This window comes from Mytilus edulis, chromosome 11 (genome assembly GCF_963676685.1).
Source record: "Mytilus edulis chromosome 11, xbMytEdul2.2, whole genome shotgun sequence".
Taxonomy (NCBI): Eukaryota; Metazoa; Mollusca; class Bivalvia; order Mytilida; family Mytilidae; genus Mytilus; species Mytilus edulis.
The window spans coordinates 22,407,491-22,551,669 of record NC_092354.1 but is presented as its reverse complement, the minus strand read 5'-3'; the positions used below and the strand labels follow the sequence as shown (position 1 = coordinate 22,551,669).

The following is a 144,179-nucleotide window of genomic DNA, read 5'->3' as shown; positions in this document are numbered from 1 at the left end:
TGATATTAAATATTAAACACTTTTCGACATTACTTTGTATCGTTATCCTTTGCAACAGTCTATGCTAAGCTATTTTTAAGAGACAATCACTATTATTTGAATTAATTGTAAGAATCGTTAAATTGGTTAACAAGTGTTCGTAAAAAATTAAGTAATTTACTATCATAAAAAAGATGTTAAGTTCACTCCAAGGACTTAAGGCCATGACCACAAACAAGCCAGTTACGTCATTAATGAGCTTTCTCTTAATTTTGATGTTCTATTGTCATGGGTTCAGTACTCCTCGTAGGGTTTATCTTTTTAATAGGGATTTCATTTAAGAATTAACAGTGAATAAAAAAAATCATCATAGATACCAGGATAAAAATTTCTTTTTTACGCCATACGCGCATTTCGTCTACAAAAGACTCATCAGTGACGCTCGAATTAAAAAATGTTTAAAAATCCAAATAAAGTATGAAGTTGAAGACCATTGAGGACCAAAAATTCCTAAATGTTATGCCAAATTCAGTTTTCCTGGGGTAGAACAGTCTTAGTTTTTCAAAAATCAAAGTTTTGTTAACAGTTAATTTATAATTATGAAAATATTAATGATAAATCAAATCAATACAGAAGTGCTGACTACTAAGCTGGTGATACCCTCGGGGAAATAAATCTCCAGAAGCAGTGGCATCGACCCAGTGGTTGCAAATAAACTCATCATAAATACCAGGATAACAAATTCTTATTTACGCCAGACGGTTATGCTACAAAAAGAATTGGTTAGCCTTATTATGCTTCGTTTCATATACAATCTGTAGAAATAATTGTCTTCTTTAAAGATGTGCACTTTCCTCAGGTATATATTTGTTTGAAAAGCAAGAATACTCTTTGAGGTTTTCAAAACTAGTCTTGCTAGTCTGATTCCTACACACAATGTTAATTTTTAATCTTCTAATTCTAATTTCTAGTAGGAACATGCACTCTAATTTAACAGACTCAGTTATGTTGACTGAATTTGATATCGAAAATGTTTGCGTAATAGCATGTACTACTGTCCATATCATATATACTAGTACGTGATCTTAATCGGTTGTTGTCAGCAGTTAATCTCATTGTTAAAGACGACGACGAATGATACACCCAAAGGTTCTAAGCATTGACCGACATTGATCTGCTGAAACAAGTTCTTAATTCTATTAATCTTCAACTGAAAGGTTGTAAGACAAGTTTAACAAACTTAAAATTTGAAAGTCTCCTGCTTCCTTCTTTTCAAGTTTAATTTATTTCAGATCTTAAACAACCTAACCGATAGATGATTTTAAATTAAACACAACCTGTCCATCGTTTAATCATCGTGAATGGAAGGTAAGTCAACAATTGTACAAATGTTATAATGAAGTATAACAGAACAATAGTCTACTTGCATTGAGCCGGAGATGAACTTAGTAATTTTTAAAATGATTACCTTTGCGTATGCAAAGAGACTGTCAAATCAAGTATACTATTTCTGTTTTTGTTTTCTTATACTCCATATCTGGTTTTTGTTTTATCTCATCTTAGACGTAAAACATACTTGGCTGTTATTGATGTTATTGATAAGGAATGTCAGCTCTTCAATGAACAATGAAAATACTACTACAAGACATCAGTTACTATCAGATGTATTGCTTTTGTTTTCAGTTTCCTTGATCTGCAATTATCAGCTCTAAATACCATCACCAAAGCCGAGGTACATATCTTAATTCTTTATACTATTGACGGACAATAATCTCCAGAATTAACTGTTATATCACACACGTAAACTTAAAACAACTCTCCGAACACTTTTACATTGAATAAACTGACCCAGCGATTATTCATCGTGAAACAACTTAATAGATGTAAGAAAGCACTTGTAGGTTAATGAATCAGAGTTGTTTACCAAACTAAATGACGTGTTATTACAGTATTGTTTCGTTCAGATTCGCTAGTAAAGAAAGCAAATGTAAGCAAGCACGCATTTTATTTAGAACTAAAAATTGAAAAAATCAGGTTTTTTTAAATAATTTTCAGTGCACCATATGTCGTATATAGTATTTCCATAATAAGAGGCAGAAAATTCCTTTTTAGAAATTCGTGATTGTGGCTTTGAATTCAAATTGAACGGTAGCAAATTTGTGAATTTTGGATTTTATTATAACGTGATGTGAGGTTTATTATTTTCACTGTTGAAAATAAGAATAACGTAAAGTAAAAAATGAAAGAAAAAAAAAATGAAACAGATTATTTCATATATTTTATGTTTTAGTTTAAAGGTTTTTTCCTATAGCGTCAACATCACATTTCAATGCATGACAACAGTCAAAAAATTGAATGACTATGAGTTAGAACTTATTTGCTCGGTCTTTTAAAAGCTGTTCAGATCTAAATGATCAGTTTACTAGTGACAAACATTATAAAACCAGCTTCATAAATTTTCTGACAAATTCCTTGTGTAAACAGCATTTTCTTAGACATACTAGAAACATTATCATTTCGAAAGATTTACGGACTCTATCACGAGTTGGTTTACCGTCACTTACTATGCTAAATCATATATAGGGTATAACTCTTGTACTAAGTAACTGAATAAATTTTAACTGCTCCTGGACGTGTAACTAATTATTTCTGCGCAATGGAATACGTACAATATCTTTCGATTTATTTAGAACATGATGTTTGGAGAAATTACATTTTTTTTTACATTTGACATCCTATATATTTTTCCACTGCTTTTGTTCTTTCTTCAATAAAACCAGTAATTGAAATTCAGGAATTGAACTCTTTATGTATAACAAGCAAAACAATTCTAATAAAAGATTGATCATTTTTTTTTATATGGATTCGATTTTTATCTTATCAGCATCAATGCAAAAAGAAAAAAATGGAAAATTTGAAAAAATATTACCGGACAAAACAAGAAACAACACATACTTATAACAAATTAATTTCATCAATGTATCCGTAAGCTACAATCGCAGGCGGTCCCGAAGAGCATGCAAATCCTGATCAACATGAGGTACCCGTCTTGTTTTTTTTCTGAACTAAAATAAGTTTGAACATTTCGTTCGAGGAATACCAGTTTTATTACATAAATGCAGTAATGCAACAGGTGTCTTTTCCATCCTTTTTCTTCAAACTTCGATTTACCAATATCCTCTTTCCGACTGTGACTAATTACATAATCAGCATCTATTCTGGTCTTTAACGTTATCGAGAACGCATTATATATACCGTATTAACTATCAAAAACTAAAGCTTATTTTTTGGACGTCATTGTCAAGTGATAACTATATACATATACAAAATGTTTGTTCGAATTTTTTAATCAGTCATGCTGTATGTCTTAGGTGTATGTTTACAGATTGTTGGTTGCTGGAACAAAATTATTTTTGGTTGCTGGAACAAAATTATTATCAAGTTAACCTACTATGTCGTTTGGTTTGCTAAAATTTGTTCAAAATATTTAAACTATAAAAAGTGATATACAAGACTGTAGTGGGAGGTTTCCAGCAAATACAATTTTGTCAGCACAACGGAACTTGAAAGTAAATTTGATCTCGATTATGTCATAAACATATGAAATTTTATACGTAGAAACGGATAATATGAAAAGCGTCTTCTACGTTACTGAGCTTAAAAATCTGTTATTCAACTAACAACTTTTCACAGACATAACAGCAACGTAAAAATGAGGTCTTTTCAGTCAAATTAAATGACGTCGTACTGTCATCGTTTCTCTCTGTTATGCATTACTGTAAATCAATTAATTTTCGCGATCGATTTATTTTCGCGACTTTTGCGAGAAGAAAAAAAAAACCCGCTAATATAAATCTTCGCAAATGTTTATACTTGACTCTCGCTTAAGCTGCTGTCAAACCTTACTGGATGAAACGGACGGATAACTAACGGATAAAAACAAGTTTTCCGTTGACAAAATTGTTATCCGATGGGAGATCGTTGATGTACTGACCAAATAAAACGAACGCGTAACGAATATATAACGGACACACACCGGATATGCATCGTACGAGTAACGGAAACGTATCGGACAAAACGGATGTCGAACGTACAGCGAACGGACGAATACCGCATAAAATGGATACCTAACGGAAGCGTGTCAGATAAGACGGATAAACAAGATATACGGAAAAATTAAAGGCGACAAAAATAATACATATTAATCGCATAAATGTTCAAAAAGTTTCGTGTAACTGGTTTTGGTTTGTTCTTTAAAATGCCACCAAAGAGAAGTGCCTGGCCTGAATAAGCGCTGATTGATAGTGAAGATATGCCCTTACTCTAAGATCAATTTTCAATAATAAGAATTCATGACATACCAATAATTGACATTTCTGACGAAAAATTTTCATTTGGTATTTATCCGTTTCAGATCCGATCATCATCCGTTTTATCCGTTATACGTCTGGTAGAACTCCGTTTCACGTTCGTTCAACATCCGTTTTACTAGTAATACGCGTCCGGAAGAAGTCCGTTTGGGTGAATATAAAACAAGTAACGGTTACAAAACGGAAACGGAACGGACGAGTACCGTACAAAACGGACGTCTACTGGATGTACCACGGACACATCATCCGTTGAACGTCCGTGCAAAGTGTTGAACATGCTCAAAGTTTTCCGCCGGACAGAACTAACGTCGACAGAAAACAACGGAAGCTGAACGGACATGAAACGGAAATTAACGGACGTATTACGGATAAGGACGGATGTCTAACGGACATGAACGGATTGAAAAAAAGTTATCTGTTTTGGTTCCGTTCGCGCTTTCCGATAAGGTGTGATTGAGGCTTTATATAACTAGATCATGTGAATTTGTTAATCGCGAAATTAAATCACCGCGAACTGGACGAGAAAAATCTAAACGCGAAATAAAGTATCTGGGAAATTAAGTTAGTTTACAGTATCATGAAGATAATACGTTTTAACAGTTGTTTTACCGGATTTTCTTCAGTCGAATATGCATGTAATAACGCGGGCTCGCAGTGCTTCTTCCCTGTTTCTATGTCAATTTCAACATGAGTCATTAAGAATTGCCTACCCAACCTGAACCCATTTTTGGGGGAGGGGGGTAAGGGCAGGAGGTTGTTCCGTTCAGATGAAGCTTAAGTTTTCTGGGAAATCTTATGTATCACGGGATGCCTTTTTATCTATTGATTGCCTGTATTTACGTTCGGTATGATTGATTGTGCATTCTGGTAAAAGCTTGAATTAGTAAGAATTAATGAGATGACTTCATTCCGAATTTGAATTCACTCAGAATTTAAATTGTATCAAACTTCAATTTTAATCTAATTCAATTATTGATTCAACAGCTGGGACAATATGAGCAATTATTTCTACATAGGCGGTAATGGTTACGTTTTCTTCTCTATCTCAGTCCATATAGTAAACTTGGATACTCGTTTCCAAGCTGAGACATTTTCGCATATGTGGTTAAATTTTCGGGGTACGAAATGTGATTCATTTCCCCATAAATTAGCATACCCCGAAAATCCTTAAGTGATTGAGGCTTTATATAACTAGATCATGTGAATTTGTTAATCGCGAAATTAAATCACCGCGAACTGGACGAGAAAAAGCTAAACGCGAAATAAAGTATCTGGGAAATTAAGTTAGTTTACAGTATCATGAAGATAATACGTTTTAACAGTTGTTTTACCGGATTTTCTTCAGTCGAATATGCATGTAATAACGCGGGCTCGCAGTGCTTCTTCCCTGTTTCTATGTCAATTTCAACATGAGTCATTAAGAATTGCCTACCCAACCTGAACCCATTTTTGGGGGAGGGGGGTAAGGGCAGGAGGTTGTTCCGTTCAGATGAATCTTAAGTTTTCTGGGAAATCTTATGTATCACGGGATGCCTTTTTATCTATTGATTGCCTGTATTTACGTTCGGTATGATTGATTGTGCATTCTGGTAAAAGCTTGAATTAGTAAGAATTAATGAGGTGACTTCATTCCGAATTTGAATTCACTCAGAATTTAAATTGTATCAAACTTCAATTTTAATCTAATTCAATTATTGATTCAACAGCTGGGACAATATGAGCAATTGTTTCTACATAGGCGGTAATGGTTACGTTTTCTTCTCTATCTCAGTCCATATAGTAAACTTGGATACTCGTTTCCAAGCTGAGACATTTTCACATATGTGGTTAAATTTTCGGGGTACGAAATGTGATTCATTTCCCCATAAATTAGCATACCCCGAAAATCCTTAAGTGATTCGTCTCTTCTTGGTAAAAGATCCCTTTTTTCACACAATAATGTTTTGAAAATATTTTAAAACTCCATTTATAAACATTTATTTTATGGTCCTCTACTTTCTAGATCAACACGAATGGTTAAACTCAGTCACTTGTTAAAAGTTGAAACATGTCCTATATTACTACAATATCACTACACAGAGATTTTTTGTTTACACACAACTTTTGTCAACTGACTGTGCATTAGGAATGTTAGGGATAATGACAATGATAACGAAATAGTTTATCAATCTTCATAACTCGCAGCATGGGTCTATTCCCTGTACTAAAACTTGAAGTTGTAGAACATACTTATGTACGATATTTGTTGATTGTTAAGTATACTATTGCAATTTTGCTTTAACAATTAAAATATCAACTTCGTTTCAATTCATCATGTTTATCGTACGGTAGATTTTTGAAAGATTTGTTGAATTTGGAAGAAAGCTTTAACATTCAGAATAATATTTTTGCTATCATAATTCTCTTAAAATATAGATTAACAGGTGTGTGTACTCTAAAGTCTATATCAGATTATATCAATGATAATTACACTACTTGTGATATTGCTCTATCTATCAATGACAATTATGTGTGCGTTATTAGACGGGTTTATTGATAGATTAGAAAAATTTGGAGGTCAAACAGTTAAAATAATATACATTTAATTTGGTTTATGTAAACATTCGAAGACTGATTAATTTTTAATAAAGTTATAATAAACACACGAAACATTATCACGCAAATCATTTTGATATTAGACATACTAAAATGAAAATTCTTTGTATATTCGTAAGTAAGTTAACAATTATTTTGTGTTTGATTATACTACATTGGCTAGAGGTGTTATATATGGGATGGCGTTTAAACTCACATACATGTTTAACCCCATTTCATGTTGAGCTTGTCTACAGTCGGGATCCTCAAGCCTTTGCAATTGTTTGTCTTGTATTTTTTTTTCTATCTAATTTTAGTTCATTTATATGTTTCGAAGTTTACGTCCACTTTTACTGAACATCTCAATTGTTTTACAGACCAGCTCGGATGCGGGGTTTTCCTGCTGTGTTTTAGACTCATTGGTGACCTTTGACTGTTTCTACTTTTAATTCGGGCTGTTACGTTTTTGACACATTCTCTCTTTCCTTTCTAAATTTTACCATTGAAATTTGAATATGTCATGACATTCGGTCAATTTTATTTAAACAATATACATTTTAATTTCAATCTTTAACATTTCAAATGATCTTTTGGAATAAAATTCATGATCATACTTAAACAAGCATTTTAAAGCATTTTAAAAAGAGCTTGTCCAAAGATAAGCATTAGGAGATGGCTTTCTAAGCCAATTTAGGTAGTTCAGGGGTATAGAAAAAAATGACACATTTTTATACTTGACCATAATGAAGAATGTTTTTTTTTCAAAGGGGCACTAGCTGTCAATTCTCATATTTGATTTATAACAATGTTATACATTTATTCAAACTATTAAAAGTCTAGAATAAACAATTAACAGGACACTGGCATGACGATACATTGCTTCGTTACGTGTGTATTTTACTCTGGACGCCATCTAGTTAACTATCGAGTTGACCTCTAAAGTCATCCGATGACCATATAAGCGATGTAAACATAAACATTGATATAGATAGATTAAGCAAACTCGTGCTGCTAGATTTTCCTACGTCTATTTTATTTCATATTATAGATGAAAAATAAATGTTTATCAACGTTTTACCTGTATAAGAATTTTTTTTGTGGATCGAATCAGTCAATCAAATGATTTACCTATGTTTTACTTTCAATTTTGACATTCTTTTCCTTTAAGCAACTTTACACATACAATTCACGTGTTATCCATCTCAAACTAGGGGGTAAATTAAAGTTTATATTAATACGGATTAAATGAGGTCGAATTATTCACTTGCAAGTGAATAATTCATAATCAATGTTATTTCATAGCTTATTTTGACAAAATTGAACCATACTGGCTGCTAAAAGAGAATAATTATTTCACTATTTGCATTTCGTTAATGACTGAACCGAAAAAATAAAACGGGGACGAAAAAAAAAAATTTAAAAAAAAATCGGGAAAATTTCCCGAAATATTCATTGTACTAATGAACTCAAAATCGTTCAAATCTTTTGATGTCGTGTTTTGAATTCCCGGATCTGCGCAGAACGCAGAAAACTACTTCCTTTTTCCGGTCACGTTATTGTGAGACTTTGAGAAGTCTAGTAAAATATATTAACTCAAGGAACACAATACCAATATTTCATTTTTTATAATTTTTTGTCTGATTTGAATTAACGTTACCTGATGCATTGCGTTTCTTTGTTTACATTGAACATGACGTCATAACTTAAATAACGTCACAAGCAAAATCCCTTACAACAGAACCAAAATCTGAAACGGTACGGTAATTCCGTTTCTTTTTTTAACAAATATTTAAGTTACAAAACAAATAATTCATACAGACTTCGTCCCAATTCACAGGTAATGGCTACCTAACATTATATTATATATTTTTTTTATATATCTCGTAGCTTCTGTTCTTTTAAAACAAAGATATAAAACGTTTGGGTCACCGTGCTGTTTTTCAAGGCAAAAGTTGCTGAAAATTGCCTAAATTTGCTTAGATTGTTCATAAAAAACACATTTGTGTGAATAAAAAGATATCTATGAGACAGAGTGTTGAAATAAGATATGAGAAGATTATTATATATTTTAAGAAAATAAAAATAAAAAATTGTGGCAGCAAACTTTCTTGCTACAAATAAAAAATGAAACTTTCGCTATATGTCCAGAATAAATTTTGTACTAAAAAAGTTATCTCCCCTTAAACGGCTAATTTGAGAAATTAATTCTAAAATCACAAATATTTGGTATTTGTTAAAACATTTTCGAAAATGCAATGAATAAATAAGTTTTCTTCATATGAATAAACAGTGTAACCAATTAATTGCAAATCTGTCTCCAAATTTGCAGATTTAGACAAAAAAACTAGACCGATTATTTACTGTGATTGTACAATTCAAGATGGCGATATACCCATGAACTACCTTAGTACCCTGATAAGATTCAACACTTATGTTTTAGCTTTTTCAACCTTGGTGATTGGTTTTATCTTCCAAACTTGTTGGATTCGAGCACAACTGGTAAGACTAATGACGGCAACTCCTTATCGTGTGTACATAAATGTCAGTTTCAGTTTGATAGTTAAATGTCTTTAGAAAAAGAAAACAACAAGTTATAAATTGCATGCTTCTGAAACCCTTTTCTAGATTTAGCTTAATTAAGAATACTCAAAGCCGAATATTTGAAAGCCAGTGATGGGTTGCGGTTTCTTTGACGTATAACAAATTAAATCTTTTTTGAAATGCATTAAAATCGGAAACTTTTTGCATTTTACTAAACAGTAGTTTTCTAATGTTTCTGATATTTTATTAGCTTGTGTTTAGCCTAGTATTTGCTGAAAATGACGATCTATCCAAATTAAAGTTGACAAGAAGGAGGGTTCGACGTTATACAGGTAAGTTGTTTATCTTGTGCATGATAAGAAAACTTACTTCAAACAACTACATGTAGTTCTACTTTTCCTTAAATCATTTTATTTTAATTCAGACGACTCCCTAACGTACTGTAGATTCTGAATTTTTTAGGTCGTTTAAAAACAGTGATGAGCCACTTGTAAATGCATCGTTCGTCTGGAATGAATATATTAATCTGATACGGTTCATGATTTGACTTTTAAATCTGACCTTGATTTAATAGAAAAAAAAGAATCAATATTATACTTAATTTAATGCTGTCTGTAAATCTATACTCACACAAAATCAAACCTCAGATGAAATGCAATACAAAATCAAAACTTTCATTGAATGCTTGAACGCTTAATTTCCTATAAATTCTTAAAAAATTCATGGATATCATATGTGTGGAGTATATTCAAAGACCTACCAATTGTGTTCTTTAATAAATTCGTACTCAGTCAAACTGCCTGAATCTGGAATGAGACATCATCAGTAAAATGATAAATCAAACGAAATATCATATAGAAAAATAATACTGCGTTCAAAAAACATGTATTAAGTGTATCGTCCACAAATTCACCTTTATGACAGTAAATGTGATGAACTGACGATTACAGTAAATTTCTTCATACATAAATTCATTTTTTCCTGTAAATGGTCAAACTCCGACCGTAATAGACCACTAGCCTAAATTTGGCGTCTGTTTGGGTGAGATGTACAAGTACGCAGTCACAATCGGTCAGAATGAATGCCTTGTATTAGTAGAATTTTTTTTAATGATAAATACCAATACACTAAAAATTGTTAAAATCGATAACAAAGGCGCCAAAAAAAAATGGAAATTAAAATTTTTGTCTAACACTCACCTCGTTTAAACAGTCATATTTTGGAATTTATAACGACAAAATGTAAGGACATATTTTGTCAAATTATCTCTAAAACGAGTGTTATATTTTGTTTTCACTCACCTCCACAATAAAAAGGTGGCCAACTTCAACAAGACCAGCCACAAGGTGTAAGTTAATGTTTGATATATCAATTTAAACTGTTGTACATGTATTCGAAAAATAAGGATGAAAAACATTCGTTTTATAGCGTCAACCGTGTATCAATATGAGTTATATAGTTGTGAAAATTAGAACACATATGTATATCTGATGAAAAAAGATTAAAAGTCAATATCTAACATAAAATGTAAAACAACATTGGAACCAATATACTTGCCGTAATTGAACTTTAATTGAACATTTTTCTTTCTTCTATTTTTAGTACAAATTTGAAGGTTGTGTCTATAGTATATTCAAATACAGTAGTTTGAAAATTACCTTATCAATTGTGTTCTATTAGGGATACACACTCAGTCAAACTATCATAATCCTGAATAAGATATCATCAGTTAAATTTATAGATAAGACGATAGATAATCTGATTTGATACACAGACACATCGTAAATGTCAACCAATTCACCGTTATGACAGTAAATATGATGAAGTATTGATTGAACTAGTTTTCCTCGAATATAAATAAACATTGTTTGTGTAAGGAACACACATCGTTTAATGGTCTAAAAAGTAAGGCATTTGCCGAAGCTGGATGTTCAAAAGATCGGTTGGCATGGGACTTACAAGTATACTGTTTCATCTGGTCAGAATGTGGAAGGGATTCAGTGACTCGTGTAAAGAGTGTGTCATGGCAAAAAAAAAACCTTTTCAATGAAAAATACTCATTTACTAAAAACCTGTGAAAATTGATAAAAAGAGTGTCAAACATGTCAAAAATAATTATTGTCAAACATTCACTTTATTTTATGTGTTCTTCATATGTTTAAATTAATAACTTGATCATTTAAGGACCATTTTTGTCAAATGATCTCCAATACGAGTGTTACATTTTGTTTTTCAGACACCTATACAACCAGATGGTGGAAAACTACAACAAGATTACCGACTTTGTGTAAGTTGAGAATATCAATTTAAACAGCTATAGTTGAAGAATGATGATACATAACATTCATTTAGTTTCAATTATGTGTCTATATGAGTCATATATATGCATAAGATGAGCATATTAAAACTCACATGCATATTTGAATGAAATTAATAAAAAAGAATCGGAAGTGATATTCTAGATGTAACGAACTTTCATTGAACACTTTTCATTTTTCGAACTTCAAGACAAACTTAAAGGATGTCTCTGTAGCTTTGTATAAAAATGACACATAACATCCACGTATTCCAACATCAATCCGAATTCCGACAGCAAACAATCTTATTCGGAAGACTTCGTATACATACTATAAGTATTTTATTGTAATTATATAACAAAATATCGATCACATGATGCTAGTATTACTAGACTTGCAATTGCTTTACATCAATCCAAACTTTGTATAAAAGTGACACCTAACATCCACGTATTCCAACTTCAATCCGAAATCCGATAGCAATCAATTTTATTCTGAAGACTCCGTATACATACTATAAGTATTTTATTGTAATTATATAACAAAATATCGATCACATGATGCTAGTATTACTAGACTTGCAATTGCTTTACATCAATCCAAACTTTGTATAAAAGTGACACCTAACATCCACGTATTCCAACTTCAATCCGAAATCCGGTAGCAATCAATTTTATTCTGAAGACTCCGTATACATACTATAAGTATTTTATTGTAATTATATTACAAAATATTGATCACATGATGCTAATATTACTAGACTTGCAATTTTTTTTACATCAATCCGACATTAATTTAATGTTTCAGCGGTTTTTGTATTATATGTTAATGATAAATGTATAACATTTACGAAAGAGTTTAAGCATTGTAGGCCCGCAATCATCAGGGATTTACCTATATCAATTTATTTTAGTTTTGTCGTTGCCAATAGATATGTTTAAATTAATAACTTTATCATTTAAGACCATTTTTGTCAAATGATCTCCAATATGAGTGTTACATTTTGTTTTTCAGACACCTATACAAACATGTGGAAAACTACAACAAGATCACCGACTTTGCGTAAGTTGAGAATATCAATTTAAACAGCTATAGTTGAAGAATGATAATACATAACATTCATTTAGTTTCAATTATGTGTCTATATGAGTTATATATATGCATAAGATGAGCATATTAAAACTCACATGCATATCTGAATGAAATTAAAAAAAATCGGAAGTGATATTCTAGATGTAACGAACTTTCATTGAACACTTTTCATTTTTCGAACTTCAAGACAAACTTATAGGATGTCTCTGTAGCTTTGTATAAAAATGACACGTACATCCACGTATTCCAACATCAATCCGAATTCCAAAAGCAAACAATCATATTCGGAAGACTTCGTATACATACTATAATTATTTTATTGTAATTATATAACAAAATATCGATCACATGATGCTAGTATTACTAGACTTGCAATTGCTTTACATCAATCCAAACTTTGTATAAAAGTGACACCTAACATCCACGTATTCCAACTTCAATCCGAAATCCGATAGCAATCAATTTTATTCTGAAGACTCCGTATACATACTATAAGTATTTTATTGTAATTATATTACAAAATATTGATCACATGATGCTAATATTACTAGACTTGCATTTTTTTTTTACATCAATCCGACATTAATTTAATGTTTCAGCGGTTTTTGTATTATATGTTAATGATAAATGTATAACATTTACGAAAGAGTTTAAGCATTGTAGGCCCGCAATCATCAGGGATTTACCTATATCAATTTATTTTAGTTTTGTCGTTGCCAATAGATATGTTTAAATTAATAACTTGATCATTTAAGGACCATTTTTGTCAAATGATCTCCAATATGAGTGTTACATTTTGTTTTTCAGACACCTATACAAACATGTGGAAAACTACAACAAGATCACCGACTTTGCGTAAGTTGAGAATATCAATTTAAACAGCTATAGTTGAAGAATGATGATACATAACATTCATTTAGTTTCAATTATGTGTCTATATGAGTCATATATATGCATAAGATGAGCATATTAAAACTCACATGCATATCTGAATGAAATTAAAAAAAATCGGAAGTGATATTCTAGATGTAACGAACTTTCATTGAACACTTTTCATTTTTCGAACTTCAAGACAAACTTATAGGATGTCTCTGTAGCTTTGTATAAAAATGACACGTACATCCACGTATTCCAACATCAATCCGAATTCCAAAAGCAAACAATCATATTCGGAAGACTTCGTATACATACTATAAGTATTTTATTGTAATTATATAACAAAATATCGATCACATGATGCTAGTATTACTAGACTTGCAATTGCTTTACATCAATCCAAACTTTGTATAAAAGTGACACCTAACATCCACGTATTCCAACTTCAATCCGAAATCCGATAGCAATTTATTTTATTCTGAAGACTCCGTATACATACTATAAGTATTTTATTGTAATTATATTACAAAATATTGATCCAATGATGCCGCTATTACTAGACTTGCAATTGCTTTACATCAATCCTAGTTTTGTATAAAAGTGACACTTACATCCACGTATTCCAACATCAAGGCGAATTCCGATAGCAAAACAATCTTTTTCGGAAGACTCCGTATACATACTATAAGTATTTTATTGTAATTATATTACAAAATATTGATCACATGATGCTAATATTACTAGACTTGCATTTTTTTTTACATCAATCCGACATTAATTTAATGTTTCAGCGGTTTTTGTATTATATGTTAATGATAAATGTATAACATTTACGAAAGAGTTTAAGCATTGTAGGCCCGCCATCATCAGGGATTTACCTATATCAATTTATTTTAGTTTTGTCGTTGCCAATAGATCTGTAATATTTTTATGCTATTTATAAGCTGTTATTGGTTTGCTTGAAAATATTTCGTTGCAAACTGCATCCTGTTTTAGTAGGTCCCAATGTTTACTAATGCATTGTTTTAATTTATGAATGCATGGATTTAATTTCGTTGCCAATACTAAAGGAATTTCCTTTGTGTTTTGTTTGGCCTTTTTTCTTATTAAATCAGATCTATTACATGATAATGCCTCAGATATATACTTTTCGATTTCAATCTTCTTGTATCCTCTCTTTATTAAGTTCAATCTGAATTGTAACAAAATACATTGTAAATCAACATCATTATTTGTTGTTCTAATGAAAATAACCTGTTCAATACAAAGTACGAACCATCTTAAATGCAAATTCGAAAATTTCGAAACAATCTAAGTCTTTCACAGAGTTCCTACATTTCTTCTCTGTTAAATGATGAATCATTAATCAATAAGAAAGCCGATAAATGTAACAATGTTGTTATTGTAGATAAGGTCAATTACCTTCTTGAAGGCGATCGCCAATTAAATACACAATATTACACCAGATTGGAAAACTTTTACCTAAAAGATGTAATATCAATATATATGTCAAAGGCATGTACACCAAAGGTGTTATAGATTACTCCACATTTATTTACCTTAATAATGGGCCTAGATATATGCATATCTTGCTTAAAATACACCGATGAATCGGAATTAGTAAAAATCAATAAATATGGGTTTAACATTGATAACATAATGCCGCCATGTCGGCCAATCATATCTCAGATTGATACTGTCACAGAATTTATTAGACGCTATATCGATTATGTTTTAGTACTTATGGTACAAAAACAACACACGTATATAAAGGATACATCAGATCTAATATACAAGTTGGAAAGAATTAAGCCTAATGCAGATTGCTTGCTGTATAGTTTTGATGTAGTATCAATGTACACTATTTGCCCGATTGATGAACTATTATCGGCAGTTAGAATTTCGTATGATTAGTTTGATAAATCAGATGCCTACCGACGGATGATTTAAGGTGGCTCGGGACTATTCGACTGCGCATAATTTCACGCATGAATTACTAATGTATTTGTCGTAATTTTTTTTAAATATTTTGATTGATTAGAAATGTTAAATCATTGTAGTTATGTGACTAATAGAATATTTTCGTTATTATCCGTATTTGTTAAAGGGTCAAAATGACATTTCACCCATTTTCACCATTTTCCCACCAAAATTAGGGTTTTTAGCCAAAATATTTTGTTTTCCTTATCGGTGACCTATGTTTTTTATTTGCTTATTCTTTGAAGCTATGGTTAAGGTTTTTATATTACAGTTTTGGACCAAGTGTCATAGAACGTTTTTTTTATATTCCGATAAAAATATGTCAACAACTCTATTTTCCCTATCATTTCATTGAAAAATGGTCCCTTTTACATACCTGTTTAAAAGTAAAATTTTGAGCTTAAATGGTCCGTGACCCCCTATTTTTTTCGACCAATTTGATTCACTTTCTGTAAAAAATAAAATAACAAAAAATACGGCACTTCTGATAGAAACTTCGAATAGGCCCGAGCCACCTTAATATATCTCCTCAGATCAATTTTAGAGAACACCTTTTTTGATTTTAGTGGACAGCTATATAAGCAAACAATAGGAACCGCGATAGGAGCAGTGCCAAGCCCTGAAATCTGTGATATACTCATGTATAAAATTATGAAAGAAATTCTTTATTTTTCTATGGAAGTTATCGTGATAATCTTATATTAATATATCACGGCGATTTTAAGGAAATAAAGGATTTGCTAGAGTTAGCAAATAATCATCATCCGTTCCTAAAATTCACACTAGAATTCTCATCTAAAGAAATAATATTTCTTGATATATTTTCAAAGGAACTAGATTTTCTAATGACGATGTGAAAACACACTTTTAACCGACAAATGCCTTTCTTTATCTAAAAGCTGTCACAGTAGACATGTGTTTCCAGGGTTTATCAAGGGCGAAGAAATCAGATACATTAGAACAACAAATAATGATGTTGATTTACAATATATTTTGTTACAGTTCAGATTGAACTTAATAAAGAGAGAATACAAGGAGATTGAAATCGAAAAGTACATAACTGAGGCATTATCATGTAATAGATCTGATTTAATAAGAAAAAAGGCTAAACAAAACACACAAAAAAATCCGTTAGTATTGGCAACGAAATTTAATCAATGCATACATAAATTAAAACAATGCATTAGTAAACATTGGGACCTACTAAAACAGGATGCAGTTTGCAACGAAATATTTTCAAGCAAACCAATAACAGCTTGTAAATAGCATAAAAATATTGCAGATATATTGGCAACGACAAAACTAAAATAAATTGATATAGGTAAATCCCTGATGGTGGCGGGCCTACAATGCTTAAACTCTTTCGTAAATGTTATACATTTATCATTAGCATATAAATATAATACAAAAACCGCAGAAACATTAAATTCGGATTGATGTAAAGCAATTGCAAGTCTAGTGATACTAGCATCATGTGATCAATATTTAGTAATATAATTACAATAAAATAATTTTAGTATGTATACGGAGTCTTCCGAATAATATTATTTGCTATCGGAATTCGGATTGATGTTGGAATACGTGAATGTTATGTGTCACTTTTATACAAAGTTTGAAAATTACCTTAACACTTTCACCGTCAAGCTATCATGATGCGGGGAAAAGGCATCATTAGTAAACTGGTAGATCAGACGACATTTCTTGTATGTAGATATCTATTAAGACCGAGCGCGAATAAAACCCATGTAATCGTGATTTGATACACAGACACATCGTATCTGTCAACGAATTTACTATTCTGACAGTAAAATGATGAAGTGTCGATTGCAGTAGTTTTCCACGTACAATTTTTTTTTCGTTTGATCAAAGATACCTCTTTTAGTAGCCCAACTCCGATATCAGTATAACACTAGTGGAAGTGGGGCGTTCGTTTGGGCGAGATGCACAAGTATGCAGCTTATTCCAGTTAGAATGGGAAGTATTCGATGCCTTTGAAAATAGTGTGTCACGACACAAAAATAGTTTTCTGTGACAAATACCCAAATACAGTAAAATCGATAACAATAGTGTCAACATAGGGAAATGTAAATCATTATATATACCTCACTTTGTTGTATGTTCTTCATAATGTTAATATGGTGAAATTAATAAGGTATCATTTAATGACAACCTATTTAGTCAAATAATCTGCAATATGAGTTGAGAAAATCACCCTAATCTTCTCAAGAAATGAAGTTTCGGTCAGGTATATAGTGAGATACCATATATTACAGGATACACATTGTTGTTAGGGGTCACTACAAACCAGTTTAATTGAAACATTTGTAGTATTTGAACTCGACTGTGATACTTTAATACGTCTGACTTGTAAAACAATTTTACCAGACTTTAGTCCTAACCGTACTTAACAGACTGAATTTTCCTAATCTTAACCATTTTAAAGTCTGAAACATACCAAGTTTACTCCGCAACTATACTCGACTGCAGTTTAAAAAAAAACTCGACCAAATATACATTAATTAAGTATTTACGACATGCATTTTAGTGAATTAAGAACACGATTCGAAATGATATGTTACCTTAATAATCAATTTAGCAAACAACTACTTGTATTGTATATTTTAATATAAGATTAAAATTTCCTTAGGTCAAGAAAAAATGAAATATATTTTACCGAATGGTATAATTGGATATCAATAACACGTGCCCCGATAGAAATGTGTGACGTTCACACAGTGCCGATTATTGCTACCTTTGAGATCAGAAAACGCAGAGACACGAACAGTGGAAAGTCGAATTACTATCCTTAATGATCTCAAATGCCCTATAATCGTCTTATCTGATTGGGATTGGTCCGGAGAAATTGACCAAACACAATCAACAGTTATGTGCGTCCCATAACAATCGGGGATTTGGTTAAGTTGGATTACAATTGTCGTCACAAATTTTGTTGTATCGAATCAAAATTGTAACAATGTTCTTTGTTCAATGAAACGGGCATGATGGGCAGAAATTTTTCACTGCTGGTATTTTTGCCGATTACATCCTGCTCTCTAAAGTTGGGTGTGAACCGTCTATGCCGGAATCGTTCTAGAACAGTTATGTTATAAATACGAAATCGCCAATGACACCCACTTCAAAGTCCCGAAATTACAAAATACATTACGACCAAGACACAAACACAGTCGTTCACAATGTGATACAGCAGACTGTAGTAGGATTACGTTCCAACAGTACCCGATCATCCCGAAAATGGCGACAGGAATCAACGGAAATACACCGTCAGCGTCGGTTCACTGTCTTAATTATTTCAGTTAGATATCATTCGAGGGGAATCGGAACGCTGTCGGAACAGATTCGGTGGTTTTTTACCATGCTTAACACCAGCCCAGTAGTCAACAATTTGGTGTTGACATGAATATTAATAATGTGGTCATTTTTTTAAATTTCCTGTTTACAAACTTTAATTTTTTCGAAAAACTAAGGATTTTCTTATCTCAGGCATTGATTACCTTACCCGTATTTGGCACAACTTTTTGGAATTGTGGATCCTCAACGCTCTTTAACTTTGTACTTGTTTGGCTTTATAAATATTTTGATATGAGCGTCACTGATGAGTCTTATGTAGACGAAACGCGCGTGTGGCGTACTAATTTATAATCCTGGTACCTTTGATAACCACTAACACCACTGAGTCGATGCCACTGTTGGCGGACGTTTCAACCCTGAGGGTATCACCAGCCCAGTAGTCAACACTTCGGTGTTGACATGAATAATAACAATGTGGTCATTTTTATAAATTTCCTGTTTACAAAACTTGAAATTTTTCGAAAAACTAAGGATTTTCTTATCCCATGCATAGATTACCTTAGCCGTATTTGGCACAACTTTTGGGAATTGTGGATCCTCAATGCTCTTCAACTTTGTACTTATTTGGCTTTATTAATATTTTGATATGAGCGTCACAGATGAGTCTTATGTAGACGAAACGCGCGTCTGGCGTACTAAATTATAATCTTGGTACCTTTGACTATTAACTATTAACATACAAATCGGATAAGAATCAGATAACGGGATAATAGGGACAACTTCGACAGAAACGGCAGCACGTTTCCTGAACAATATCTGAATGTTGGCGTGATTAACTTTTTTTTAAGTCGGGGTCACACATTTACGATTTAAACAGCTGTCCTTCACAGGAACATGTTCGATTAAATTTTGAGAATCGTAGCTGGAAATTCAAATTTTAATTAAAATTTGTGAAAAACAATGATTTAATCCAAATAAAAGCAGTGAGTTGAGAAGTCAAAATATGACAGATCTGTCTATTTTTGTACTAAAAATATCAATTTGATTGTTTAAACGTCGGCACAAAATAACCTCACAAAACCATATATATCACAACAGTTCATGTAAAATGTAATTCATATGTTAAAATCGATACCTGCGAAAAAATAGTCTAGCCCAGACCCACTCAAATATAGTAATGTGCAATATATATTCAGCTAAAGTACTCATGTAAGTATAAAAACGTAAGACACATTTAAGGGAAATAACACCAGTGTTCAATTTATTTGTTAAAAAAGATGAATTCAATACGCAAAACTTTTTTTTTAATCAATGATTTCATTCACATCTTTAAAAAACATATCGATTCAAACGTGAAATGAAGAAAACATTGGATATTCAGTTGTTGTAGTCCAAACAACAATATATTAGGATTTGATATCAAGTATACTAAATTATTTCATATCGGTTAAGAATAAGCTTCTATTATTGGATAAAAAGGGGCCACATGACATTCATTATTCTTCAGTAATAGTTTCAATCGGTCATTAACAGAACAAAACGGACCAGAAAACCGGTCGTTAACAAACTTTTACATGATAATGACCGTTGGGGCGTGTTTTCCGTCTGATAATGACCGTTGGGGCGTGGTTTCTCTGTTAATGACCGGTGGGTAAATGAACTGAAAAATTGCACTAAAATGAATGGCAGTATTACTACGACTGGTCTTCACTCTTTGTCATAGAAATAATAACTAATCAAATTTGCTTTAGGTATTTTGAAATTATGCGAATTTACCAAAACATGGTTTCTCAATGAAATAAACATAATAGTTCTTGGACTGCCCGTAGAACAGTGGTATTGACTGCGACAGCGATAATGACCTCGCCTTCGGCTCAGTCATTATCACTATCTTAGTCAATACCACTGTCCTGTGGGCAGTCCATATATCACGATAATGACCAGTTTTTCAAGAACTATTATATAAGTAACATATAATGAGATTGTGTATTAATGAAAATATTTTTTTTTTTAATTTGTTTGACCAATTACTTTATCTTACAAATGATAACTATGTTTTGAAGAATAAATCAGACTTCTAATTCCAGAACAATGTCAATGATCGAACATAATATCATGAATCACATTTCAAAGTATTGGATATAAGTATTGACCGTGTTTAAAGTATTTCTTTATTTATTTTATTTGTCGGCATGTAGGTTCAATAGGCAAATGATTAGATAAGACACCCAGGTGACAATTATAACCAAATTGTATAATATTTACTCAAGTTATTTCTGAGGAACTCATTAAACGAAAAACGGACAAAAGACAATAGATGACAGACGCCATATGTTGGGTGAAACTGTTGTATTTAGTGTTATAGTAATAAAAAAGGTTGTCGATTTATTCGCTTATTGGTGTTCTGATCAAATCAATGAATAGAGAGGTTTTATACCATAATGTTCAATGATGCAAGGTCAATTGTCTAATAACAAAACATTTATCTAGTTTTTATTTTGGGTCATTCATATGTAAAATTATTACTGATGCAAATATGTGCCTTTACTGCAATATAATATATGAAACTACTACACCAATCACGACTACTAGTAAGTAATAATAGTTTCCAAACTTTTTGTTGAAAAACAATGGGAAAAGTTAATGGGGATTTTTTATGATTTTTTTATATCCGGGATTCTTCGTAATGCCATAGCAATAAAGTTGTGACATACTCGATAACATTGATCATACAAATTATTATCAGTTGTTTAGATGGAGTCAAAATGACAAAATAACGAAATTTGATATTGAGTTTACAGACGTAACAAATCTCTTGTGAGGTAAAATGAGCCTCGGGATATTTTCAGTACTAAAGTGCATGATAGTGTATCGAAAATTATAGTTGAGAATGATACCAAGGGAACATTTAAACTCCTTTACCGAAACTAACAGCAGAATATAATACATAATATATGAACCTAAAAATTGAGCAAAACGAACCCCACAAAAAAACATGATAACATAAATACCATTTCAAACGACTGAATATAAGTATTGATCGTGTTTAAAGTATTTCTTGATTTATTTTATTTGTCGGCATGTAGGTTCAGTAGACACATTTTTAGATTAGACACTAAACTGATAATTATAACCAAATTTGATCAAATTTACTCAAGTTGTCATTTAACGAAACACTGACGGTGGACGACAGATAACGGACGCGAAATATTGGAAAAAGCTCAAACTGAATATTATAACAAAACTTGTATCATTCTAATTTTTTTTTAGGTAATTCATATGTAAAGTTGTAACTGATACAAATATGGGTTTTTTTTCAGAAATATAAACTGCAATATAATAGATGAATCCTTTTTTTCAGTCACAGGTAAAATTAACAATAAAAGCATATAATATATTCCAAACATTTTGTTGTAAAACAAGGGGAAAAGTATAAGGGGATTTTTTATGAATAATTTTATATCCGGGATTCTTCGTAATGACATATCAATTCAATTGTGACATATTCGATAAAATTGATTATACAAATTATTATCAGTTGTTTAGATGGAGTCAAAACGACAAAATAACGAAATTTGATATTGATTTTAAAGAAGTAACAAAATAGTGAAATAAAATTATCCTCGGGATAATGATTGTGGCTATTTCAGTGATGAAACAAAATGTGTTATGTAATCGTAGTAACAAAAGTTTTCATCAAATGTATTCAAACTTTATTCAACGCAGTATACATGTAAGTGAGGAAATCGTGATTTTTTTTTACTGAGTTTGACTAATAAAAAAACAGTAACAAGTCTTCTATTCACTTAAAGTGCCAAAAGAAATACTGACAACCTGTCGATAAATTTTAATTACCGAAACGTACATAGATTTTGTGACGGAGACGATTTAGAGCTTTTATCTCCTAGTTTTGTGTTTAAATATATTAACAAATTCGGATACAAACATGAAAAATAAGAAGATACTGTATGATTGTCAATGAAACAACTCTCCAGCAGAGACACAATGACACAGAAGTCTACAACCATAAGTCACCGTTCTGCCTTTAACAATGAGCAAACCCCATTCCGCGTAGGCAGTTATAAACTGTCCAAAAATGAGCATACATTTTCATGAGCAGATTATTACTATATTTTAGCGTTATTAAGCTGTTCCTGTTCTTTAAACAATCCAAATCATATTGCTCAATTGTGTCAGATATATCAAAATGCACATAACCAATCGATAAACGATTATTGTTAAGATTAAGGTGCAATGTGTTTAAAATGTATCGACAAGGAGTTTTATTTAAAAGTAGAAAAATTTCCCCCTAAAAACTGAAATGTTAAGATGTAAGCATAAGTTGACAAAGTATTAATTATCAGGTGAAAAGTATACACACAAATTTTAATGCATGATTTCACGTTTTTGATGGTCTCTTCTGTACTTTCCAGGTAACGTCTGTTTACATGCAGAATTTTACCTTTGTAAAAGTATTCCAATGAAGGAACGGATAAACATTCAAGAACAAAATAACTTCAATTATAAGCTTAAGGACAACCAATACAATTTCAAGTTGGTTAACTCCTGGCGCGGTAAAGGCGTTCAAATTTCACAATAAACGTTACTTTCGGCGGGAGTTTACGTTATGTAATTCTCCGTAATATCTTAGCGGCTATGCCCGAGTTATGTTTTCACACAGGTCAACAACTACACCCTTTAAAGAACTGCATTGGATTCTAATATTTGCAATGAGAAGTACGCGGACCCTTAGGTGTGAACATCATGCACGCCAATTATCACTGTCATGCATATCTGCTAGAATTTAAATTGGATCTAATTTTCAGACAGCCTGTCAGTCTGGCAGCCAAAAAATATAATAAGTTGTACAGCGTATGTGTGCTAAAAAAAGTGGATGTTAGCCCAATTATTGTATGTTATTTTTTTTTAAATCAATAAGAGTAATATGATGGTGTAGTTTTAATTGATACCATATTAGTAGCAAAATTTCTTTTATTTCTTCAAAACATTCATTTAGTTATGATTGTGTGTCATTCATGAATTAGTGAAAATTAATACCGACATATATTTAGATCTTCTTAGAAATTTTGAATCTTTATTTTTACCTCGTTTATATGTAATTTTTTGCTACAGTGGAGTCTTTATTCGTCCAATTACTTTATTTTACTTAAATTATTTTCATGTACCAAATAGGACGAATAAGTCAGACTTTTAACAATTCCTATGTTTTGAAGGATCTACGGAAAAGAAGCAGTGGTGTTTACTTTACTAAAGTTTCAAATAATTCAGTAAAAATGGATACGTTGCATGTCAAATGCGTTCTGGTTTTTTTTAAGTCAGCTTGATCGTACATCGGTCACTTTATTAATAAAATACCATTGTTTTGTTCATCATCTACAAAACTTTCAAAAGTGTAAATAAAAACTCTGATGACAGCATACGTTAATTTTTATACATTCACATTCAAAAGCAGATGTGTCAAAAGTCAAATTGTGAAAATCTGCACTGAATAACGTGAAAATAAATACTCCTAGATGTTTAAGTCATATATATTACAATATAGCAGAAAATAATAATATATTATTGTTTCAGCTACTTCCACTGTAAGACCCTGGTGGACTCCAATTTTTACAACATATTCACAACAAACAACAGAATCGGGTATGTTTTTTCAACACCAAAAAAATATGCTGTACCTTACATTAAACAAGTTAAACTGTTTATCAGAGGAAACGTTAAAATACTGCGCTATTCCTTCTTTACAGATTAAAAACAAGAATCTGTCCATAGTGTCACGTACTCGGGGTAGGGACTTTTGGGTATCGTACCAAAGTGTACCCCTGGATATCGGAAGCTACAACGTTTCTTATATTTCTATCCTTAATTTGTTAACTTTAGCCTCTGCAACACAATAACAATTTGTGGGACGTCTTGCTGTCTCTGAACAGACCTTGTGTTAAGCAACAACCAGTGCTAGCCAGTGCACTATTCCAAACTTTGCTGAATTGTACCTATGCACTACTACCCTGTGCACTACTATCCTGTGCACTATCTGGCTTGTTCAGCCTGTGCACTACCTAACCAGTGCACGTAGTTACCCGTGCACTATTACCGCACAGTCGCCTATGCACCTATTACCCGGTGCGTATATGCAACTTTAATGCTCCTGCAGCCTTATTCAGAATCTATTTAATCTTTTATAAAGTGTAAATAATAACCTTTTTCCTTCTTTAAGGTGTCTAGATTATCCACCAAGCGACCCTTGTACTGACAGCGCATTAGCTTATATACTCAGGTTTTGGACCATACCATTTAATTTGGAAGATACCATATGTCTTATTCATATGAGTGTTTATAGATACCTAACCCTTAATGTTTAAACGTATGAATGACGGCCCTTAAGTTTACGACTACCGATCGGAATATATCCGGGTTTGCGACCCACGACCTGCCTGTTTCTGATTCTAAATATTATAAATATCCATGGCAATGTAAACAAAACAAAACCGAAAGTATACAACCGTTCAATTTTCAAACTATACGAGTTTGTATAACAATGTTTAAGCTTAATAAAAGTAATAATAAGTTAAACCCTAATAAATAAAACAGGTAAACTAATTTCATCACAATAATACACATATGCCCAACTCACACTATAATTGTTTATGTTCAGTGGACCGTGCAATTGGGGGTCAAAAATCGAATTTGGCATTTAAATTAGAAAGGTTATATCGTAGGGAACATGTGTACTAATTTCAAATTGATCTGACTTTAACTTCATCAAAAACTACCTCGACAAAAAACTTTCACCTGAAGCGCGCCAGACGAACAGACAAAAGAACGAACGAACGCACCCTAAGACCAGAAAACATTATGACCCTGTACTATCGTAGGTGGTGAAAAATTACAACATGGAGGTCACAAAAAGAATAAAAACATTGCAGTTAATAATGTAGTAGCAGGGATTTTTTTCAGCATAGCCCTTACAACAGATTTTTTTTAAGTTACTCCAGATAACATCATTAGTTGTTTTGTCAAAATGAAGATTTAGTCTCAATTAATATGTTTTCTGATTGAAAAGATATAAAATCCCATGTTCATTGCTTGAAAAATTCCACATTTTGTTTTACTGTTATTCATATGATCGATGATACGTACTAGTAATAGGAAGATAAAAACTATGCCTACTCTCGTTACTTGACATTTCGAAATGACAAAGGTTCCCTTATTTCTAGCATGCTTGAGGATCCTGTCTATCAAAAATCAGACCATTGCCATTTTGTTGTACCAGGGGATTATTAAAAGCTGTCCTGCACGAAAGCGAATTTATATTTAACCGGATGTCGATGATATCAAAATACAAACTCAAATTATCAATCAAAATCATGCTGTCACTTAATCAGTCCTACAGGGATACATTTGTTTCATTAGATACTAAAACAATAGGCTTTCAGATTGACAGCAAACCAATATTTGCTGCATAAAGATTGTACTTGTATATCATGACCCTAAACGGGATCAAGTAAAGCAAATGCACACTTGTAGGGAGGCCAAAATCAATTTAAGTTTCACTTTTTGCAACTTTAAATGCTTAAAACTCAATAAAAGAAAACATTGTAAAAATCAAAATTGACCTTCATTAAGGCACAGTTAACAACACATCTAAATTCAATTTTTAGTCAAAACATTTTTCAAGGTATTGAACGGACTCACCTTTCGCTACGTTAATACCTACAACTCTACAACGATAACAGATAACAACTGAATGCCATACTAGACTTTCATTTAGATTCAAAGAGATTTCGTCGAAGTGTTTTCAAGTTCTTTGTCTAACATTGTTTTGCAGCAAACCCATGGCGACTGACCTTTCACCCCTGCCTTACTTTGCCAAATTAACAACCGATATTTTCCTTTGGTAATTTTTTCAACAATGCAAGCAAGAACCTTCTCCCTGTTCATGACTTGAAAATTCACGTTAAAGTAAATATTGCATTGCAAAAATGCGCTTTCTATCTTAAAATTCATTTTAAAATAACAGATGCATTCACGTTTTGCTCGTATTTAATAATTTAATAATAGGGCAACAAAAAACGGTAAAATCTGTAAGACTCAATTAGAAAGTCAGCTTTTATGTGTTATAGACTTATGTAGTGTAAGCATATCCAAATATGAAGGAGAATAGCAAGGAAGTCGTTAAAATAATTAAAGCGTTTATGGAATTTATTGCGTGGAATGGAAATAATTCAGCAATAATTTAGTCACTTGGTAACAACCATATTTTCCAACTGTATGTCATAATACTGCACCCATATATCAAAAGCTCTCCAATCCCCATTTAAAGTCTTGTCTAAAAATGTGTGGTCATTTTCTGTTGAGTTTAGAGCTTTGAATGCTAAAAACGTAGCTCCGCCTCTAATTATTCTTCGTTGCACTTCATTTTTGTTTAATATACAATAGATTTTCATCGATTCATCTTAAATGTGTAATGTATTGTAATCTTGTAAACTAAGCTGCATACAAACAAGAACTTAAGTATGACTTCCGGATATCTAAATATTATCTCAAATGGTTATTTTAGTACGAATTCCCATTTCTTATTTACAGAAGCTTGTTTATAGTCTATCACTCAAATTAAAAATTTCTCAAAGGTAAATTTAAAAAGACAATTTCCTAAAAAGCTGACATCATCAAACATTATCGACCAACTTTTTTGAAAGTGATTTCTGTTTCAGCCTATTATTATTTGAGATTCACAAAAAAAAATGGCTTTTAAAAAATGTGATAATAAAAAACATATATAAGCTTCTCCATATCTTTTTTTGTCATAAATATAAGGATTTGTGTGACATGATATCGGTTTAGATGATATTTTTGAAATCCTATACTCTACATTTGTTTAAAGATAAAAAGAAAAATGCAAACCAATGAATCCTTCCATTATTGTGACCCGATGTATGGGTTGACGATGATATTCAAAACTAATTCAATGATTTCAAAAATATATATAAAGAACTTTCATATAAGTTGGAAATTTGTTGACTATAAAAGTATAAGTGCATGACATATGTTTTGAGAATAAGTTCATCAGTATATAGTTATAGTTTGGAAAGATAAATTCATTTCATTTTGGACATACAAACTAAAAATTATCTTTTAGACAACTTTGCCTTTTTTTACTTATGAGGCTTAAATTCTAGAACTTTTTCTTTGTTTATGAATTGAAATTAACAAATACATTAACTCTTAATTGAAACATCCTCTCTTCTTTTTCTATTTAAGATTTATTTTCATCTCGACCAGCCGACGTGACAACAAGTAAGTTACAAGAACTTGATTAATTGTATTGCCATTTTTAATGAGAGCTGCATTGCTTTGATTCATTAACATTCATGTGTATGAGAAACAAAACAGAATAACAGAAAATAAATTCAAATTTGAATTTTGTAGTAGCTTTACAGAAATCTATTTGGAAGTTAGGATTTTTAGAAATGTTTTAAAAGATTTATACATTGTTAACAGGTCTAAGTATAAAGACAGTACACAGCATGTAATAATGATACAAGTAAAATAACATGAGCCTAAGTTCTTTAGTACCTGTAGGACTTGTCGGCAATTACTCACATATTGAAAAAATGTTTATTACTTTCTTGTCAGCTTCGGAAATACGCATACTCCATGTATGTAATTACTTGCCGAGGTTTTTAAACTGTATACTATAAAATGAAAATAAGAACAAATAGTGAATGATATATAGAAATTATGATATGTGTATCGTAACAAAAATATGAAAAAAAATAACGCGTAAAAAATATATCCTATTTGTAAAAAACAACGACATATAAATTTCAAACAAGAAAAAAAGGATTGTGAATTTTTGAAAATATGAGGGGTAACACACTAAAGCGGGAAATAAAAGAGTTGAATAATACAGGTTATATTTTAGGAGCCTCTAGCCTTTGTTAGACTTTTATGATTTTGATTTTGATTTTTATGCATATCAGAGTTTATTATGACGTCCATAATCACTGAATTAGTATACATTATAAATTTTGTAGGGGTTAGCTGAATCACGCCTACGGGTGTGGGATTTGTTAACAGTAAACCGATTTGGTGGCTTTCGGCTGTTTCTGCTCTTGGGTCGTGTTGTTGTGTCTTTGACACATTCCCCATTTCCATTCTCAATTTTATATATTACAGATACATTATTTGAAAACTATGTACATGTTAACTGTCATGAAAGTAATTGGTACATTCGACTTTATATACGACCTTTGAAGCAGCAGTTCCAAGATTTTAATGCAAGAGATATTTATCTAGGACGTGATTCATGTACCGGGTATGAATCTGGTGATTTTATTATCTTCAGCGAGGAATACAACTCATGTTTAACTGATAAGTCGGTATGTACATTTATGTAAATCTCGCACATGATGTTTTTTTTATTGTTATAACACAACTAAATGTATATGAATATATAATAATGTGAAATCAATTTCAGTACGCATTTAGCATAAACATACGTAAACGCAGATGGTATCCTTGTTACTATTTTAAAACTCATGAAGATTTCAAAGGACGATTATTAGGTTATGTACGTCTACAGATCATCATTGTATGTATTTCGCCAGATAGTTGGTACTATAGTCCTTGGATGGTGTAAACTTACCATACACCATTACTTCATACACCTTGTACCCAATACACGTTACATTTTTGCACTATACACCTTACACATTTTATCTACATCATTCGAACTTACCCATAATGCAATTTATTTTCAAAGATAGAGTGCGGCTACAAAATAATTTATGTATACACATGGAAAAAAGTATTGCAACACCTTGATTTTTTAAAACTTGAATAATCAACCTCTTATTTTGGATGGAATATGATAAAATATGTGTAAAATAATATTGAAACGTAGTTAATGATAACATTGGCATTCAAACGAACAAAAAATGTATGAAAAAAAATGTTTTATCTAACCAAAATTTTTATAACAAAATGAAGTGTTTTTGTACAAAAAAATGCATTTTACAACTTTTACTGTAGTAGAACGTTACAATGTTAGACATTTTAAAATTAATTTTTAGATGATTGATCACATCATGGTTGATCGTTATACGCCAAAGAATTAGTACTTTGTGCGCAACTTCCATTCAAACGGATAACCGCATCTTAACGTCTTCTAATTCCTGCCATAATTCGACTAATGTGTTGCTAAGGTAGCAGCAACCATTCCTGACGAATGGTATTGTTTATTTCATTACGTGTTTGAACTGGGGTGTCATTTCGTGCACTTTACGCCCAATAGTGTCCCATTTATGCTCGATATTGTTCAAAATCGGGCTACGATTGGACCAAGGAAGATAAATCTAATTCAATTGGAACAATGGATCTTCCTCCACGATGTTAATTTCCAACTTTGGTGAGCTCTGCACTATATTGGATACGGGCAACTTTGTGTCTGTTCGTAGGCAAAGGTCTTCGAAATGGTCTTATCGCACGATAACCAGAAGCGATGAGCCGATCTCAAAAGTTCTTGATTAAAGGCTCCTGTATGGTAATCCCTCTCTTTTTAGGATTGTATTGTTTGCAATGGGTTTCCTTCTGCCCAACCTTCATGATGCTTGATTTTCCCTAGCAGATCTTATAGGGGGTCTTCTTGATCTCGGAGGGTCTTTAACATCGTTTGTTGCCTGATTTTTATTCTCAAAACGACTTATAGTGGAATGATGATGACCAACAATACGTGCAATTGTCACAGCGACATACCTGCTTCTCTCATGCTGATTATCTGTCATCTTGCTGCAGTTATGAGTTGTGGATGACCAATTACAAGGTGTCAATCACATAACTTTATAAACTTGGTTATTTAAAGTGTTGAAAACAATGAGGACAAAAAACATCTGTTTTATTGTTTACGAGTACAGGGTGCAGATAAGAACTTATCGAGTCGATATTTGTTGATAAAACTCAGGTGATATTTAAATAATGTTTAACTAGTTCTATTTCAACAAATTATATCACAAAAAAATAAAGAGTGTTTTTTTTTATTTGAATTTCAATTTGGTGTTGCAATACTTTTTTCCATGTGTATATTTTAAAAGACGAATTTTGATGACAATATTATGAATTAATGTACAATATCAAAAATCAGTTCTTATAAATATGTTGCATAATTTAAAACTTTGATAATCAAACTTGATATACACGTTACACAATCAACCCATTCCTCATACAACATTACATCGATCTCCTTATATCATACACCATCTACCATTGCACTATATGTCATAAACCATCAACCATTGCACTATATGTCATACATCATCTACCATTGCACTATATGTCATACACCATCTACCATTGCACTATATGTCATACACCATCTATCATTACACTATATGTCATACACCATCTACCATTGCACTATATGTCATACACCATCTACCATTGCACTATATGTCATACACCATCTACCATTGCACTATATGCCATACACCATCTACCATTGCACTATATGTCATACACCGTCTACCATTGTACTATATGCCATACACCATCTACCATTGCACTATATGTCATACACCGTCTACCATTGTACTATATGCCATACACCATCTACCATTGCACTATATGTCATACATCATCAATCATTGCACTATATGCCGTAAACCATCTACCATGCATTGCACTATATGCCATACACCGTCTACCATTGCACTATATGCCATACACTATCTACCATTGCACTATATGTCATACACCATCAACCATTGCACTATATGCAATACACCATCTACCATTGCACTATATGTCATACACCGTCTACCATTGTACTATATGCCATACACCATCTACCATTGCACTATATGTCATACATCATCAATCATTGCACTATATGCCATACACCATCTACCATGCATTGCACTATATGCCATACACCGTCTACCATTGCACTATATGCCATACACTATCTACCATTGCACTATATGTCATACACCATCAACCATTGCACTATATGCCATACACCATCTACCATTGCACTATATGCCATACACCATCTACCATTGCACTATATGTCATACACCGTCTACCATTGCACTATATGCCATACACCGTCTACCATTGCACTATATGCCATACACCATCAACCATTGCACTATATGCCATACATCAAAACACCATACACGTTTTGGGGGAATTTATCAAGGGCTGCAGTTTATATGTACTGCTCTTTATTGTCAGTAGTTGGTTTGAAAACCACAGACTTACCGTTATTACTGCGGAAAATGGCAAACAAAACGTCACTAATAGTGATTTTTGAAACAGTATCTTTGTACGCCATATTCCAGGAATATTAATGATGGTTCATAACAGACTGTAATACATTTAATTTGGTAATAAATAGAAAAGGGAACTAACAAAATAGAAAAAATTAGAAAGGTCCATTTTCTACTTATAAGATATAAGCCAATGAAAGTTTTATGTGACATGGATAAAAAAAGATAAGGAGGTTTGGAATGACGTCATACAGATTATAGGTTTGACATGACGTCATACAGATTAGGGTTTTGATAAAGCCTTTGCAACAGTGACTGCAATCGATGACGTGACGTCATACAGATTAAAGGTGTGATAAAGCTTTTGCAACCGTGCTGATGTCGATATCATCACGGGTGGCTGATACAGCACGCTTGCCATTGATTGTATAACACAATCATACAATTTATCTGTATTTACTACTTAGTATATAATAAACGACATTATCTGTTTACCTCAAATCTAATAAATGTATTATTACGAAGACACATCAAGGTACGGAAGCTAGAAATTAAAAATAAAAAGGAGGATATTGTTACTGTATATACACACTTGATGTGTATTTCATAAGCGCAGGTTCTAATTCAAACGTTGATTGTGGCATTTCAAAATTTAATTAATTTTTTTTTGCATTTTTCCAGACATACAACGACACAGTCATTTACACTGACGCATTTGTTTATGCATACAATGATGACACGAACTATTGATTTATTGTCCGAGACAATATATATCTACCCTTAGAATATAATGTCGAAATGTAGTATTTTTTTGATAAACAGACATTTACCTATGTCATGGTGTAAATAAACACACCTGCTTATGCACTTCATAAGCCTTATCATCGATTCATCATCCTAATTTACAGGTTTAAAATCAAGGTTGAATGTGTTATGTGGAAATGGTTTTTATCTATCTCATTTCAGACATAAACAACGCAGTAATTTACACAAACACACTGGTGTATGCACTCCATGATCCTGACCATTGGTTCACCATCCAAAACTACAGTTTTAATATCAAGGCTGAATGTTTCATGTCGAATAGTAATTTTGTTTTATTTTCAGACTTCCAACGACGCAGTAATTTACACAAATACACTTGTGTATGCACTTCATGATCCTGAACATCGATTTATAATCCGAGACTACAGGTTTAAAGTTAAGGTAGAATGCGACATGTCGAAACGAGAGCATGGAGTAAACACCATTAAACATAACCATGGACAAGAAGACCACACTGCTGCAGGCACTGGACATTTTTCGATCCGTCTCAACTTTTATAGTGATTCAAATTATCAAAATCGGTTTAATGGGTTTCCGCCAGCATATGTGGTTGGCGATGTTGTCTATGTTAAAGTTCAAACAAGCATGCATGATTACGACATAAAGATGCGATTGTCAGATTGCTATACAAAGCCCTCTGATCATGCTAGTACAATCTACACATATTACTTAATACAAAATGGGTAAGTACTGAGGACTTTTTTTCTAACTTTTTCATTTCACCGCATTTGCGCAGAAATCTCTTTCTGCCTTACCTCCGGTCTCGTTTGCCATGAGACTATGAGTAACAATACAAAATGGGTAAGTACTAGGGACAAATAAATAAAAGCAACAGTAGTATACCGCTGTTCGAAAGTCATTAATCGATTGTGAGAAAACAATCTTGGGTTACAAGCTAAAACTGAGGGAAACACATCAACTATATACCAAAAAACGTAATAACATATACACTAAAGTACAACAAAATAACAACAGACAATGCAGCATACACAGAAACGAACTATAAGATAAAAACTGCAATTTTTCTGACTGGTTACAAGACAGGTCGGTTGATGAAATAGAATAATAGGTACCACTGCATAGACAGTGTATAAACTTGTAATTAATGTAACATTATATTAATCGTACCTGCAACCATAAGTACGAAACTTGCTTGACATTTGTACTAAGACAGTTGATTTGCGATATTAAGATAAAATCATAAAATCATGTCTGAAGTGTTCTTATTAGCTAATTGCATTACCATGTTTGACCAATAAAAATCGTTTCATCATCTCATGATGCAAAACAGCCAGCTATAATTTCTTTCATGATAAACAACACAATCTTTCAAATGAATAGTTACATCGAGAAAGACTGTTGAATACTAGACAACAATAGACATGATATATAGCAACGTTAATATTTGCCAAATAGGTTCCAAATATTTTGTATGTCCTTGCAGATATTTGAGAACTAGAATTCAACTCTCATCATTGAAATTAAGTGCCAACTTTTGTCATCATTTTTCGTAATTTATACATTTGACACTTTTGTTCAATAACAAGGTATTTTATCAGTTTCCAATTTGGTCAGATAATTTTAATCATATGCGTGTGCTTTTTTTAAATGAATGTTTTTAATGGAAAATTAAAAAGTTTTCCTTTTATTATTTTTTTATGATAAATTGGAGTTCAAATTTATGTATCGTTACTTTTGTTGGTTAGTAAATATTACATGTAAATCAGTGTTCCGATAATTTTATTTTAATTAGTTTATTAATTCCCTGAAAATTGATTTACAATATAATATGTTAATTAAATACAGACGGTTTTTCAATATCAGAACAAGTAACTTTATTGCCTTTTGTACCTAGAATAAACGTAAATAGAAATATTCTTTTTTTAATTTCACTTTTGTCTTAAAGGTGTTCTGTGGAAAAGAATATATTTCTTACATCACAGTCAACCATGACACTTATTTAAGCCAATAAATGTGACTCAACTGCTGTTTGTACATAAAATTACAACGAAATTAACAAAAATATTCATTGATAAATTCACTTTTGCTTTTCAGATGTCCTGTGGATCATTGATAAAGTCCGAACAAGTTACTTTATTGCAATTTATACCTCTGAATTAAACATAAACTTAACTGTCGTATTTCAGATGTGGATCGGAGTACATTCGTGACATCTCAGTATTCATTGACATTTTCACTATTGCCTTTCAGATGTCCTGTGGATCACAGTACATTCGGGTCATCTCAGTATTCATTGATATTTTCACTTTTGCCTTCCAGATTTTCTGTGGATCGGAGTACATTCGTTACATCTCAGTATTCATTGATATTTTCACTTTTGCCTTTCAGAAATCGTGTCGATCGGAGTAAATTTGTGACATATCAGTATTCATTGATATTTTCACTGTTGTCTTTCAGATGTCCTGTGAATCGGAGTTCATTCGTGACATCTTGGTATTCATTTATTTTTTCACTTTTGCCTTTCAGATGTCCTGTGGGTCGGAGTACATTCGTGACATCTCATTATTCATTGATATATTTACTTTGCCTTTCAGATGTCCTGTGGATCGGAGTACATTCGTGACATCTCAGTAATCATTGATATTTTCACTTTTGTTTTTCAGGTGTCCTGTGGATCGGAGTACATTCGTGACATCTCAGTTTTCATTGATATTTTCACTTTTGTTTTTCAGATGTCCTGTGGATCGAAATACGTACATTACATCTCAGTCAACCCACGAAACCCGATTCCATTTTCAGGATTTTGAATATGCTGGACATCCGGATTCGATGTATGTTCACTGCAATGCTACATTCTGTAATTCAAATGACTATTCGTCTGAATGTGAACCACAGTGCAAACATAGTAAACGGATAGGACATTATAGAAGTGCAGTTAAAAATTTGAATGGGCCTATTGAGATAACTGATGTCGAAACAAAAATACTATTTACTGAAAAAAGAGGCAAGTTTCTGTATAATGAAATGTTTAAGATGCAATATCAAAACAACAAATTATTTGTGACACATGCCATAAAATGTCGTTCATAGTTCAACTATTTTGTTTTCTATCATTTACCGAAACCGTGTTATTCGGTTAATCAAGACAACTTTTACAGAAAATCGAGACATTTCAACTTACAGAAAATCGAAACATTTCAACACAAAATTGTCGTAAAAGCATTTAAAAAAAATACTCACTTGTTTGTCAATTAAGTGCTTAAATACCTGTTTAGAAAGACAAAAATGTGAAAAACCTGTACGATCGCGATAACCTCTTTCTTGGTCACCTTATTCGAGCACACCTTAGAAAGTGTGTTTGAACAGGTGAATTTTGTACTTGTTTTAACTAATATATATACTTTTTTTTAAATGAGGAAATTATTGTTAGCACTGCATGCAGTAATGCTAAAATTGTTAAGGAAAGGTAATGGATATTTTTTCATCGAATTTTTGGCATTGAAACATCAGAAGGGTACAAAAAAAGATGATTATCTATTTTTCCCCCATATCTTTGACGTGTAGACATTTAAATTCTTTGTGTTTGATAATAAAACATATACTGTAGATTCACTTATTTTCGTGGGTATCAATTTTCTTGATTTGAAGAAAACTTGTATTTTCATGGATATTTGATTTCGTGGATTTGCCAGTCTCGGCATACAAAGCCTATATAAAATTTATAATTTGTTGAACATTTAGATTCGTGGTTCACATGAATCCACGAAACCCATGAAAATTGGTATCCAACGAATAATAATGAATCTATAGTATACATACTTAGTGTTCAGTTGTTACTCTCGTTTTCATAAAGGATACTGTATCTCTTTTAGTATTTCTTCATGTGGTTTATCATTTCTCATAAGATGTTCTTATAATAGAAAAACAGTTAATACCTTTGATGATGTTTTACTTTCAGATTCTACTGCAAAGGAATATCGCCTAAACAGTGATCCATTAAATGAATCTTCGTCGACATTTAAGCCCCTATATGTAGCTGGAGTAATTATTGTTGCTTTGGCAATGATATGTGTCCTTGTTGCTCTATCGATTTATTTCAGAAGAAAGAAGATTCGAAATACATCCAGAATTGTTTGAAACTTGACGGTTTCTTAATATTTCATGTGCAATGTATACATGCTTAATCTTTTAAAAAGAATGATTTGTTCTGTTACAATCGTCACTAAATACTCACTATTTAGAAAATTTGATAAATCAAATGTTATGTACTCATTGAAATTGTATAGATGTCTGTGTAAAAAATAGCATAATTCGAAAAATGTTAGAATTGCACCATAAAATTATAATATTACTCATTATTTAATTCTTCAATAAGTGTAATGTAATTATTTAATGTCATGCATTCATTAAAATTATATTGATATCTGTATATATTTGATGACTAGATTAAAATACTCTTTCTTTTAACTTCATTTAATTTAATGTAATGTATTCATTGTATTGTTGTCTGCTTTTTTTGTTTATAATAATCAACAGAAATTGAACATTTTTGAATTGTAATCTTTATTTAATCTATGTAATATATTCATCCAATGGAGTTAAATGATATTTTATTTATTATCAATAAAACGTATGGGTAATCTAAAAACTTTGATTTTTATTTATTGAATAAATTTAGTTTTGTCTTTCAGTTTGGAGGTCTTGAAATAAATGGTATCATTTGCGTTGATGTGGTGATATATCTTAAAACTGGTAGATTTAGAGTGTGTTTTTATTACTTTTCCTTGGTAGTTACAAATGTATAAATTAAACTATGCAATAGAATCTTTAATTATTTACTATGTCGATTATGATGTTGGTTTTATTTTCGATAGTTAAATATTTTGTATTTTTACTGTTCGAAGTTTATTAATTTGTATTTGAGTTCAGTAAAGCATGGTTTTTCTTTTAAACGAGGGCTGATCTCTTAAGATTCAAGTTCCTTCTTCAATTTCTATCGCATCAGTTCGACACCGCTACGTTACCTAAAATATGGATGATTAGCTCTGTAATATCCTGGATAACTCTTTTTGTATACCTTCTGTAAACATTGATGGTATTCTGGTCCTTCATTGCGTGATGGATGAGCTTTGATATAAGTCATAAATTCATATAAATAGAAAATCATGACGATCAGTAGGTTTGCTCAGTTAGTACTCATGGACATACCAAATGTCTACTGAATCAGAAATCTACCTATCTCAATAATATATATGTTGTTATTCAAACAATTCAGTGAATTTCTTCTCGGGATCAACATGGTTTAAAATCAGTTTTAATTACACCAGACAATGATTTTGTAGAAAAGGCTCAGTGTAATGAGACGAAGAATTCTGTCTTTCCATTTAGCAAGGTGAATATAGTGTTTAGGAAATTTAAACGTTTTGAAAATAGTTCTAACTTTTTTAATGATTATGGTCGGCAGATGTGACGTATGTCTGTAAAATTTCTAAGAATCCACTTTTGATTGAGATTCTGTAGAAAGGAAACTTCTGTGTTTAGTTCATATGAAATACATGTAGTATTTTAAGTGTCATAAACAGGATATAAAACCAGCAGTAATTGAAATTTCTTCAGTCACTTTTTCCGTTAATTAAATATTCCATAGAATCAATTTCGCGATTAGTTATGGGAAGGCATACACGTGCATGATTATGTCTAATGAATTATACCTGATTAACTCAGCCAAACATTTGGTTTGTAATATTCAATCGAATAATTGTTTCGTTCTTTGAAGTTTAGAGGATATGACTTTATTTGCAATAAAAAGCTATGGACACAGTATGAGGATAGGAATGTCATTTTCCGTCAGGCGTCAAATACAAATAAAATACCGTGATTCGTTATCGTATCCTTATCGTGATTCATCAGAGGTCTCTAATAATTAACCCTTACCGTTTTTTGTTAGAAATAATTAAAAGTAAGTCGTTTTATTATCGTCATTAAAAAAGTGTACATTTCATCGTCATGTATCAAAAAGTTAATTTAATGTCATCCTTTTAGATCCTTGTAGGTCATTTAAAGAGATAAACCAAGATTTAAAACAAAAGAAATGATTTCTGAAACATATCTTTTTAAAATATTTAAGACTAATCGGATATCTTGGAGCAAGCTCTACTAACTCTCAAGGGGCACCTAAGATTATCCCAGTTTTTGGGTTGCGTTCATATTGATCAGTGTAAATATTTTAAAGTTTTTTTGGCGCACTCTCGTTTGTCTTTTGAGTGTTTTTTTTTATGTCATTGTGTTGTCTCTTTGAACATCCCTTTCGTATCTCCCGCCTTAATTTTAATTGACTGCTAAAATATTATTTATCAAACACTACCTATTCTATCGAATACTGTTTAATTGCTCAATTGAATTTTATCAAAAGAAAAATCCAAAACCACTAAAAATAATCCCTGGTTTAAAATTATTCACAAAAGTTAATTGTGATGTGCTCTACGAATGATTAAAATTGATCAACTTATTCACACTTTGATTAAGAAGTAGACTTAATTCCAATTTATTTTTAATTCCCTCTTCTGTTTCGATCGCAATGAATAGAATATTTTATTGTTGACATGTTCACGATAAAGTACATCTTTTGAGTCGTAGTCAGCCTTGCACAGGCCTCCAAAATACTCTACAGAATGTATCATTCCACTTCACAGTGTAGATACTATTCTGTACGCTATCCGGAAGTCGCGATTTTCGAAGCGAGAACTTTTTGGATCACATTTTAAATTTGATGGGTATACTGAATTAAACGGTAAGTTGATCATCTGAACATTGCTTAATGATTAATTCAGCCGACATCGATATTCTTAAATGGTTTAGAATTAAATTCCGCACATTCAATATTCGTGTCTTTGCCTTAATCAAGAGATTTTCAAGTGCATCACTAAGAAAAATCAGTCGGCGAACCGAAAAACAATCTTTTTGCCCTCTTAGTGTACAAATTAACGTAAAAACCAGACTTAATTAACTCAATGAATTATATTTCAAGTGGTGGTAAAAGTTTCAACCAGATCTTTGAAGCCAGAAATAAGAAAATTACACTTGTTTGAATTTCTCACTGTACGATCAGTCTCGCTTGTTTATTTTGAAACTGTATGATCAGTCTTTATGTCACTGTATTCTAGTGGTGATTTCAAAGTTATTTACGATACATTAGAAGACTGAAGGTGGCATTTTAATAAATAACACAAATATATTTCAATACATTCACATCCTGAAAACTTATGAAACATGTTTTAGCTTGATAGGATGTACTCGACTTACTACATTAAGTATAAGGATGTTTAAATGTTGCTAAAATATGAGGAAGGCTTAATGTATTCTAGTATATAAGTTTCAGAAATGTCCTCCGTTATACTTAAAATTGTACAAACACACAGATTTAGTTGTTATATAAAAATGCATGTATTTACACACATTCGAGGCCGTACTGTAGCCTATAATTGATCACAGTTCCTTCACTTTGTTTAAGATGTAGAGCTATATAAAAAAGATGTGGTATGATTGCCAATGAGGCAACTATCCACAAAAGACCAAAATGACACAGACATTAACAACTATAGGTCACCGTACGGCCTTCAACAATGAGCAAAGCCCATACCGCATAGTGAGCTATAAAAGGCCCCGATAAGACAATGTAAAACAATTCAAACGAGAAAACTGTCTTTTTGACACTCAATTGTACAGCACTTTGTCAAGCGGGGGGTTATAGTGATAAAGAAGTCCGTCTTTCCGTTCGTCCGTTGGACCGGTACAATATGTTTCGCCGGTTTTGTAAGCGCATCTCCTCATAAACCACTTAATATACATTGGGGGTTCCGGCCATTTTTAAATGAAGAGGGGTCCAATCCAGGAGAAAAGGGGATTCCAAATATATGTTCCCATACAAATGAATTGATGGTTAAAAAAGGGTTTCAAACTGCCGGATGCCCTTTTTTTGAATCCGTCACTGATATAACTATTAATTAATCTTATTCGGATTCCTTATCATAAATGATAATGACTGTATTGTGTACCGTCTATTTCGAATTTTAATAAAAATCTTTTATGGGGTTTCTTTATATAAGATACGGACTTGAACATTACATTATATGGGGGGGGGGGGGGGGGGGGGGGGCACCCATCGGGTATATCCAACACCTCCTAAACCAATCATTAAAGTTTTCTGAAATTGCTCCTTTTTTACTCGATTATTAAACGGTGTTTATATATCTCAACTTGTACGATTCGCTCGTGTATGTAACAATGTTTTAGATTTTAACGAGAGAAATTTATGTATTACTGAAAAATTATTACACCAGGGTTTTCGATATCACAAACTAGTCAAAACATTTACTAAATTTTATCATCGGTATAAGGACATCACTCGTAAGTTATGTTCCTCTCATATATGTTATGATGGTATGATACTAAACCCCTAACGGGAAGGATTGTGCCTGATGTTCAAATGATGAAATCATAATCTTTCAGTCAGTTTAATTGAAGTCTGGAGCTGGCATGTCAGTTAACTGCTAGTAGTCTGTTGTTATTTATGTATTATTGTCATTTTGTTTATTTTCTTTGGTTACATCTTCTGACATCAGACTCGGACTTCTCTTGAACTGAATTTTAATGTGCGTATTGTTATGCGTTTACTTTTCTACATTGGTTAGAGGTATAGGGGGAGGGTTGAGATCTCACAAACATGTTTAACCCGCCGCATTTTTGCGCCTGTCCCAAGTCAGGAGCCTCTGGCCTTTGTTAGTCTTGTATTATTTTAATTTTAGTTTCTTGTGTACAATTTGGAAATTAGTATGGCGTTCATTATCACTGGACTAGTATATATTTGTTTAGGGGCCAGCTGAAGGACGCCTCCGGGTGCGGGAATTTCTCGCTACATTGAAGACCTGTTGGTGACCCTCTGCTGTTGTTTTTTATTTGGTCGGGTTGTTGTCTCTTTGACACATTCCCCATTTCCATTCTCAATTTAATTATGGACCTTCTATTTCTGTAAACTTACCAAAATTATATCACATGAATTATCCCTCTACGCAAAGCTGTCTTTATCCATTTTTTGTAATTTAAAAAGTGTGATTTATGTTATCATCAATTGGTCAACGGCGGACGGTGTAAATAATCTTTAAAAATGTAATAGCTTAACAGATAACTGTAAGGATACACTATTACAAAGTCCACAAGCGAATCATGTATTACTTTTTAGGCATTTGATTTTAAATAAGACAATACAATTATTTTGCCGTCTAAAAAATTCATCCGAAATATATTTGTATTATCTGATGAAAGTAATTACACGTTATAGTTCCCTGGATAGTTCATAATATCACATATACACGTGTATACCTTCAAATTGCTGTTGTTTTTTCTTCAAAATCACGACTGGTCATACAGTCAAAAAATCTGAAATCGCTTCTAGAATACAGTCAGTTCTAGACTGATCGTACAGTAATTTATTTTGGGATCCTCAAGGAAAACATATTTTTTTATGGGAAATACGAATATTCTACTTAAATACGAAAAGAATATTGAAACAGTATATATTTACCTGTAAACTGATGCAAATATTTGCAATAAAAGATTATTTGCTTTGTACTACGAGAGCAAAATTGTCCATCGATTTCACTTTTTTCTACCAAGTTGATGTGATGCACACGTATATTTTATATTCTAATGCATGTTTTTGTTACAGTTACTCATATTTATGATGCTATATATACCTTGAAGATGTTCAAAGCACTTTGTAGATATAGGAGTAAACAAATGATGAGAAAAGTTACCGTAGGTAAAACCGTCCTGTTAGCCAGTTGGAAATCATCGCTTCGAAAATCGCGACTTCCGGATAGCGTACAGAATAGTATCTACACTGTGACTTGAGTCTCGCCGGGGTGAAAATTATCCTACTCGAGAACAAAGTAAGCCACCACTTCGGTGCAGTTCGCCAGAGTTAGTCACCCCTTTTTGGTGCAAGTTATTACATTAAAAACACAACGCGAAGCAATATTACTTTACTTAGGACTAACTCTAGGAACACTTTATTTTCATTTTGCATTTGAAGCCCTATGTTTTTGAACTTCATTTGGGAACGTTTCCTAACTCTTGTTTATCAGACTTTGTTTAATACATTTATTGTACATTTGTGAATAAATATAGTTTTCATTTGATTTATTGTCTGTTGTTCAGCCATAATCTGATATCAGGTACCCAAATGGTCGAATAGAGATGAAGTACTGGCCGCTACACGTCCCGGGAGGTGTTGTCACCGACCCTCTCCCGTTACACTGATCAAGAAATATAAAAAAAGGCGCATTTTTTGTTTACGTCGAATTTAATAAATTTGGCGTGAATATGGCGGACGGAAGAGTTTGGCAGGAAATTCTTACAATTTATAAGACAAGTCTTTTGTCCAATTGCCGTAACCTTGTTGTAGAGCTACAGAGATTCATTTTCATCAAATGTGTAAATGTTATTTCTCAGAGTCAGCAATACAACCAATCTGATTGTAATCTTGAAATTATAAATAATCAGGGTAGTCCTGTCCTATAGTTTTCAATCTCACACTGAATGTAAAAACGAAAAGATATAGAGAACGCGTCAACGAGACCCCATCTTAATTTAATAGAACATGGCATCTAGGGGTCGCCATATGATCTACAACATAGAAAGACAGTCTCACCACATACCAAGCACTAAATGGCCCCGACATAATTAAATAAAAATGAAATCATAGCCACCAGAAATTCTTAAATAAAAAAGTATTTGACATAAAGATATAGACTTATAGATGCATGATTTTTTTAAATAAGTTGTTATTGGCTTTGCACTAGCTGTCAGTAACTGCGAGTACTCTCATATATGTTCTTAAGTGTATTTCTGTTGTGTGGATGTATAAGTTCCTGTCCACGTCCAATCAATGTTTTTGATTTCTATATAAGAATCACTCTGATGAGTTGACTGTTTTTCATCTGATTATCATAGTTTGTTTTAATGTTTTACTGTTACAGCACTGTCCCAGGTTAGGGAAATGGTCTGTCATCATCAACCTAGTTGAACCCGCCAAATTCTGTACATAAATTCTATGCCTGTCCAAAGTCAGGAACCTGTAATTCAGCGGTTGTCGTTTGTTGCTGTGTAACATATTTGCTTTCTGAACCCTATTTTGTTCATGAGTTAGCTTTTTCGTTTGAATTGTTTTACGTATATGTCATTTCCGGGACTTTTATAGCTGACTTTGCTGTATTGGCTTTCCTCGTTGTTAAAGGTTGTACAGTGAATTATAGTTATTTAATTCCTTGTCATTTGGTCTCTTGTGGAGAGTTTTCTCATTGGCATGTCAAGAAAAAATACGGTGGACCTCCTACGGTACCTATAAAAAGTTAAAGATTTATTTTATTCAACAATTTAATTTATTACCACCATGTACGTGCCGCTTTGAACACGTCCATTTACCAAATGGTCAATATTAATCATCCGTGTTATTTGATCTCTGGGATATTTGCAAAATTTCAACGGAGACAATTTTTTGGCACGCAATCATAACACATCTTCTTATCTTTGTGTATAACAACAAAAGACCTTAAGTGACCGAGCACAATAACCCCCATGCCCCCTCACTTGATAAAAACAATCCATGGGAGAAAACCTCAATTTAAATTTGAAGAGGCTCATACAAGAAATAGATACGCTATCCAGATACATCATATTTTGACGGAGTCAACAAGACAGAAATAGGTATGGTGTTTACTGGTGTTAGCGGTGGTATCACCACCAATGTATTAGTTTGGGATTAGGTACATTTCTGGGGAACCTCTAATGGCAGGCCAATTATATATGATATCCAACTTGATTAGCATTTGTACATCTCATTTCCTTGACTATTTGTTGGCTTCACCCGCTCAGTCTATTGACATTGAAACTTTTGCTTAGGTTATATATATTAGTTTGTGATTATGTCATTGTATGAGGAACCACTGGTGGTAGGCAAATGATACTTGGTATATTACCTTTAGCACATATCATTTCCATGGAGAATAATTGACATCAAATTGCTTGCTCTGCGATCTGAATGCGAGAAAGGCACGTTTTCCATAAAATTCGACGGGTAATACAGGTGGGTAAATTTTATTATCTATATATAGCACAAAGATGGCGTCGAGTTAGTAGCATTTTTGTTTCTTAGTATGGATAGCAAAATTTTTTATTTTGACTATTTTGACTTTTTCACATTTACATGCCCGAAAGTTTACTGTCAATATTCAGGGAAAGTACTTTTTCTGAACTTTTGTTAAAGGAAATTCTTTTTCCCCCGGACTTTCCCCTAACATTTCTGCAAGTACGCATGAAACAAATAATGTGATACGATTACTTCCGAACAATAACTGAATGTAAACAGATGTGATGGACGATCGACCATTTGATTTTAATTTAAAAATTGTTATTTGGATGAATAGTTGTCTCAATGGCACTCATACCACATCTTCTTATATCTATTGAAATGGACTTATAATGTTACGAACAATACCAATTTGATAAATAGAAACCAAGTTTGCGATCTGACTGCGAGAAAGGCACGTTTTCCATAAAAGTCGATGGGGAATCCAGATAAGTCAATTTTATTATTTATCTACAGAACAAAGATAGCGCCGAGATAGTTGCCTTTTTGTTTCTTAGTAAGGATGGGAAAATTGTATATTTTTCCCTCTGAGATTGCAAAATCACTTAAAACTAGTCGATACATGCGCAGTAGTTATAGATATGTAGTATAAATATAGATAATTGGATATTTCTAATAACACACTTAAACAAATAATTTGTTTAGAATGTACAATTTTCATTTAGAAAAAGATTTTGATCAGTATCGTCACCGGTATTGTTTTATTGTTGACTTTCTGCACTCTATCATAAGAAGAGTGAATTTTCGTTTGTTTTCGTTCACTGGAAATTCCAATGAAGGCGTTTTTTGAAATTCAGTAATGAAGCTAAAAATAGAAATTAACTTTACCAATCCTATTTGTAGGTCTAAAAATAATATTGTATTTATCCGGGTCTCGATAGATAGCACAGGTATTTAAATTCCGATAGCTTTAAATAGACCGTTTAAGACATTCACAGAGATGGACTTAAAACATGTAAAATGTTACGAACAAGACCAATTTGATAAATAGAAACGACGTCTGTAATCTGACTTCGTGAAAGGCACGTTTTCCATAAAAAATAATGAGAAATCCAGGTAGGTCAATTTTATTATTTATCTACAGCACAAAGACGCCGTCGAGTTGGTTGCCTTTCTGTTTCTTAGTAAGGATAGCAAAATTCGGCTTTTCTCTGAGTTGGTAAAATCCCTCGAAACTTGGTGATACATGCGCAGTAGTTATAAATATGTAGTATAAATATAGAAAATTTAATATTTTAATCAACAAACCAAAAATATTATTTGTATCATATACCCAAGCGTATGTGCTTTGTAAATAGATACAAATTTATATACATGATTTTTTCCATATTTTTTTTTATCAATATGCTGCAAAGATAGGCAGTTATTATATTTCAGTTTAACAGCTTTTAACGCAATAATCTCGATAAATACTGAACACAAAACATCGTGAATTTGCATGTGTAAAACTGTATGTTTCACAGTTAAACAAATAGTTTTAACTTTCTTTAGAATGTACAATTTTGATTTAGAAATAATTTTTGATCAGTTTCGTCACCGTTATTGTTTTATTGTTGACTTTAATCATAAGAAGAGTGAATTTTCGTTTGTTTTTGTTCACTGGAAATCCCACTAAAGGCGTTTGTGTAAATTCGGCAATGAAGCTAAAAATAGAAATTAACTTTACCAATCCTATTTGTAGGTCTAAAAATAATTTTCTGTTTATCCGAGTCTCGATAGACAGCACAGGTATTCAAATGTAGATAGCTTTACATATACCGTTTAAGAGATTAACAATTAAAATATTTTAATATTAAAGTTAAACATTTGTCACTAAATTGTCAAATCTAGCGAGAGAAAAAAAACCGCTAAAGGTTATTCTCTTGGTTTCACTGGCACTTGAACTCATATGTCAAAAGATATGATAAAGCAAATTAACGATAAATCCATGGCAAACATATTCATAGCCTAGGCATAACAAATTCGAGGGGTGTATCTTTCTTTAGTAACAAATCACTTGATTTTAAATAATTAATGAATTTTGTGATAATGAAGTGAGATTTATAATGTATCCTACTCAATATCGAAATTCAAGATAAGCTTAATGCACCTAATGAAGTTCAGACAAGAAACTAATTTTAAAAATCAATTGAAGAGCACAGTCTTGGTGCTTTAATAGTAAGGGGAGATATGAATGATCTACTATCAACTTTAGATAAATAAAATAATGAACTATATAAAAAGTTTTAAAAGACCAATCAATGGTCTAAGACAATTAATAAAAACACACAAACTGACAGACATTTGGTAAAAATTAAATAAAGATAAAAAATTTAAAAAATACACATGGAAATGGAAAAATTCTACAAATGAAGCTAGTAGAATAGACTTTTTATGTCCCCGCCGTACAGAAGGTAGCATTAAGTTTTACCCTTGTCCGTCCCTATGTCTGTACGTCCGTCCTTCCGTACATGTACGTTTGTTTGTACGTCCCAAATTTGGTTTTTGATCTCTAACTCTAGTTTATCTCAACCTTATGTTATGAAACTTATAAAAAATGCTTATTACCACAAAATACAGATCAAATTTGAATTTTTATGGCGTCACTTACCCGCACTATAGTTGTGCCCCTTTAGAAATGGAAAAAGTTGCTGCATTTTTCGTTTCATATTTCTCTAGCCTCAACCAAATGTTATGCAACTTATACACAATGCGTCCTAACTACACAATAATTTTGGCCAACTAACTTAGACTCAACTCAAATATGAATTTTGCCGTGCAAACACACTGGAGCTAGCATTTAATCAAATTCTTTATTCCAATGCAACAATACAGTAATCGCATATAAATATTCAAACATCATATAACACAGTAATAGTATATATACTAATTAATATACACACAACTTGGTGAACAAACAAATATAATTCCGGCAACACGTCACTTATAGTAAATATTTATTAACTTCAAAACATTCCAAATGTCAAGTTTCATATTATGAATACCAGTCGTAAACAGACACTCGCCGCACAGGAAAAGCCAAAAAGTTTGGAAACCAGCGTCACGCAGTAATGCAAGAACCGTTTCTGGGTAATGATACTTCATTATGATTATGATGATATAAAAAGATTTTTTTATACAGAAAAGGAAGTTTTAACTACGATGTCTACGGCTAGAATGACCACCTATACATTTTTTTTCACAAAATCGCGAAAACAAATTAGCATAACAAAACGTGAGGTCATCTATCTTATCAAAATGTAAATTATTGACCCATACAAAATATGATAGAAACTTTAAGACAGTATGTTTCCGCTATACTGCAAAACGTTGAAAAATGTATGATCTTACTAGTTTGGCCAACTAAATTAGACTCTACTCAAATATGCTTTTTGCTGTGAAGACAGACTAGAAAAACTAAGAAGGGTCGTGAGAAATGCAATATGAATACAAGATGCTAATCAAATCATTAATTATAATAAAAAATAAAATTCAAATCCTAGGCATTCACAAGCCATGTTTTCTCGTAACCTGAAGCCGATGATCAAGTGAATCAGCCACGTAAACATCTTTAGCAGTGTCGCTTTTCCACCGACTGTGCCGTTTCCAAAAATGTTAGTTTTCATCTGAATTGGTGGCTGTAGTAGCTCTACCTGCACTCAAAGAATGCAAATCTGGAAAAACTTTTTAACCTAAAAACTATACATTCTTGTTTTGATCTGTAAATTGGTCTAAATAAAAAATTATCTGATTCAACTAATTAAATAAAGGCAACAGTAGTATACCGATGTTCAAAACTCATAAATCGATATAAAAAAACAAATCTGGGTAAAAATACCTTTTCAATAATAAATATGGATAGGCAATGGACTCTCCTTTGCAAATAAAAATTTCATCCCCTAATGTATATTGATCAGTTTTACTCTTAAATATTTTGATTGAAAAATTATTATCTTTGAAATTAAATCCTTACAACGTATGGAGCTAACTTCGAATTTGTCATAACGAGGAAAACCAGCAAAACATAAAATTATCATAGCTAAATCTCGTATAACAAGTAAATCATTAGAATCTTTGTATTTAGAACATAAATTTATCAAAACATCTGCGGTAACGTGATCTTATTTCACTTTCGGTCTGTGTGGTTTTCGTTTTGCCTCCATTAAGTTCACGACGAAAGAATTTGTTGTCAGATCTTGAATTCCTTGAATGTTATGCGCCCACTTGATCCCGTAAACGGCAGATTGCACTACACTTTTAGACAAGCCTTTATCCAGTAAATGATTTAAGTATAACGCAACGTAAATTGGAGAAGCGGGAATAGATTTTCCTCCTTTTTTAGATATAAAGTTTATAACGGTCCGTGTAATACTAATCAATTCAAAATTTTAAAAAGTTTTTAATTTTTGGAATTTTTATCAAGGTTTTAAAATATCAAAATTCCGATTTTTTGAAAAGTTATGAAATTTTGAAATTTTCACCGAATACTGAAAATTTTAAAATTCTAAATTTTGTTTTTAAATTTGAGAGTTTAGATATTTGATAAAACTTTAAAAACTAAACGTGCAGTTTTGATTATTTCGCATTTTGAAAATTTGATTTTCTTAATTTTTGAAAAGGATGAACAGAGGGCTACCTGTAAACTGCGAAACGAAGCGAAAAAAATGGAATGAACAGTTACTGTTAATGTTAATGTCTATTTAAACCGGCATCAAACAAGTTGTTATCCGTTTAAAACATTCTATAATTTTAGCTAAGTGTCTCAGATATATAATTCAGCAACGGTTAGAAGTAACAGTGAAAAATTACCAACTCGCAGTAGACCAAATAATATGATAGGGTTAATTATGTGTATCATATTTTCTCCTGTACTTTAGGCAATAAAATGACTTAATACACGTGTATTCCCTTAAATTTGATTTTTTTTGGCTTTACGACTTCTTACTATCTGCAATCATGTCAGCAGATTTCATCATTGAAGGTACATTTTGAACAATAATCTTTAACCTTTAATCCACTTTTTCGGTTCTTTATAAATGTTGGCCTTCAAATATTCGGCTTATGAGCGTTCCTGGTGAAGGTAGACCAAAAAAAAGTGCTTTGGTCGCATGCAATTTTTAACGTTTTATTTTTATTTTTCATTGTCAAGCCTTGGTCGAGATCATTTCAGACTACACCAAGATCATAAAGTACTGAATCAGACTAATTAAGTCAAGTCGAGACCTTGTCGAGTACAATTTTACAGTTGAGTACTGTCGAAACAATGTCCAGACTAGTCGAGTTAAATGTGTGCTCGACTTTACTGGTCATGTACAAAAACTGGTCTTTCCAGACTCTGAGCAGTTTATAGTGAAGTAATCAAACGTTTACTATAATTACGTTAACGCAGTCAAAATGGAAAAATTCTAATGTCTACCGGAGTAAACGGGCGTGTATGTCCGTTAAGTTAGTAGTAAACGGGCGTTTACTTCAGATTTCACAAGTGTATTTTTACGTGTAAAAACGCGCGTTTACTTTTTATGTTTACTGATTGTGTAAACTACGAAGCAAACTTCGTGTTCATTTGTACATTCATCTGATTAAAATGAATTTTTCTTTATATTTAACGTATATGTGTTTCAAACCAGAACAATTCATAAACACTTTATTTTAATTCGAATGTTAATTTTACTAGGTTCCAATAACTTTAAGCAGATTTTCTGTATTTTCTTTTCATAAGTTACATGTACAAATATCGAGGCTGATAGAAGGTTAAACAACACATCGGGAAAATATTCTTATATGATGGGATATAAACATCATTGTTTACGTTGCTTCGTTTCCCATTTTTAACTGTATCTTGAAATTCCTAGCTATAACTCGATGCATTATTTTGAATCCTAATTCCCCATTTGTACCATTTTTATCCCAGAGACGTATCCCTAACGATAATAAGTGATATTTGGGACGTCCGAAAATGTACTTGATCAGATTATGAATGAAATATTGCCACTGGACGTTATGCTACAAACAAAATTAATCAACTTACATAATATATTAACAAAATACTATACCAAAAAGAGAACTTCTTATACATATTATACTTTTCATTATAAAGTACATGGATCAGTCATGTGAGTGTTGAATAGTGCTGTTAAATAGTTCTTTAACATACAAACCATCACGAAACTACTGACATACAAATATTACTGATTTACTTTGTGACTATGAGATTTACATAATAAAGTGCAAATATGGTCAGTTTTGGTTGATGCAAGGATTTGTATAGTAAGTGATGAGGACAAATAATCTTATCATGAGAGTCAGTCTGAGGTATGAAAAGTACTAATGTTTGTTGACGATTCAATATTTTGAGTTAAAAAAAGACATGCTGGTACTCTAAATTGATGCGAACAATTTTTTTATTCATTATGTGCCAATATTGCTATCATTTGTATTATACAATCCATCCTTAAATGAAAATATAACTAATTTACTAAGCAGCTTTATAGATTTACACAATAAAGTGCTTTTATGGTTAGTTTTGGTTAATGTGGACAAATAATTTTAGTATACGAGTCAGTTTGAGGTATGAAAACTACTGAAATTGTTTACTATTAATTATTTTTAATAAAAACAGTATATGCTGGCACTCTAAATTGATACGAACAATTTTTTTTAAAGTCATTATGTGCCAATATTTCTATCATTTGTATTTTACAATCCATCCTTACATGGAAATATAACTCTTTTACTGCGCAGCTATATATATTTACATACTTCACTGTTAATATGGTCAGTTTTGGTTGATGAGGAAAATATCACTTTATGATACGAGTCAGTCTGAGGTATGAAAACTACTGAAATTTGTTTACGATTAATTATTTTGAATAAAAACAGGTTATGCTAGGACTCTAAATTGAAGTGAAACAAATTTTTTTATTCATTATCTGCCAATATTCCTAGCATTTGTATTATGCAAGCCATCCTTACATGAAAATATAACTCATTTACCATGAGGCTATATATAATTTCATAATAAAGTGCAAATATGGTCAGTTTTGGTTAATGCAGACACATGATTTTAAATACGAGTCAGTTTCAGGTGTGAAAACTACTGAAATTTGTTTATGTTTCAATATTTTGAAAAACTGGAGAACATGCTGGCGCTCTTAAGGGCATACGATACAGTTTTGATCCTGTATTTACAAGTTCATGAAAATTTGCATATAGGCTATTTTTTACCTGATTAAATCAAATATGTAATAAAAAATATACCTTAATGTGCTACTTTTTGAGTAAAATGAGGTCGAAATTTTGTATATTTGCTCAAAATTCAGATTTTTGGCCGTAATTTCTTTTTCGAAAGAAAGACATAACTTTTTTGTTATAAAAGATAAACACAAATTGTTTTTTGTTAAACAATCGTTAATTTCTGTATTTTATAAGTATCCTAAAAAATATGCATTTTTTATTCAGAAATAACTCACATTTATCAAATGTTCATGAATTGAGGAAAAGACGTCATATTTTGCTGCATGTTTATCAAAATTAAAAAAAATCCTCTATTTACAGTTTTATAAAATTTGGGTCACATAATCTCCCTGCAAAATGAAACAAATTGCCGTTTTGAAAAATAGGGGTCCATGAACTCGTTTTCAAATTAAATCAGCTTGAATGAAAAAAATCAGTCGAAAAATGCATTTTTTCCCGATATGTCACAGTTTGACGTCGCGAAAATAACATTTTACGTTAGCAACGTCATTACCTCCCCTGTAACTGTATCGTATGCCCTTAATTGATGGCAGATTTTTTTTAGTCATTATGTTCCATTATTGCTATTATTTGTGTTATACAATCCATCCTTACCTGAAAATATAACTCATTTACTATGTGGCTATAAAGATTTACATAATAAAGTGCAAATATGGTCAGTTTTTGTTAATACGAAAAAAACAATTTGTTACACAAGTCAATTTGAGGTATGAAAACTACTGAAATTTGTTAATTCAATATTTTGAATAAAAAGAGGACATGCTGGCACTGTTAATTATTGCAAATAAATTTGTTTAGTTATTATGTTCCAATATGACTCTCATTTGTATTATATAATTCATCTTTACATGAAAAAATAACTCATTTACTATGTGGCTATATAGATTTATATAAAAAAAGTGTAAATATGGTCAGTTTTGGTTGATGCGGACAAAGATTTTTAATACGAGTCAGTTTGAGGTGTGAAAACTACCTGAACATGCTGGTTCCAATATTGCTATTTTTTGTATTATACAATACATCCTCACATGAAAATATATCTCATTTTCTATGCGGCTTTAAAGATTTACATAATAAAACCCTAACTTGGTCAGTTTTGGTTGATGCGGACAAATATTTTTTTTATACGAGTCAGTTTGAGGTTTGAAAACTACTCAAATTTGTTTACAATTTACTATTTTCAATAAAAAGAGGAGATGTCAGCATTCTTAATTGATGCCAACAAATTTGTTTAGTCATTCCGTTCCAAAATTGCTACCATTTGAATTATACAATCCATCCTTATATGAAAAAATAACTCATTTATATGCGAATATATAAAGTTAAATAATAAAGTGCTAATATGGTTAGTTTTTGGTTGATGCGGACAAAAAACGCGGAAGTAAACACCCGTTTACTTCTTATGTCCACTGAATTTCTGGACTTAACGCAGCGTTAACATGACGTGCACGGGAATAAACGTCGCGTTAACTTTTTCGGTCCGTCTACCTGTAATGCTTGGTCTACAGCCAACTGTAGCTGTAAGTTTCAGTGATATTAGGCGAAATCTCTTTCATTTCGCTTACGACAATATGAAATGAAACAAATGACAAACGACAATGAAACTTCATCATAATTTAATTTTTACTATAAGAATTTGTTAAAAAAAAAAGCAGTCAAATAAGCAGCTGACTATGCAGTTTGGGCTTTGCTCATTGTTGATGGCCGTACGGTGACCTGTAGTTGTTAATTTCTGTGTCAGTCCGGTCTCTTATAGACAGTTGTCTCATTGGCAATCATACCACATCTTCTTTTTTATAGTATAAATAAATGTTAACTTCATTGCAAGATCGGACATTATTTTATGTGAATTATCAAGAAATAAGTTAAATGCATACGTTGCCAGTATGTCAAAACTTTTAGAAATTATTGTTGTTTGGCCTAACCTTCTGAATACTCAATTATGAAAATCATATAAGTTCAAGTTGTAAGCGTATAAAGACATTAACATTTACCAGTGTAAAGTTACACAAGCGTACGAGATGTTCACCGATTTAAAAATAAAATCGACTTTTCATTTGCGCCCATTTGATTCCTTCTATAGGGCCTTTTTTATCACTAGCCCAATACTATATTTACTTTACGAGTAAATACATAAAGATGTAGTAAATCTAGAATGTATACTGGTAATATATCGATATAAACAGTGTTCCCTTATGTTTTAAGATAATTTTGGTCATATTGTGCGAGATCTTCGTTTTGACACGAGAAAAAAAGAGATGCGGAACTTCGTTGTTGGTAAGTACAACAAGTATAGAACAATTAAAATGACAAGAAAGAAATATATCAGATGTGTGGCATATAAATACTCGACAAGAACAATAATAATTCATTGTATTACGTTTTCAGTGAACCTTTTTGGGTGCTTTAAAATACTTCGTTACAAGTGTACAACTGGCACAAAAGAAGTGTATATGATGATTAAAACAATAATTTGTCCATAGTACCCGGAAGCCCCAAACACACTATCGCTTTCTATGTTCAGTGTACCGTGAGTTTATGGTCAAAACTATACTTTGGCATTACAAATAGAAGGATCATATCATAAGGAACATGTGTACTAAGTTTCAAGTTGATATGATTTCAACTTCATTAAAACATACCTTGACCAAAAAATTTAACCTGAAGCGGGACGACGGAAGAACGAATGGACGCACAGACCAGAAAACATAATGCCCATATATGGGCCAAAAAATAACTTTCACCTATAATTAACTTGTACACAATCGGCGCAAATGAAAAACAAAATCTACGCAAGTTAAAGAAAAAAAATGAAATACTTATCGGCGCAAATGGAAAAAGTATAGTTAAAAATTTATATTTTATTATCTTTTATAAGAAGGAAGGTTAAATATAGTGTAGTTTCGTTTGTGTCCATTTGTGCTTAATGTTCACTAGATATCAGCGCGACGCGTAATTCCTCTTTTTTGTAAGCTTACATTTTTTTGAATTCATGAAAAACGCGAAATAGGAAGTTATAGTTTGACGTTGTTTTTCATTACTAGAAACAACGCAATAGAGATTTTATGTCACTACAAGTTGTGTTAGTTGATGCGCCTACAAAATAGGATTCAACATACGTCAAATTCAAGATATTATAGATTATGCTGAAAACTTAATATTGATGGAGCTATACTATTCATAGACTTTTTTTAAAGCGTTACACTCACCAGAACAATATTCTTGTACATCTATCATTAACAAAATATGTTCAGGAATCTATTCTGTATGTTTTTCGCCTTTTGTTTTGCATAAAAAGTATGTATATAAATGTATATATTATATCATTGTATATTTTGAATTATTCAGAGGGCATCAGGGGAGATTAGTAATGTACTAACTGATTTTACCCTCTTTAAATAAGGTATTTATTATTATTATTATTAGAATGGGACTATATATTGGAATCATTAAAAAGAAGTTGTTTCAAAAGTGAGTCAAAACACTATTTCATGATATAAAAGGATTTAATTCAAATTACGGGTGGATCTCTGAAACTTTCGGGATTCAACGGGAGATTAAACAAGGATGGCCTTTATTGTTTGTTTTATCAGTCGAAATACTGGCTTATAGAATAAGGGATAGTTATGATCTAAAAGGGATACAAATAAAAAATGATCAAAAAAAACTTACAGCCGAAAAAATCGCACAACTAGCAGACGATATAACTCTCTTTTAAGATCTAAAAATGATATTAAATATGCACTAAATTTAATAGAAAATTTTGGATCTTATTCTGGACTTAAACTCAATAGAAGGTATATCACTAGGTAGACTCAAACATTGCAAAGACAAATTTGACAGTATCAATTGGAAAGATAAAGTGAAAAGTCTTGGTTTTTATTTCGGCCTTAACAAAAAAAAATATGGAGCACTTAAGGGGGCTTGTGGGTCTAAATCGATTTATTTTCTTAATATAGGATTTCGCTTTATTTTTCTTTAAATGAACTCTATCTTATACCTAATAGAAAAATAAAATAAAAAAATGGGGTCACTGATCATTTACGCTCCCAATCTGCCTTCGATAGAAGCATACATTTTTGTAAAGGTACTTTTTTTCTGTTGAACTAATAGGAGAAAAAGAGGTAATATCGAAATAAAAAAAAGAACTTAATTACAGAAATCGCTTAAATTTTACAATTATTTTGTTAATGTATAGCTTATTTGAAAACAATAATAAAAAATATAGGTCACCGATGAGTAAAAAAAAGATATTTCAATTTTAATGCCAAAAAATAGCAATTTTGCACCAAAGGGAGATAATTTGGAGCTTTTTCAATGATATAAACATTTTTAAAGTCATCTCGGGCCAAACCGAATCATTTTTGGGGTTAAATTTTGTATCATATCATAAAGTAATAATTAATAGTGTAATAAATAAAATTTGTAATGTAAAAACAAATGTTTAATTTTTTGCTGAAATTTTTGTACCCGCGAGCCTCCTTAAAAGATGAACTGATGAAACTTGTGCTAATTGGAACATCATACCTACCTATTATTTCAGAGAGTTTGGGAATAATATTTTGATTTTAAAATGAATCTTAGTTCTTTAAATCATTAGAAGACCTAAAAAAAATACCTACATTTAACTTTAAAATCTTGAAATGTTGGATTCAAAATTGCGGGGGAGGACAATAATACCTGATAATTATAGAGATATATGATAAAACAAGTTTTATCGGGAAACCAATAGAAAAAAGACTCATGGCAAACGTTTATATTTTAGTTTTCATAAGTAATTAGAAGACCTAATGATCTAAAAGGGATGCATAAATAAATGATAAAAAAATATAGTCTAAACAAATCACAACTAACAGACGATATAACTCTCTTTTTAAGATCTAAAGATGATATTTAACAAGCACAAAAATTAATAGAAACATGACATGAGTAACTATGGACATTTTTACCACGTGTGAGATTGTGGTTTGTAATTACGTCGTTTGATCTTTTTATTACCGAACGTGACTTATTCCCGATTGTGACTGTTTTGATGAGTGTGAATTCGCATTGCTATAAAACGTGTCAACGTACTTTTCCATCCAAAATTCATTTATTAAATTTTGATGATATATTTGGTATTGTCATCGGAATTTGTCAAATGTCTTAACGCTTGTAGTCATACATCTTATTTTCTTTCTGTTGTATTCGTGTGTTACGGTGGAGATAATTGATCATCCTGTTCATTTAATAGATTTTAGTTTGGATCAACGAAATTTACACTATATATTTGGTTTATAGTTTGATTCAGAAAAACACGGGCATAGCTAAATAATACAATTAATTATCTAATAACTACTATTTGATATTAATTAGTATTGTAATGTTCACTGTTAGTAATAAACGTTTGATAAGTCATACAAATCTAAACTTGAACATCTAAATTCTTTCTTAATTTTGGAACTCGTTTTAGAAATTCATCTGTGACGTCACTTTAAGCGTAACTCTGGTTATAGCTAACAAGGCTGTGAATTTTTGTAATTTATCCGTTTTTGATCTGTAGCTAGTCACCACTTCAGTTTTATCATGTATATCTATTATATAGTCATTTTATAAAATTTACTGTTTGCAAAAGTATGTATTATTTAAATGATAAGGATTTATTAGTCTTGTATTATTTTAATTTTAGTTTTTTGTGTACAGTATGGAAATTAGTATGGCGTTCATTATCACTGAACTAGTATATATTTGTTTAGGGGCCAGTTGAAGGACGCCTCTGGGTGCGGGAATTTCTCGCTACATTGAAGACCTGTTGGTCCCCTTCTGCTGTTGTTTTTTTCTATGGTCGGGTTGTTGTCTCTTTGGCACATTCCCCATTTTCATTCTCAATTTTATGTTGGTAATTATTTATAACAGGTACCGGTTATTGGCTATTACTCGTTTTATTTCTCTGTCCTATTTATTTGTATTGTAGTCCTATCATGTAATGTTGTCATGTTATTGTTGTAATTAACATTGCCATCAAAGCGGGAGGTTTAGCATGCCACAATACAGGTTCAACCCACCATTTTTATCTTAAAATGCCCTTTACCAAGTCAGGGAAATTGCCATTGTTATATTATAGTTCGTTTCTGTGTGTATTACATTTTAATGTTGTGTTTCTGTTGTGTCGTAGTTTTCTTATATTTGATGCGTTTTCCTCAGTTTTAGTTTGTAACTCGGATTTGTTTTTTCTCTATCGATTTATGAATTTCGAACAGCGGTATGCTACTGTTGCCTTTATTAGTCATTGGGCAAATGAAAACATAATTTTCGTGTATGATGAAATCGCTGAAAAAGGAGAAATTTCTTATAAAGTATAAGTAAAACTGAAAAAGAAACAAAATTAGATCGCTGAACTATGTACTCTTCGGAAAGCCAGACTAGAAAATTGGACCAAAAAATTAAAAAGTAATATATTAATACATACTTAAAAAACATAACACAAGACATTAAAATGTTTTGTAATGGACTGTATTTCAATAAAGACAAACTTAAGTTTAAAGAAATTTATGATATTATAATGAGGTCTACTAAAGAGCTTCAAGTTGGTTTTAGCTAATGATAAAAAACATAATATCCCGCGAAAATAATATTTATTTCATAAAGAAAAATCTATTTTCTACCTTTCTTTTTTTTCAAAGATAATATGTTCAGATGGAAACTACTGCATACTATTTTAGCTATCAATCATAATCTGTACCGTTGAAAAGTAGTTAATAGTGAAAACTGTGAGCGATGTTTCAAACCTGATAGCTTTAACCATTTCTTTCTTTAATGCACATTGGTAAAAATACTATTTTTGACATTACTAAACAAAATATTTATGTATTTTGATATAACTCAACATGTGTTTTGTCTTTAATTTTTATTGATAGGATACCAATTGAAAACGTTGAATATAATGTACTTAATCATATTATAACAATTCTTTGCTTTTGTGATTCACAAATGCTTTTATCTATCAGAAAAGAGAACTAAATATGTGATTATAATGTCAGTCCTAAAAATGAAATTAAAACACAAATTTTATACCATCAGAAAAAAATCATTTTTGAGAAAATTTCATATTAAAATCTTAGAAATTTGATGCTCTATCTCTTTTATCTGCAATGGGATGATTTAGAACCACAGTATAGAAAAAAATATTGAAATAAAAGAAGAAACATTCTCGACAAAAACTGCTCCTCTCTCCTTTTTTGTTAAATACCAGATATGGTATATTATTCTATGTTTGAATGATAAGATACTATCTAAAAAACAATCATAATTCAATCATACTAACCTTTCGGTCCGAATGATAAAAAATCATGCTTTTAGATTGCAAAACACGATTAATTTCCCCATAGGCGATAATGATAGCCTTTTTCGAGATACAGGCTTAAGAAAGTATTTTTTAAAGAAATCTTGCTAGAATTAAAGAACAATATTAGGACAGTATTTTTCGGTGCAAAAAAATATAGGTTCCCGTGGCTTTTCTGAACGTAGTTTGCATTTATCTCCAATGTCTTTCAATTTTGCACTTAAAAACACGTGTTTCATCTTACCGTTAAAAAGTCTTTTTAACGCTAAGATGAAACACGTGTTTTTAAGTGCAAAATTAAGTTCCGTTAGATATAAGAAAAATATATCATTTTGCATTCGGTAATAATAATAAAAAAAATAACGGGTGTAGATATCGACCAAACCAGATTAGCCATACGCTTAATTCTGAATACAAATCTACGTCTATGTCTAATCTATATAATAAAAAAGGAGAAACACTTACTCTTTACACGTAATATTATACTATAGTATATAGATTTATAAAAAGTTTACTAATGAAGTCCTCTGGTTTTATTTGTAATAAACAATACAGGGGGGACTCTTAGTGCCTGTGTTGTAAAATTAAGGGGCTTTGCTAACAACTTTAAGTGAAATGAAATATCTGAAATTGAAAAAAAAAAAAAAAACTGATTTTTTTAATATACAACATGTACAACTATCCGCCCAATTCTTCAAAAGCTAGTTTTGTTAGGACTGTCATATCCAAATACACTATGTCGCTTCCATTTCTTATAAATTTCTCCCAAATAATTTAGTTAAATTACAAACCAGAAAAGTTACTTTAAATTTCGACATCCGCATAAAACCCAAAACAGTGAAAACAATATGTTCAACAAGTACAACTTTTATCATGAAAGCTTTCAATAACTTTAAGTTTACCCGTATAACGAAAGCATTTGGCAGATGCACTAACCTTCACGAGGGATTTGGAAATGCACAGCTTTCCTAGTTTGGACTTTACATTCAATTCACCATATTAATTCCAAACCAATTATATGACATGTACATGTATTAGTTTTTCAAAGAAAGGTAATAACCCATTGCACATCGATTGAAATGTATTGATACCAACAAACCCAGAGTTTTACAAACATATTTTGCCGATAACTATTGCGGTAACTTAGTAGTAGCGAATACGATCAAAGTTTAAAATTGATAACGTAACCTTGTAACAATGGGATGATGCCACTGCTGGTGGACGTTTCATCCCCGAGAGTATCACCAGCCCAGTAGTCAGCACTTCGGTGTTGACATCAATTTCAATTATATGGTCATTTGTATAAATTTACTGTTTGCAAAAGGTATGAATTATTCGAAATACTAAGGATTTTCTTATCTCAGGCGTTTCTTTTTTTAACGAAAATAATTGGCTTTGGTTGAGTTTTTATAATGCTGTGTTTTGCGTAGTTTTGTCATTTTTTCGAAAAACATCCTAGTTTTTTTTTTTTTTTATAGTTTACAAGTGTGGATACAAATCAGTGTAGATAATATGTTTGGAGGTTTGATAGTGTTTTTCTGACATAAAGATGTCTGGTTTTTCTCCTATAGGGTTCTATGTTGAACTGTATATGTGGTGCACAGTGGCAACAAAACTGTACCAAAAACTAAAATAGCAGTGTCATTTATTTTATGTTCCTGACTGTCATTGAGGAGACACTAATTCAAAACAGTGCCAACCGTTCATAGATTTGATAGTGTTTTCTGACATAAAGCGGGTCTCTGGTTTCCTCCTATATAGGTCTATGTGAAACTGTGGTGCACAGTGGCAGCAATACTTACCAAATACTAAAATAGAAGTGTCTCTTATTCAATGTTCAAGACTGTCATGGAGGAGTCAATAATTCAAATCTGCGCTAATCATTCATAGATTTTATTTAGTTAGACAGTGCTTTTAATATGAAACTACATATTGACCAACATGCTTTGAGTGCTTCATGAGTATATCTATGTACGTTCCTGTAATTTAATTTTGTTCATGTGTAACGTTTCATTGGGGATTTTCCTATCAACATTTTAACTTTGGAATAACTTCTTTTTGAATATATTCAGCATTTGGAAAACTAATTCTGGGGAGATTTACTTGAAGAAGCAGAAGATTGCAAATATTTCCGAATAATTCCGATAAGATTTCTTCAATAATTTTGATTTGGATAGCAGCAAAAACCCAAATAAGAGGAGACTCGCATAAGGTGCCTTGCTGTATGATATGTATCCAATGACCTGCAAGCATTTAGTATTTGTATAGATCTATTTATGTTCCTTTAAGGTTTTAATTTTTTTGGGGTTTGTCCACTTAAAATTGTTAATATAGTGTTAAGTTACAAAATTGACGAATTATGTCAGATACCATATGTCAAAAACTCCTACAAGCTGATAAAAAGTCTTATAGATTTGACCAGGCATGACGGACAAAAGGATTTTAAAAAATATACTTGCTTACATTATTAGTAATTATGTATAAGTGAATGATTATTTGATCTCAGGACTCATCAATAGACAGCACATTTTGTCTATGATTTAAAAAGTCTTACAAAACCACCTAACGTTATAGTGCTAGTAGCACGAGCACTGTTTGGTAATTTGTAATTTTCAATATTTGACTTCTGGACCAAAAAAATGTTTGGTTTAAGTGTTAATACAATGCTTTAATCTCCCCTTAAATACTTACATCGAATGGATGCTTCTGCAACAACTGATTGTGCTGACAGTTGTGACCATCTTTCAGCAGATCATGTGCAATTGTGAATTGTGTGTCAAATTTTCGTTTCACAAAGAATGCATTTGCATAGAATTTTTAATAATACTTTTCTACAAAAAGCTGAATCCAGTGATATATTTTGTTATAGATGCCTTTTTTTAACATTTACCTATCATACCCACCTCTGATCATCGATGATCTTGCAAATATGCCAAACTACTTTAACCAGATGTCTTGAAAAAGGCATAATTCTTTTTTATATTATATATATATTTTCCAATTGAACAGATTTTGGTTGCGGTAAAAACACTCAGTTTCTAGCTAGTTGATGTCCCTTCATGCACACATTAATTATATATGCTGAACGCACCTCTTTTTGAAATAAGAACATTAGTCTGATTTACAGACTAGCCATGATAAAATCAAAGCTTTATGAAATGTAAGGTTGAACCATATACATAAAAAAATTGTGAAAAGTTGAAATAATACACTGCTTCGCTGAACGCAGCTGTATACGCCCGCAGAGATCCAGCCCTGAACAGTTGGGGCAAAATTTATTTTCGATTAAAGATCTCTTGCTGTTGTGCAATACACTGTGCTGTTGCGCAATTCTTAGTTAATAAGATGTCAGACTATAAACAAATAAAGTTAATTTTCTTCTCAATGTATTATTTGAAAGGAGTAGGTCCGGTAAGGGCTGAGTTTGGCCTCAAATTTCAAGTTCATATAAAAAAAGATTTTAGACACTTTTTAAACACTTAAGTGTCTATTTCAGTTGATTCAATAAGTATATATAAAATATTTTGACTGATTTACTCATTCAAACGCTCCGATTCTAGCTTAAATATGAAAAATCTATCAAATATGCAAAAAATGTCACTTTTTAGCTGGTTTTTGTCAAAAATGAAAGTGGCCGCATCCGTGTTCATCCTCAATCGTTATATATGTTATGTATTATCATCAAATACAACTTACATTTCAATATTAAGAATGAACACGAATGCGGCCACTTTCATTTAAGACGGAAACCGTCTTAAATTTAACTAAAATGCTAAAATTGTGAATATTTCAGTAATTTAGCATGACGTAATGATGCTAGTACCCGATATATGTGCATTGTATTGTCAAAAACAGCCCATATTTATGTAGCAGAAGCATTCTACTGTCCAATAGATAACTAACAGTATACATTTTAACAATTTTGTAAAACCGCTATAATTTGGAGCCAAAAAGGGGTCTTACTGAACCTTCTCCTTTATGGAAATCAATAGGGAGATTACATCAATAGCTATAAAAAAAAAAATCACCAAAATTTCACGAGAACAACAGAAAGCATTTTTTAGTTTTTGTCATAAAACTGCAAAATTCCCCCTTTTTTTATGAATAAAACCCTGTAACTCCGAAATATAAAATTTGATTAAAACCATAAATCTGGGAAACATTAAATCTGAAATTTATATTAAAAAATCGAAAAGGAGCTCGAGACAAAAGATATAAACAATTCACCACAGTTAAATGCATTTTCAGTGTTTTTGAGTTAATGTCCAAAATGTTGACGACGGACGGACAGAGGTCTACAGTAAACCATAATACGTCCCGTAAACGTGCGTATCAAAATTTGCCGGAGGGAATTTTTGATGAATTATAGAAGGGAGATGGTAGGGTCACCCTATCCCAACTTTTGTCCTCGATCAAAAATATTCCGTAATTTTACCAACCTGATTCTGTGGATCCAGACCTCATTAACCAATTGCCTATTATTTGTACTTAGTGTGGACAAAAGCTTTGTCGTAGGGAAATTTTATGAATTAAAGAAGGGGGTATGCTAGGGTAAACCTAGATACCAAAACTTTGGAACTCAATAAAAAAAAATCCTTAACTTTTCCCACCTGGGTCTGTGGGTCCAGGTCACCTTAACCAATTGCCTATGGTTTGTACCTAGGGTGGTTAAAAGGTGTGCCGTATGGAATTTTTTATGAGTTAAAGAAGGAGGATGTTAGGGTCGCCCTAACCCAACTTTGGACTTCAATCAAAAAATATCCGTAACTTTACCCACCTGGGTCTTTGGGTCCAGGCAACTTTAGTCAATTACCTATCATTTGTTTCTAGTGTTGACAAAATTTTGCCTTAGGGACTTTTATTATGAATTTAAGTTTGGAGGTGGTAGGGTCAACCTACCCCAACTTTGGACTTCACTTTAAACAAATCCATATCTTTACCCACTTGGGTCTTTGGGTTCAGGCAAAATAAGGCAATTGCCTATCATGTGTTTCTAGTGTGGACAAACACTTTGCCGTAGGGAATTTTATTATGAATATAAATTAGGAGGTGGTGGGGACACCCTATTCAAACTTTGGACTTCAATTTAAACATTTCCGTTACCGTACCCACGTTAGCCTTTGGGTCTAGGCAATCTTAGGCGTTACGATTAACCAAAAGCTTTAAATCAACTCATATCTCGTTCTCTTTGTGTATCACCCTTACATAAATCCATATTCCTATCGAAATTTATTCAAAAGATTAACCGGTTTTCTCGACAGAATTTGAAAAAAAACAAATTTAAAAAATAGTTAATAAATAGAAAACTGCATGTAGTTGTTAGCTTGTACTTCAACTTCATAAATTATATGACAACAAAATGCTGTATTTGTGTTTTTAAGTATTAATTAAAGAAATATTGTCATATATATTAGTTACCACTATTACAGCTAACAGTTATGTAGACTTTTAAACATAAATAAAAAAATATTAAAAGACTGGAATATATATGTATTACACACACCATAAAAGAAATATTCCTTTGATCAAATAACTTGTCGTAAACATCCCAAGTTACCTACACTGGGGAAAACACATTAGTGAAATCTGTGATTAAATCATATAGAATGCAAATGTTTGCACCTGTCCTAAGTCAGGAATCTGAATGGTTTAACACTAGTAAATGTGGGGCCATTTATAGCTTGTTGTTCGGTGTGAGCCAAGGCTCCGCGTTGAAGGCCGAAAATTGACCTATAATGGTTTACTTTTATAAATTGTTATTTGGATGGAGAGTTGTCTCATGGGCACTCACACAACATCTACCTATATCTAGAACACTGGGTTTATCAAAGCGCAACTTATCATCTTGCCCCCAGAAAACGTAAAAAAAAAGCGGTCCGCATTATTTCATAAAATCACAGAGAGTATGAAATCGGATCAATGACAGCGACTCTGCAACAGCTCAATATACCACCATTAAAAAAGATAGAAAAACAGAGAGTAGGGTAATACTTATGTATACAGGATTAAACAATAAAACTACAATACCATTAGAGCAATTGAAAAATAACAGGAAGAATCACCAAATACATGCATAAACATAATTTCCTTAGTAGCATATTTTTGGAATTGGCAATAACATGTATAAATTTAATTGCATTTATATATGTACAAATGGTCTTTAAAGTAATTAGACATTTCTGTTGGAGCCTGAAAGTGACAAAAAATGTATCATATTATTAAGATTTCAACAATTGAGGGACTGTTGGTTTCCTTCATAAACAAGAGCTGAAGTTTTTATTTTCTGTTGAAACTTTACAAAAATAATATATCGTGTTAAATACAACCATGAAAACTCAAGGGAGTTTAAATGATGGGTGAGTATCCATGTCATATGTCAAGATATATCTCTCCTAAGTCATGACAAGTTCTGAATGATTACAAACAGAAACAACACATCGTTTTTTTTTAAATGCCCCTTTTTTGAGATGTGACTACACACAACCACACCAAAACAAATGACAGGTTCGCAATCACTGTCAGGCAAGAGGTAAAAACAGATTACAGACGAATAGCCCCTGCTAAGAAAAATTGCAATTCTGACATAAATTTGTTCCACCTTATATAATCAAACTTCCTGTTACAGTCATGTGGAAAGAAAGTACAAATAGCAAATGATTTTACATTCTTCACTCAGTGTCCATATCAAGCCCTGAATATAGTTTTTCTTAATTTGTATTTCCTTGTGTTATTTTTACTTAATTTATTTTACTTGACTAGGTTCGCTCATCATCGACAAGTTCATCTATAGACATGTGTTTTGGTATAAACTCATCAATGAAGTGTCCAGTTAAAATATGTAAACACTTACTATATGTGTATTCGAAAAGTAAATAGTGAGACACAGCCGTTCATTTTCTTGTAAAACGTATTTGAAAAACATGCAATATATTCAAATACTGTGCTATAAATCATATAAAAAAGTTTTGAACTACTTTATTCGTTCAATATCATACATTCAGTTCTTTTGTATATCCGTTTGATGACACTGATAGCTAATTAGAACGTTATAATAATTATAACGGCATCATCCTTATCACACACATCTTTAAATAGACTATCCCTATGCAAATTAAATCTTTAAAACATTTTTATGGGTATGATATGCCCCTAAAAATGACAAGAGTAGTTACATCTCAGTGTTCGTCATAATACCTCAGATACATAATCTCAATTTTATGATTATTAGATATAAGTATTTAAAGGTATTCAAGAATCATACTTGATTCTTGTAAAGAGATGTATGCCTTGAAACAATTAATTCTTTTAGAGTATGACGTAAAAAAGTTAAACATGCAATCATGGAAAAAAAATCTGAAACTCTTTTTTTCTTTTATTGCTCGAAATTTCCACCTAAGCTTGTGATCGTTATTTTGCTAAAATAATCTACTAGCCAAAATACCCTCACCTAAAACAAATGTTTTGGCAACATGCTACTTTTTATTTCTTTCGAAGTTAATTGACTCTACTATTATGGTTCTAAAAACATTTTGTGTGGAACTGAGGGGAACAAAATATGATAATAGTTATCAAATGTATCAGGCTTATAATTTGAAACGCCATACGCGCGTTTCGTTTACTTAAGACTCATCAGTGACGTTCAGATAAAAATATTAAGAAAGCCAAACAAATATAAAGTTGAAGAGCATTAAGGACCGAAAATTCTAAAATGTGTGCCGAATCTGGCTAAGGTAATCTATGCCTGGGATGCGAAAATCCTTCGTTTTTCGAATAATTGAGACTTTACCTAGCAATGACCACTATTTCTAGATGAAAGTAAGAAAAAAATTAGAAATAATTCGGCAAAAAAATGATCTATTAACAAAACAAAAACATAACAGAAATACATTTTTAATACTTTCTCCTCACTGTTTATATTCTGAAACTTGACAGGTGCTCTCATTCCAAAGAATAACTATGAATTCGAAGATGTTTTTCATATTTACAAGTTCAACTGCCGCCTACAGAACCATTATTGGATACTATGCTTCAGAAACGCTGTTTCCTTAACTAAAATTGTGCAAAAAAACTTATTGTTTTTCATTTCCCGTCCCTTGAACGATTTATCATTAGAGTTATCTCCCTTTGGTCGATCGAAAAGTTTGAACTTGCTACATTGACTTATGGCCGGTTCACCTGGCTAGTTATGATAACATTGAATGTACAAAGTAACAGGAGGTATCATCCCACTTAAGGAAAATATTTTACCATTTCTTGTGTCATTTCAATTTACATTTATTAACTTCCAAGTGTCACTGCAGTGTCACGTATTTCACTTTTGCCAATGAAATAATCAAGGAAATTCTACGATTTTAATCTTCAAAGAATAACATAGAGAAAGTTTGAAATCTACCGTAGTAAATGATATATTTGGCAAATCTTTGGAAAAACTAAAATGTCACTACGTCGTCGTTTTGTGGCGTACTTGCCTTTGCTAAAATGCCATTTTTTGAACTGAAAATCATATGACCAGAATAATAAAATCGACGCCATTATGAGATTTGCTGTCGGGCTGATAACCGCAAGCTCATGGGACCGCCGCCTTTTTATAGATAATAATGTTATGTCATTGAAACCATTATAAAATGATTCTAGAAGTTTAAACAAAACAAAGTAATCATGATGTCGGTATAATACTCTCTCACAATTACATTTACATCAGTAACAAATCAGCTGAAAATTTATTTGTAAAGTGCATCTCTTCCTTTATTAATACTTTTTTTCATACGATAATTGAATATTTTGGAAACAGCAAATTCGTTTCAACTGTATTAGTAGGTTGCTATACATGATCTCTTATATCAAAGTTCAGCAACAAAGTTGATAGATTGAAAGTTGTCAATTATTAATCATTTATGGAATTTTTAAACGACATGTCAAAACTTAGCACTGGCAATCTAATTTTACATCGAAATGTAGTTACATGAAAATTAATTAACTACAGATCAGTATAACTCATGGATCTAAAAGCTATACATTTCAGTTAGATATTGACTTAATTGTTGATTGCAATGCAAAAATCATTATCTTTGTAATCTCATAAAACGACGATAGCATGCAAAAAGAAGGGTTAGCGACACTTTACTCTTAAAAATTTATACCAATTGAACAATTACGAATATTTTTAGAATAAATAAATTTAAAAGTCAATTTTCTTATTATTATTAATTTGTTTGCAGGTTGTGGTATTAAACATATTAAAGGAATGTTGTCATCTTTTTGCAAACAATTTAAACAAAAAGCCATGTTTTTGCCTAATATAGGTTCTTGAATTCTAAATGGCGACACAAGCTAATTTGCGATGTGCAAGATGTTGCATGGTAGTTTTAGATGTATTTTCTGACATGATGCAAGACCTTCTAAAATACAGAAAATTACCTGCAGAAAAAGTATACGATATTGTGATGAATGATGTACGTTTTCTTAACATATTGGGAGACAAAGAAAAAGAAACATTACGAACTTTAAGAACAGATGGCTTTTCGAAGTTGGATGCTTCAATAATATACAAAATTATAATTAATTTCAAGAGAACCCAGTTCATCCCACAACCAACATCACGTTGGGGGGAAAAACCATTACCAAACAATATAGATATTGGTGATGATGTAGAACGGATCCACATTGCTAGAAATGAATTTGCGCATAAACCTAATGGTGCTACTAGTGAAATTGAATTTGAGGAGTTTTTTAAGACGTTTATTGAAGTAGGAACACGAGTAGATTACTTCCTTAGCAGAAATCCTAAATTCGGTCATGAAAGGCGAATAAGAGATTTAAAAACTACTACAATGGATACTGAAACGGTAGAAAAATACCTAGATCTTCGCCAGGAATTAGAACAATTAAAACGTATGTATATTACTTTATGTTAGCTTCATTCCATATGAGACATAGAAAGTTTTTGCTACCCTTTTTAATTCTAGTTCAGATTAACAATCAATTAGACAGATTACTTTAGAATGTTCCTATAGTGCAATTATGTTTTCCTTTACACTGCCATAAATATGTACCACTATTGATTGAACCAAGTGCTTCATACTGGAATTATAATGATATTGTAAAGCATATATTATTGTTACTTTCCAAAACGCGTGATGCAAGGTGTAATTTGATCTTATCCATATTTTTGAATTTTGAGTGCCTGTATTCACAATGATTTAGTTCTCCTAAATATAATTATGTATGACACATTATTCAGCAACTGTAAACAACTCGTACTTGAGCGAGCTACTTCAACCTTCATTTCCATGGATTAGAAAATGAAAATAAAACTATTAATTTTGTGTGTCCGAGGCTATTTTCTAATTTTACCTGCATTTTGATTGCTCAATAACAATCATTTGAAAGGAACGACACTTAAACACGTTCAAAGCCATATGGCCATACTGCACCTCAATATTCTATCTATATTTTTTCTATCTATGAATTTCCTGAAAGGTTAATGATTCGAGCCAGTGATCTACACCTCTGAGGAACCAAAATTTTCTACAATTAAACTTTTTTTCTTAATCCGATTTTTAGGTTTATATGACCGTAAAAATATAATTGGTGAAGAAATATTCAAATGGTGGTGCACTGCTTTTTTTGCTACAGCCCTTTGAAAGTAGCCAATTGTAATGATTTTCACATTTTTTAATCAATAATTGCCCTTTTTTAGGCGATTATCTGACGATTAAAGAAGCCAGATCATTTTATTTTTAGTCATATATATTGAGAATGTTTTTTTTCAATTTAATATCCAAACTTTTCGGGTGGTGTTCCATTACTATATACTCCAGAACTATAAATTTAAATAACAACATACACGGCTTCCTCTACCTCATTTTAGACTTATAACTCGGATTTGACATCAGCGGTCATCTCATTACCAGAATCTATAATAAACGAGACGAATTAACCAACTTAGTAGCACTATACCAGCTTCACCTGCATATTGGATATACATTTCCCAACTCATTCAGACTTTATAAAACGTCACCAGTGTCTTATTATAAAGTAGATTGTAGGTACTGATGTTGTTTATCATCTTAATAACATGTTAAAGTGTTATTTTATTTGTCTTTGTAAATTATAAACCTTTACTCCTATTCCATTTTTGGTAATATCCTTTTGGCGGGCTGAGTACTTCTGCGTACGGCTAATGTTTTGTTTTGCTGTGGTCATTTTTTGTATTCTTGTCTTTCGTTTTTTTCTGAAGAGCTTAATGGTAATACAATTTTGTTTTTCTTTTGTTTGTGTTTATAGTGATTAAGATTATCACACGATGTTGACTGATATACACTTATTTTTTACATTTGTACCTTTTATGTCTGTTTGTTTTCTTCACACATTGTTATCAATATAATGGAATGTTATCCGACTGTCCTACAAGTGAGTAGACTAGCTGCCTAGCTATAAAAATAGGTTTAAACCACCATTTCTACATAAGGAGATGTCTGTACCAAGTCAGGGATATGACATCTGTTTTCCATTCGTTTGATGTGTTTGAGCTTTTGATTTTGACATTTGGGACTCTCCTGTATGAAATTTCCTTGGTGTTCGGTATTTTTGTTATTTTACTTATTAGTTACTGTAAAGAAACTAAGGTTCAATCATTTTGTCTACTAAGGCTTTTTATGTTTAAGTATGTTTTACAGCGTTTATACGTTTAGTCTTCCTTTCTTTTGTCATATTAATATGAGAACGAAGTCCCCTATTACAGTAGAAAAATCAATAAAAAAAAAAATTTTAAAAATCGGGAAAATTTCCCGAAATTTTCATTGTATTAATGAACTCAAAATCGTTCAAATTTATTTTCTCGCTTTTCTTAATTCCCGCATTTGCGCAGAACACAGAAATATATTTCCTTCTTCCGGTCTTGTTGTCTTGAGACTTTGAGTAGTCTAGTAAAATATAGGAACTCAAGGAACACAATACCAATATTTCATTTTTAATAATTCTTTGTCTTTGATATGAATTAACGTTACCTGAATCATTGCCTTTCTTTGTTTACATTGAACATGACGTCATAACTTAAATATCGTCATAAGTAAAATCCATAAAAACAGAACCAAAATCGGAAACGTCACGGTATTTACAGGTGATTTTCACTCGTTTCGTTGTTGGATATCATTTAATTTTGTCAGTTTTGTTTTTAATTAACCTTGCAGTTTTAGTATTTTAGTTATACTTTCTTATAGTTCCCACTGGAAATTTCACCAGTTTTCAAGTTGACATTTCACGCTTCAACTTTGATGTTTCACAGTTCACGATTTGACATTTGTTTACAAGTCAGTAATATCTAGTTGGAAGTAAAATATTTAATTATGAAATATCAATAGAACAACATTTTGACACTAACGATTTTCTTTTATGTCTTATGAAGGTCATCAAATGATTATTTATTGTGCAAGGAAGGAGAAAACGGGATATAATAAGAACATGACTGTGATCAACTTGATAATTTTTTGGAATTATTGTAATTTAAAATTCAAAGAACATTACAGGACACCTCTAAAGATAAGATATCAGTCAATATCATTTTTGTCATATTTCATAGCCCTAAAACAAGGTCGGAAAATTATTCAAATTACAGAGTAATCATATAGATTTAAGTTCAGTCAATCGAAATTATATTTTATAAGTATGTGAAATATGTTTTAAAATATGTACAATTTAGAAAAATATCAAATATTTTGTTGCCGTTTTCCACAGGAGAATTGATCATTCGAACAAATAAGAAGGAAGTTCATATTTACATTGGTAAAGGTGTAACAGAAGTCATAGCCAAGTTGAAAGAACTGAAAGATCAGGATGGTAAGTTTGGAACCAATATCAATTAATTCGATTTTGAAATGTCTTTTTTATATCTATGTTTTGTTTTCTCTTTGCAACACAGTTGTGGAGAAGATATTGTTAGGAGAAATTCCATCAAAACACATGTGTGGACACTGTTTAGCTAGTTTCTCAGCTGAACTTCATCTATCTATTTTAAAGGTCCAAAGACATGGTTACATTTTCTTCATGGGAATTCTAATCTTATTTGTAAATTTCTTAATGTTGCGATGTTTCCTTCATATGTTTGAAATCATTTTCAATCAACTCCTATGTACTGTCAGTATTGTATTCTTCTTCGTCGAAATTATCTCCCCTTAACGCCTACACATGTTTTCAATCATGAAAATACAATCCACTGTAGAAATGACGCACTGTCAACGGAGCCCTTGAAAAACTGATAAATATATTCACATGACATCATTACGATCCTTGCATGCATGTTGTATTTTAAAGGACACATATATTACCTAGCTACTAGGCAGCATTGAATTTATGTGCTGCCCATTTGTCAACTTAAAACTTTTGTTTGGTCGGAGTCAGTAGAAATATTGAAAAGATAAATATTAAAAACATTCGAATTAAATATTTTGTGGACGGGAAACATACTTTTCAGAGGTTGAAGACTAACTACAATAGATAACTTACACAAAAGCTGAACTGTCTTTGAGATTATGCATAAAAAGATCATTATTACAGTAAAGTTTGTCGTTACGGGATTCATTAAAAATTAAAGGTACTGTTTATGAACGATTTGTCTGACTTGAAATAGCACGAAGCTTTATTTTATGTTTTAACCACACCAACTCTGGTGTTACGACTCATTAGAAAAGTATTTCAATTGACCCATATACTTTCTTTCTTTGTACAGTGATTTTTAATTATAGTATATCAACATGTAGCCTAAACATATAAAAATGATGTAATATGAAGCGAATTGGTTTATGATAAAGTTTTGCTTTATACGTTTTGGAGACAAATCAGTCATGTCGACCACAGCTGTACATATAAAAAGTTTACCCGAATTCACTTTCAAATGAGGTTGTTGCTCATTTATAGGACTTTGTCACAAAGGCAAACTGTTGCCCGGGCAAAGATTCAAATGCAAAGCTGTAACAAGATCAATATCTTATCTTTCTGTTGATTTTTTCAGCGGAATTTAGGCATTTGCACAAAAACGATACATATTATGTATTTGCAACTTCTATAATTGACTGTTCTGTGGAAATTGGTCTTTAAGTAAAAATATACTTATATATCGTAACCATGTTTTTTAATTTAGTATTAAGACGTAATAAAGATAAAAATATATACATTTTGCACATACATTAAAATTGTGTATGCCTTCGTCCCACAGCAAAGCTATAGAAAACAAGACATTAAAAAGTGTTATACGGACACTCTGTAGATGATACATGGACACCTTTATGTTATAACAAGGACAATTTTTAAGAATAGAATCATTCGTGTATGATCAGTGAGAAACTTGAGCACTTTTGATTTCAATTGAATTTAAACTTTTTTATTTTATCAAATATTTACAGTAACAACATTGTTTCCAAACAATACCAGTATATTACTATTTATATAGTACAATAAGGTATTTAACTTCAAAAGGTAGGATATGGTTTTTTTTCTAGAATAAACATTCTAATCCCCAATTTAGGAGAGAAAAGAATTATTATGGTCAAGCAGATGACAAAATGATGTTTTTATTCCTGATTTTCTGAATACCGTATATAATAGGGCTTATTGCTAAAAAAAAAAACTAGAGGCTCTAATGAGCCTGTGTCGCTAACCTTGATCTATGTGAATATTAAACAAAGGACGCAGATGGATTCATGAAAAAAATTGTGTTTTGGTGATGGTGATGTGTTTGTACATCTTACTTTACTGAACATTCTTGCTGCTTACAATTATCTCTATCTAGAATGAACTTGGCCCAGTAGTTTTAGAGGAGAAGATTTTTGTAAAAGATTAGTAAGATTTACGAAAAATGGTTAAAAATTGACTATACAGGGCAATGACTCCTAAAGGGATCAACTGAACATTTCGGTCATGTTGTCTTATTTGTAGATCTTACTTTGTCGACATTTATTTTTTACAGTTTATCTCTATCTATAATAATATTCAAGATAATAACCCAAAACAGCAAAATTTCCTTAAAATTACCAATTCAGGGGCAGCAACCCAACAACGGGTTGTCCGATTCATCTGAAAATTTCAGGGTAGATAGATCTTGACCTGATAAACAATTTTACTTCATGTCAGATTTACTTTAAATGCTTTGGTTTTTGAGTTATAAGCCAAAAACTGAATTATACCCCTTATGTTCTATTTTTAGCCGTGGCAGCTATCTTGGTTGGTTGGCTGGGTCACCAAACACATTTTTTAATCAAGATACCCCAATGATGATTGTGGCCAAGTTTGGTTTAATTTGGCCCAGTAGTTTCAGAGGAGAAGATTTTTGTAAAAGATTACTAAGATTTACGAAAAATGGTTAAAAATTGACTATAAAGGGCAATAACTCCTAAAGGGGTCAACTGACCATTTCAGTCATGTTGACTTATTTGTAAATCTTACTTTGCTGAACATTATTGCTGTTTACAGTTTGTCTCTATCTATAATAATATTCAAGATAATAACCAAAAACAGCAAAATTTCCTTAAAATTACCAATTCAGGGGCAGCAACCCAACAACAGGTTGTCCGATTCATCTGAAAATTTCAGGGCAGATAGATCTTGACCTGATAATCAATTTAACTTCATGTGAGATTTGCTCTTAAAGAGAAACTTCGCAAAAAAATCGAAAATTGATATTTTGTCCATTCTGTATAAAAATGATCTAATTTATAGATATTAAAAAGTTTTATTCCGCTAGATAAGAGATCACCATCGATTTTAAGTTTTGAATATAAATTCTCTGCGTTCCGCCATATTGTCATCTTCTCCGATTAAAAATCACGATATGTTTATAAACCACAAAGGACCAAGACTACAGTAACCGATGTAGTCGTAATTGTGTGTCGACATCTTGTCAACCATACGGTTGTTTCATCTGACAAACTAACTTGATACGGAAAATGTTCTTATTTTTTTTAAATAACCATTGTTTGTTATTTTTAAACTGTTAATATTGGAATTAGTTAAAAAGTCAAAGTTCAAATAATAAATAAGTGTTCCGTGAAAATTGTTTTCGAAGATCTAATTCGTTCATAATTCTTTTAAGTAATAAACTTTATTCAAATAAATTCGGATCTTCCCTCATCTGATCACCAGCATGGCTAAAGGTATTACTCCCAAAGGTATTGTGAGGGGTGTGAGGTGACACGACCAGGTATTCTGTCGGGCTTGCAAGTTCATGTAGTAAGTAGTAAGTAATAGTTTATTAAAGTGTCACATATTGATTGACATAAATATAAGCAACATTATATAAATATATATACATAAAACAATCAATATCCAGCCATAAAAACGACATATGAGACACTAAAAAGCTTAAAATTCTATAAAAAAAATCCAAATATATTCCGTAAAAAACATACAAGTCACAAAAAATTCACCATTAAAAGAAAAAAATAAATAAAAAATCACTATATTCAATAAATATATATATATATATAAAAATTGTCGAAATCTGATTTTCCTGGTAAAACTAAAATAATAAAACTCTGAAGCTAGTAAAAATTTCATAAAGAGCCAGAAAAATTTATATAAAAATTTGCATAGGAAATATTGTATATCATAACAGTTCATAATTTCAATAAATTTATTATCTATATCAAGGCTGTGAAAATTTTGAATTAATTTTGAACATTTATGAAAAAGGTTATACCGAATATCGTCATAAAGTGTGCATTCCATCAGACAATGTTTTTCAGTCTCTACACTGCAACTTTAACAAAACAAACAAAGTCTATCTTCTACGGGTGTAGGCGGCCTGGAGTATCTGCCAGTTTCGTGCGCTAGCGGTAGAGACCTCCGCAAAACAGAGCCATAACACGCCTTTCCTGTTTAGAGATGTTTAAAAGCACATACGGTTCTGTTTTCACACATTGTTTATAACATCTGTAAGTACGCAATTTGTTTCCGTTTTTTTATATTACGACGGTCATCAAAAAGTTCTTCATACCATTCTGTGTTGTCCAGCTCACATAGTTTGTCACTTATCATATGCATAACTGATTTAGTCGATAATGTTAAGTCATACGTCTGATCCGATCAACAATCTTATGCACTTCAAATGACCAACCCTTTCTTCTTCTAGACGTCCATTTAAAAGTTTTGTAGGAAATTCTTTGTTGGTCAGTACGGATCAATTTGCACAAAAGTCTACAATAATTTATTCGTTGTTTGGTTATTGGTGAAGTCCATCCCATATCACCGCGTGAAACTACGTTCGATGTGCGCTTTCCCACCGATAAGAAAAATTTACAAGCTCGGTTTTGTACTGCTGATATGGCACTGAACGATTTTGTGCCCCAGATACCACTACCATAAAGTAAAATTGGTTCAACAACGGACGTATACAGTTTAGTGTACACTTTAAAAGCCATCCCTCCCATGGATTGAGTTTTTGCAATTAAAGCACATAAAGTACGGCTCGCTGCTTTGGCCAGTTTTTTTACATTTTGTACGAAAGTTAAATGTTCGTCCATCCACACTCCAAGGTAATCGTATGAATCAATATAGTCAATAATTTTTCCAGAACATCGGAACGTAAAATCTGAACGTATGAACGACTGTGGACGGAAATGGACAATTTTAGGTTTGCCTATGTTTACGGATAACTTCCATTCAGCGCACCATTCGGTTACTACATTTAACATACGTTGTAAACTTTCTTTATCTGGAGCTATTAGCGCCATATCGTCCGCGTAAAGCAAAAACTGAGACGGAAATCATCAATATGCATTCCACATTCTAGAGAGTTTATACGATCTGCCAAAGTATTGATATAAACTGAAAACAAAGTGGGCGATAGGATACAGCCCTGCTTCACACCGGCATCTACATTGAACCATGGGGTCTGGTCACTATTGATACGAACGGTACATTTTAGGTCAGTATACAAGGATTGAATCGCAGATAAGAATTGTCCACGGACACCAACACGATTTATCGGACCACAGATGAATTATCACGTTGTGATTGGTTAAACGCCGTCACGTGGTGACCCCCTATGAGACCGTATGGGGTTAGTAAGTTTCATATGGGGTTCATGACGCGTTAATGGCGACGTCATCTATTAATGTTGTTGTGTTTCATTGTTTATTTTTCAACAAAACGCCGCAGAAAAAGTCCAGCGTCCGATAAATTCGTTATACGGTTAACTACTGACCCCCTACGGATTCATAGAGGGTGAATAAAATTCATAGGGGATTTTATGGATTTTACTTACCCTCTATGGATCCGTAGGGGGTCAGTAGCGAACCATATAACTTATAGTAATTTAAACCACAGAAGATGATGTTCAACGGTGTCAAAAGCTTTCATGTCTACAAAGCATACATAAGTTGACTTTCTTGATATTTTTCTGTCGTTCAGAATAGAATGAAGCGTGTGAATATGTTCTTCGCAACTACGGTTACTTCATTTCTGTAGGTATTGGTCAGTGTACACGGGCGATAACTTATAACTTTCCATTTTGAACTATCAGGTGTATAATATACATCTCTGTCTTGCGTGTCCGAAAGTTATATAATATACTAGTCATTACTGAAGTCATACGCTTGTTTATGAATAACATTTCTGGTGTAAAGAATATTATTATAAAAATATAAATAATACAAAAAAAAAGAGATTTGAAGAAATAAAAATCTATTTACATATTTTTTCCAAGGGTTAATTTGGGAAAATGTAATACATGCTCGTTGTAAATAGTAAAGGACAGATTGGAACATACCAGCAATATTGAATTAAAAAAATGTACGCACTTGTCGACGATTCGTTTATACGTCTGGATAGAAAGTTACGGAACTATAGCGCAATTTAAAATATATACATGTATACATTGAACATAAGAAAGAAACATACATTTTGTGTAAATTGGGGTAAAAGATTTGTAAATAGACTAGTCCACGTATGCCAACGGTATGTAATCAACGAATTCGATAGACTGTTGTATACCAAAAGAAGAAGAAAAAGAAGAAGAGAACCAATTTGATTTAAACACAACTTGCTTTGGTTCATCGAAGTTATGAACATAGTCAAATCACAGATTTATATATCAATTAGATTGTTCTCGAATAAAGAAAGAAATTCGTCATCATCACAATTGTTCCGACATTCATGTAATATATATATGCAACTGGAGGTACACTGATAATCCCCAAGGGATGTGAATATTTTCTAGGAAAACTATTGAGTATTACAGTTTCAAATCAATTTCGGGATTTATTTTCTTTCTTGATATTCAATGACAGCAATTTAAAGAGTAAACTGCTTGTCCGCTTTAGGGGTATTCTTGCCAGTTGAACAGACTTATACTTACATTCAAAAATAGGGAAAGATGACATTAAATTCGTTGTCTTTTGTTTTTAAGTAAAAGTTAATTGAATCATCAAAGTTAATATCCTTTGGTCTCGAATGTATGTTAACTAATTAATGTGTTTTTATAGGCTAGCTCAAATCCTCATCCAAATAATATAATCTACTAGAACACACCCGTGACATCGCGGTTCTGTGGCTGAATTAAAGAATATAACTATGCGTAAGCCTTATTTTAGTATTGGTATTGTCATCTGATAAAGTCATGCCGATTATAAGATGCACACTTTTCTCTGTTTCAACATCTTTCTGTTTGAACCCGTCGACCTGGAACTTATCAATTATTGGTATTATCAATTTTATTTGGAAAACAAAAGTCCCTGGAAAGGAGTATTTTTTAATCAACAGCATTGTCCTTAATGAGTTATAATTAAAGTTGAATTCTTTGATTCGCTGTTTTACGTCATTCCTGCTTACAAATTGAAAACTGTACATGCTGTACCTATACGCCTTATTTTAAGTCCAGAATTATATTATTCGTATTGTCATCTTAAACAGTCAAACTGATTAAAATACTACAATCGGGAACAATGTGACAATGATTGAATTTAGTTGTGTCAACCCTGTGATTACGACCCGTGTATATAGCAAAATCCTAAATACAGCGTTTGGTGGTGCGCCTGTCAGATGCGGAACGTACAGATAAGGTAATAGATAACAGGTGAATATACTATTGGTATCGGTATTGGATTCGACCCGGAACTTCTTAATTATTGGCAATACTAATTATGTGGGAAACAAAGGGGTCTGGAGTGGTGTAATTTTTAATCAACAGCATTGTACTATAGTAGTTAGATATAAAGTTGAATTCTTTGATTCATCGTTTTTACGTGATGACGGCTGATAAATTGGACCTCGTAATTTTAGTATTATAGATATGTAATAATCCCTTCCTACCACACAGAGATTTAATGCCAAGCGGTAGACATATTATAGGTACTAATTAAGTAATTAAATGAACAATAGATAACAATAATTAATCATAAATGTGCAAAGATTTGAAAACAAAAGTATTTGTACATATTATATTCCGCTTCGGTAGAGTTATCTTCAGATAGTTTCAGATATTAATTAATACATGGCTTTCAAAAGTCTAGCTCGTACATTTGTTTGCCTAATAAAGACAATCAAAATGCTTTGGTTAAGCTATTTCTAATTTCTAAGTTCCCCTTTTTTATGAGACATAAATCAAGGACAATCGGTGTTTATCATTTCATTCTGACACATGAATTCAGTTTCCCGTCTTTAACCGAAAATTGTTTATTTCTTAGTAAATTAACTTATTTGAATTCAAATAAATAAAAGCACCAAATATAATTAAATAATTCCACGGCGATCTATTTTTATTTGTCACCAACTTGAATATGTATTTCAAATGTGTGTATTAAATGCTCCCTTGTTTTATAATCCATTGATCCGAATAGACAGTCACACCTGGCATGGTGTGCCCTAGAGGCGTGGTTAAATACTGAAGTGCAAATAACAATTTACCTTTCAACAACCCATCTACGAGTATTAGACCTTTTCAACATCTCTCGACACCTACAGTTGAGAACGACTACGACAGGTAAAATGTGAGTGGTCGTCTCCAAACTTACAAAAATTAAAATCATTATTGATTTTATTGCTTTCATTGACAATTCATTTCATAGAGAGTTAAAATAACATGGATTTTTTTTAATTTATTATAAAGAAAATGATGGACTTTAAGTCACATTTCATCTTTTTAGACGTTGAGCTTCTAGCTGTCCTGGTGGAATTTGGGAAATGAAAAGAACAAAGCATGTTTAATTGTAGTTGATATTTAATTAATCAATGTTTTATCATAAATATGTCTGTTGACAAGAACGGCACATGTTTCCATAATGTCTGTTAGTTTTGGCTTTTGGTGCCTACATAATGTACTCAATACTTTGTACAGTTATTTCAATTCACCATTTTTATGTTCCACTTGAATTCTGTATTCACCAATCACGCGATTATATTTTCTGCTCTTTCTCTCAAATGTTATGCTTTACAATTAATTTGAGGTGTTGTAAATGGTGTAACTAAAGGATGACGATTTGGATAAACTTTGTCTCTAAGGAGAACACAGTCCTCCTGGAAATGCAGCGGATCATAAATGACATAAAAGCTTTTACACCAACAAATGAATCGTTATTTACATGCGGCAAATATTTGGTAAAAGATTCGCTTAATCATAAAATTGAAGAGAAAGCGGATCATGATGCAGAATGGTTGCTGTATTTGTTTTAATCAATTCAACATAAAATGTCGTATAAATACATAAAAATAAGAATATTATATGACAGAGACATATATTTATTTATTTGGTTGATATATATTCTGAAGCTATATAGTCAAGACAGTATATAACCGCCAATCCAATATGTTACGTATTGATAATCATGATGTGTTTTGTCTTTGAGACGACACATCCATTTTACCTGTAATCTGTAGGTGTCATTAGTCGGAGTCGAGAGATGTTGAAAAGTTCTATTGCCAAAGAACCGTGAATACACACATCGTATAAATCTAGTCATAGCAGAGATAGTAAAAGGTCAATAAGAGTACACCAACATATTGTCTTTACAGATTATTGTACCTTAATTTGTTCACCTAATTAGTCCGAAAATGCATTAATTAAAAAAAATTTATAACTTTTTGTGTTGTCTACAAAAATAATTCGAATATATACGTTTTACATAGAAAATTTATCCCATGAATGTGTACAATTGTACGTCTGTGCGTTTTATCTTCTTATTATCGGATGGTTATTTGATAAAGCATAAGTCATCGGCGCGCTTACGATTACGTTAAAATATGATTAAAAACCAAGACTTTTAATAATTGTATTTTAAATCCCGACATGAAAAAACCAGGAGAAAACGTCACGACCTACAGGAAGTAGTTAATATTTTTTCATTAATTATTGAATTTCTCCTTTATTACTGCACAGATCGCGATAAAACTTTGCGAATATATATATTATGTTATAATGAACATATTAAAACCATAAGTAAAAAATCGCGAATTTTCCCTTTAATGCTTTGGTTTTTGAGTTATAGGCAAAAAACTGAATTTTACCCCTATGTTCTATTTTTAGCTGTGGCGGCCTTCTTGGTTGGTTGGCCGGGTCACGCCACACATTTTTTAAACTGGATACCCCAATGATGATTGTGGCCAAGTTTGGTTTAATTTGGCCCAGTAGTTTCAGAGGAGACGATTTTTGTAAAAGATTACTAAGATTTACGAAAAATGGTTAACTATAAAGGGCAATAACTCCTAAAGAAATCAACAGACCATTTTGGTCTTGTTGACTTATTTGTAGATCTTACTTTGCTGGACATTTTTGCTGTTTACAGTTTATCTCTATCTATAATAATATTCAAGATAATAACCAAAAACAGCAAAATGTCCTTAAAATTACCAATTCAGGGGCAGCAACCTATCAACGAGTTGTCCAATTCATCTCAAAATTTCAGGGCAGATAGATCTGGACCTGATAAATTTTTTTACCCGATGTCAGATTTGCTCTAAATGCTTTTGTTTTTGAGTGATAAGCCAAAAACTGCATTTGACCCCTATGTTCTATTTTTAGCCATGGCGGCCATCTTGGTTGGTTGGCCAGGTCACCGGACACAATTTTTTCACTAGATACCCCAATAAGGATTGTGGTCAAGTTTGGTTTAATTTGGCCCAGTAGTTTCAGAGGAGAAGATTTTTGTAAAAGATGACTAAGATTTACGAAAAATGGTTAAAAATTGACTATAAAGGGCAATAACTCCTAAAGGGGTTAACAGACTATTTTGGTCCTGATGACTTATTTGTAGATCTTACTTTACTGAACATTTTTGCTGTTACAGTTTATCTCTATCTATGATTATATTCAAGATAATAACCAAAAACAGAAAAATTTCCCTAAAATTACCAATTCATGGGCAGCAACCTATCAACGGGTTGTCCGATTCATCTCAAAATTTCAGGGCAGATAGATCTTGACCTGATTAACCTTTTTTACACATGTCAGATTTGCTCTAAATGCTTTGGTTTTTGAGTGATAACCCAAAAACTGCATTTTACCCCTATGTTCTATTTTTAGCCATGGCGGCCATCTTGGTTGTTGGCCGGGTCACCGGACACAATTTTTAAACTAGATACCCTAATAATGATTGTGGCCAAGTTTGGTAAAAATTGGCCCAGTAGTTTCAGAGAAGAAGATTTTTGTAAAAGCTAACGACGGACGACGACGACGACGGACGACTGACTGGACGCCAAGTGATGAGAAAAGCTCACTTGGCCCTTTGGGCTAGATGAGCTAAAAATTGGGTGACGGCGTTAAAAAAATAAATCACTTTCGTACTCAGAAAAAAACAACATACCCCCCTTTTTGACGCTAAATTGTCGGTCCGTAAATGTATTTGTTCTTCTCAATATATGCATATGAATGGTATTCTGGAAAATGCTGAAAGTAAAGAAATGCTGGTTTATATTTCAATAAAAAAAAATCAAATTTAACTAAAAGACAAAATCCCTATCAAATCAGAAATGCACGAGTGATCCTATTAATAAAAAGTGTCCGTGTAATGCATGTTCAAAAAGGTAGCAAATCTTGAAAAAAATCATTCAACTTAATACTACGTCACCAAGTTTTGACGGTAAGCTACTGTTGGGTCATATTGTGACACGTGTTAAATCCTGATCAACACTATATAAAATATTAAGGATAAAATTAAAAAAATAATCCAAAATATATTTTAAAGGGGAATCGAGGAATGGAATGTCCCATCCTGCATTTCTTCAACATAAAAGAATCAAGCCTGTTAATTTTAAATTTATTTTAACCCCATCCGTTTTTTCTAAATAAAAATCAAAGGTTAGCTTGCTTGACTCTGAAACCTTTTTCATACATTACTTATTTGCGAAGTTGCATTTTTGAAAGTCTCAAATGTGTACGACATTCATCTTTAACTTGACATGTTCTTTTTCTATAAAATAATTAGATTCTTGAATTTCTTGAGAGAAAAAACTCTGGACTGAAGGAAAGATAAAAAAAAATGGTTGGTTAAATTACATTTACTGGTATACGGCCATTAATGTTTCTAATATGCTAAATGTTACAAATTTTTCTAAATGCAAAATGTACTTCTTTTTTCTTGAAACGTTTTACAAGTCAGATACAAAACAAAGATAACAAGAAACAGGCCAGAAACAAGCTGCTGTCTACTTACTCGGCGATGCAGAAAAACTATCCGGAAACGGTCGTAACCGGTCTGTTTCTTTGTTACCTTTGTATTGAATCTAATACTTAAAGCACATGGAAAAAGCTGAAAGCAATATACCAACTTAGCCTTATTTACCTTCTGTAATAAAGGACTCCTTTTGTTTTGGTTAATTTCAACAGAATATCAGCATGTGACGCAAAAGGCTAGCAACACATACGTATTCAATTAATATCTCTGAAGTCAAACATTTTTATATAGCTTACTGCCATAATAGTTATTCTAGGTGTAATACCACCAAATTTTGGTACGTCACTTTTGGTTGTATAAGAAAATAGGTCGAAAAGAAATATTCCCTGGAATTTGACATTTGTAGGTAATTCATCCTACATTCTAATGCAATTTTTATGTAACAATTTTTTTCATTGGCTAAAAATTGCCGTCAAATCCACAGTTATCCAGGCGTAACTAAGGAGGGACCCGCCATTTTGAATTGATTGAATCGAAAATGTTCGAATACTGCTATATAATCGAAGATAAAACAACACCTACCTCGAATTCGCCGTTTTAATGTAATTTTATTCGAATTTGAATCGTACAGGTAACATAATAACCTCCAGTTTGTAAGTTTTCATTTGAATGACGTCACGTTACTGGTGTCTAATTTATAATCCAGGTACTTTGATAACTATATACACCACTGGGTCGATGCCACTGCTGATGGACGTTTCTTCCCCGAGGGTATCACCAGCTCAGTAGTCAACACTTCGGTGTTGACATGAATATCAAAAATGTGGTCATTTTTTTATAAATTTCCTGTTAACAAAAGTTTAAATATTTTAGAAAAACTAAGGATTTTCTTATTCCAGGCATAGATTTCCTTAGCCGTATTTGGCACAACTTTTTGGAATTTTTGATCCTCAATGCTCTTCAACTTTGTATTTGTTTGGCTTTATATACATTTTGATATGAGCGTCACTGATGAGTTTTGTGTAGACGAAACGCGCGTCTGGCGTACTATATTATAATCCTGGTACCTTTGATAACTATTTGCCTAAACCAAATGTTGTGCAACTTATACACAATACTTACTACCACAAGTAAAGTACATATTTGGGTAGCGTTACTTTAATCTTTCTTCGAAGATGGATGAAAGACACTAGAGGGACAGACAAACTCATATAACCCCAACAAAAACTGGGGGTGATCTCAGGTGCTCCAGAAGGGTAAACAGATCCAGCTCCACATGTGGCACCCGTCGTGTGGCTTATGTTATTACAAATCCGGTCAATAGACTAATTCGGTAGATCATATTCGTAAAAAGGGAATGGTATTGTAGTTACGACATAAGGAACATATTATGTCCCTTTATAATGTTGTATGCAAGCGGGGGCATCATCTGTGTTCATGGGGACACATTCTCCATTTATTTTTATTTTCTTTTGGTAAATTGTTTGAAGAATTTTGTGGTAGGTTTGTTTGTTATTCTGTATAAAGTAATTTTCTGAATGCTATATATATATAATCTTATTTATGAAGCGAACTCCTTTAAAAGCTAAACTTATACTGTCTATTAATAAACATATATTAAGAATTATGAATTTGGGCCCAGTTTTCCAGTTGGTCCAAATCGGGGTCCACAATTTAACGGTGTTTGATTTCAACATAAATAGAATATATGTAGGATTCTTTAAATGTCTGAATCAAAACCTGTATTTGTATCATTAATTAGGTAAAACCATACTGAGGCCCAAAGAGTCATGAATTAAACTTTTGTTTGATTTCATCAAAAATTGAATTCTTGGGGTTCTTTAATATGCTGATTCTATCAATGTACTTAGATTTTAGATATTGGACCATAATAATATTCGATTTCAAATTTTTCAGTTCTTCGACCAAACTAATTTGGGTCACAAAACTATGCTGTGTTAAATATTCAATTACAATGCTAATTTAGAGTAGTTTTAAGCTGTTGTGTCCATACTTGTTCAACTGTACAGGGTTCGACCTCTGCAGGAAAAATCCGATTCGTTTTCACCCTGACAGCCGTTTGTTTAGTAAAAAGTTAAAACAATCTATAAACTAAATGATAGACTGAAATATTTCCCGAGCAAACTAGTAAAAAAAACTCAGGTTTGAATTTTTAGTACTTTTTAATATTATATGCATAAAATTTTTGTTCATTACAGTGCCGATAACAAAACCACATATGATTTTAAACATGTTTAAACTCGCCACATTCTTTATGTGCCTGTCCTAAGTTTGGCACATGCGATTCAGTGGTTCTCGTTTGTTGCTGTATATCATACTAGTATTTGTTTATGGTTCATTGTTTTGTACATAAATTAGACCGTTAGTTTTCTCGTTTTACTTATTTTACAATTGTCATTTGATACATTTAATAGTTGTCTAGGCGGTATAGGTTTACTCATTATTGAAGGCCATTATATGGTGACCTATAGTTGTTAACTCCTATGTCAGTTGGTCTCTGGTGGAGAATTGTCTTATTTGGCAATCATACCCCATCTAAGTTTTTTTTATGCTAACGGAATTCTATTTACTCAAACATTTAAACAATTTAATGATCGTTTGTGTAATCAGGTGTGATGTAACTCCTGTGTTATAATCGTTCGTTGTTTTGCTTCTCTATGATCAAATATCAATATAACAATACACACTGTACCCGGGTCAAATGTTGTTCAAACATGTTATTTTACATATAACTTAAACAAACTATACATATACTCTACAAAGTTTGATATTTACACCTATGCGAAGGAGCTGTTTTGTTTTAAATATGTATTACTTTCCAGCATGTTCCGATTGGGAGGTGTTACATCTTACAAAGTCTATCCGAATCATTTTGCAAAGAAGTCCGCTCAAACCGTTGCTAGGGCAGTCTTAAAAAAATTGAAGTGAGGTGAGGTTTTTTGCTCCGTGTTGAAGGCCTCATTGTGACTCTAAGATGACGAACATCTATAAAATTGCTGTTTGTTTGCTATTTGTGTGTTTTTACAGAGCATATTCTGATGTTTTGTTCTGGATAGACATTCCATATCATTTGATTTTGTCTCGCTTGACGGAGTCAAAAAGCGAGACATAGGTATGCTGTTTCCAGCGTCGGCGGTGCCGGCGATGGGGGCGTCAACAATGTATTAGTTTGTGATTAGGTCTAGTTTATGGTGAACCACTAGTGGTAAGTCAAAAGTATTTGGTATGCAGTTGTATTAGTATTGGCACATTTCATTACCATGAAGATTATTTGGCCCCGCTCCCTCAGGTATGGTTTATTGACTTTGAAACTTTTGCTTAGTTTTCATGTATTAGTTTGGGATTAGGTCAGTTTATGGGGAACCACTGATGGTAAGTTAATGAAAATTGGTATGCAGTTGTATAAGCAATGGCAGATCTCATTTTAATGGAGATTATTTGACCCCGTCCATAAGTTTTGTTTTTTGATTTTTTGATTTTGCTTAGTTTACATGTATTAGTTTGTGTTTAGGTTTGTTTAAAGGGGACTGCTTATGAAAAGTCAATAGTATTTGGTTTACAGATGTATCACGATTGGCACATCTCATTTCCATTGAGATTGTTTAGCCATGTAACTTCAGTCATGGTTCATTGACTTTGAATATTTGCAAAACTTAAGTGTTGCCATTTTTAATTTCAACATTTACATTATCAAAATTACAAAACAAAGAGACTTATCTCTATGATAACAGTTTATTCTTTTATGATTATAAACATTAATAGGTGCAGTTTTACTGCTACATATTGGCATTTTGACAATTGATGTCTCTTTGGTGCTGCTCGAGGCCAAAATACCTGAAAATGCAAAATATTATACAAACGTTGAAAAGGTGCCATAACAAAAAAAAAAGGTTAAAAGCTCGGACATGGAATCGTAACTAGGCATCAGAGTGATGCATTCCTAATTTTCGAAATTTTTAAGTTTATTATATTTAATTGCAAACCATTAAAAGTGCTACGATTTAAGATAACAATTTCAGAAATAGGATACACTACATATTGTTCTTCCTGCCATTTTATTGACATTTATAGCGTTGAATTAACAACACCGACCAATCGAATTCTTCGATAGTACGTCAGTTTAAAGCATCATCTACCTTTATTATTCTGTATATCAATAGTTGCACTTGAGACGAGTCAGTATTGTCAAATTGAAAAATGCGTCTCACTTTTTCGAATGCACGATCTTATTCAGGTCTTCAAACAAGAAACATCTCTGTTTAGATAATTTTAGACTCTTTGTTTTATCTTTCTTTTCGTATTCTGCCTTCTTTTCTTTCGATTTTCAATCAAACATCAAAATGAGTTTGATTTGTTGGCAAATTTTAATGAATCTTAGAAATGAGTTTTCTTTTGTTTGCGTTTAAATCTATTGTTGAAAATTTGTTCTCCAACTTAAATCCACGGCATCTTTTCCCACGTAGGAAGCAAAAAAAGTCATCAGCTTCGGATTGTATTTGACATTTAGAAAAAACAGTAGTGTGGTCGATTAACGATCATGTTTTCAAAAACTTCATTTATACATTTCTGGCGGTTTCCCAATTGAATGGAACATTCGGTTAGACTCGATGCTGTAGAATAAAACGAAACTCAATGAGTTTCCGTTTTATCACAACTATCGTATTGAGAACGAACATTTCAGTCTGTCAATTATGAATTTTGGTTATTCGTCTGCGAGGCAAACTCTGCCCGACAAACATTTAAAAATAAGCCGAAGGTGCACATAACAGATCCGAAGGTGCATGGAACATTTACGTTTCTCTCTAGCTTTCCTTGGATCAAAGCTATATCTATTTGACGTTTCTTTTTCCGATGTATCGAACGCTTCTTCCGGTATGCCGTCTTCTTCCATGTCTTTGTCCCAAGTTATGACTGTGGTACGGGTAAAGAGTCATATGTCTGTTTGCAAGACATAAATGTGCAGATTGAATGATTGTCAGGCTTCGCTTTCAGATCTGTATAAAAGAAATATGAACGATTTGTTCGTGGCCACTTTGCAATTTCGTAAAAAGTGGTCCGTCTAGATGTAGACGTAAACCCTCTTGGCCAAACTGTTGACGTGTTTTCTAGAGAAGAGACAATATGGTCGAAGAATGATTCGACGAGGTTTTGCTGAATAATATGCGGAAAAGGAGACATCATTTCCAGGGAAAGACACGCTTTAGTTTCCAATTTTATTAAGCGTGATCGTTATTCGAACCTCCTCCTATGCATACACATATTATTTTGAAGACATGTGGCAATAAGTATTTTGGTTAAGACCCTCCACAGAGACAAAATCTCATAGCAATCCCATAGATCCATAGATTGACAAATAATAAGACTTTCGGAAGACAGATTTCCCCGTCTTGACCGGACTTCTTTGTACATTAGTTCAATGAGGTTATGAGTTCGGCTTTCTGTTGGTTGTTCTGAAAGTGAGAACCCCAAAATAATTGCGGTTGCACATCAATATCTCACACACGTCCAGAATACTCGATACCTTTACAACAGTCACGAATTGGAATGAAGATATAGGGGACTACAGCATATCGGAAGACGAATCAGACAAAACGAAAGACACATGAAGATAACAATCTGACTGAATGGATGACCGACAGGATCTTAAAGCTTGTCGACCTGTGGATTGGTCTTTGTAAATCTCTTTGGTTTAAATGATAACCTATAAAGAGCTGGCAGGATCCATAAAAGTATTGAACTTTCAATGTTTAAAAATGCACTGAATATGTATGTGCACGGATTGTCGATCACCGTTTTCTGAGCTGACGACTTATCAATAATCATGATTAACAAACTCAAAACGCTCGCGGTCACTACGAAAAACGTTGAAAAAAGCCCTGGGTTGCCTCTTATTTCAGGTGTCGAGTCGGCCTGAAGTTTAAGATTTCACGAGATAACAAAAAGGAGTGTATCAACAAAGTTTCATGAACGGTCTGATCTTAAAGGAACCACAATACAGTATTTTTCACAATGACACATACGCATACAACTCCGATAATTCGGACAACTATGAACTGTGATGCGCTTACTACTAAGAAAAGAGATGTCGTAGTGTCAAAATGGCGGATCAGCATTTGTTTATGCTTGATCATAGAATAAAAGAAATGTAATTATATCTGATTTTAAATTATTCATATAATAACATGTTTGGGCATAATCAGACCCGGACACAGTGTGACTATTTAATTTCAGGACCGAGCAAGATAGAAGATCTAATTTATTACCTTATTCTAAAATCTAACCGTTGGTTTTTTTTTTTGTTTTTTTTTGTTTTTTTTTTTTGTGGGTTATTTTCTTACCGACTTTTTTGCAAGTATATATCTTAATATACTTAAAGATACATTAAATCTCATTTTCAAAACGATCCATAGGGCACACACAATTGATAAATTTTTTTATTCATTGTTATTGTTCATCTTTAAATTTCTCAAACAACATAAATTGACATGATTTGGTTCAATTAGAGAGTGAGTATCAATTTCCACGATTGATAAAAAAAGATAATACATTCATTGCTGCATTTTTTAAAAGAAATACAAACAGACTAGTGTGAACACAGTGGTGATTTAAACAGAACATCTTTATTTGTCAAGTTATAACAATACGAATCGTAAAAGAGGGACGAAAGATACCAAAGGGACAGTCAAACTCATAAATCTAAAACAAAACGTCACAACGAACTCGTTTAAACACTAGGATATTTGCATTGACTCTAACTTATATCAAACCTGAGTTCATAACATTGTCTAAATGTTTGTATAAAGGAATAATATTATTACGATTATTGTTTCTTGTTTACTTTCTTTCAACCATTTTTGTTTCTCCTTATTGCATAACATATTTGATTACATTTGATTGTGTCACCATTACTCTGAATGGGTCAGACAGCTAAAAAGAGGAGATGGAAGAAAGGTTGTTGGGAGATGGGAAAATATGTGGTGGGAGTGGAAGGCAAGGGATTGGGAGGTGGGAGAAAGGGTTGTGAGATAGGATAGGAGAATGTAGGAGAAAACAGTTAATCGAGAGCCGATTTATATCATTTAAAGTGATCATAAATGATTTAAGATTAGTCCTTCTTAAACTTTTAGACAGCATTTAAAATGAGAACACAATTTCATAGAAACTGATCCAATATCCACCCATTCAATGTGAATCATATATCTGGCCGAAACATAGTGGACTTAATAAAAACAAGAAAAAGACTAAAGCCAGGTGCAAATACAGAAAACTGTACATTTGATAATAATGAACTACTTGTTACATATGATATAACATCACTTTATTCCAATCTCAGATTTGAGAAAATCACACAAGCGTTACAACAAGCGCTTAAAAATGGAATACCCTTTAACAAAACCTAACAATGAAATTCTGGTTGAAATAACAAAACTCATCATCCATTCAATAATGAATTTACCTTCCACCATGATCACGGAAATTCATATCGACAAATCATTGGAAATCAATCAGAGCAATAGCTTCCCCTGAAAAATGTGACATTGCTATTTACAATCATATGAACTCAATCCTTGAAAACGCTCTAATTTCTGAAGAAAAATAAACATTTTAAATAAAAGAATGAAAGATGACGAACTACTGGTTGTAAATGCAAAAGTGTTTGGAGTTGATTTTCCTGTTTGAAAATGCAAAAAAACAATACGACCTGCAGTTCAATTATGAATGCAATAATTGGACCTTTGTCTATAACATATTAAAAATATTCGGTTTTATCCTCCAATTTGGTGTTCTACTAAACAGACACAGCCCTACAGATATCGTTATGCTGTATACTGTATACTATACAGATATCGCTTTAAAGCTCCGCCCACTGCCGGACTGAATATTGTATGAGCCTGCGTGTCCTCAGAATGTGTTATGCGGCCAGTCGCATTCCGATGACGTATTAATTGCGAATTTACGATTGTTTTTACACGTTTTGTTTGTTTTTAAACATTTCTTTAGAGCAATAAGAATCACACCAATTTTCTGGTAACATAAACAGCAGTCTTTTCTACAATGACAACTTTAAATGTGTATTATTGTGTAACAAAAACAATCATGTCAATTTCATCATGCATGTTTCGTGAATGTCGAGTCTGAACTCGTACACTCCTGTTTCAAATTGAACAATGTTTCGTTTTTTTTACTGTTGAAATTAGTGAGTTATGTTAAAATAGAAAATTATTCACCTTTAGCGATTTATTATTGTTGACCATTCGAGATTCTTTTTTTGCAAACCCGTCTCCAGCTGAATGTGTGATTACTATATCGTATTACTGCACGGGCCTCAAGGGATTTCAAATCGAAAATAAATGCAAAATATGTGTTTTTGTCTCTTTCAAAACACAAATAATATTCAGAACTAGATTTGTAATTGCTAGCAATAACGGATGGCACCCTCGTCCCCCCATTGCCAGGCGAGCGGCAGCCATTTTGAAATTCTAAAGTCAAAGAGTGCATCTACACCTGGAAGTTATCATTTTTGCAAAATTTCAGTAAGTTTGGAGCATTTTGAAATTTTGGACAATTTTGCTGTTTCCATGGTTACGGCGGCCATTTTGGAAATTCCAACTTCAAAATGCAACTCCGCACATGTCAGTCACTATTTGTGTAAAGTTTCATCCAGTTTGCAGCACTTAGTTTTTTTTTGGAAATTTTAAACATTTGTGCGGCAACCATGGTTACAGTAGATAATTCCAAAATTCTAAAAGCAGACATCTCATTGCCACATGTCATGTTATATATCAATACAGTTTCATTTACTTTGGTACACTACTCTCTGAGAAAATGCTGATTTTATGCATTTTTCCATAGGTTCAATGCAAAACTTGGCCCCAGTTTCCATGACAACGGCAGCCATTTTGAACTATCCAAATATTGTCTTGACATCTTGGCATACTGGAGAACATTTTCATAAAGTTTCATCCAGTTGGATCTTATAACGAAAGAGTTAGAATTTTTGATATTTTAGCTGTTTCCATGGTAACGGCAGCCATTTTGAAAATTCCAAGATCAAAATGCAGCTCAGGGCATGCCTGTTAATATTTAAGTGAAGTTTCGTGCAGTTTGGAATACTTTGAATATTTTCGGATTTTTGCTGTTTCCATTGAAACGGCAGCCATTTTAACCATTCCAAAGTCAGGTGCACAACTTCACATGCTGGTGCACATTGTGGTATACTTCCATCAACATTGGTCAACTAAATTCCAAGAAACCGCGTGGACAAAATGTGTGGAAGAAGAATAAGGAAAAAAAGAATCGATGAATAACAATACGTCACCCCAACTCCGTTGAGGGTGCCATAATAAATAGCAGGATAAAGACAATAGCTAAAAGCTCGAATACACCTTGTTTCCTAGCCTCGTACAAATACACCTGATATTTAAAGACACTAAACAGTTATTGTGTATGTAGCCTCCTTTAGATTTTTGAAATAAAAAAGTTGTTTTTGTCTCATTTTTTTTACGGCTGATATTTGTTTTTACAGTAAGCTAAATTATTTATAATTTTATTTAATCATAGCGCAATTCATTTAAATATTATATACATAAGCATCATAACAGAAAAGTAAAGAAAACAGTTACTTAGTTATCTCTATCCTCAAATCAAACAACCAGTTTCCATAGAAACAGAAAACAACGATTTTGAGAATGACACATTTTTAATAAATGTTTGATTTATAATGATAAAATATTTAATATTATTTCTGTATTTTTTTCCATCAAGTATCATCAAATTTTTCAAATAAAGAAAATAGTTGAAAAGTTAATTTGGTTCCCATTGAGACTTAATGCCTTGGTTTACAAAATTTCCATTTCAAATCACCTAAGCAATATTTGTTCAAACTATCATTTTCTGAACAAAATCATTGCTAGGAGCATATATATTATACATTGACTCTATACTTTCAAATAACCCTAAGAAAATGTTTGTCACCCCCTTTTCTGGATGTTAACTCTGACAGTATCAGCTGTATAATAAATACATGAAAGGTGTTCAGATATGTTTGTAATGCAGTGATAATACCCTTTAAATTATTGAAAAATGTACTTATTTTTTTAATATTTTTTACCATAAGAGGTTGATGTGTTAAAAAAAATAATAACAGTTATCAAAAAAAGAAATAAAAGGAAATGAAAAACAAAAGGAGTGGTTTCTGATGAAGGTTTCCCTTGAATAAACACTATTCCGAAAATAAAACCGAATCAATACGTACATAACACAGTATCAATGTAAGGCAAGAGTTATGATCCACTCCAAACTGGGTGGATTTGTATCAATTTCTATGAAATTCAGCAAAGTATCAATGTAAGGCCAGAGATACGATTAGCAACAAAATGGGTGAATATTGGATCAATTTCTATGAAAGTATTTAGGTAAAACTAAACTATCGGAGAAATATCTATGTAACAGGATGGGAGGTGGTTGGTTGGAGAGAGCAGTAACCCTCTGTCCACCACCTCTACTCTGGTGGATGTTAAAAAACACCTGTAAATACTACTAGAATGGGTGTGTCTGAAGGGGACCTAACATAAATAGCGAAATCCACTGAACATTAATTTTGCCTGAGGAACTATAGTGAGAGCTATAGGAACGCATAATCATACGATGGAGGTAGCATATATTAATGAAACAAAGTGTATATCCTTTTACAGATAATAGTTCAACACTACTGAGATTAACAGTCGAAGGCGTTGTAGATAGCGATGAACAAATAGAAATTCTGAGAAATATGATAGATGATATCAACGTAGAATCAACCGTTCAAGTGAAAAGTGTAGAACAAAAATGCATTGAGTTAATTGTGGACATCAACAACTTTCATTTGAAGACCAAATACCTACTGCTAAAAATAGTTGAAGAATTTTTCAAGATACTTCTCGAGAAACAGGCGTTCAAATGGATAGACAGTGAAATAACTGTAGTCGTAACATTTGACGGAGGTATGTATTTATCATATTTTGAAATATTTGTTCACCAATATAAATCAAGGCGACAGTAGTTTATCGATATTCAAAACTCTAGAAGTACAATTAAACTGGTCTTATCATCTCATTGTATCAATTTTCCTTCTATTGTACAACTAGTTAAAATGATATCGTCTCTGAAATCAACGGGCTATTAGGAAAAATTTGTTCGAATTTAAAACTTTGTTTTAAGCCTTGAATTATATCAAATGTAATCGCCAGCAAATACAAATGTACAAATATTATTACAAATTACCTTTATAATGTAGTTTCCTGTAGATATATAGATAACGTTATATTCAGTATATACATTTTGTAGTAGTGTAAATGGTAGCTCGCACGGCAATCAAGTTTTACCGACCGTTCGAGGGCTGTATAGCCAGTCAAGATCGTGAAAAACTCCCATTATCATCAAGTTTTTTTTCTGTTTTACTATTATTATCATTCGACTGAACGATTTCTTTTAAACAACGCTCTCCCTCTGCTGTCAGTCAGTCATCTTACAGATATTCAGATAATAAATGCAAAACTGTAAAATTTACTTCTTCAAAAATGTATATAATTGTAGTTTCACCTTTTATCAATAAGAATTTATTTGTTTAATGTAAATTTCCTTATTGTTGATGACTATCCTATAAAAAAAATTAGAGAACTGAGAATACAAACATAAAAACTACAGAAATCTGATCCCTGTCCAGTTCAATTTGCTCGTGTGATTATTGTCAACTGCTTACGTCAGCAGAACTCCAAGCGATTTGCATAAATATATTCTATATGTGAGCTTTTCGTGCTAATATATAACAAACAACATGCGAACAATTCCTTGGAATTCTTTTTTTTATTTTTTTACTTTTTAGTATGATGATTGAAGACCCTTAAAGAAAACTTATTTTGAAGCTAAAGTACAGATTATATCTTTGTTACATACGTATACTGATGATTAATGAATTTGATAAACAAGAACAATGTTAGCAATCCCTTATTGTATGATTTATTTTCTTAGAAGATCTACGAAGTAACGGTTGTCATGGTAACGAATCGGCTTTTTTATACCTCCTCTGGAATTCCTCGTTAAATTTAGATTCAACATAACAGAAAATCGTTGCATTTGATTCATTCTTTAGATCAAACTGTTGCTCTTTGATTCAATATTTAAAAATTTAACTAAGACGTCAACTATTTTGCAGTATGAATGAAAGTCGTCAATGTGCAGCTATTTTTGGTACAACTAATAATCGACTGGTACTTCTTCTCTATAAATGACTTCACTGCTATTGTGTCAAGTTGTCGGATTCTGTTGTTCTTGTCTGTGTCGCCAAATCCCGATAAGGCGATTGATTTGATTCTTAAAGGTTTTAGATTCTAGGTCTATTCTTAATGTCTGGTCATGAGTAACACGAAGGGGGCAATCAAAATTGACCACGCCTGAAAAAAAACGGCAGCATTGATGATAGTGATGGCATCCTAAAATTTCCTTAGGGATGAACATCACCAACTGGAACGTCGGGTTTGATAGCTTCCTTGTAAGCAGCAATCCTCTATCGAGAAATCATGATAGCAACTGGGATATATATTTACTTTATATGCAGGCACATATGAGTTTAAGAGAAGTTGCTCAAAACTGACCGATTTGAACACACCGATAACATAAAACAAGGAATTAGAGGTGTACTTCTTTATCAAGACTTTCCTATACGTAAAAGGTCTGAATTTATGTTGACTCTTCATAGAGTGAAACAGTTAACCCTTATCATTATTCTGGCTAAACATGAATTCCTTGAAGTCGTTATCAAAGCATGACAACTAAAAGAACTATTAACACAATTTACAGAAATTTTGCATTGGTATCTTTATATTAATCTTTCTAACATCCTTATAGCGCCATAAGCATGTATATGATGTCACCTTCGTTAATAGCCAAAGCCGATAAAATCATTTTCGTCTGATGAGTTTTACACTGAAATGATGACTGAAATGGACTGATTGGTTTATTTTGCATTAGAATTTTCTGATGACCGGCTTTGTGCCTGTAAAACTCAATTATTTCAATCATTTCTTTAATGTTCCTGATCTTTATGGTAATAGATTTTAATTCATTTAACTTAATTGTAAATTTTCTTCCCTTACTTATCATTAGTTGTATATGTATACGTTTTTTAAGTCAAGTTTGAAATGTGTTCTTTGAAATCTGAAACGTGATTCGTACAAAAGGCACATGTCGCACAAACCTCGACATGAACAATTATAAAAAATAAGCCAATAAAGGAAAAAAAAATAACAAAAGATCGACATGAGATATTTTATTATCAAGGTCTTAAACCGCCTTCGGCCTTGGTAGTCTTTTATGTTTTTTTTTAATTTTAGTTCGTTTATATAATTCGGAATTTGGTGTGACGTCAATTTTCACTAAACTTGAACATATTTTTGTTAACGGGTCATCTGAAATACGCCTCCGGTTATTGTTGTGTTGAAGACCCATTGGTGGTCTTGGGCTGTTTTCTGCTCTTTGGTCTTGTTGTTGTGTCTTTGACATTCCCCATTTCCATTCTCAGTTTTATAAATTACGTTTAACATTTTATTTAACAATTTGTAAAGACTTAATGAGTTATATACTGTAACATAAAACATGCATATTCATAATGGATGGCAATGTCATATACGTATTGGCGGAAAATTTATTACAAATAAAAAGCCATCTAATTTTGATTTTGAACTTCAGCAAATCCATGTCTCAACAGTCTAATGAAATAAATACAAAATGTACTTGTCATGAATCTTTAGTCTTGAGATTTTTTAAGTAACAAGTTGTATTGATGTATGCTGTATTCTTTACAATTCCAGATGTTGAAGGCCAATCTTTAAGTAAAGGCTCTTTAGTGTTGAATCTCGAGATGAAAAATAAAGATTTGCGAGATGGGAAACTTAACCAGCAACTCACGATGCTTGTTGAAAACTTATTAAGAAAAGGCAATGGACGTGAATTAATAGAAGAGAAGAACGTCAACGCGTATTTAGATGTAGATGAATCATTGAGTCTTTGTAAGTATATTATCTACAAAATATATAAGCATTCCTATAAATAAACTAAAGAAGTAGAGATTTGCAAACCGAGTCACTTCATTGTTCCTGAATTGAAAGCAGTCCTTCCACTTGAGTTTGCGAAACATCTAGTTTTAGATATGTTCCTATTATCCCGTCATTACAGGAGACCTCAAGAAAGGACCGAAATACCGTCCTCAATCTATAATAGATTGGAAACAGTGTCGTCAGCTCATTAAAAGGATCTGTCTGCCTACTGAAAAAATTGGTGCAAAGGTGAAAAATCTGACAAAAAATCTTTAGACAATTATTTGAATAGAATTATGAATACTGTTAATATTCGAATATCTCATTCTGAAATTAATAATAGGATCCATGATATTCCCATTTCTAGAATAAAAAATAAACCCAAGGTACTCGCAGAGCGGCTGGTGTTCATACCGGCAGACAAGGCAGACAAGGCAGAAAATAATGTAGTGGTGGTGTGACGCATAAACTACACGGAAGCTCTTCAAAACGAAATTATCAATTCCTCTATATAAAGGTCCGTACGCACCACAGAAAGTCAAATCGTTAACAAGCACACCACTATCACTACATAGCTCAAAGCCTCTTTCGAACACTTGAAAGTACCTACCATGTACTGGTTACCGAAATTACACAAAACACATTTGAATTCCGTTTCATCTCCGCATCGAGTAAGTGTTCTCATTTTAACATTTTGCACTTATACATACGCGTTGAAAACTTCGAAGTTAAGGCAAAATACTCGAACCAATTATGAGCCATTCATTAGATAATCTTTAACCGAATAATTTTAGAAACCTGTGATGATTCAAGAGATTTTGTCGATTATTTTATGTCGTGGGAAAGAAAGAGGGACGAACGATACCAGCGGGACATTAAAACTCATAAATTGAAAATAAACTGACAACGCCATGGCTAAAAATGAAAAAGACAAACAGACAAATAATAGTACACAAAAAACAACATAGATAAAATAAAGACTGAGATATGCACTTTCATAATTTCGTTTTTTGTCACGTTTTCGATTTTTGTGTGTGATTTTATAATAATACATATAATAAATGAATACAATTTCAAACGTCACAAGAGAAAAAAAACCTAATCTAGTGGTAATACTTTTTCAGATATTCAATCACCCTGATGTTATAAGTTTAAAACATTTTTTTTCCCTTTCATTACTTGTAGAACGAATAGCTTTATAAATAGACACAATACTAATTTCATTCAAGAACAAATACTTTTTGTAGTGCTTATGGAGTTCCATACTAAATATGTGTGCATGATCACAGCTTTTGCATTAAAAGAATAAGAATGAAAAATATTTTGCAATTCTTAGTCATTTTAATACGACCGCAAACTTATTACGTAATTTTCGTACGGTGTTGTCTTAGTGTGCACCTGAAGACATTTTAAATATTATACACGAGAATGTCAAACTCCCGATCAGGGTGAAGATTCATTCTTCAGTGGGACTGGGTAATCACAATGCTGTCTGTAAAAGTAATTATAAAGTATGTCAAACTCTCCATCATGATGAGTATGCATTCTTCAGTGGGACTAGGAAATCACAATGCTGTCTGTAAAAATAATTATAAGTATGTCAAACTCTCTATCATGGTGAGGATGCATTCTTCAGTGGGACTAAGAAATCACAATGCTGTCTGTAAAAGTAATTATAAAGTAAGTCAAACTCTCTAACATGGTGAGGATGCATTCTTCAGTGGGACTTGGAGATCACAATGCTGTCTGTAAAAGTAATTATAAAGTATGTCAAACTCTATATCATGGTGAGTATGCATTCTTCAGTGGGACTAGGAAATCATAATGATGTCTGTAGAAGTAATTGTAAAGTATATCAACCTCTCCATCGTGGTGAGGATGCATTCTTCAGTGGGACTAGGAGATCACAATGCTGTCTGTAAAAGTAACTATAAAGTATTTCAAACTCACTATCATGGTGAATATGCATTCTTCAGTGGGACTGGGAAATCACAATGCTGTCTGTAAAAGTAATTATAAAGAATGTCAAACTCTCATACATGGTGAGGATGCATTCTTCAGTGGGAGTGGGAGATCTTAATGATGTCTGTAATAGTAACTATAAAGTATGTTAAACTCTCTATCATGGTGAGAATGCATTCTTCAGTAGGACTGGGAGGTAACAATGTTGTCTGCAAAATGAATTATAAAGTATGTCAAACCCTCTATCATGGTGAGTATGCATTCTTCGGTGGGACGTGGAAATCACAATGTTGTCTGGAAAAGTAATTATAAAGTATGTCAAACTCTCCATCATGATGAGGACGCATTCTCCGGTAGGACTCGGAGATCACAATGCTGTCTGTAAAAGTAATTATAAAGTATGTCAAACTCTCTATCATGGTGAGGATGCATTCTTCAGTTGGACAATGAATTCATAATGCTGTCTGCAAAAGTAATTATTAAGTGTGTCAAAATCTCTATCATGGTGAGGATGCATTCTTCATTAGGACTGGAAGACCACAATTCTGTCTGCAAAAGTAATCATAAAGTATGTCAAACTCTCCATCATGGAAAGGATCCATTCTTCAGTTCGACTGTAAAATCACAATGGTGTCTGTAAAAGTAATTATAAAGTATGTCAAACTCTCTATCATGGTGAGGATGCATTCTACAGTAGGACTAGGTCTAGGAGATCACAAGGCTGTCTTTAAAAATAATTATATAGTATGTCAAACTCTCAATTATGGTGAACATGTATTCTTCAGTAGTACTTGAAGATCATCATGCTGTCTGTAAAAGTAATTATAAAGTATGTCAAACTCTCCATCATGGTGAGGATGCATTCTTCAGTGGGACTAGGAGATCACAATGCTGTCTGTAAAAGTAACTATAAAGTATTTCAAACTCTCTATCATGGTGAGGATGCATTCTTCAGTAGGACTAGGAGATCAAGATGCTGACAGCAAAAGTAATTATAAAGTATTACAAACTGTCTATCACGGTGATGATGCATTTTTCAGTGGGACTGGGAAATGATAATGCTGTCTGTAAAAGTAACTATAAAGTATGTCAAACTCTCTATCATGGTTAGAATGCATTCTTCAGTAGGACTGGGAGATAACAATGCCGTCTGCAAAATGAATTATAAAGTCTGTCAAACACTCTATCACGGTGAGGATGCATTCTTCAGAGGGACTTGGAAATCACAATGCTGTATGTAAAAGTAATAATAAAGTATGTCAAACTCTCTATCATGGTGAGGATGCATTCTCCGGTAGGATTCGGAGATCACAATGCTGTCTGTAAAAGTAATTATAAAGTATTATAAACTCTCTATCATGGTGAGGATGCATTCTACGGTAGGACTAGGAGATCACGATGCTGTCTGTAAAAGTAATTACAACGTATTTCAAACTCTTTATCATGGTGAGGATGCGTTCTTCAATAGGACTAGGAGATCACGATGCTGTCTGCAAAAGTAATTATAAAGTATTACAAACTCACTATCATGGTGGAAAGACATTGTTCGTTGGGACTTGGAGATCACAATGTCGTCTGTAAAAGTAATAATAAAGTTAACTCTCCATCATTATAATTCATTCTTCAGTCGGACTGGGAAATCACAATGCTGTCTGTAAAAGTAATTATAAAGTATGTCAAACTCTCCATCATGGTGTGGATGCATTATTCTTCAGTAGGACTGGGAAATCACAATGCTGTCTGTAAAAGTAATTATAAAGTATGTCAAACTCTCCATCATGATGAGGTTGCATTCTCCGGTACGACTCGGAGATCACAATGATGTCTATAAAAGTAATCATAAAGTATGTCAAACTCTCCATCATGGTGTGGATGCATTCTTCCGTAGGACTTAATGATCACAATGCTATCTGTAAAAGTACTTATGAAGTATTTCAAATTCTCCATCATGGTGAGGATACATTCTTCAGTGGGACTTGGAAATCACAATGCTGTCTGTGAAAGTAATTATAAAGTATTTCAAACTCTCCATCATGATGAGGATGCAATCTTCCGTAGGACCGGAAAATCGCAATGCTGTCTGTAAAAGTAATTATAAACTATGTGAAACTCTCTATTATGGTGAGGATGCATTCTCCGGTAGGACTCGGAGATCACAATGCTGTCTGTAAAAGTAATAGTAAAGTATGTCAAACTCTCTATCATGGTGAGGATGCATTTTCCGGTAGGACTCGGAGATCACAAGTAATTATAAAGTATTTCAAATTCTCCATCATGGTTAGGATGCATTCTTCAGTGGGACTGGGAAATCACAATCCTATTTGTAAAAGTAATAGTAAAGTATGTCAAACTCTCTATCATTGTGAGGGTGCATTCTGTGGTAGGACTCGGAGATCACAATGGTGTCTGTAAAAGTAATTATAAAGTATATCAAACTCTCCATCACGGTTAGGATGCGATTTTCCGTAGGACTTAATGATCACAATCCTGTGTGTAAAAGTACTTATAAAGTATGTCAAACTCTCAATCGTGGTGAGAAAGTATTCTCCAGTTGGACTGGGAAATCACAATGCTATCTGTAAAATTAATTATAAAGTATGTCAAACTCTCTATCATGATGGGAATTCATTCATCAGTGGGACTGGAAGATCACAATGCTGTCTGTAAAAGTAGTTATGAAGTATTTCAAACTCTCTATCGTGGTTAAGTTGCATTCTTCATTGGGACTGGAAAATCACAATGCTGGCTGGAAAGGTTATTGTAAAGTATGTAAATCTCTTTAACCTAGTGAGAATGCATTCTGTAGTGGCACTGGGAGATCACAATGCAGTCTGTAAAAGTAATTATAAAGTATGTCAAAATCTCCCTCATGGTGAGGATGCATTCTTCAGTGGAACTGAGATATCACAATGCTGTCTCTTAAAGTAATTAAAAAGTATGTCCAACTTTATATCATGGTGAGGATGCATTCTTCAGTGGGACAGGGAGATCACATTGCAGTCTGTAAAAGTAATTTAAAAGTATGTCAAACTCTCCATCATGGTGAGGATGCATTCTTCCGTAGGACTTTGTGATCACAATGCTGTCTGTAAAAGTAACTATAAAGTATGTCAAATTCTCCATCATGGTGAGGTTGCATTCTTCAGTGGGACTAGGAAATCACAATGCTGTCTGTAAAAGTAATTATAAAGTAAGTCAAAATCTCTATCATGGTGAGGATGCATTCTTCAGTGGGACTGAGATATCACAATGCTGTCTGTAAAAGTAATTATAATGTATGTCAAACTCTCTATCATGGTGATGATACATACTTCTGTAGGACTTGGAGATCACAAGATTGTCTGTAAAAGTAACTATAAAGTATTTCAAACTCTCCATACATGCCATAATGGTGATGATGCATTCTTCCGTAGGACTGGAATATCACAATGCTGTCTGTAAAAGTAATTTTAAAGTATGTCAAACTCTCTATCATGGTGAAGATGCATTCTCCGGTAGGACTAAGATATCACAATGCTGTCTGGAAAAGTAAATATAAAGTATGTCAAATTCTCCATGGTGAGGATGCATTCTTCAGTGGGACTGGGAAATCACAATCCTGTCTGTAAAAGTAATAGTAAAGTATGTCAAACTCTCTATCATGGTGAGGGTGCATTCTGCGGTAGGCCTCGGAGACCACAATGCTCTCTGTAAACGTAATTATAAAATATGTCAACCTCTCCATCATGGTGAGGATGCATTCTTCCGTAGTAATTAATGATCACAATGTTGTCTGTAAAAGTACTTATAAAGTATGTCAAACTCTCCATCATGGTAAGGTTCTCCGGTAGTACTCGGAGATCACAAAGCTGTTTGTAAAAGTAATCATAAAGTATGTCAAACTCTCCATCATGGTGAGGAGGCGTTCTTCCGTAGAACATAATGCTCACAATGCTGTTTGTAAAAGTACTTATAACTCTCTATCATGGTGAGAATTCATTCTTCAGTGGGACTGGGATATCACAATGCTGTCTCTAAAAGTAATTAAAAAGTCTGTCAAACTCTCTATCATGGTGAGGATGCATTCTTCAGTTGGAATGGGAAATCACAATGCTGTCTGTAAAAGTAATTATAAAGTATGTCAAACTCTCTATCATGGTGAGAATTCATTCTTCAGTGGGACTGGGATATCACTACGCTGTATCTAAAAGTCATGAAAACGTATGTCAAACTCTCCATCATGGTGAGGATGTATTCTTCAGTGGGACTGGGATATCACAATGCTGTCTGTAAAAGTAATTAAAAAGCATGTCAAACTATCTATCATGTTGAGGCTGCACTCTTCAGTTGGACTGGGAAATCACAATACTGTCTGTAAAAGTAATTATAAAGTATGTCAAACTCTCTATCATGGTGAGAATTCATTCTTCAGTGGGACTGGGATATCACTACGCTGTCTCTAAAAGTAATGAAAACGTATGTCAAACTCTCCATCATGGTGAGGATGTATTCTTCAGTGGGACTCGGATATCACAATGCTGTGTGTAAAGGTAATTAAAAAGTATGTCAAACTCTCTATCATGGTGAGGGTGCATTCTGCGGTAGGCCTCGGAGACCACAATGCTGTCTGTTAACGTAAATATAAAGTATATCAAACTCTCCATCGTGGTGAGGATGCATTCTTCCGTAGGACTAAATGATCACAATGTTGTCTGTAAAAGTACTTATAAAGTATGTCAAACTCTCCATCGTGCCGAGGAAGTATTCTTCAGTGGGACTGGGAAATCACAATCCTATCTGTAAAATTAATTATAAAGTATGTCAAACTCTCTATCATGATGAGAATTCAATCATCAATAGGACTGGAAAATCACAATGCTGTCTGTAAAAGTAGTTATAAAGTATGTCAAAATCTCCATCATGGTGAGGATCCATTTTTCACTGGAACTGGGATATCACAATGCTGTCTCTAAAAGTAATTAAAAAGTATGTCCAACTCTCTATCATGGTGAGGATGCATTCTTCAGTGGGACTGGGAGATCACAATGCTGTCTGTAAAAGTAATTAAAAAGTATGTAAAACTCTCCATCATGGTGAGGATGCATTCTTCCGTAGGACTTAGTGATCACAATGCTGTCTGTAAAAGTAACTATAAAGTATGTCAAATTATCCATCATGGTGAGGCTGCATTCTTCAGAGGGAATAGGAAATCATAATGCTGTCTGTAAAAGTAATTATAAAGTAAGTCAAAATCTCTATCATGGTGAGGATGCATTCTTCAGTTGGACTGGGAGATCACAATGCTGTCTGTAAAAGTAATTATAATGTATGTCAAACTCTCTATCATGGTGAGGATACATTCTTCAGTAAGACTCGGAGATCACAATGCTGTCTGTAAAAGTAATTATAAAGTATGTCAAACTCTCCATCATGCTGAGGATGCATTCTTCCGTAGGACTTAATGATCACAAGGCTGTCTGTAAAAAAACTATAAAGTATTTCAAACTCTCCATAATGGTGAGGATGCAATCTTCCTTAGGACTGGAATATCACAATGCTGTCTGTAAACGTAATTATAAAGTATGTCAAATTCTCCATGGTGAGGATGCATTCTTCACTGGGACTGGGAAATCACAATCCTGTCTGTATAAGTAATAGTAAAGCATGTCAAACTCTCTATCATGGTGAGGGTGTATTCTGCGGTAGGCCTCGGAGACCACAATGTTGTCTGTAAAAGTACTTATAAAGTATGTCAAACTCTCCATCGTGGTGAGGAAGTATTCTTCAGTTGGACTGGGAAATCACAATCCTATCTGTAAAATTAAGTATAAAGTATGTCAAACTCTCTATCATGATGAGAATTCATTCATCAGTGGGACTTGAAGATCACAATGCTGTCTGTAAAAGTACTTATAAAGTATGTCAAAATCTCCATCATGGTGAGGATTTATTCTTCAGTGGGACTGGGATATCACAATGCTGTCTCTAAAAGTAATTAAAAAGTCTGTCAAACTCTCTATCATGGTGAGGATGCATTCTTCAGTTGGACTGGGAAATCACAATGCTGTCTGTAAAAGTAATTATAAAGTATGTCAAACTCTCCATCATGGTGAGAATTCATTCTTTAGTAGGACTGGGATATCACTACGCTGTCTCTAAAAGTAATGAAAAAGTGTGTCAAACTCTCCATCATGGTGAGGATTTATTCTTCAGTGGGATTGGGATATCACAATGCTGTCTGTAAAAGTAATTAAAAAGTATGTCAACCTCTCTATCATGGTGAGGATGCATTCTTCAGTTGGACTGGGAAATCACAATGCTGTCTGTAAAAGTAATTATAAAGTATCTCAAACTCTCTATCATGGTGAGAATTCATTCTTCAGTGGGACTGGGATATCACTACGCTGTCTCTAAAATTAATGAAAAAGTATGTCAAACTCTCCATCATGGTGAGGATGTATTCTTCAGTGGGACTGGGATATCACAATGCTGTGTGTAAAAGTAATTAAGAAGTATGTCAAACTCTCTATCATGGTGGGGGTGCATTCTGCGGTAGCCCTCGGAGACCACAATGCTGTCTGTAAACGTAATTATAAAGTATGTCAAACTCTCCATCATGATGAGAATTCATTCATCAGTGGGACTGGAAGATCACAATGCTGTCTTTAAAAGTAACTATAAAGTGTGTCAAATTCTCCATCATGGTGAGGTTGTATTCTTCATTGAACTGGCAGATCATAATGCTGTCTATAAGAGTAATTATAAAGTATGTCAAACTCTCTATCATGGTGAGGATGCATTCTTCCGTAGGACTTAATGATCACAATGTTGTCTCTAAACGTACTTATAAAGTATGTCAAAGTCTCCATCGTGGTGAGGAAGTATTTTTCAGTGGGACTGGGAAATCACAATCCTATCTGTAAAATTAATTATAAAGTATGTCAAACTCTCTATCATGATGAGAATTCATTCATCAGTGGGACTGGAAAATCACAATGCTGTCTGTAAAAGTAGTTATAAAGTATGTCAAAATCTCCATCATGGTGATGATGCATTATTCAGTGGAACTGGGATATTACTATGCTGTCTCTAAAAGTAATTAAAAGGATGTCCAACTCTCTATCATGGTGAGGGTGCATTCTCCGGTAGTACTCGGAGATCACAAAGCTGTTTGTAAAAGTAATCATAAAGTATGTCAAACTCTCCATCATGGTGAGGAGGCATTCTTCCGTAGGACTTAATTATCACAATGTTGTCTGTAAAAGTAATTATAAAGTAAGTCAAACTCTCCATCGTGGTGAGGAAGTATTCTTCAGTGGGACTGGGAAATCACAATCCTATCTGTAAAATTAATTATAAAGTATGTCAAACTCTCCATCATGATGAGAATTCATTCATCAGTGGGACTGGAAGATCACAATGCTGTCTTTAAAAGTAACTATAAAGTATGTCAAATTCTCCATCATGGTGAGGTTGCATTCTTCATTGAACTGGCAGATCATAATGCTGTCTATAAGAGTAATTATAAAGTATGTCAAACTCTCTATCATGGTGAGAGTGCATTCTACGGTAGTACTCGGATATCACAATGCTGTCTGTAAAAGTACTTATAAAGTAAGTCAAACTCTTCATCATCGTAAGGATGCATTTTTCACTGAGACTGGAAAATCACAATCCTGTTGGTAAAAGTAATTATAAACAATGTCAAACTCTCTATCATGGTGAGAATTCATTCTTCATTGGGACTGGGATATCACAATGCTGTCTCTAAAAGTAATTAAAAAGTCTGTCAAACTCTCTATCATGGTGAGGATGCATTCTTCAGTTGGAATGGGAAATCACAATGCTGTCTGTAAAAGTAATTATAAAGTATGTCAAACTCTCTATCATGGTGAGAATTCATTCTTCAGTGGGACTGGGATATCACTACGCTGTCTCTAAAAGTCATGAAAAAGTATGTCAAACTCTCCATCATGGTGAGGATGTATTCTTCAGTGGGACTGGGATATCACAATGCTGTCTGTAAAAGTAATTAAAAAGCATGTCAAACTATCTATCATGTCGAGGCTGCACTCTTCAGTTGGACTGGGAAATCACAATACTGTCTGTAAAAGTAATTATAAAGTATGTCAAACTCTCTATCATGGTGAGAATTCATTCTTCAGTGGGACTGGGATATCACTACGCTGTCTCTAAAAGTAATGAAAACGTATGTCAAACTCTCCATCATGGTGAGGATGTATTCTTCAGTGGGACTCGGATATCACAATGCTGTGTGTAAAGGTAATTAAAAAGTATGTCAAACTCTCTATCATGGTGAGGGTGCATTCTGCGGTAGGCCTCGGAGACCACAATGCTGTCTGTAAACGTAATTATAAAGTTATTCAAACTCTCCATCGTGGTGAGGATGCATTCTTCCGTAGGACTAAATGATCACAATGTTGTCTGTAAAAGTACTTATAAAGTATGTCAAACTCTCCATCGTGCCGAGGAAGTATTCTTCAGTGGGACTGGGAAATCACAATCCTATCTGTAAAATTAATTATAAAGTATGTCAAACTCTCTATCATGATGAGAATTCATTCATCATTGAGACTGGAAGATGACAATGCTGTCTGTAAAAGTAACTATAAAGTATGTCAAATTCTCCATCATGGTGAGGTTGCATTCTTCATTGAACTGGGAAATCAAAATCCTGTCTGTAAAAGTAATTATAAAGTATTTCAAACCCTCTATTATGGTGAGGGTGCTTTCTCCGGTAGTACTTGGAGATCACAAAGCTGTCTGTAAAAGTAATCATAAAGTATGTCAAACTCTCCATCATGGTGAGGAGGCATTCTTCCGTAGGACTTAATGATCACAATGTTGTCTTTAAAAGTAATTATAAAGTATGTCAAACTCTCCATCATGGTGAGGAGGCATTCTTCCGTAGGACTTATTGATCACAATGTTGTCTGTAAAAGTATTTATAAAGTATGTCAAACTCTCCATCGTGGTGAGGAAGTATTCTTCAGTGGGACTGGGAAATTACAATCCTATCTGTCAAATTATTTATAAAGTATGTCAAACTCTCTAACATGATGAGGATTCATTCATCAGTGGGACTTGAAGATCACAATGCTATCTGTAAAAGTAGTTATAAAGTATGTCAAATTCTCCATCATGGTGAGGATGCATTCTTCAGTGGAACTGGAAGATCACAATCCTGTCTGTAAAATTAATTATAAAGTATGTCAAACCCTCTATTATGGTGAGGGTGCATTCTCCGGTAGTACTCGGAGATCACAAAGCTGTCTGTAAAAGTAATCATAAAGTATGTCAAACTCTCAATCATGGTGAGGAGGCATTCTTCCGTAGGACTAAATGATCACAATGTTGTCTGTAAAAGTACTTATAAAGTATGTCAAACTCTCCATCGTGGTGAGGAAGTATTCTTCAGTGGGACTGGGAAATCACAATCCTATCTGTAAAATTAATTATAAAGTATGTCAAACTCTCCATCATGATGAGAATTCATTCATCAGTGGGACTGGAAGATCACAATGCTGTCTTTAAAAGTAACTATAAAGTATGTCAAATTCTCCATCATGGTGAGGTTGCATTCTTCATTGAACTGGCAGATCATAATGCTGTCTATAAGAGTAATTATAAAGTATGTCAAACTCTCTATCATGGTGAGAGTGCATTCTACGGTAGTACTCGGATATCACAATGCTGTCTGTAAAAGTACTTATAAAGTAAGTCAAACTCTTCATCATCGTAAGGATGCATTTTTCACTGAGACTGGAAAATCACAATCCTGTTGGTAAAAGTAATTATAAACAATGTCAAACTCTCTATCATGGTGAGAATTCATTCTTCAGTGGGACTGGGATATCACAATGCTGTCTCTAAAAGTAATTAAAAAGTCTGTCAAACTCTCTATCATGGTGAGGATGCATTCTTCAGTTGGAATGGGAAATCACAATGCTGTCTGTAAAAGTAATTATAAAGTATGTCAAACTCTCTATCATGGTGAGAATTCATTCTTCAGTGGGACTGGGATATCACTACGCTGTCTCTAAAAGTCATGACAAAGTATGTCAAACTCTCCATCATGGTGAGGATGTATTCTTCAGTGGGACTGGGATATCACAATGCTGTCTGTAAAAGTAATTAAAAAGCATGTCAAACTATCTATCATGTCGAGGCTGCACTCTTCAGTTGGACTGGGAAATCACAATACTGTCTGTAAAAGTAATTATAAAGTATGTCAAACTCTCTATCATGGTGAGAATTCATTCTTCAGTGGGACTGGGATATCACTACGCTGTCTCTAAAAGTAATGAAAACGTATGTCAAACTCTCCATCATGGTGAGGATGTATTCTTCAGTGGGACTCGGATATCACAATGCTGTGTGTAAAGGTAATTAAAAAGTATGTCAAACTCTCTATCATGGTGAGGGTGCATTCTGCGGTAGGCCTCAGAGACCACAATGCTGTCTGTAAACGTAATTATAAAGTTATTCAAACTCTCCATCGTGGTGAGGATACATTCTTCCGTAGGACTTAATGATCACAATGTTGTCTGTAAAAGTATTTATAAAGTATGTCAAACTCTCCATCGTGGTGAGGAAGTATTCTTCAGTGGGACTGGGAAATTACAATCCTACCTGTCAAATTATTTATAAAGTATGTCAAACTCTCTAACATGATGAGGATTCATTCATCAGTGGGACTTGAAGATCACAATGCTATCTGTAAAAGTAGTTATAAAGTATGTCAAATTCTCCATCATGGTGAGGATGCATTCTTCAGTGGAACTGGAAGATCACAATCCTGTCTGTAAAATTAATTATAAAGTATGTCAAACCCTCTATTATGGTGAGGGTGCATTCTCCGGTAGTACCCGGAGATCACAAAGCTGTCTGTAAAAGTAATCATAAAGTATGTCAAACTCTCCATTATGGTGAGGAGGCATTCTTCCGTAGGACTAAATGATCACAATGTTGTCTGTAAAAGTACTTATAAAGTATGTCAAACTCTCCATCGTGGTGAGGAAATATTCTTCAGTGGGACTGGGAAATCACAATCCTATCTGTAAAATTAATTATAAAGTATGTCAAACTCTCTATCATGATGAGAATTCATTCATTAATAGGACTGGAAAATCACAATGCTGTCTGTAAAAGTAGTTATAAAGTATGTCAAAATCTCCATCATGGTGAGGATCCATTTTTCACTGGAACTGGGATATCACAATGCTGTCTCTAAAAGTAATTAAAAAGTATGTCCAACTCTCTATCATGGTGAGAATGCATTCTTCAGTGGGACTGGGAGATCACAATGCTGTCTGTAAAAGTAATTAAAAAGTATGTCAAACTCTCCATCATGGTGAGGATGCATTCTTCCGTAGGACTTAGTGATCACAATGCTGTCTGTAAAAGTAACTATAAAGTATGTCAAATTCTCCATCATGGTGAGGTTGCATTCTTCAGTGGGACTAGGAAATCATAATGCTGTCTGTAAAAGTAATTATAAAGTAAGTCAAAATCTCTATCATGGTGAGGATGGATTCTTCAGTGGGACTGGGATATCACAATGCTGTCTGTAAAAGTAATTATAATGTATGTCAAACTCTCTATCATGGTGAGGATACATTCTTCAGTAAGACTCGGAGATCACAATGCTGTCTGTAAAAGTAATTATAAAGTATGTCAAACTCTCCATCATGGTGAGGATGCATTCTTCCGCAGGACGTAATGATCACAAGGCTGTCTGTAAAAAAAACTATAAAGTATTTCAAACTCTCCATAATGGTGAGAATGCAATCTTCCTTAGGACTGGAATATCACAATGCTGTCTGTAAACGTAATTATAAAGTATGTCAAATTCTCCATGGTGAGGATGCATTCTTCAGTGGGACTGGGAAATCACAATCCTGTCTGTATAAGTAATAGTAAAGTATGTCAAACTCTCTATCATGGTGAGGGTGTATTCTGCGGTAGGCCTCGGAGACCACAATGTTGTCTGTAAAAGTACTTATAAAGTAAGTCAAACTCTCCATCGTGGTGAGGAAGTATTCTTCAGTTGGACTGGGAAATCACAATCCTATCTGTAAAATTAAGTATAAAGTATGTCAAACTCTCCATCATGGTGAGGATGCATTCTTCAGTGGGACTTAGTGATCACAATGCTGTCTCTAAAAGTAATTAAAAAGAATGTCCAACTCTCTATCATGGTGAGGATGCATTCTTCAGTGGGACTGGGAGATCACAATGCTGTCTGTAAAAGTAACTATAAAGTATGTCAAATTCTCCATCATGGTGAGGTTGCATTGTTCATTGAACTTGGAAATCACAATTCTGTCTGTAAAAGTAATTATAAAGTATGTCAAACCCTCTATCATGGTGAAGGTGCATTTTCCGGTAGTACTCAGAGATCACAAAGCTGTTTGTAAAAGTAATCATAAAGTATGTCAAACTCTCCATCATGGTGAGGAGGCATTCTTCCGTAGAACATTATGCTCACAATGCTATATGTAAAAGTACTTATAAAGTATGTCAAACTCTCCATCATGGTAAGGATGCATTTTTCACTGAGACTGGAAAATCACAATCCTGTTGGTAAAAGTAATTATAAACAATGGCAAACTCTCTATCATGGTGAGAATTCATTCATCAGTGGGACTGGAAGATCACAATGCTGTCTGTAAAAGTGGTTATAAAGTATGTCAAAATCTCCATCATGGTGAGGATGCATTCTTCAGTGGGACTGGGATATCACAATGCTGTCTCTAAAAGTAATTAAAAAGAATGTCCAACTCTCTATCATGGTGAGGATGCATTCTTCAGTGGGACTGGGAGATCACAATGCTGTCTGTAAAAGTAACTATAAAGTATGTCAAATTCTCCATCATGGTGAGGTTGCATTGTTCATTGAACTGGGAAATCACAATTCTGTCTGTAAAAGTAATTATAAAGTCTGTCAAACTCTCTATCATGGTGAGGATGCATTCTTCAGTTGGACTGGGAAATCACAATGCTGTCTGTAAAAGTGAGAATTCATTCTTCAGTGGGACTGGGATATCACTACGCTGTCTCTAAAAGTAATGAAAAAGTGTGTCAAACTCTCCATCATGGTGAGGATTTATTCTTCAGTGGGATTGGGATATCACAATGCTGTCTGTAAAAGTAATTAAAAAGTATGTTAAACTCTCTATAAGGTGAGGATGCATTCTTCAGTTGGACTGGGAAATCACAATGCTGTCTGTAAAAGTAATTATAAAGTATCTCAAACTCTCTATCATGGTGAGAATTCATTCTTCAGTGGGACTGGGATATCACTACGCTGTCTCTAAAATTAATGAAAAAGTATGTCAAACTCTCCATCATGGTGAGGATGTATTCTTCAGTGGGACTGGGATATCACAATGCTGTGTGTAAAAGTAATTAAGAAGTATGTCAAACTCTCTATCATGGTGAGGGTGCATTCTGCGGTAGCCCTCGGAGACCACAATGCTGTCTGTAAACGTAATTATAAAGTATGTCAAACTCTCCATCATGATGAGAATTCATTCATCAGTGGGACTGGAAGATCACAATGCTGTCTTTAAAAGTAACTATAAAGTATGTCAAATTCTCCATCATGGTGAGGTTGTATTCTTCATTGAACTGGCAGATCATAATGCTGTCTATAAGAGTAATTATAAAGTATGTCAAACTCTCTATCATGGTGAGGATGCATTCTTCCGTAGGACTTAATGATCACAATGTTGTCTCTAAAAGTACTTATAAAGTATGTCAAAGTCTCCATCGTGGTGAGGAAGTATTTTTCAGTGGGACTGGGAAATCACAATCCTATCTGTAAAATTAATTATAAAGTATGTCAAACTCTCTATCATGATGAGAATTCATTCATCAGTGGGACTGGAAGATCAAAATGCTGTCTGTAAAAGTAGTTATAAAGTATGTCAAAATCTCCATCATGGTGATGATGCATTCTTCAGTGGAACTGGGATATTACTATGCTGTCTCTAAAAGTAATTAAAAGGATGTCCTACTCTCTATCATGGTGAGGGTGCATTCTCCGGTAGTACTCGGAGATCACAAAGCTGTTTGTAAAAGTAATCATAAAGTATGTCAAACTCTCCATCATGGTGAGGAGGCATTCTTCCGTAGGACTTAATTATTACAAAGTTGTCTGTAAAAGTAATTATAAAGTAAGTCAAACTCTCCATCGTGGTGAGGAAGTATTCGTCAGTGGGACTGGGAAATCACAATCCTATCTGTAAAATTAATTATAAAGTATGTCAAACTCTCTATCATGATGAGAATTCATTCATCAGTGGGACTGGAAGATCACAATGCTGTCTTTAAAAGTAACTATAAAGTATGTCAAATTCTCCATCATGGTGAGGTTGCATTCTTCATTGAACTGGCAGATCATAATGCTGTCTATAAGAGTAATTATAAAGTATGTCAAACTCTCTATCATGGTGAGAGTGCATTCTACGGTAGTACTCGGATATCACAATGCTGTCTGTAAAAGTAATTATAAAGTATGTCAAACTCTCTATCATGGTGAGGATGCATTCGTCAGCTAGACTTGGAAATCACAATGCTGTCTGTAAAAGTAATTATAAAGTATGTCAAACTTTCTATCATGGTGAGGGTTCATTCTTCAGCAGGACTAAGAGATCCCAATGCTGTCTGTAAAAGTAATTATAAAGTATGTCAAACTCTCTATCATGGTGAGGATGCATTTTTCGGTGGGACTGGGAAATCACAATGCTGTCTGAAAAAGTTATTATAAAGTATGTCAAACTCTCTATCATGGTGAGAATGCATTCTTCAGTGGGACTGGGAAATCACAATGCTTTCTGTAAAAGTAATCATGAAGTATGTCAAACTCTCCATCATGGTGAGGATGCATTCTTCAGTGGGACTTGGGGATCATAATGCTGTCTGTAAAAGTAAATATAAAGTAAGTCAAACCCTCTATCATGGTGAGAATGCATTTTTCAGTGGGACTGGGATATCAAATCGCTGTCTGTAAAAGTAATTATAAAGTAAGTCAAACACTCTATCATGGTGAGGATACATTTTTCAGTGGGACTGTGATATCCCATCGCTGTTTGTAAAAGTAATTATAAAGTATGCAAACTCTCTATCATGGTGAGAGTGCATTCTTCAGTGGGACTGGGAAATCACAATCCTGTCAGTAAAAGTAATTATAAAGTATGCAAACTCTCTATCATGGTGATATGCATTTTTCAGTGGGACTGGAAGATCATAATGCTGTCTGTAAATGTCATTATAAAGTATGTCAAACTCTCTATCATGTAGAGAATGCATTCTTCAGTGGGACTGGCAGATCATAATGCTGTCTGTAAGAGTAATTATAAAGTATGTCAAACTCTCTATCATTGTGAGGTTGAATTCTCCTGTAGTAATCAGAGATCACAATGCTGTCTGTAAAAGTAATTATAAAGTATGTAAAACTCTCTATCATGGTGAGGATGTATTATTCACTGCTACTGGAAAATCACAATGCTGTCTGTAAAACTAGTTATAAAGTAAGTCATACTCCCTATCATGGTGATAATGCATTCTTCAGTGGGACTGGCAGATCATAATGCTGTCTGTAAGAGTAATTATAAAGTATGTCAAACTCTCTATCATGGTGATTGTGCATTCTCCGGTAGTACTCGCAGATCACAATGCTGTCTGTAAAAGTAGTTATAAAGTATGTCAAACTCTCCATCATGGTGAGGAAGTATTCTTCCGTAAGACTAAGTGATCACAATGCTGTCTGTAAAAGTATTTATAAAGTATGTCACACACTCCATCATGGTGAGGATGCATTCTTCAGTTGAACTGGGAGATCACAATACTGTCTGTAAAAGTAATTATAAAGTATGTCAAACTCTCTATCATGGTGAGGATGGATTATTCAGTTCGTCTGGGAAATCACAATGCTGTCTGTAAAAATAATTATAAAGTATGTCAAACTCTCTATCATGGTAAGGATTTGTTCTTCAGTGGGACTGGGATATCACAAGGCTGTCTCTAAAAGTAAGTAAAAAGTATGTCAAACTCTCTATCATGGTAAAGATTTGTTGTTCAGTGGGACTGGGATATCACAATGCTGTCTCTAAAAGTAAGGAAAAAATTATGTCAAACTCTCTATCATGGTGAGGATTTGTTCTTCCGTGGGACTGGGATATCACAATGCTGTCTCTAAATGTAAGTAAAAAGTATGTCAAACCCTCTATCATGGTGAGGATTTGTTCTTCAGTGGGACTTGGAGATCATAATGCTGTCTGTCAAAGTACATATAAAGTATGCCAAACTCTCCATCATGGTGAGGATACATTCTTCAGTGGGACTGGGAAATCACAATACTGTCTTTAAAAGTAATCATAAAGTATGTCAAACTATCTATCATGGTGAGGATACATTCTTCAGTGGAACTTGGAGATCATAATGCTGTCTGTAAAAGTAAATATAAGGTATGTCAAACTTTCCATCATGGTGAGAATACATTCTTCAGTGGGACTTGGAGATGATAAAGCTGTCTGTAAAAGTAAATATAGAGTTAGTCAAACTCTCTATAATGGTAAAGATGCATTCTTCAGTGGGAATGGGAAATCACAATGATGTCTGAAAAGTAATTCTAAAGTATGTCAAACTCTCCATCATGGTAAGGATGCATTCTTCAGTGGGACTTAGAAATCACAATGACGTCTGTAAAAGTAATAATATAAAGTATGTCAAACTCTTTATCAGGTTGAGGATGCATTCTTCAGTGGGACTGGGAGGTCACAATGCTCTCTGTAAAAGTAATTATAAATTAAATCAAAATCTCTATCATGGTGAGGATGCATTTTCAGTGGGACTGGGGGATCACGATGCTGTCTGTAAAAGTATATACTAATTATGTCAAACCCTCTATCATGGTGAGGATGCATTCTTCATTGAGACTGTAAAATCACAATGCTGGCTGTAAAAGTAATTATTAAGTATTTCAATCTCTCTATCATGGTTAGAATGCATTCTTCAGTGGGACTAGGAAATCACAATACTGTCTGTAAAATTAATTATAAAGTATGTCAATCGCTTTGTTATGCACCAGTAGATCCGGGGAATTTAATAATGTTTAATATGATTGTTCATCGATATCCTTCGTTGAATCACAAACCGTGACTCCTACACAACAAAAATGAAAATTGTCAAAAACTCGAATCCTGTCGATATAACAATGAGACAACTCTTCAAAAAAAGACCAAATGACACAGTTTATATAATAAACAAAGTATGTTAGATGTATGATCAAATAGGATATTATTTTGATTTCTGAAGTGACCATTTTCACGCCTGGTAAACTGTCAAATTTCAACCAAATGGTTAAACACACAAAACTAATGTCAAAATAAAAACAAGCTATAATGAAAACCACTATACAGAGGGTTAACGAATTTTGACGGTCGTACCTGATTGACAATTAGCTGGTTGGAAGTTGGGTTTTTTTACTGAAAAACTCAACATTGTTCCAGAACACCAGAGAATTTCATTGACAACCTGACATACTGTATAACATATTAAACTTAAGATAGATAGGGTGTCTTCCTCCATCTTGGATTTGAAAATACCAGAAAACAAGGTCTAGATCTTTAATAGAATGTGCAAATTATTAGAGTAGCAGGTAATTCGTGTTTAAGAACTTCCACTTCGATATAGAAAATGACATGTTTTATCATAGTTATGGTTGTATTTTACAAAAAAACAGAAAACTTTTGTTTGATCAATCTTTTTCCAACTTTGCCACATAAGGGGAGGCAACTCAGATGCAAGGGCAGATAATTCAGATTAAGGTACTTTTACAATAGAATGTGTTAGGAATTCACCTATTTTATAATGTAGCAAGAAAACGGGTCTGGTGACCCCATTGTTTCTTTTTCTTTACTGAAAGCATACTATTAAAGCCATCTTCTCATATGTTATCTCAAAATTCTATGGTGTAGATTACGCTTTATTTCAGAAAATTGGTTTTTCCATACATAATCTATACACAACTTGTCAATTTTGAACACCGTGTAGCGTGAAAATAAGCCCGGTGACCCATTATTCTTATTAATTTTTTTTAAAGCATGATATAAACTACATTTTGGCAAATTATTAAAAACTTCTATGGATTATAATTTAGACTCCCCATCTACTTTAATAAGATTATATTCGTAAATAAAAAGATAAAACTGTTATCATGAGTTTAAAGTGACAAAAATAAACATTTGTATACTGATAGTTATGTAACGTATTGATGAACTCATTGTCATTTTGACAAAAACTAACGTAACTGGCCGCACTGCACTGCTTTATTCCTTGAATGCCAACATCATTTGATCTACCGACAATTTACCTAATGAAAACAACATCAATATATTCTACATTCCGGAATAGACATACATAATAACGTTATGCATTACTTGTTCAAAGTCAATATGCATATCCTCGGTTACAAATGAAAGTAAGTTGCTTTTGACGGCAGAGATCGCAAATTATCTTCCATATAACTCCGTAACACTGTTAATCTTTCGTTAGTAAGAGGGCGTAAACAAGAGGTACGTAGTTTCCATTTTTACATCCGTGTAAAGTATTTATCTGATACAATTATTTCAAACAGCACTTTTAAAAAGTTCCATCTATAAATATTGCAGACATATCATTGCAAAGAGATTCAAGATTTTGGTGTGTAGAATAAATAAATATACCTTTCTTGCGATCATTTGCACTGACCGTCCGATATACTGTACATGTATGGCCAGTATTTGCTCACCTATGTTAAACTGTAAAAGTAAAATCACAAAAGTACTGAGCTCTGAGGAAAATTCAAAAAGTAAAGTCCCTAATCAAATGGCAAAGTCAAAAGCGCAAACACATCAAACGAATTAATAACAACAATTCAATTAGGAGCAAATGGAAAATCGGCGCAAATGATAGAATGAAATTTTTAAAATCGGCATTCGAGGAATAGGTGTGGTAGTTACAACAAAAGTGTATGCTTATAAAACAACACTACTAATTAAACAGAAAGGTAATTTACAGATACCTATATCTAGTTCATGTTTTAAAGTTGTTAAAAACCATTGTTTGATGTTACTGCTTCAAAAAATAAGGATTATCTTAAAATGATAATTCGAAAAGCATTGCATCATAAAGTCATAGTGTGCATATTGTCAAGAATTCCATTTTGCATAAAGTCTACATGAGATTCTTCGGACTTTGGTGTTTCTTTTCAACATTTATAAAAGAAGTGACGAAAGATACCAGATGGACAGTCTAACTCATAGATCGAAAACAAACTGACAACGCCCTGGCCAAAAAATAAAAAGTCAAACAGAAAAAAACAATAGTACAAATGACACAACATAGAAAAATAAAGACTAAGCAACACGAACCCTACCAAAATCTGGTGTAGATCTCGGCTGCTCCGGAAGGGTAGGCAGATCCTGCTCAACATGTGGCACCCGTCGTGTTGCCTATGTTATTACAAATCCGGTAAACAGTCTAATTCGGAAGGTCACATTCGTCAAAAGGGAAAAGTATTGTAGTTACGACATAAGGAACATATCAGATATCATCTGCGAAACGGTAATTCCATAACGGTCAATCAATTCGTGATGGCGTCCGTAAATTTTACGAAGGATGATTTCAACTTCACCATTTGGAACTCTTGGTTTTATAGCTTTCTTGTGAGCAGCAATCCTCTATCAAGGAAATCATGATATGAAATACAAGTCCGGGAATATCGTATCAATTGGGAGATATGACAAAGTAAAACGAAATAACAATCGACAAATATCAAAAAGGGGGTTAAACATTGTTATACATGATTGGTTTTGATAGCTTTTTCACAGCACTGAAAGCTTCATGGGTTTCCAAATTAACGAGAATCACTCTGACGAACTGGAAGATTATTCCTATTAAATATTTCAACGAAATTCTTGTATTTTACGTGAATTTACATAATGTAAATTCACTAAAATAATTTTATGTTGGGTAAAAACTGGGGAAGGTTTAACAAAATTTATAGATCATCTTTTAAATATCAGAAAACAGATTATTTGGGAAATAGATACATTAAACATTGCAACTACAGCTTGCTCTTTCAAAACTGAGTAACAAGTGAATTAATGTATATTAACGACATACTGGATCGTGAAGAAAAGTTGTCGGATGTTTATATTTTAGACAATGAAAGTTAAATTGGATTGCAGAGTTTAAAAGATATTGAAATCCTCTATACCGAAGAAATGGCAGCAATTCTGATTAAAGAAAACTCTATAAAGAGCAAAATGAAAATTTGTAAGGATAAATTGAGATGGGGAAATAAACAAAGACAAACAAAAGATATCTATAATAAAATGATATATAATAGTTTAGTATATCAAAAATATACACAGCCAATTTGGACCAACATTTGGACAAGATATTTAAGTAAGATTGCAGGTCAAATGTTTCGCTCGTAAACAATTTTGAATTATTAAGAGAGATCAAGATGAAATCAATTGCTTATTACCACAAAATTCAGACCAAGTGCGTCACTTATACTGTTCTTGAGTTATGTCCCTTTATGACGTTAGATGCAAGCTGGGGGCATCAACTGTGTCCCATGGACACAGTCCCTATTTTGTATAGATATGACAATGAGGAAAACCATTAATCATAGCTAAAGCAAAAGTTAATAACTATACATACGTCCACTTATATGTTTGTCCATCTGATGAGTTAAGCCTTTTTCAACTGATTTTTATAGTCGTTCTTGTGTTGTACTGTTATACCACTGTCCCAGGTTCGGGGGAGGGTTGGGATCCCGCTAACACGTTTAACCCCGCCACATTATTTATGTATGTGCCTGTCTTAAGTCAGGAGCCTGTAATCCAGTGGTTGTCGTTTGTTTATGTGTTACATATTTGTTTTTCGTTCATTTTCTTATATAAATAAGGCCGTTAGTCTTCTCGTTTGAATTGTTTTACATTCTCTTATCGGGGCCTTGTATAGCTGACTATGCGGTATGGGCTTTGCTTATTGTTGAAGGCCGTGCGATGACCTTTAGTTGTTAATGTCTGTGTCATTTTGGTCTATTGTGGACTGTTGTCTCATTGGCAATCATACCACATCTTTTTTTATATATAAGGTCCAATTTTACTTTAAAACAATAAAGGTATTATTTATGCAAACAAAAAATGCGAAAAAGGTATTAATAACCTGATCTAAGTCAGGTGTTTAAAATCATCGGTAAACACACTGCGGAACAAACACAATAAATAATGCTTGTTTGTCTTTATAACAAATCGTTTACTTAATATGAAATATTTTTTCCGTAATATAACAAGTAAGAATTTTTCGTTTGTAGCTTTTCAGAAAATATCATGTTCAAGCTTTTAAGAATTCAAACAAAATACACGCATGTGTGTTAAGCGATGGGAAAAGATATAAAAAGCTTGATATTTTCATTGTCTTTTATAAATAGGTGTCCCAGAGAAGAAAAGACAAGAAAATGATGTACAAAAAGCATCCAGAAGATCTTTAACTGCTAATCCTGATAAAATTGAAATTATTCAATCTACTGGAAGAAGAGCAATAACCTCAAGTCGTCCTGATGAACTATCACCAGGTCTTCATGAACCCCATAAAATGAACATTGATCAACATCGTCGGTCAGGCTTATTGGAAACTGTTACTGGCAAGACCGAACTAAAATGGCATTTTTTACATAAAGGTTACAGCTTAATCAAACGATATGTCCCAGGTGGAGGAAAAACTGACATGTCACAAAGACAGGGAATGCTTAAACATTGTTTTTATGAATCTTCAAATGCTGAAAAGAATAACTACGATCTTGAATCCGTTCCAGCTAATATATCTGCTGATAATTTTGACCTTAGACAGAATGTGGTCATGATTCCGAAAACAAGAGATGCACATGCATATGAAAACTTAGAAAATTCATCACACACACCTGTGCAATCAGGGCTTGCTACACTTCCACGAAATAAAAAATATAATTATTCAGTGCCATCTCAAAATCAGCATTTTCGTCAAAATTCATTGAAGTGCAATGATGGCTATCCGTCACCTCATCGTCCAATATCAGGACCTGAAATGACCAACATGTATCATACCATGGGATACTCTCAGCAGGTATCACATAGTAGGGAAAACGAAAGTTCAAGTTCAAGTTCAACTGGCAGTATTACTTTAGATCCTTACACTCAATACTTCCTCTCTAAAAGTATGATTCCTCCTAAAACACATAAACAGAACGATTTGGTGGAAAACATAAAGAAATGTATTAATCCTGCCGATGGAGAAAACCAGCGTTTTGATCAGAAGTACACTGTAGAGTACCAAACAAAAAGTGTCCATGGAAGCCATCAACAGCAAAATCAGCATGATCAGAGAGAATATGAAAAATCAGGTGATAAAAAACCGTTGTATGATCCAGTTATTGTCAAGTCACATCAGCCCAAAGGTTAGATATTATATTATTCAGCTTATGCATTGACCTTTGGTTGATCCTTATAATTTAAAATCAACTATGAGTACTCAATTTCTAAGAAATTTAATTGGCAAATTTCACATTACTTCTCTATAAATGAATTTTCAGTAAGAAAATTTGATAGAAATCAAAATAATTTCTTCTTTATGAACATGCTTTTTAATTTAACCTATAATAGAAACACACCCTATAATTTTATTTAAAATCCAGATGTAATTAGCCATGCTCAGAAATAAATCTATCATAACCAATAATTTACGTGTACAGAATTATAAATTGTGATCCTTATTATTAAAAACCAGCTGTCACAGGCCACAAAATAATTAATCAAGATGATCTTCATTTATTGTACATATCTTAACTGTCGTGTGATAACTTGTGTGTACATCATAAATTATAGAATAGTAGAATCTAGATACTATTAAGAAGAAAAAGAGGTCTTTTAATATCAGAACAAAAAATAAAGAGAGAACACAATGACATAATTTACTTATTACCACAAAATTCAGACCAACTACAAATTTGTGTTGCGATACTTGTACTATCATGTACCTTTATAACGTTAGATGCAAGCTCGGGGCATCATCTTTGTCCCATATGCATGGACACATTCCCTTTTTTTATAGATATGACCATGAAGAAAACCATTACTCATAGCTAAAGCAAAAGTTGATAACTATACATAAGGTCCAATTTTAATTTAAAACAATAAAGGTATTTTTGCATGCAACTGCAAACAAAAAGGTGAAAACGGTATCAATAACCTGATCTTACATGTGTTTTGAGGGATAGGAAGAAAAGATATGAAAAGCTTGATATTGTCATTGTCTTTTATAAATAGGTGTTCAAGAGAAGAAAATACAAGAAAATGATGGACAAAAAGCATCCAGAAGATCGTTAACTTCTAATTCTGATAAAATTGAAATTATTCAATCAACTGGAAGGAGAGCAATAACCTCAGGTCCTGATGAACTATCTTCAGGTCTTAATGGACCCAATAAAATGAATATTGATCACTATCGTCAGTCAGACTACTTAAAAGCTTTTGATGGCGAGAACGTAGTAAAATGTTTTTCTGTACCTAAACGTGACAGTTTAATCAAAAGATATGTCCCAGGTGGAGGAAAAGCTGACATATCAGAAAGACAGGGAATGCAGAAACATTGTTTTCACGAATCTTCAAATGCTGAAATGCTGCAATTCCAGCAAAAATCTAACCAAGATGCAGTAGATGATTATGATAACACATTAACAATCAGAGATCAGTACAGGCGGACAGCAATTACAGCACCTGTGCAATCAGGACTTTCTACACTTCCACGAAATAAAAAATATAATTATTCAGTGCAATCTCAAAATCAGCATTTTCGTCAAAATTCATTGAAGTGCAATGATGGCTATCCGCCACCCCATCGTCCAATATCAGGACCTGAAATGACCAACATGTATCATACCTTGGGATACTCTCATCAGGTATCACATAGTAGGGAAAACGAAAGAAGTAGTTCAAGTTCAACTGGCAGTATTACTTTAGATCCTTACACTCAATACTTCCTCTCTAAAAGTATGATTCCTCCTAAAACATATAAACAGAAAGATTTGGTGGAAAACATAAAGAAATGTATTTATCCTGCCGATGGAGAAAACCAGCGTTTTGATCAGAAGTACACTGTAGAGTACCAAACAAAAAGTGTCCATGGAAGCCATCAACAGCAAAATCAGCATGATCAGAGAGAATATGAAAAATCAGGTGATAAAAAACCGTTGTATGATCCAGTTATTGTCAAGTCACATCAGGCCAAAGGTTAGATATTATATTATTCAGCTTATGCATTGACCGTAACCTTTGGTTGAGCCTTATAATTTAAAATCAACTATGAGTACTCAATTTCTAAGAAATTTAATTGGCAAATTTCACATAACTTCTCTATAAATGACTTTGCAGTAAGAAAATTTGATAGAAATCAAAGCAATTTCTTCTTTATGAACATGCTTTTTTAATTTAACCTATAATAGAAACACACCCTATAATTTTATTTAAAATCCAGATGTAATTAGCCATGTTCAGAAATAAATCTATCATAACCAATAATTTACATGTACAGAATTATAAATTGTGATCCTTATTATGAAAAACTAGCTCTCACAGGCCACAAAATAATTGATCAAGATGATCTTCATTTATTGTACATATCTTAACTGTCGTGTGATAACTTGTGTGTACATTATAAATTATAGAATAGTAGAATCTAGATACTATTAAGTAGAAAAAAGAGGTCTTTTAATAGTGTGTTAAGCTTCCATATAAAAACGAAAATGTGGTATGATTGCCAATGAGACAACTATCCACAAAAGACCAAAATGACACAGACATTAACAACTATAGGTCACCGGTCATCTATATTATGATACATTTAAAGACTTTCATATTTTGTGTAGGTTGTATATTTACGTAGTGTCTTTGTCAAAGTGTTCATTGAAAAAAGTTGTTTGTATATAAAAAGATTATACGAAGGAGTGTAAAGGGCAACACATGCACTGTAATACAAGCTTTAATCAAAGACTATTATTATTATAGAAAGAGACTAAATTAAGATGATCATAACTGATAATGTAGTATATTTTTATTGACAGTATTAAATATTTATTGATCATAAATATGATAAACTACTTCAATCTTACTCTTTACCTAGTTTTATTAAAGGGAAATAACCCTTTTTTCAAAATACCATGGGACATCCTATGAATCAAAATTTGGATCCTAATAACCTATAACATAATCCAAAAAACTGTGATTACCAGATGTTCATACAGAGCAGACCACCTTGTAATGATGTATTGTTGATATATGACACAGTCCCTCTGTGACTTTGAGATGAAAAACAGCAACCAAAGTGCAAAGTGCTGTTCTTTTGATTTTGGTTTTGGAAAGTGCTCATAATTTGTTTCTATTTACGAAATTTTAGAACATTAACTTTCTTTTTGGCAATTTATTATTTATGGGGAACACTTATGGTTTACACATATTGACCATGTGACAAAATTGAGTACACGTATACTGCATTTTTCAAGGTTTCTGCTATCAAATATAAGTATACTATATCATTGATTTAAACCCTGGATACTAACTAAACTGTAATACCAAGCAATGCTATTGTAATTGAAATAAGTTTCTATCATTTTCATTGTTATGCCCCACCTAGAGGCATTATTTTTTTTGGTCGATGCGTCCGTTCGTTCGTCCGTCTGTACATAAGGTAGTTGTTGATGAAGTTGAAGTCCAATCAAGTTGAAACTTAGTACACATGTTCCCTATCATATAACCTTTTATATTTTTATGCCAAATTAGTTTTCAGACATTAATTTCACGGTCCACTGAACATAGAAAATGATAGTGCGAGTCGGAATTCATGTACTATGAACACATTCTTGTTCATAAATGATTATTGCCACTTAAAAAATATATCCATAAAATTGTTGATCAGTTATAAAGTTTTTCTTACTACAAAATGGAAACTCAGTTGTTATGAAGGATTAACAATAGTTTTTCATATAAATGCAATGTTGCATCTGAAGTACATTTTTTTCACCATTCTTTTCAGTGGTTGGTTTTAGCTTTGAAGAATTTGCTTCTCTGTGCTGTAAGGCTAAGGCTTACATGGAACAATGTATGTTGTATGAGACCGATAGTAACTATCACCAGGCCATAGAATTATGTAATTCCGCCATTGATTGCCTGGAACAAGCCATGAAGATGACAAACATTTCCCACCAGTCCTTCCGTTTTGCTCAAATGAAACACAATTTTTGTATTCTGAAGCTGGGCAGCTTGCAGAAGAAAACAGATGTATCGAAAAGAATCCAATTCATCGACAAACATCTCTAGCAAATCTAGTGGAATTCCAAACAAACAAAAAATCACCAAATTAACGCCAATTCAATCTTATTTCAACGCCAGTGTCATGGTACATATACTTGGACAAGGAACCATATCTTCATCTTCTTCTATTGATATCATGAATATTATGGATAAAAACGTTGTAATAATCTCAAGACAAACATATCAATCGTATTCACCGAATATACATCGTATAAATTAAACACTTGGTAATTTCCTATCTATATTTAAAAACAATGGTAGGCATCGATTATTAAGTAAACTGAGTCAGATACTAATTAGGAATTTATATGATATTTTCAAGGAGTGTAACACCATCTCTTTTTTCAGCCCACTTTTTGACTATTTGCTTATAATTACAGCTTTTTGCCACCATAGGCTGTTCCCGCGTATCGACAAACCTGAAGATCATAAACGGCACTTTCGTAACATTTAATATTTTAAAAGGGTATTGATTTTATCAATTTATCGAGTGTATTTAATGACTACCGTTGAACACTTTATAACTCCTTTTTTTGATAACGCATAACCACCTTTTATTTCGTACACATACAAAAAAACAGCATAAGTTTAATTAAACTCGGTAACAGCAGACGTCAATGTAGAAAATAATACTCGTTTAACTTGAAACTGTGGATCGTCGAAGTTTAGATATGATCCCTTTGATCACGTTACAACGTCCAGAACAGAGAGGTTAAAAAGTTTTGAAAAAAGGACAAAAGGTATCGTCCTCCATCTAAAATAGAAGCAGTGTCGTCAGGTCATCAAAGACGCTCTTTTCTTGTTTTTCACAAATTTGGTGTAAACGGGAAAAATCTGATAATAAATCTTTTGATTCTTATTTTAATAAATGTATGAATGTTGTTGATAATAGAATATCACATTTCGAAAAAAATTCACAAATAAATAAAAGAGTACAGAATACGCCTATCTCCAGAATAAGAAGGAAAATCAAAAAAATACTGAACTAAATCAAATTAGAAAGTCCATAATCACATGGCAAAATCAAATGACAAAACACCTCAAAAACGAATGGACAACAACTGTCATTTATTCTTCAAGAACTTTCAAAGCAGTATGTGTTTATACCATCCGACAAAGCAGCGAAGCAATGTGTTGGTGGTATTCCGTAAATACTATACCGACGTTCTTCAGAATTAAATTTTCAATTCATCTACATCCAAGTCCATGCGCTCCACATAGTGTCATATAGTAAACACACATAGCATGACCACATCACAGCTTAATGCTTCTTCTGAACATTTAAAGGTTTAACTATGAATTGGTTACCTAAACTTCACCAACAAAACCAAAAAACAAACAGTAAAATATCGTTCCATCTCGGCCTCTAGTAAGTGTTCTAAAACTAGTCTTCCTGTGTTTTAAACAAGTTCATTAACTACTTTCAAAGAACATATCATAAACCATTGCAATCAACTATTTTTATAGTGCAAAACAATCTTTGGATTAACAAGTCATCTGCAAAAATCAGGCAACTTAGTTTTGAGTCAATAATTTTTAGAGGAAATACAAGTCATTTTCAAAGACCTCTGTGATGTCATTAACGAATATATTAAATAAAGTAGGACTAAGTGAATCACCTTGTTTTATCCCTCTTGTAATATTAAACACATGAGTTACCATGTTTTTGTATTTATGAAAAAATTCTCTATGAACAGACCAATCTTTTATTTTTCGGTGACTTTTTTAAATGTCGTAAATGAAAAAGTATATTGAGATCAAAATGATTCGCACACATCTTTTTAAGCTCAATATCATAATTCGCGTATGAATAATTAGGACAGTTAATACAAGTATAAGAATAAGCAGCTGAATTTCAGCTAGATATCCATAAAATAGATTTATTTCAACACAATCTATCTTATTCTTTCTTTAGTGTTTAATTTCATTTCCATCGCACAATTTCTACTCTTGAATAATCAGTATTTTATTCAATCGTTTTTATTAGCCAAATAGAATTAAAAAAAATGTATTTAAAAGTGTTTCTATATGATAACTGATTACAGGTGTATAAAACACTTTTTGTATCACTCGTGTAAACCTTTGCGCGGTGGAAATGGAATTCTATATTAAAGAAAGTATAAAGATGTATTGTCCTGGCTTAATTCTGTTTCAATGGTCATGGAAAGTTTGATCTGTTAATAGGATTAAGTTGAATTTCCCATCTGACCAAAAAAAAAATCATTCAATGATTCGGGTACTGCCTTTTGCATTTATACGTGTGTTTTGTGCTATAACCGTATAAAACAAAAACAATTAACATATCAAATCCCTTCGTATTCTATTATTTAAAATTGAGAATGGAAATGGGGAATGTGTCAAAGAGACAACAACCCGACCAATTAAAAAACAACAACAGCAGAGGATCACCAACAGGTTTTCAATGTAGCGAGAAATTCCCGCACCCGGAGGCGTCCTTCAGCTGGCCCCTAAACAAATATATACTAGTCCAGTGATAATGAACGCCATACTAATTTCCAAATTGTACACAAGAAACTAAAATTAAAATAATACAAGACTAACAAAGGCCAGAGGCTCCTGACTTGGGACAGGCGCAAAAATGCGGCGGGGTTAAACATGTTTGTGAGATCTCAACCATCCCCCTATACCTCTAACCAATGTAGTAAAGTAAACGCATAACAATACGCACATTAAAATTCAGTTCAAGAGAAATCCGAGTCTGATGTCAGAAGATGTAACCAAAGAAAATAAACAAAATGACAATAATACATAAATAACAACAGACTACTAGCAGTTAACTGACATGCCAGCTCCAGACTTCAATTAAACTGACTGAAAGATTATGATTTCATCATATGAACATCAGGCACAATCCTTCCCGTTAGGGGTTTAGTATCATACCATCATAACATATATGAGAAGAACATAACCCGTGTCATGCCAACAACTGTATTTTAGAATAAATGTGTTTAGTTCCGATGCAAAGACCTTATCAGTGACTCAATATTAACGCCAAAATATGCAATCTTTAATGACTTGACAACAGTATCGTAATTATATCCCTTCTTAATAAGTCTATTCAAAGGTTTTGTAAGTTTCTGAGGTGAATACTGACACCTTTGTGCTTTATAAAGAATATTACCATAAAAAATTGGATGTGAAATACCTGAACGTATTAGAAGTCTGCATGTTGAGCTATATTTACGAATGATGTCTTTATACCGATGATAAAATTTAGTAAATGTTTTGACTAGTTTGTGATATCGAAAACCCTGGTGTAATAATTTTATAGTAATACATAAATTTCTCTCGTTAAAATCGAAAACATTGTTACATACACGAGCGAATCGTACAAGTTGAGATATATAAACACCGTAAGATGGTGACAAGGGAACGTCACCATCTAAAAACGGATAATTAACGATAGGAAATGAAAAATCATCCCTTTTATCATAAATTTTAGTATTCAGCTTTCCATTAGTGATATAGATATCAAGATCAAGAAAAGGGCAGTGGTCATTGTTAGTATTAGCTTTATTTAAAGTAAGTTCAACAGGATAAATTTCATTAATATACATACTGAAGTCGTCATTATTGAGAGCCAAAATATATTTTGGGACTTTTTCTCTATTTCTGACATAAAGTATGCACATAATTTAAAAGCCAAAAATATGGACCAAAGGGAATACCTTAATAATAAAAAAAGATGTGGTATGATTGCAAATGAAACAACTCTTAAGTTTGTAATTTGTAAACATAACAGAGTAGGTGTCTTTGTATAATAAAGTATCAGATGAAGGCCGAATTATATGCAAGTCTATTATTTTATCAGGAAACTTACATGTGAGGGCTCCACAGAAAACTAGGGAGAAGTGTTTGAATAAACAGAACACCTAAAACGTCTGCTTCTGCTTGCTGGAAATAGATTATGGTTTGGTTCATTCCGTGCAATACATTATTTTGTAATAACAATTCTGTGTCAAGCAGAGCCGACACCCTGCATGTGGCGTCCTACACAGTGATTATACCATTATTTTTTTTATATAAGTATATGATAAATGAACATATCAATGAACATTGGCTTTCAAAAAGTTGAAGCTTCAAGAGATATGGATAAAATCTGAAAAGTGCAATATAAACAGATAGAAGAATAATGTACAATTGCATTTTTTATGGTATATAATAAGATAGGTTCAATGCAATGTTACAATATAATAAAGAAGATGTGGTTTGATTGCCAATGAGACAACTCTCCACAAAAGACCAAATGGCACAGATATTAACAACTATAGGTCGCCGTACGGCTTTCAACATTGACCAAAGCCCACATCGCATAGTAAGCTATAAAAGGCCCCGAAATAACAAATGTAAAACAATTCAAACGAGAATACTAACGGCCTACCTAATGTTCAAAAAATGAACAAAACACAAATATCTAACACATCAACGAACTACAACCACTGAATTACAAGCTCCTGACTTGGGACAGGCACATACAAGAATCTGGCGGGGTTAAACATGTTAGCGAGATCCCAATCCTCCCCTAAGCGGGGACAGTGGTGTAACAGTACAACATAAGAACGAACTATAAAAATCAGTTGAAAAAGGCTTAACTCATCAGATAGATACAAGTAGAAATACATATAACAAAAACACAGAGTTGTCGTGGCCGGGTACTTGTATATATACTAACAACAAAAAGACACTAAGTACAGCTAGTTCAAAGCCACTAACAACTTATAAAAAAAAACATGCAGCTAAGACTAAATTACAATCGGTACACAACCAACATCCAATGGATCAAGTGTAAATACACTACAATCAGTACATATCCAAAATCTAAGGATTAAGTGTAAAGACACTACAATCAGTACATATCCAACATCCAATGGATTAAGTGTAAAGACACTACAATCAGTACATATCCAACATCCAATGGATTAAGTGTAAAGACACTACAATCAGTACATATCCAACATCCAATGGATTAAGTGTAAAGACATCTCCGTAAAAATAAGGATTTGCTATCCCGTTTGAAATAAATTTTCTACAGAACAACCAAACTTTAAAACCCAACCTTCATATTTATGATAGAATTTAGTAAAGGTTTTAAGTAATTTGTGGTAACGAAATCCCTGGCTTAATATTTTACCAGTTTCAATCATTTCATCACACCTCTAGTAAGTATATTCAGCATATTTATCTTTTTCATTAGAAAAGAATGCTTTAAATGAGTTGCAGCGAATATATTTGCATTCAGATTTACCAGACGGTCATTTAATTAAATAGAAAAAACTTCTGTTTGATAATATTGTGTGGAAGCGTAGTGTAAAGAGAAGAAAAGTCAAAACTGTCAACATAATCAAAAGGTCCTTCAAAAGCACGAAGCATCCTTTTATGAGGGAATCAAAGAGATGGCATGCCACTTTGACAGGTTCTTTAGTACTATGAGACATGTTGCCATTGAATTTAATTAATAAGCCTAAAAATGAGTATTCTGATACATTATCAATGTAACTGTTTTTAAAATTGAAAAATGGGTTTTCTAGTTTAGAGCATGCTCTATTAAATATCATAGATTTTGTCTTTTTAATATTCAATTCTAGACTATTCTGTAGACCTTTTTTAGTTTCCGAAAAAAATTAAACCAATAATGATATACAACTCTATAGTAACATATTTAGACAAATGTATATTTCTTTTTAAAGCAAAAAATAGAGCTTTAAATTCTGGAAAAGAAGTAGACAATTTAAATTTTGTAATTTTTTACTAGGAACTAGAAAAAATGCATCTAATATTGCAACCAAAGCTGGGGAGACGTCCTATAGAATATAATATTAAAACACAAACTTTATTATATTTAAAGAGATTTGAATGCTGTAAGTTAAATCCTTTTTTGAAAGAAGCTTACACGCTTACTAAACACTTAGACTAAGAAGGAGTATACTCCTGGTTTACCTATGTAAAAAATATTTTTAAGTGAACTTAATTTAGAAAACAGCACAAATTCAATAAAATACTTGTTCAGACAAAAAATAAATAAATCATTCAAAGTTTATATTAAAACAAGCTCTAAAAACTAATTTGAAAATTTGATATAAATAAGATGCAAAAAATAGATAAAAAAAGTAAACTTTATTTATATAAGAACCTTAGACATAATTTATATTTTGAAGACTATTTAGAAAACATCAAATTTTACTTATAGAAAATTAATAACAAAACTAAAAATTAGCGACCAAAATTTAGATATAGAAACAGGCAGACATTTTGATTAAAACTGACGTGGAAAGGTAACACCCGGCCACCGAAAGTTTTATTTTTATGAAGCCCAGGTGGTCGTGTGGTCTAGCAGGACGGCTACAGTGCAGGCGATTTGGTGTCACGATATCTCAGTAGCATGGGTTCGAATCCCGGCGAGGGAAGAACAAAAAAATTGCGAAAGCAAATTTACAGATCTAACATTGTTTGGTTGATGTTTAGACGAGTTATATTTATAAAATTGAGAAAAGGAATGGGGAGTGATAATGGACGTCATACTAAACTCCGAATTATACACAAGAAACTAAAATTGAAAATCATACAAGACTTATAAAGGCCAGCGGCTCCTGACTTGGGACAGGCGCAAAATTGCGGCGGGGTTAAACATGTTTATGAGATCTCAACCCTCCCCCTATACCTCTAGCCAATGTAGAAAACTAAATCCATAACAAAACGCACATTAAAATTCAGCTCAAGAAAATTCCGAGCCCGATGTCAGAAGATGTAACAAAAGAAAATAAACAAAATGACAATAATACATAAATAACATCAGACTTCTAGCAGTTAACTGACATGCCAGCTCCAGACCTAACTTAAACTTATTGAAAGACTATGTCTTCATCATATGAATATCAGGTACAATCCTTCTCGTTAGGTGTTTAGTATCATACTATCATAAAATATACGAGAAGAACATAACCCGTGTCATGCCAACAACTGGTGTTTTTTTTTAATTAATGTGTTTAGTTCCGATGCAAAGACCCTATAAGTGAATCAATATTAAAACCAAAATATGCAATCTTTAATGATCGACAACAGTATCGTAAGTATATTCCTTCTAAATAAGTCTTTTCAAAGGTTTTGTAAGCTTTTGAGGTGAATACTGACATTGTTGTGCTTTATAAAGAATATTACAATAAAAGATTGGATATGAAATACTTGAATGTATGAGATGTCTGCATGTTGAGTTATATTTACGATCTATTTCCTTATACCGATGATAAAATTTAGTAAATGTTTTGACTAGTTTGTGATATCAAAATTCCTGGTGTAATATTTTTTCAGTAATACATAAATTTTCTCTCGCTAAAAGCTAATACGTTATTACATACACGAGCGAATCGTAAACGTTGAGATATATAAACACGAAACGATGGTGACAAGGGAACGTCACCATCTAAAAACGGACAATTAACGATAGGAAATGAAAATCATCTCTTTTGTCATTAATTTTTGTATTGAGCTTCCCGTTAATGATATAGATATCAAGATCGAGGAAAGGACAGTGGTCATTGTTAGTATTAGCTTTATTTAAAGTAAGTTTAACGGGATAAATTTCTTTAGTATACATACTGAAGTCGTCATTATTGAGAGCCAATATATCATCCAAATATCTAAAAGTATTGTTAAATTTTTGTATAAAATGTTGTTGCGATGTGTCTTTGCTAATTTTAGTCATAAATTGTAACTCATAATAATACAAAAACAGGTCCGCAATAAGTGGTGCACAGTTAGTCTCCATTGGAATTCCAATAACTTGACGATAAACGGAATCTCCAAAGCGAACAAAAATGTTATCAAGTAAAATTTCAAGCGCATATATAGTATCAAAGCATGTCCAGTTGACATAGTTCTTTTGTGTATTGCTACTAAAAAATGACCTAAAAGAGTTTGAACATATGTACTCGCATTCTGACTTTTTAAATGCACAGTTAATAAGGGATGTGATTTTTTTCTTAATTAGAATTTGAGGCAAAGTGGTATATAGGGTAGAAAAATCTAAACTTTGAACCGATTTAAAATCACCGATATATGCATGCAATTTATCAAGTACTTCCAACGAGTTTTTGACACTCCAAAAGTAATTAATTCCACAATTTTCAAAGGCCTTATTTGAACAATTTATTATCAGAATTTTTTATGGTACCAAGTGTACTAGTAAGTAGAAAAGACAATTTAGTAGTTGAACAATGGCTTGAAGCTGAAATAAATCTATATTTGTAAGGTTTTTTGTGTAGCTTCGGAAGCCAGTACATAGTTGGCACTGTATTTGGTTCTGCTTGTAAAGATGTAGCTAAAAGTTTGTGTTTGTAACATATGTCGCTTTCTGAAAAGGAAGTCAGTTGGAATGTTGGTGAATTAGTGATTTCCTTTTGCAGAACCTCAATATATTACCAATTCCCACGATATTATCATTAAGATCGAGAGGGTAGACTGTCTGTAATTTTTTAATCCAATTTGATTCAATTATTTTCCGTGATCGTACAAACTTTGAATGAGATTCACCGGACTGCTTATTTTCTATTTCTAAAGGTTGAACTGTTAAATATTTATTAGGATAATTGTGCTTCTTAAAATGTTGATAAATGATACTTTTGAATTTATTGCGTCTTTTAAAACGATACAGGTGTTCTTGTTTGTGTTTAGATAAATATCGTCCTGTTTCACCTACATAATGAATACCGCATCCCGGTTTGTTTCGTGTTAGTAAATAAATAATACTGTTTGTTTTTCAAGTTATATCAGTTTCAAAATTTAAAGAAAATGTGCGACCATTAAACGTGTACCTTACCGTATTGTTGGTGGAAAGACGGAGACATGTTAGTCATTTTTTGGCATGACACTTATCAATAGAAGGGTAACCACGATTTTTATTGTTGAAAATATTAGCTATGGTAGTATTTTTAGAAAAGCGATTTTGAAGATTGAGACGCGTAGATACCCTTTGAACGAGTTTAGTATTTAATATTTTTCCATTTCTAAGCTTCATATTTGTTTATTGGTATGTGAATTTAATTAGAAAGGAGCAAAGACTGGCGTCCAGAAAATGAACCAGCACACAGTAAATTGAATAATGTAAAAATGAGAAAACTGTTCGGCTAAAGACATCAAACGCTATTTGTCATAAATTACCCAAAAATTTAACAAAAGATAGGATATATCAAGGTAGCGATTGACGTCTGACTAAATAGATGAATGGGGCTGAATTTTAGAATACTACTTTTTGATAAATATTCCTAAATAATGAACATAGAGAAGTTCTTGCTCGGACACACATTTCATATATATATAACCATATGAAGATAAGAAGATAGAGAAAATTCGGCGTCGAGCGTTCCTTATAAGATAAATCCAGAATTGCTTTAAAAACTTGACATTTTCTTAGTTATGTATTCATTTGATACTGGATATCAATGCAGAGAGAACTACCATTTATATTATCTGTTAGGGAAGAGAAGCAACAGATGCAACAGGGATATTTAAACTCAAAGCCGAAAACAAACTGACAATGCAATGGTAAGGCAAAAGCGCGAAACGATCAAAACATATACAATAGTTCACAAAACAAAACATAGAAAAATAAAGTGTAAGTAACACGAATCCAACCAAAACTAAATTGTTTGCTGTGTTTTGATCGCAAACAATTTATGAGGTGTTAGATAAGATACATCATATATGACTACATAGAAATGTGCACAAGTGAATATTCTTATGTGGTGTTCATTGTAATTCGTGCTAAGGCCCACCTCCGGATGCGGAATTTTCTCACTGTATTGAAGGCCCATTGATGGCTTTCGGCTATTTTCTGCTCTTTGATCGGCACAGGTATAAAACTCTATATGCATTTACTACGCTGGCATGAGGTGTTGTATGGATCCAATGTTTTGAATTTGCAAAAAAAATTCATCTTCGATACCAGGGTTAACATTTTGTGTTTTGACTTCAAAAGAATCATCAGTGACGCTCGAATAAAAAAAGTTAAAAAGGCCAAATTACGTACGAAGTTGAAGAGCATTGCCAACCACACATTTTTCAGATTTGTGCAGCATTATAGCGACTAGCGGGAGAACTGTAGCTCTTACATCATACTCAATAATTTTGATATCAATAAAAAACATGAACTTGCTTTGAACTTTTTGTGAATGACTTTAAAAGATCTGTTGCTAATGTTTTTTTTATCGTTATCATCTAAAATGTTAATTTTGACTTTTGAGCAATTTTTCGTATGAACTATTATCATCTGCATAGATGATAAGTGGCTTTTTCTGTTGCCCTTTCCTTCATAATGTAGCCGTGAAATGTTTGCCGAAAATGTCTTACAAACGGATCTATCTTTATTTTTGTAATATGCTTCGTAGATTTATTTGTAAGTTTACATGTATTATACATATCTTACATATCCGCCTGGTTGTCATTACATATCTGGAAATCCTGTATAATAATCATCTGGTTTTCCTTCTTTTCTTTTCTATCAAATTATTAACCACTGGATATAAATGTGCCCGGTATTCAAATTATTTCCTTCATAATTCGCCTTCCTTCAATTGTTTTTTGTTGTGTGCGTATATATATATATTTATATGCGTGATGTCGAATTTTTTCCCCCCATTACTTTCTTTTATATTTAAAATCCTTAACGGTAAGACTGCATATATATTATTTTTTATCTCACATGATAAAGGCAAATCATTTGGAAACACAATCAGCTTATACATTTTTTTAAATCAACGTGGTTGTAAACGAAAGTGAAGATCTCATACCCTTATAGGTTTAATTGAAAAGTAAAGAGCAGAAATGAGAGCATGTTTGTATAGAAACACAACAAAATTCTGATGTAAAACAATACAGAAATTTCTTTACAAATTCTATGTCACTTGCCGTTAGTTTTTGTAGCAGTTTAGTATTTCTATAGTTCCGTTTTGTTTTATCTTGTATTGGATGTGCTTCGATTAATTTTGGTTTGTGACCTGGATTGGTTTTATTTTAACCGATTTGTGAATCTTGAACAGTGGTATACTACTATTTCCTTCATTTGTTGCCATGTTCGTCATTTGGTTGTCAGACAGTATTGAGATGCTTGAAGTTTGGGATGTCGGCGCTATTGGTGATTCTAATTACAAATCTATGTGACGTATAAAATTTTCTGACGTCACACACACAAATCAATGAATGTGTTTGTAGATAGATGTTTTTGTGTTCTGTTAAATTGTTCCTTTTGAAATTTTTATACGATGATGACTGCTGTACCCATATTTTGACTATTTTATTTATTGTGTCTGTTTAGTTAATGCATCAATATAAATATAACGGAATTTGATGAGACTGTCATCAAAGTGAGAGGGTTAGCGCTATAAAATCAGGTTTAATCCACCATTTTCTATATTTGAAAATGCATGTACCAAGTTAGGAATATGACAGTTCTTGTCCATTGTTTTTGATGCGTTTTGTTATTTGATTTTTTTTCATGTGATTATGGACTTTCCGAATTGATTTTCCTCTAAGTTCAGTATTTTTGTGATTTTACTTTTTACATCGTAATATTCGAGTCCTTTACATTCCTGAATAGAGTCGAGATCTAGAGTTTCGTATTTAAATCTGTTCTTGAACAACTACAATTTGCATACGGAGTATATATCTCCCAAATGCTACGATATTACCGGCATGTATTTCCTATTATGATTTCCTTGATAGAGGGTTGCTGCTCAAAAGGAAGCTATCAAACCAAGAGTTCAAATGTTCAAGTAGAAATTATCCCTTCGAAATTTGTATGAACTTCATCACAAGTTTGTTGACCGTTATGGAAAACCGTTTTACAGATGATATCGGATATGTTCTTTATGTCGTAACAACAATCCACTTCCCTTTTCGCCACGAATGTGACCTACCGAATTAGACTATTTACTGGGTTTGTAATAACATGAGCAACACGGCTGGTGCCACATGTGCAACAGGATCTACTTACACTCTCGGAGCACCTGAGATCACCCCCAGTTTTGATGGAGTTCGTGTTGTTTAGTCTTTAGTTTTCTATGTTATGTCTAGTGTGCTGTTATTTTTCTGTTTGTAATTTTTTTTTAGTCATGACGTAGTCATTTTATTTACGATCTATGAGCTTGACTGTCCCGGGCTTCTGGTATATTTCGTCTCTCCTTTACATATTTTAAATAAGACCAAAATATATTCGTTGATTGACCTTTTTTCGAACAGCGGTATACTACTGTTGACTTTTTATAAGTAATAAAATATCCGTGTCAATTGTTTGTAAGCTTCAAGATGGGTTAATTTCTCTCGTTTCATGTATAGATTTGATAGAACTGGAAGGAGATCAACATGTTAAAGAAATAGTAAGCTTTATTTTGTTTCAAATTTAAATAAGAAAAGTTAGTTGCCAAAACAGATAGGTAAAGGTAGGACAAAACTCAATATACTAAAAAGGTTTATGTAAGGTTGTATTTATAAAAAGAAAGGAGTTGATATTAAAATTAGAGAGATCATATCATAGGGAACATGTTCACTAAGTTTCAAGTTGATCGGACCTCAACTTCAACAAAATTAAAACTATCTCGACCAAAAACTTTAACCAAAACTTCAACCTGGGACAAACGGGTGGACGGACTGACGAACGAACGGATGGACAGACGAACGAACAGACGGACAGAATCACAGACCAGAAAACATAATGCCCATAAATGGGGCATAAAACACATTAAAAGACAAAAAAAATATTGACATAATTCTTCAATCATCGAGGAGATTATCCAGTGCATCTAAGGAGAGAACAGCACCTGCTCCATATTTTCAATAAACTTTTTAACTATTGATGTTTACCAATTTGTGTCCGTTTAGATACTTATTTTGAAAGCTTTTATATAATACTGATGGAAAGCATACGTAAACAAAAACATGATTTTGCTTATTTATTTACTCAAAATAATATGGATTTGACACAAGATTATCATAAGTTTTGCATCCGCTCCGAATAACAATATAATATAACAAAACAATATTAATAATAGCATGCACTGTTTCAAAATATACAATTCCTTTCGAATCAACACGTAATTTTAGCAGCATTTCAAAAGAAATCTACATGTTTAAAAATCTGTAAATTTTGTTCAAACGGGAGGTTCTGATTGCCAGATAATAGTATCTTGATGGAACTGGTGTACAGTCTCAATGTCACACCATAACATGCATAATGATGGGTTGAATATTAGATCGACTTTGAACAAGTCATAATGCAAGAAAGACGATGAGCATATTGATTGAACTATATTTTAACTCAAAATAAAAAAAATCCTTAAAACGCTCATCGTCTCGAATATGATAATCAAACCATGATCTTTGACTAAGTAACATTAATGACATTTTATTATTTTACTGGTTAGTTTTATGTTTGTATTTTTGACTTGTAGAGACCTACGCAATTTAGAATGAAGTATTTGGTGATGATGTTGCGTGTACTGTGTATTATTACGGGTATTAATATAAAATTAATTTATCTTTCATTTTAGTGCTTTCAAAAGTATCCTGATAAATAATAGATTGTCTGTACTAGTTCATCGGAAAATGCTCTCATGTAAATTATTCTGGTATTTACCTGAATATTCTATAAATCTATTTGTTCTATTTCATGTGAAAAGCCTCACGTTGAAATGCAAATGTTCTCTAAACATATCTTAGAGGATTTTTTAATGTTTACGTAAAACAAATAATATTTTAACCATGCGCACAACACGCGTTTGTGAAAATATATCACCAAAATCAAAATGTGTTAGTCAGTTGTCTTGTAAATGTTTATTGCAGGCCGGTAGACTATATTTCTGTATTGACATATATTTGATATGGTAAGAATAGTAAATTAATTGTTAACTAAACTTTAAAATTTGGTTGATTCGAGTGTCAGCATGAGTCTTTTGTAGATGAGATACGCATCTGGTTATCCTGGTTATCTATACACGATTTTAATGAATGTTTACACTGGTTTAGTCGCTGGATCCGAATTATTGACACATTTACCTAGTATGTTAAAGATGTGGTATAATTGCCAATAAGACAAGTCAATAATATGACAGTTGTTTCCCATTTGTTCCTATGTTATATTTTTTCAACTTTGTATTGTTTCTCATTTTAAAAATTGTGGAAAGTGGTTGTGTTTGCATTGCACTTTATAAACCAGTTTGTTCCACTACTGGTCGTACCCACAGTAACTCATGCAGACTGCCTTGCGCGTAAGTGTATTTTCCAAACAGACAATTTATCATTTTACATGTAAAAAGTACAATTTATGGTTTCGTTTAATCATTTGTAGATGTTGTTGGCTGGCTATACACATCATGATACAAATCGATATTATATGCTGATATATATAAACAACAATAATGTGTCAAATGTTCAGCCTAATCAATTACAATAGCATGATCTTTATAATTGAATCAGTTTGGATATTTCATTATTTAGTATACGCGTCTTTTTTTGTAAAGCAAAACTGCATTATATAGATAACACGAAGCCAAGGTTGACAATGTTTTTTCGAGGGGTACAAATCACTCTATCACCCTCTCAGCTATGTGTTATTTAATTTATTAAACTGAATTTCCTATCATTATTGCCTTTTACAGATGAATTTTATTTAAAAGCATTGTCTATGACGTCACGTACGGGTATTAGAAACATCATCAGACTTGAAGCACGAAGTTTTATTATTTATTTTGACAGTTAAATAATAAAATCTAAGCCAAAATGTAGAACTTAAGCATTGTCTTAAATAACTTGATGTAAATTCAATTCATTGTCCTTTAAAATTTTGATTTTGGATTGGTCTAGACGAGAGGGTGACATTCAAAATAGTTGTCACCCGCTCAGCTATGTGATAGAGAAATTAACACCCTCGTATTAGCCAATCAAAATATGACATTTTAATGTGAAGTATAATAATACAATTTAGTGTATAAAATTCTTACACTTATACTAGTATACCTCCTTGATACTGATATTTATAATATTATTACTGAGATGATTAAGATTTGATTTGACACATACAAGCTAGATAGAAGTCACAGATACGTGATTTCATACTATACATCCTATTTCAGCAAAGAAGTGTTTGCTTGCCATGGTAAATGTCCGTGTTCTTATTCTTAATAGCTAAAACGAAACGCAAGTAAGTGAATGCAGAAGTCAGATAAGGATGTAAGACGAAATTGTATTTTTTTTTATGATAGCAATCAACATTAAAAATTACATTGGATTATATCAGAATCAAACAAATGAAAAAACAAATAATTTCGAATCATACTTGGATGGAAAGAGTTGTCGGGAAATATGAAATTAGAATTAGAATTAACGATGGAAGGTTGGCCGAAAAGAATTTCCGAAAGAGTTCGAAAACAAAAAATTGTATCTAAGTGTTTCTTAAAAAACATATTAGGTTATCTTAATCGATACTGAATGCATTTGAAGGGTATTCAGAAATAGCATTATCATTACGGTGTTTAGTAATCGTTAAATCGGGTTGAAAATCATCTTTGAATATTTGCGATTTATAAGGATGGCAGACATAGATTAAGACATTTTTTTTCCAAAATAGGACATGATATTATAACTCCGAGTAAACACTCATTCAAAAACAAACTAGAAATCTGAATGGTTAATAACCTGCTTTCTATTACAATAGGACATTTTATCTAGTATTCAAGAGTTACCACGGTTCAAACTTCTTTATATGTAACTAAAGGATGTTTATGGAGTATCTCTTTGATTTTTCGATTTTAGGTCTTCTTATCAGACAACAAAGATGCAACATTACAAAAGATAAAAAATGTCATTGTAAACAAATAAAGTATTTGGCTACCTTTAGTGTAAAAGAATGCTATGTTGAAAAGCTAAATGAAAGCATACATAGCATTTCTTTTTTTTTTATGACAAGACTTAATTGTTATATTGCTTGTATCAATTTAATTCAATACGATAGAAAATAAAAGTAACTTTTATCAGATATTCTATATTCAAAACAATGATTTTCTCACGAATTAATATTCTTAAGGTAGCACTTCGGTATTGATATGAATTTCAATTATGTGGTCATTTTTATAAATCTCCTGTTTACAAAACATTGAATTTTTCGAAAAACTAAGGATTTTCTTATCCAAGGAATAGATTACCTTATCCGTATTTGGCACAACTTTCTGGAATTTTGGATCCTCAATACTCTTCAACCTCGTATTTGTTTGCCTTTATAAATATTTTGATTTGCGCGTCACTGATGAGTCTTATGTAGACGTCCTGTAAAGCTGGGTGGGCTAACTTCAATCCATTTAAATGCGGAAAACTCGACTGGTTCCTTTCGTAGGTATGTATCGGATAAGCAATCTGTGGTACTATAAGAACTTCAATAGGGATAAGCGTATTCGTCAGACCTTTTATATAGATAGTAGCAATTTGTCAATTTCTAACCTTCTTGTTGGATTCACCGAAACCGGATATCGTTATCCCTTCTTTCCTATGTGGTATCACGTTCAATAAATCGCCCATCTCTTCAGTGATAAAGCTTCGCTGGGCTCCTTGTTCGAATAGTATATTGGCGGTGTTAAAATGTGTCTTGTCATACGTGATAGGTGCTATCGCGGTTTTCAACAATACCTGCGATCTAACCGATAATGTGGATGAATGCATGCTTGCGACTGTGGCATCGGTATCTGGTTTTGATGTACTGCTATCTTAAGACTTGGTATACAAGTGTGTTTCATTCTTTGAACAAATACTAGTATGGTGTCGTTTATTACAGTTTTTACACGTTTTATCGGATTTGCAATCGGCAACTCTGTGATTTCCTAAGCAATTGAAACATGCCTTCTTTTCATTAACAATTTGTTATCGATCTTCAATTTCCATGACATTTTTACAAGCTAATGGGGCGTGAACTCCTTGACAAATGATGCACGGCTTCTTGGTTATGTCTCTTTTTCCTTTTTGATTAGCGTAGTTGCGATTTGTACCCGTAAGGAATGCTGATGATGGTGTGCAATTTGGCTCTATATCATCACCATTTACCGACTGACCCGCTTCCATAATCGTTATCTAATGTTGAATAGCTTGCCGTAACGACGGCAAGTTCCAGTGGTCTCCTCCGTGGGCACGTACCATGTTTTCTCTTATATTCCCTGGTAGTTTATTTAATATTTTGGGCACTAAAAGGCTTCCAAACGACTCGTGAGACTCCCCTATATTTTCAAG

At 32.7% G+C, this 144,179-nt stretch overlaps 2 protein-coding genes across 2 annotated transcripts; both read left to right on the top strand.

Moving 5' to 3' along the window:
- The first annotated feature begins 29,286 nt into the window (after positions 1–29,286).
- Positions 29,287–37,227, top strand: LOC139494083 (pancreatic secretory granule membrane major glycoprotein GP2-like). The gene is made up of 4 exons (XM_071282255.1): positions 29,287–29,418; positions 33,412–33,812; positions 35,823–36,094; positions 37,049–37,227. Exons 2-4 carry the CDS (start codon positions 33,523–33,525, stop codon positions 37,225–37,227), a joined length of 741 nt encoding a protein of 246 aa, XP_071138356.1. The 5' UTR covers positions 29,287–29,418; positions 33,412–33,522.
- Positions 37,228–46,115: 8,888 nt separating this feature from the next.
- LOC139494783 (uncharacterized) lies at positions 46,116–127,085 on the top strand. Its single transcript, XM_071282974.1, has 7 exons — positions 46,116–46,351; positions 69,068–69,740; positions 72,585–72,686; positions 95,161–95,448; positions 98,314–98,511; positions 121,994–122,995; positions 126,625–127,085. The coding sequence occupies exons 2-7, from the start codon at positions 69,167–69,169 to the stop codon at positions 126,906–126,908; spliced, it is 2,448 nt and encodes an 815-aa protein (XP_071139075.1). The 5' UTR covers positions 46,116–46,351; positions 69,068–69,166; the 3' UTR covers positions 126,909–127,085.
- Positions 127,086–144,179: the final 17,094 nt, after the last annotated feature.

Bases quoted from the DNA above. Each gene is read 5' to 3' on its own strand.
- LOC139494083 (XM_071282255.1), top strand. From the start codon at position 33,523: ATGTCGAAACGAGAGCATGGAGTAAACACCATTAAACATAACCATGGA. The intron at 33,813-35,822 runs GTAAGTACTGAG...TTTGTTTTTCAG, and splicing joins TATTACTTAATACAAAATGG to ATGTCCTGTGGATCGAAATA. The intron at 36,095-37,048 runs GCAAGTTTCTGT...TTTTACTTTCAG, and splicing joins ACTATTTACTGAAAAAAGAG to ATTCTACTGCAAAGGAATAT.
- LOC139494783 (XM_071282974.1), top strand. From the start codon at position 69,167: ATGGCGACACAAGCTAATTTGCGATGTGCAAGATGTTGCATGGTAGTT. The intron at 98,512-121,993 runs GTAAGTATATTA...TTTTATAAATAG, and splicing joins AGATGAATCATTGAGTCTTT to GTGTCCCAGAGAAGAAAAGA. The intron at 122,996-126,624 runs GTTAGATATTAT...CATTCTTTTCAG, and splicing joins CAAGTCACATCAGCCCAAAG to TGGTTGGTTTTAGCTTTGAA.